At 35.8% G+C, this 119529-nt stretch overlaps 15 protein-coding genes across 16 annotated transcripts; 7 read left to right on the top strand and 8 right to left on the bottom strand.

Annotated features, from left to right (window-relative positions):
• The first annotated feature begins 45374 nt into the window (after nucleotides 1–45374).
• On the top strand, nucleotides 45375–50170 carry BDCG_07438 (isoleucyl-tRNA synthetase). The gene is made up of 2 exons (XM_045423226.1): nucleotides 45375–48880; nucleotides 48964–50170. Exon 1 carries the CDS (start codon nucleotides 45592–45594, stop codon nucleotides 48655–48657), a length of 3066 nt encoding a protein of 1021 aa, XP_045278666.1. The 5' UTR covers nucleotides 45375–45591; the 3' UTR covers nucleotides 48658–48880; nucleotides 48964–50170.
• On the bottom strand, nucleotides 47993–54470 carry BDCG_07437 (uncharacterized protein). The gene is made up of 7 exons (XM_045423225.1): nucleotides 53576–54470; nucleotides 51721–53504; nucleotides 51211–51660; nucleotides 50568–51151; nucleotides 50338–50483; nucleotides 49772–50245; nucleotides 47993–49706 (listed from the first exon to the last, which is right to left on the bottom strand). Exons 1-7 carry the CDS (start codon nucleotides 53730–53732, stop codon nucleotides 49087–49089), a joined length of 4215 nt encoding a protein of 1404 aa, XP_045278665.1. The 5' UTR covers nucleotides 53733–54470; the 3' UTR covers nucleotides 47993–49086.
• On the top strand, nucleotides 54019–59987 carry BDCG_07436. Of its 2 annotated transcripts, XM_045423223.1 has the most exons (6): nucleotides 54019–54730; nucleotides 54811–54942; nucleotides 55012–55078; nucleotides 55144–55631; nucleotides 55696–55830; nucleotides 55895–59987. In XM_045423223.1, the coding sequence occupies exons 1-6, from the start codon at nucleotides 54585–54587 to the stop codon at nucleotides 55974–55976; spliced, it is 1050 nt and encodes a 349-aa protein (XP_045282143.1). In that variant the 5' UTR covers nucleotides 54019–54584; the 3' UTR covers nucleotides 55977–59987. The 2 variants fall into 2 exon arrangements, with proteins under 2 accessions (XP_045282143.1, XP_045278664.1); XM_045423224.1 differs by having other exon boundaries at nucleotides 54019–54942.
• Nucleotides 56117–58736, bottom strand: BDCG_07435 (uncharacterized protein; the record flags this gene model as incomplete). The annotated part of the gene is made up of 3 exons (XM_045423222.1): nucleotides 56117–57204; nucleotides 57298–58402; nucleotides 58529–58736. 3 exons carry the CDS (start codon nucleotides 58734–58736, stop codon nucleotides 56463–56465), a joined length of 2055 nt encoding a protein of 684 aa, XP_045278663.1. The 3' UTR covers nucleotides 56117–56462.
• Nucleotides 58782–61341, bottom strand: BDCG_07434 (40S ribosomal protein S2). The gene is made up of 3 exons (XM_045423221.1): nucleotides 60774–61341; nucleotides 60367–60624; nucleotides 58782–60244 (listed from the first exon to the last, which is right to left on the bottom strand). The coding sequence occupies exons 1-3, from the start codon at nucleotides 61038–61040 to the stop codon at nucleotides 59987–59989; spliced, it is 783 nt and encodes a 260-aa protein (XP_045278662.1). The 5' UTR covers nucleotides 61041–61341; the 3' UTR covers nucleotides 58782–59986.
• Nucleotides 61241–62775, top strand: BDCG_07433 (protein sym1). The gene is made up of 5 exons (XM_045423220.1): nucleotides 61241–61584; nucleotides 61659–61713; nucleotides 61786–61891; nucleotides 61992–62297; nucleotides 62389–62775. The coding sequence occupies exons 1-5, from the start codon at nucleotides 61574–61576 to the stop codon at nucleotides 62427–62429; spliced, it is 519 nt and encodes a 172-aa protein (XP_045278661.1). The 5' UTR covers nucleotides 61241–61573; the 3' UTR covers nucleotides 62430–62775.
• Nucleotides 62776–62900: 125 nt separating this feature from the next.
• BDCG_07432 (translation initiation factor 4E) lies at nucleotides 62901–64246 on the top strand. The gene is made up of 3 exons (XM_045423219.1): nucleotides 62901–63540; nucleotides 63612–63683; nucleotides 63752–64246. Exons 1-3 carry the CDS (start codon nucleotides 63346–63348, stop codon nucleotides 64208–64210), a joined length of 726 nt encoding a protein of 241 aa, XP_045278660.1. The 5' UTR covers nucleotides 62901–63345; the 3' UTR covers nucleotides 64211–64246.
• Nucleotides 64247–64790: 544 nt separating this feature from the next.
• BDCG_07431 (AMP-binding enzyme) lies at nucleotides 64791–68695 on the bottom strand. The gene is made up of 5 exons (XM_045423218.1): nucleotides 67277–68695; nucleotides 66880–67178; nucleotides 65868–66814; nucleotides 65554–65783; nucleotides 64791–65470 (listed from the first exon to the last, which is right to left on the bottom strand). The coding sequence occupies exons 1-5, from the start codon at nucleotides 67617–67619 to the stop codon at nucleotides 65418–65420; spliced, it is 1872 nt and encodes a 623-aa protein (XP_045278659.1). The 5' UTR covers nucleotides 67620–68695; the 3' UTR covers nucleotides 64791–65417.
• BDCG_07430 (BolA protein) lies at nucleotides 67712–69195 on the top strand. Its single transcript, XM_045423217.1, has 3 exons — nucleotides 67712–68171; nucleotides 68254–68360; nucleotides 68451–69195. Exons 1-3 carry the CDS (start codon nucleotides 68052–68054, stop codon nucleotides 68644–68646), a joined length of 423 nt encoding a protein of 140 aa, XP_045278658.1. The 5' UTR covers nucleotides 67712–68051; the 3' UTR covers nucleotides 68647–69195.
• Nucleotides 69196–77440: 8245 nt separating this feature from the next.
• Nucleotides 77441–77785, bottom strand: BDCG_17537 (uncharacterized protein; the record flags this gene model as incomplete). Its single annotated transcript, XM_045426648.1, has 1 exon — nucleotides 77441–77785. The coding sequence occupies one exon, from the start codon at nucleotides 77783–77785 to the stop codon at nucleotides 77441–77443; it is 345 nt and encodes a 114-aa protein (XP_045282142.1).
• Nucleotides 77786–77871: 86 nt separating this feature from the next.
• BDCG_17536 (uncharacterized protein) lies at nucleotides 77872–78051 on the bottom strand (the record flags this gene model as incomplete). Its single annotated transcript, XM_045426647.1, has 1 exon — nucleotides 77872–78051. The coding sequence occupies one exon, from the start codon at nucleotides 78049–78051 to the stop codon at nucleotides 77872–77874; it is 180 nt and encodes a 59-aa protein (XP_045282141.1).
• A 5562-nt stretch (nucleotides 78052–83613) lies between these two features.
• On the bottom strand, nucleotides 83614–89688 carry BDCG_07424 (uncharacterized protein). The gene is made up of 2 exons (XM_045423215.1): nucleotides 89362–89688; nucleotides 83614–89299 (listed from the first exon to the last, which is right to left on the bottom strand). Exons 1-2 carry the CDS (start codon nucleotides 89573–89575, stop codon nucleotides 87939–87941), a joined length of 1575 nt encoding a protein of 524 aa, XP_045278656.1. The 5' UTR covers nucleotides 89576–89688; the 3' UTR covers nucleotides 83614–87938.
• BDCG_07425 (short-chain dehydrogenase/reductase) lies at nucleotides 85357–88059 on the top strand. Its single transcript, XM_045423216.1, has 2 exons — nucleotides 85357–87373; nucleotides 87453–88059. The coding sequence occupies exons 1-2, from the start codon at nucleotides 86475–86477 to the stop codon at nucleotides 87568–87570; spliced, it is 1017 nt and encodes a 338-aa protein (XP_045278657.1). The 5' UTR covers nucleotides 85357–86474; the 3' UTR covers nucleotides 87571–88059.
• Nucleotides 89689–98957: 9269 nt separating the features above from the next.
• Nucleotides 98958–99413, top strand: BDCG_07423 (uncharacterized protein; the record flags this gene model as incomplete). The annotated part of the gene is made up of 1 exon (XM_045423214.1): nucleotides 98958–99413. The coding sequence occupies one exon, from the start codon at nucleotides 98958–98960 to the stop codon at nucleotides 99384–99386; it is 429 nt and encodes a 142-aa protein (XP_045278655.1). The 3' UTR covers nucleotides 99387–99413.
• An 18549-nt stretch (nucleotides 99414–117962) lies between these two features.
• On the bottom strand, nucleotides 117963–118609 carry BDCG_17535 (uncharacterized protein; the record flags this gene model as incomplete). The annotated part of the gene is made up of 2 exons (XM_045426646.1): nucleotides 118565–118609; nucleotides 117963–118409 (listed from the first exon to the last, which is right to left on the bottom strand). Exon 2 carries the CDS (start codon nucleotides 118380–118382, stop codon nucleotides 117963–117965), a length of 420 nt encoding a protein of 139 aa, XP_045282140.1. The 5' UTR covers nucleotides 118383–118409; nucleotides 118565–118609.
• Nucleotides 118610–119529: the final 920 nt, after the last annotated feature.

Genomic DNA, 119529 nt, shown 5'->3' with positions numbered 1-119529 from the left:
AAGAATGATAAGATGTTGAATAATAAGTATCTTGTGAAAGTAGTAGAAAAGATGTTTCTGAACTTCAAGCTGAGAAAATTAAGAAAGAAAAACAATGTTGTGCTTTATTATAATCTAGAATATGTAGAAGCTCTCTATCTAGAATCTTTATTTTAACATGACTTAGTGACTCACATGCACAAGAAATTCAGTCACTTAGAAAGTCCTGAACTTATGAGCATACTCAAATCAAGAGCATACTGGCCAAGCATGGCTGAGAACATTCAGGTGTACACTCATGAGTGCCTGAATTGTCAGGTCATGAAAGAATCTAAGAAAGGGTTAGAATGTGAGAAAGCATAACATCAGATGAAGTATATGATACAATTATTTGAACAATGAGAGATGAACCTCATAGACATATTACTGTAAACATCAAATGGAAATCAATGAATAATCACTGCTATTGATTATGCTACTGACTGATCAGTCATGAAAGCAGTTTCAGAGATAACAGAGAAGATGATGATGAAGTTTCTATATAATGAGATCTATATCAACTATGGAATGCTGTGCGAGATTCTAACTGATAACAGTGTGAACCTTGTAGAAGAAGCAGTGAGGCATTTTGTGGGCCAGTTACAGACAAGATATTGTAGAACAATGTCATATCACCCGCGGATGAACAGGAAGATGGAACACTTGAATGAAATCTTGGACAATATGCTGATGAAATATCTAGTGAGCAAGCCTATGAGATTATGAGATGAATATCTCAGGCAGGCACTATTAGTCACATGAATTCGGCAGCATGCAGTCATCAAGTGTTCATCATTCTACCTGTTGTATGGATTGCATCCGCGCATCCCAGAGAATACTTTGAAAAAGATGAAGAAGGAAACAGCAGTTACAGATGCAGCAGTTGCAGACATAACAGTCATGAACATGAAATCAAGATTGAAAGGGATCAGCCACACATGTATAAAAGCTAACAAGTTACTCCTGAACTGAGCAATTCAATTGAAAAGAATACAAGACTCACTTATTAAGAAATTGAGTCTCAAGATGAAAATGTAAGTTCTTGTATATAATAAGAGTTCTGAGAAGTTTCAATCTAGATGATTTGAGCTATATAAAATACTCAAATAACATTCTCTGAGAATGTACACATTGAAAGAATCAGAGAGATGAATCTTACACAACTTAATCAATGATTCATGACTTATGAAAGCAAAGATATAAGACCTGAGTAAATTATGATTATTCACAGCACTATCATCAGTGTTGAAAAAGAAGAGACTTACAATTGAAAAGTCTCACAAAGTAAGAGAAATCATAGATGCTTATGAATCAGATGATCTCACTTATTTCAATCTTTTCACAATTATAAGAAAAGAATGAGAAGAAATGAAGAAATCAGATGAACATCACACTTCAATAAGTGATGAGACTATAGCTGATTATATAATAATGCACTGCAGACAGCAGATGCAATGCAGCAAAGAGTGATCTCAAAGTAGCAGACTTGCACATGAGTCAGATTGCAGAAGAAAAAGAGATTCAGAGTTGAATTTGACTGTTTATATCAGTTTAATCACAGAGATCACAGAGAATGAACTATCTGAAACATCTGCAGATATGTGAGATCAAGTCATCTTGACTTCTGAGAACACTCAGAGATTGAATGAGATTAGTTTTAATGAGCTGTTCACTGTAGTGATCTGAGCAGGTGAAGAGAGACAGTATAATGTATGAGACAGAATCACAAAAGATGAAAGCTGCTGAATCTAGTCATCAAATGCTGTATTATATAGAGGTCATATAAGAGTAGTGACTAGCAGATAAAGAAAAAGTATAAGAAAAGAGATGATGAATTGATCATCAACTGTAAGAGTCAGCTGTAAAAGACAAATGTTATTATACATATTTCATTCATTTTCATACACTACATATTAATCTATTTCCAACATCACATCATCTGAAAAATGTTAAAAACAAAGAAAATCTCAAAACTTGAGATTCATAAGAGATTTGAGAGCTGTAAGCTGCTCTTACAACAATGCTGTGTATATCTCTGATTTCTCTATCACTCTGCATACAACATTAATGTCATTTATTATAAGATTGGCTGGAATGTCAATATAGAAATGCACATGTGTATGCATAGAGAAATTGAAGAAGAGCACAGAACCCGCAGGACCAGGAGTTAGAACAGAGGGAGTGAAGGCAGAAGAAATGGAAGAAGAAGGTGCAGAATCGGATAAATGACAGCAGGAGCCACTCAGGGCTGAATGCTTATGATCTGGTGTGCGCACAACCTTCTTCACAGAGAAGAAAGAGAAAGAGAAAGCAATGAGAGAAGCTTGAGAGTGAGAGAGAGTAGTCTTGACAGCATTGTCATCTTTAATTAGAATGATCTCTGACACTGAAGTAACTAAGAATCATTATTAGTGTATAAAAATTGTAAAAGCAGAGATAATAATTATCAAATGAACACTCACTGATCTTAGAATTGTATGCATAATTACAACATGCATGAGACTTCTTAGAAAGAGAGAGAGAGATATAGGGAAATGCAGGAAGCAGAATGCAGTGTGTGAACAGCTCATTTTCACAATGATATCTCAGACAAGATGTACAAGTCTCACATCTGTGAGTGTAAAAGAGTATAATATCTGTGTTTCTGTTTCTGAAAATATGAATATTCTTCATCTGTATCATGAAGTCAGATAATAATCACCAGAGAATAGGCTGATATGAGTTGATCATTTCAAAGATATTAGTCAGAGTAGATATATCTGCAATATTGAATTTAACAGTTGTGAAAAGTTTCTTGATATCTGTGAATATCATGACTTTAAACACAGTAAAACTCATAACAATTTTCTCTAAAAACAGAAAAATCAGTGTTAAAAAGAAAAGATGAAAAAGAAAAAGACTTATAATCTTAACACTGTTGAGAGAAGAGATAATTCTCTGATATGAATAAATAATTGTCTCATCATGAATATTTAAAATGAATGTAATAATTAATGTCTGTGACTGAGCTTTAGATAGTTGTGTTGTATATCATCTTCATACAATAAATTGTTCTGAGAGTCAGTAAGAAGAGCAGAAGTGTACATGCTGAGAGACATGATTCACTGAGTCTATACAATATCTTCTTGAAATGAAGAGAGCTAGTAATGAAGACAGAGACAGCAAAACCAGAAGTAGTAGAAGTAGGAATTGTGGGAACAGAGGTAGCAGAAGCGGGAGAATCAGACACAGAGACAAGTGTAGAAGATTGAGAAGTGACAGAGAAAGAAACAGAGAGAGGAGTAGCAGAGAAAGAAACAGTAGAAGAGATAAGAGAGAATGCAGAAGACTCAGTCACATATAATATGAGTAATTTCTTCATTATTGCATTCTTCAAGTTCTCAATCAAGGATTTCACATCAGATTCACTATCATCAGCAGATATGAATCTGTCAACATGTGAAGATTCTATATGAATAAAAACAAACATATCAGTATCTGTGTTTATGCAAAATTGTGCTAGAAAACATAATCAGAAACCTGCTGAGAAGAAGAAACAGTTGAGAGTGTATAAGAAGATGAAGAAGATGTGTCATCATTCATGATAATATATTATTCTGACAATTGTTAGAAGATAAACAAGTTCTGATCATGTTTTATAATGTGTTACACTTACTGCTAATGAACTGCTCAGTATGAGTACTACAATGATGCTTGTTATAAGAACAGAGAGCTATTGTCAGAAACATGTATAATGTAATAGATAAACAGATAGAAAGAGTTAGATAGAAGAAGAGATAGAAATCTTGAATGATGATAATATTCAATGATAATGAAATGAAGAAGATGATTGAAGAATGAGAAAAGTTAGTGAATAAGTGATGTAATATAGTGAAAGTTTCTTTGTGAGAGTGTATACAGAACACTAGCTGAATCAGGAATAGGTCACATGATCATGAAATGCTAGTGATGAGCTAATCCGCATGAAGCTAGGGCATATGACATGATCATGTGAGTGTGACTGAATCTGGTGAAGGAGGATGTGGTTCGGAAGAATGTACAACCATCGGATAATACCACGGCCGCTTCCGAACTACTAGCGTACGCGTATGAGTGTAAAGGGGCCATAGCGGCCGCTAATTAAATTAGTGTACGATATTACAATATATAAGAAGCCGGCGTACGCCTGTAATTGTATGCTGGCTTAAGCAACCTTTGAATCACAGATCTAATCTTCATATCATAAAATCTAATAGAAAAAAGACTTGTAAACTGATTTATTGATTTAAATGAGACATCAGAATCAGATCATGAGATTATTGAATTTAATATTGAACTGAGTGAGAAATAAATGAGTGAAAATTCTGTTCTCTCTAATCAGTTTAACTTTGAAAAAGCTGACTGAAAAATAGTTGAAGAAAGTATAAAACTATTAAAATCTGAAAGATAGAGTGAGCTGTATTGAAATTCTGATTAAGATATCTTAAATAAAATGCTTAAGAATAGAGTGAAGCTTATTATATCTACTATTTTAATAAGTGTTAAAGATAATATTTCAAAGAGAAAGTCTTCTAAGTATTCAAAATCTTAGTGAAATGAGAATATCATATCTAAAAGAAAATAATTGACTACTGTTAGAAGAGATTGAAAGAATGATATAATTTCTGATAAAGAGTTCAAAACTGTCAGAAATGAATATTTTTCAGATATTTAAAAAGCTAAAACAGACTGCTGAAATAAATTTCTTAAAGAAGTATAAGAAAAAGAAGTTTTTAAAGCTTTTAACTATACTAAAACAAGAAGTGTAGCAAAACTTTCAATCTTAGAATATGAGTTTCAGAATGAATCATATACAGCAAACTCTTTTAAGAAAAAATATCAAGCTTTTATAAGAACTCTCTTTCAAAACTTATTAGATTCAGATTCAGAGAAAGAGAATATATCACTTCTTGACTATATTAATGAAAATGACTGGAAATGATCTGATCTTACTTAAGATAAATTAGAGTCAGCTATTTTCTCAAGTTCAGTTAAGACTGCTGCAGAGCCTGATTCAATTAATTACTTAATTATTCAAAATACATACTTCTACTTAAAGAATGAATATTTTGAACTCTTTTTCAATCTCTTGAAAAATGAATATTATTCTGAATGCTGGAGAGAAGTCACTGAAGTGATTCTTGTAAAGTCTAATAGAAAAACTTCAATTCTCAAGTTATATAGAGTAATATCTCTATTGAACTGTCTAGAAAAGGTTTTAGAAAAGATAATAGCTACTTAACTATCTTTTATAAGCTCTATCAGTAATTCTCTTTTATTCAGTGAATGAATGAGAGATAGAAAACAGTGTTCTATAATGAACACTGTTCTCTCAGTTGTTTATAATATTCAAATAACAAAGCATGAAGATCTAGTCTCAACTGCAGTTTTTATTGATATAAAAGAAGCATTTAATCATATCTCAAAGACAAAGTTAATTCAGATATTGAAGATGTTAAAACTGTCACTTTCTCTAATAAAATGAATTAACTGTTTTATATCTAAAAGAATTATACAACTTTTCTTTAATGAAATGAAATAAGATAAGACTGAGATAAAAATAGAAATACTGTAAGAATCTTCAATCTCACTCATTTTATTTATAATATACACTGTATATCTATTCAAAAATAGAAATATGAGAATAGTGTAATCTCTAAGTTATGTGAATGATATTGATCTAGTCTACAGCTTAAAAACTATCAAAGAGAATTTGAAAGTAATTGAAGAAGCTGTAAAGAAAATCTGTGTTAGATCAGATATCAATCAAATTCAATTTAATATAAATAAAACTGAGTTAATTCATTTCTTTTCTAAATTCAATGAGAAAGAACTATCTCTAACTCTTTTAAATAGAGAGATTAAACTCAGTGTAAATATCAAATAATTAGAAGTATGATTAAACTTCAAGTTGAATTTTAAATATCATATTCAACAAAGAACTGTTAAGACAGAAAGACTATTGAACAACATAATCAGACTATTAAATACAGAGAGAGATCTATTCTTCCAGGCTATGAGATAGTTATATATAGCCTGTATTACATTAGTAGCTGATTATGAAGTTCAAGTTTAATGAAATAATCAAGAGAATTTCACTGAACTCTTTCAAAGTCTGCAAAACAGAGTCTTGAGAAGAATTCTAAGAGCATTCAAATTATCTTCTATTAAAGTAATGAAAATTGAAGCTTCAATTCCTTCTTTCATTATTAGATTTGAAAAGACCTGTATAAACTATACTCTGAGAGTTATAAAGATAAGCTCAAATTATATAATCAGAGAAAGAGTCTCTTCTTCATTTTCATCAATTAACTCTGAAAATGAACTGAATTGAAATAGATTTCTTGATTGAAATAAAAATAATTCTTTAAAGAAAATGTCTTCTCAACTGTACAGACTATGCTCTCTGATTAAAAATCAATTTTCTTCTTTAAATATTGAAAAAGTTGATTATGAGAAGTTATCTCTCTAAAGAGAAAAGCTTGAATCTCTTATAGACTTATAAATAAGTGAACTATTAAAAGAGAAAGAATATGAACAGTATTTAAAGAGAATTTCTACAATCAATATAAACAACTCTATTCTGATTTATTCAGATGACTTAAAAAATGAGAATTTGAATAGATTAGATACAGACATTGCTTATACTGAAGATAATATCAATTTTATCTCAGAGTTCTGAAATCTAGACTGTGAATCTGAAGTCTTTGATGCTGAACTATTTGTAATAGTGAAAGCTTCAAGTTGAATTTTAAATATTATATTCAACAAAGAACTGTTAAGACAGAAAGACTATTGAACAACATAATCAGACTATTAAATACAGAGAGAGATCTATTCTTCCAGACTATGAGATAGTTATATATAGCCTGTATTACATCAGTAGCTGATTATGAAGTTCAAGTTTAATGAAATAATCAAGAGAATTTCACTGAACTCTTTCAAAGTCTGCAAAACAGAGTCTTGAGAAGAATTCTAAGAGCATTCAAATTATCTTCTATTAAAGTAATGAAAATTCAAGCTTCAATTCCTTCTTTCATTATTAGATTTGAAAAGACTTGTATGAACTATACTCTGAGAGTTATAAAGATAAGCTCAAATCATATAATCAGAGAAAGAGTCTCTTCTTCATTTTCATCAATTAACTCTGGAAATGAACTGGATTGAAATAGATTTCTTGATTGGAATGAAAATAATTCTTCAAAGAAAATATCTTCTCAACTGTACAGACTATGCTCTCAGATTAAAAATCAATTTTCTTCTTTAAATATTGAAAAAGTTGATCATGAGAAGTTATCTCTCTGAAGAGAAAAGCTTGAATCTCTTATAAACTTATAAATAAGTGAACTATCAAAAGAGAAAGAATATAAACAGTATTTAAAGAGAATTTCTACAATCAATATAAAAGACTTCATTCTGATTTATTCAGATGACTCAAAAAATGAGAATTTGAATAGATTAGACACAGGTGTTGCTTATACTAAAGATAATATCAATTTTACCCCAGATTTCTGAAATCTAGACTGTGAATCTGAAGTCTTTGATGCTGAACTATTTATAATAGTAAAAGCTTTCAAACTCATTGAAATAAAATCTCATAAAAGAGAAAATAGTTTGAAAGAGACATGAATATTCTCTGATAGTCAAGCTGCTTTAAAAAGACTTAGAAATAGTCAGATTCATAATGATCAAATGAATCTTCAACTGATCTTAAACTCTGTTTTAAAAATTCAAAAGAGAAGAATATCAAAGCTGATAATTCATCTGCACTGAGTTTCTGCTTATATGAATATTCATAGTAATGAATTGACTGATTTAGCTGCAAAAAAGAGTGCTGAATTAAGCAGATCTATTTAAAAAATTATGTTCTGATCTTTTATAAAGAGAAAAATAAAAGAATCTTGTTTAGACAAGTGAAATGAAAGCTGACAGAAATAAAAGAAGAGTATACATTATTCAAGATTTGAAACAAAACTCAAGTGAAAATCTTGTTCAATTAAATGTAAAAAGAAAATATTCTCATCAATAATACAGCTGAAACTAGACTGGCTGCTGAGATCATAAATTTCACATTTAGTTTCATTTGATCTGATTTCATACATTTCTTGACGTGAATCCCGCTGGGACTGGCTATCAAAAAAACATGTAAAGTGACTATATATCAGATCTTAAAATGAAATCATGACTTGAAAAAAATGAGAAAGTAGTTTCATTTAATCTCATTTAGTTCCATTCTTGGCATAAAGTTACTATTTTTAGACATTTTAAGATTTTTTTTATACTATTTTTAATTTTTTAAAAAGTAACACTTTTTGGTAACACTCAAATGAGATTTAAAGTCATTTAAAGCAATAAAAATAATTTAAATTGAGAAGTGAAAATCATGATCTCATTTGAAAAATGTGACAAGAGTAGACAGTAAGTCTCACTGAGACAGTATGAGACTACTATCTAATGTTAAAACTGTGTAATGGAATCAGTCGAATTGATAATGAGAGTATCAAAAAATCTGGTCCTGGTCTCAGACACGGTCACACGGTCAGTCTAGCTGAAACTAGGACATGACTATTTCAAATCTTATATACAAAGATTTGATGATAGATTTGACTCAATAGAATGCTCATTCTGCAATGCAAATGAGAATCCTGAGTATATTATAATGCACTGTGCATTATACAATAGTCTCAGAGCCAGATTGAAAGAGAAGTATGATTTAAATCAATTAAATATGAGATTCTTATTCTCAACTGAGACAGGAATTAAATACTTAATAGACTTTCTATCAGAAATTCAAGCAGCTACAAGAAAATGGCTAAATTCAGAATTATCTGAATATGAAGAGAAGGAAATCAATCAGATATAGTCTGTTAAAACAACTATATACTATCTTTTAATAATTTGTTTTGTTACAGTCTCTCTTTACTTTATCTTTTTCTTTCAATTCCTTTCTATCTATCTATTTAATATGTCTATCTTTAAGACTGTGTTCTCTTTTCCTTTATCATGATTTTGTCAAATGATTTCAAAGTATCAGAAAATGTTAAAAGACTGTAATTTGTAAACAGTTTTTGTATTCTGAGCTGGAATTTTCTGATTTTGCATATCTGAAATTGATGAATGTATAATAGTTAACTTTACAGATATAGGAAAAACCCTGAGAACTAAAACTTCTCAGGTAGATATCATAGTGTCTGACTGCATACATCTATAATTGAAGAATAATAATAATAATAATAATCAGAGAGATAGATCTTACATAACTTAATAAATAATTCATATCTTATAGAGATAAAGATGAAAGATCTGAGTAGATTATAATTATTTACAGTACTATTATCAGCATTGAAAAAGAAGAGACTTATAATTGAAAAGTCTCACAAAGTAAGAGAAATCATAGACACTTACAAATCAGATAATCTCACTTATTTCAATCATTTCATAATTATGAGAACACAATGAGAAGTAATGAAGAAATCAGATAAATATCACACTTTAATAAGTGATGAGACTGTAGTCAGCTGTATAATATCATACTACAGACAGTGAATATAATATAGTAAAGACTGATCTCAGAGCAGCAGACTTGTATATAAGTTAGATTACAGAAGACAAAGAAATTCATAGTTGAATTTAACTATTTATATCAGTTCAATTGTGAAGATAACAGAGAATAAAGCATCTGAAACATTTACAGATATATAAGATTAAGTCATCTTAACTTCTAAAAATGCTTAGAGATCAGATAAGATTAGTTTTAATAAGCTGTTCACTATAGTAATCTGAGTGAGTGAAGAGAGACAGTCTAATATATGAGACAGAATTACAAGATAAAAGCTGCTGAACTGAGGCACTGAACATCTTCTTTCTTTGATCAATCACTCTACCATGAACTCACTCGATTTTTTGAATAAGAACACATCAATAGATCCATTGAAAAGCCCTCCATTATATGAGAATTTTGACCCCATTGCTGACAGCATACCCCGTGTGGTGGTGAAGTTATTCAGTCAAACATGAACCAGACATTGTTCAAAACTTCTGTGTGGGATTATCTCACATTCACCTCTATCACACCACAACCCCAGGCCAAATTGCCATATAAATTATAAGGTGAAGAGACCTAGCCATATGCATCAATCTTCTTGATTTTGAAAGATTCTCAATCTGTAATTGTGAAGATATCTGAGAAGCAATCTCTGTGAAAACTCTGTCTATGTTTGATGTTTCAAAACATCAATATCAAGTCTCACTCTCATACCGCCCTTCTCAATCTGACTTATTCTCAGCAGAAAAATACAAAAAGACACCTCAGTAATAATATCAAGCACATAATCAATGAATACATCTGAAGTACAATCTCTGCGAAAACCCTGTCTGTCTTTGATGTATCAAGACATCTCACTCTTATATCACCTCTCTCAATCTGGCTCATTTCTGGCAGAATAATATAAAAAGATACCTTGATACCAGTATTTAATATATAATCAGCAGACAATGAGTCAACAGAACAAGTTAACAGTATATTAATAACTATAAAATCAGTATATTTCAAGATCTGACTGAGTCTTTGATCTCTGCATAGTGAGATATATTAAATCTAGTTTTAATATCTTAATATTCAATAGATTCTATAAGAAATTGAGAACAGCAATACTAGAGTTCTATTAAATTTAAGAATTAACTCTATATTAATATAATTATTAACAAAGTCTTCTATTTTAAGATATAAATAATCAGTTTCTCTACATTCTGCTGATAATATTTATATTATTATATAGAAACAGACTTATATTCTCTATAATATTAAGACTCTGAAGAGAGAAAGTCTTGATAGAGAATATATAGTAGTTTATATCTTAGCAGTTTCTATCTCTTTCTTCTGTAGCACTTATTATAAAAAAAAGATCTTAGAAATAGTTTTATACTTCTCTTGAAAAAGTAAGATGGTTTTCTCTGAATTTTATACAATATTCTTATAAAGAATTAAAAATAGAGTTATTTTCTATCATAATTTACAACTTGTACAATAATTTTTGAAAACTCAAAATTAATTTCAATTATTAATAATTATGAACTTATAACTAATTAATATAAAAAGAAAAAAAATTTTTCTACTTATTATCTTTCTTCTCTTTCTCATTCTTCTTATCATTCTTCATAATTTACTTCTTATTCTTATTCTTCTTCTTCTTCTTCTTCTTATCTGAGATAATAATTATCTTAAAATCTCTCTCTGCTGCCTTCTTAGAAGAGAGTTTCTGCTACTCTCTCTCAGTCAGATCAATCTGTATTTCAAAATCCTGCCTTTTCTAATCTGCTGTCTCAGGTTTCACTTCAGTAGTAAGTAGATTAATATGTTCAGAGAGAAGAACTGTCTTCTTAATATTCTAAATCATGAAGTGTATTTGAGACTAGAACAAGGTCTTAATTCTCTTCTTCTCTGTCAGCTTCTGCTAATCAATTAGAGAATAGAAGTATTATCAAAAATTATTATCTCTTAATTAATAAAAAACTTATCAGTTATAACTTCTTTATCTCTCACTTTAATACTCTTTAAATCTTTTTCTATCACTGCTTATTTATAGTAATACTCTTCTTCTCTCTCTCTCTTTTCATCTTGATCTTAAATTATTCTCAGAACTTCTTCTGATTCTATCACTACTATATAAGACTCTTCACTATCTTCTTTTTCATTCTCTTACATGCAGTGTTATTCACATTATTTCTATACTTAGTTCAGTCTAAATTTATTAGAAGTATTACTTAAAATTATAATTATTCTGCTTTCTTACAGAGTCTCTTTAAGATATTATAACATGTTTTATAATCTGTCTCTTCTCACTTAAACATCTTCTTCTTCTCTTTCTTCAATCTGTGATGTTGCTCACGCGTCTTGATAGTCTGCAGAATCACAGAATATTTAAGAAGAGATAACATGATTGATTTCAGTGAGTATTAAAGAGAGATGAAGGCAGAGATGACTAGAAATAATATAATAATAATAATAATAATAATAATAATAATAATAATAATAATAATAATAATAATAATAATAATAATAGTGATAGTGATGATGATAATAATAATAATGATATTAATGATGATAATAATGATAATAATGAAAGAAGAAGTGTATTAAAATATATTACTAACTTATCAAATATAAAGAGACTCAAAGAAAATATTAATAGCTTTCAGAGATGTACAGAAACAGCTACTATGTTATGTAGCAATATCATCTTTATTTAATATATACACTGTTAATATTCTTTGTATATAGTTATCATATAATCTGTATCAGAGATACATGCAGAAAACAGATCTTTGTTACTAGAGTAAATAATTGCAGCAATTCTCTGTTTTTATATTATAAAGATAAGTTATTCTTATTTCTTTCTTCTCTCTTTTCTCTTCTTCAAATCACTACTAATTTCAAGCTGGTATGAAAACTATTAAAACACTCTCAGAAATTCTCAAATTGAAGACTATAGACTAATTAAATTTTTAACAAATACAGTAGAAACTAAATTATCTTCTACAATAATCAATTATTCATTCTCTTCTAATAAAACAGCAGTCATGTTCTCTCTCTCTCTCAAATGAACATGATGTGAGAAAAGTGAGTATCATGCTAGATTATAATGATTAACATGATCTCAGCACACAGAACTGCATACACGCAGTATGTACTGAATTAAGAAGCTGTTCGAGTTACACACTGACATCAGCATCTCAATAATAGCTGTGTGATGTGAGAAAGCTGTAACTCTCACTTATATACACAGAGAATAAATCACTGAAGTAAGTGTATGTATATTATATGAAAGTAATACTGTTTAATAATACTCAGTCTCTGATATTATAAAAATAGAGTCTCTCTGTGAGATTTATTTTTATCAGAATTCAGAAAATCTTATATTTCTCAAGATTATCTTCATACGCCTTATTCATGAAATCAATGAAGAGAATCATTGATTTCAGTATTTCACTCTTAGTGTTATTCAAGTGATAGCAGAGTTGATTCTGACCATACTTTTTAAGTGTATATTTTCTAATTATTCACATTTATATAGATATAAACTGATTATTTATTAGATAATATTAAAACAATGACTTATCACAGCTATGTTACTCTAACTGTAAGAGATATATAATTAATAATAAACATTGTAAAGACTCTGAGAAGTGAGTATTTTAAGAGTACTGCAGCTCTGCAATCTTGATTTTTTTTATTTTTATTTTTTATTTTTTTAATTGTGATTTTTTCTTATTTTTATTTTATTTTATTTTATTTTTTTTTGTATTTTATATTTTTTTTATAATTAAAATTATATGAATTTAATCTGTGTTTAGAAAAGTAATAATATTTAATAACACTCTCTATTGAATTTTCAATAAATGAGCACTATGTTATGATATTATGTAAGGAAGAAATGATTTCATTGTCTCATTTAATATCATTCTTAATAATGAGATCAGAATGAAAATGTAACTAAGAATTTAAATATATTCTTTATCTGAGACTAGATTTTTATTTGAAAAGTGAATCTGAAACCTTTAATTTTTGAAATAATGTGATTTGAAATCAATGTAATGAATATTAATAATGATCAGAAGTAATGCTTTTAAGTAATATAATAACTGTAAAGTTTAATTCTAGTTTCAGACACGGTTACACGGTCAGTCTAGTATACAAAAACACTTAAACAATCAAAAATCTCTGAAGTAAGAGTGACAGGTTTGAAAATGAGAGTTCATGAATACAAAGACTCAAGAATGAATCTCAAAGCTCAAACACAGTGTTCAAACTGTCAAAGATATGAACACTTTGTAATCTCTTATTTCAGAGACTTAAAGTGTATATTCTGTGCTAGAAATTACAAAACTAGTGATTATAAATGTGCAACATGCTCAAAAAAGATGAAATATGTCAATATACTCTGCTTAAATGCTCTAACTGTAAAGAAAAACATGTATCTAGCTCAAAAGAATGCACATTTGCTTCAAGAATTCAAAAGAACTGGAGAAAAGATGCAGCTCAAAGTCAATCTAAAACTGAAGAGAATAGTTAAATTAGTAAATCTACAACTATAAGCTTAAAAAGAAGAAACTCTTAATTATGTAAATCTTCAAACTTTAATTCTTCAGATAAATGTAAACAGAATTTGAATCCTCAAACTTCTGTTAAGATTAGAGAATTCAGAAATGACTCTGATAATAAACTAGATAGAATGTAAACAGTTGAGAATCCTGCTTTTTAAAATAATTATAATCTACTATCTGATGATAGTGATTAGATTCTACTCTATCTCTACTCTCTTTTAGTATGAATATACAATAAAAACAATAAAAAATGTTTAAAAACTCTTCAAAAATCACATTTATTTAAAATAATATGAATAGAAACTCAAATTGCATTTATTCTTGTCTTAAAATTGTATTTGAATAAAAAGGTGATTTTATACTTCTTCAGAAACTGAATTTTAATACTGAGTAAAAATACATTATTTCTAATTCAAGCTACTACTACTTTCTATCTCAAAAGTCTGAGATAATGTTAAGAGTAGTGATCTATAAAAGAAAGAGAGTAAGCTATTAATTTAATCTAAGATTTAATATTATATCTGACCCTGATATTCTAGTGAGTGATATTATAGATAAAGAGAATGAGTTTGATACTATACAGCTCATAAATATGTATAATAAAAAGTCATTAAAGAAAAATAACAATATCTGAATAATTAATACAGGATTTTTGAATATAACTCTGTTAAAAAACTCTATAATTATAGAAGATTTCAATACACATTATCTCTGATGAAATTCAGAATACAAAAGAGCAGTAAGAGCAGATAAACTAGTTGAATAAATCTTTAAACATTTAATAGATCTAGTTAACAAGTCTGATCAATTAATATTCTTTAGAAAAGATATGAAACAGAAATCTATTATAGATCTAATCTTTATATTATAAAATCTAATTGAAAAAAGACTTATAAAATGATTTATTAATTTAAATGAGACATCAGAATCAGATTATGAGATTATTCAATTTAATATTGAACTAAGTGAAAAATAAATGAGGAAAAACTCTCTTCTCTCTAATCAGTATAACTTCGAAAAAGCTGATTGAAAAGTAGTGAAAGAAAGTATAAAACTGTTAGAATCTGAAACACAGAGTGAGCTCTATTGAAATGTCAGTCAAGATATCTCAAAGAAAAATGCTTGAAAATAGAGTAAAGATCATTATATCTGTTATTCTAACAAGTATTGAAGATAATATTGTAAAGAAAAAGTCTTCTAAGTATTTCAAATCTTGATAAAATGAGAATATTATATCTAAAAGAAAATAATTAGTCACTGCTAGAAGAGATTAAAAGAATAATATAATATCTAATAAAGAGTTCAAAGATATCAGAAATGAATATTTTTCAGATATTAAAAAGCTAAAACAGACTACTGAAACAAATTTCTTGAAGAAGTATAAGAAAAAGAAGTTTTTAAAGCTTTTAACTATACTAAAATAAGAAGTGTAGTAAAACTTTCAGTCTTAGAATATAAGTTTCAGAATGAATCATATACAGTAAATTCTTTTGAGAAAAAATGTCAAGCTTGTATAGAAATTCTTTTTCAAAACTCATCAGATTCAGATTTACATAGAAAGAGAATATATCACTTTATAACTATATTAATGAAAATAACTGAGAATGATCTGAACTTATACAAAATGAATTAGAGTCAGCTATCTTCTCAAGTTCAATTAAAACTGCTTTAGAACCTGATTCAATCAATAACTTAATCATTTAAAATACATATTTCTACTTAAAGAATGAATATTTTGAGCTCTTTTTCAATCTCTTAAAAAATGATTATCATTCTGAATACTGAAGAGAAGTCACTGAAGTGATTCTTATAAAATCTAATAGAAAAGCTTTAATTTCTAAGTTATATAGAGTAATATCTCTATTGAACTGTCTGAGAAAGATTTTAGAAAAGATAATAGCTACTAGATTATCTTTTATATGCTTTATTAATAATTCTCTTCTATTAGTGAATAAATGAGAGATAGAAAATAATGTTCTGTAATTAACACTGTTCTCTCAGTTGTTTATAATATTTAAATATCAAAGTATAAAGATCTAGTCTCAACTGTAGTTTTTATTGATATAAAAGATATATTTAATCATGTTTCAAAGTCAAAGATAATTCAGACTTTGAAAATATTAAAACTGTCACTTTCTCTAATAAAATGAGTTAACTGTTTTATATCTAAAAGAATCATACAGCTATTCTTTGATAAAATGAAATAAGATAAGACTGATATAAAAATAGAAGAACTGTTAGAATCTTTAATCTCACTTATTTTATTTGTAATATACACTGCATATCTATTCAAGAATAGAGATATAAAAATAGAGAGATCTTTAAGTTATATGAATGATATTAATCTAGTCTACAGTTTAAAAACAATTGAAGAGAATTTAAAAATAATTGAAAAAGTGATAAAGAAAATCTTTATTAGAGTAGATATCAATTAAATTCAATTTAATATGAATAAAACTGAGTTAATTCATTTCTTTTCTAGATTCAATGAGAAAGAACTATGTCTAACTCTTTTAAATAAAGAGATTAAACTCAGTTTAAATGTTAAATAATTAGAAGTATGATTAAACTTCAAGTTAAAATTTAAATATTATATTCAATAAAGAACTATCAAGACAGAAAGACTATTGAATAGTATAATCAGAGTATTAAATACAGAGAGAGATCTATTCTTTCAGACTATGAGACAGTTATACATAGTCTGTATTATCTCAGTAGCTGATTATAAAGTTTAAGTTTAATGAAATAATCAAGAAAATTTCACTGAACTCTTTCAAAGTCTGTAAAACAGAGCTTTGAGAAGAATTCTGAGAGTATTTAAATCATCTTCTATTAAAGCAATGAAAATTCAAGCTTCAATTCCTTCTTTCATTATTAGATTTGAAAAGACTTGTATGAACTATACTCTGAGAGTTATAAAGATAAGCTCAAATCATATAATCAGAGAAAGAGTCTCTTCTTCATTTTCATCAATTAACTCTGGAAATGAACTGGATTGAAATAGATTTCTTGATTGAAATGAAAATAATTCTTCAAAGAAAATGTCTTCTTAACTGTACAGACTATGCTCTCTGATTAAAAATCAATTTTCTTCTTTAAATATTGAAAAAGTTGATTATGAGAAGTTATCTCTCTGAAGAGAAAAGCTTGAATCTCTTATAGACTTATAAATAAGTGAACTATTAAAAGAGAAAGAATATAAACAGTATTTAAAGAGAATTTCTACAATCAATATAAACAACTCTGTTCTGATTTATTCAGATGACTTAAAAAATGAGAATTTGAATAGATTAGATACAGACATTGCTTATACTGAAGATAATATCAATTTTATCTCAGAGTTCTGAAATCTAGACTGTGAATCTGAAGTCTTTGATACTGAACTATTTGTAATAGTGAAAGCTTTCAAACTCATTGAAATAAAATCTTATAAAAGAGGAAATGGTTTAAAAGAGATATAAATATTCTCTGATAGTCAAGCTGCTTTAAAAAGACTTAGAAATAGTCAGATTCATAATAATCAAATAAATCTTAAACTGATCTTAAACTCTATTTTAAAAATTTAAAAGAGAAGAATATCAAAGCTGATAATTCATCTGCACTGAGTTTCTGCTTATATGAATATTCATGACAATGAATTGACTGATTCAGCTGTAAAAAAGAATGCAGAATTAAGCAGATCTATTCAAAAAATTATATCCTGGTCTTTTATAAAGAGAAAAATAAAAGAATCTTGTTTAGATAAGTGAAATGAAAGCTGATAGAAATAAAAGAAGAGTATACATTATTCAAGATTTAAAACAAAACCCAAGTGAAAATCTTGTTCAATTACATATAAAAAGAAAATATTCTCATCTATAATACAGCTGAAACTAGAACATGACTATTTCAAATCTTATATACAAAGATTTGATGATAGATTTGACTCAATAGAATGCTTATTCTGTAATGCAAATGAGAATTCTGAGTATATTATAATGCACTGTGCATTATACAATATTCTCAGAGTCAGATTGAAAGAGAAGTATAATCTAAATTAATTAAATATGAGATTCTTATTCTCAACTGAGACAGGAATTAAATACTTAATAGACTTTCTATCAGAAACTCAAGCAGCTACAAGAAAATGGCTAAATTCAGAATTATCTGAATATGAAGAGAAGGAAATTAATCAGATATAGTCTGTTAAAACAGCTATATACTATCTTTTAATAATTTGTTTTATTACAGTCTCTCTTTACTTTATCTTTTTCTTTCAATTCCATTCTATCTATCTATTTAATGTGTCTATCTTTAAGACTGTGTTCTCTTTTCCTTTGTCATGATATTGTCAAATGATTTCAAAGTATCAGAAGATGTTAAAACACTGCAATTTGTAAACAGTTTTTATATTCTGAGCTGGAATTTTCTGATTTTGTATATCTGAAATTGATGAATGTATAATAGTTAACTTTACAGATATAGGAAAAACCTTCAGAACTAAAAGTTCTCAGGTAGATGTCATAGTCTCTGACTACATACATCTATAATTGAAGAATAATAATAACAATAATAATTGTCATTGATTGAACATTCTGAGATATCAGTTCTTATATGTAGTTCTGAGAGAAATCAGAGTGCTTCTTGATATACTACTTTAATAAGTGTTTAAAGAAGTTCATCAGTTTGAGCTGTTACATGCTATAATTCATTCAGTGTAGATTCAGAAGAAATTGAGATATCAGTATCAGTGTCAGTGTCAGTGTCAGTGACAGTTCAGAGAGAGAGTGTTCTAATCAGAGAAGCATGTATAGTATTATGAGCTGTTTCATCTTAATCAACTATTATCTTTGAATTCAAGAGTCAGTGTTTTTAATTCATTCAGTATATATCTGTTACATCAGATGACATATCTTGTTCTTATTATAGAAGAGTATCTGTCATTAAGTTCTGACTGTCAGAGTGATAGTGTATTATAAAATGAAAGCCGCTTAGTAACTTCAATTATTATATCTGTTATTCAGTGAGTTTATAGATTACTGTGAAGTATTTAAGATTCTTATAATCTGTGATTATCTTAAATTCAGAGACACTTCAGAGTTTAGAGTCTCATTCTTCTAGACAGTGAATAATTGTGAGAAGTTTCTTGTTATAGATCTCATAATTGCATTCAGCAGGACTCAGTTTCTTAAATATGAAGATATATAATAAAAGAATATCTTTATTATCATATTACAATATCACTTCTTCTATTATATAGTCAGAGAAATCAGCTTCAATAACTGTCTTATAATCAGAGTTAAATATCATTAACAGAGAGGTATTAATGAACATCTTCTTCATCTGTGTGAATACAGCTTCAGTGTTCACTGATTACTGAAATACTGAGTTCTTCTTGATAAGTTCTATAAGTGATCTTGTAATATCTGAGAAGTTTCATATAAATCACTGATAGAAGTTAGCAAATCTGATGAAGCTTCATACATCTTTCACAGTATGCAGAGCTTCTCATTCAAGAATGATGAAGACTTTCTCAGACTTCATTTAAATCTTCTTATTAGCTTCTATAATAAAACTCAGATATTTAATACTCTTGACTTTAAAATTATACTTGTCAATATCAATTGATAGTTCTACTTCTTATAGTTATTATAATATCTTCTGTACATGTTCTTGATATTCTTTTCTGAACTTCTCAGTGAAGATGAGAATGTCATTAAGATATGCAGATATGAATTTATTAAGAAAATCTCAGAGTGCTCAGTTGATATACTTCTGAAAAGTACTGAGAGTGTTAGCTAGTCTGAAGAGGGTAACTATTCATTCAAAGAGATTATATTGTGTTCAGAATGCTGTAAGTCACTCATCTTCTTCAGTGATGCAGATCTTATAAAATGCAGTGATGATATCTAGTTTTATAAATCATTGAGCTTGTTCAATATAAGCTAGAGTTTCATTGATAAGAGATAGTGAGTAGCAGTCTTTCTTTGTTATTCTGTTCAGTTCTTGATAGTTCACACAGAATCAGAGTTCTTCATCAGATTTCTTTGCAAAGAGAATAGAGATCATGGTGAAAGAATTGCTAATATATATGAATTCTTTATTCAATAGATTATTGAGTGTCTTTTGAAGAAGAAGAAGATCATCTCAGAACATGTTGTAAAGAGAGTCTTATAATAATTCAGAGTTCTTATCATTCTTCTTCTTTAACTTAATACTATGATTCACTTCAGAATCTTGTAAGAGAAGTATGTTCATAATATTATCTTGTCAGAAGACATCTAGATATTCATAATATTATTAAGAGAGTTTTATATGAGAATCTGTTATTGTAACACAGATTAACTTTTCTAGAGTCTTTTTAATATTAGTCAGACTGATGAAATAGATTACTATATAATTCTACCGTTAATGACTTCTCTTTCAGAGTATTTTGTATGTGTTGACAGAGATCTGTGTCAGGTTCATGATCTTGTGAATATTATCTTTATGAATTCTATCATTGTTAGAGAATATCAAGCTTCTGTTTCAAGTGTTTAATACGATGTCTTATTCAGATAGTCAGACAAGTTCTAATATAAGATTATAATCAAGATTATCAACTTCATATGCATAGACATCTTCATATTGATGTTCTTTCACATCTATAGTCAACTTCATCATATAATGAGTACAAATGTCTTTTGAATCATCAAATTCTGTGAGGAGTCAGGGTTTTGATAAGAGAATACACTGAAGATTATAATGTCTTATGACTGAAGATTTTATCACTGCATAGTGACATAGATCACTGTCTATCATGGCTTTCATATTATATATGTTATCAATCACAGTAGATACAAGAATCATATTCATTCTCATTTTCTCTTCAAATTGTTATTATCTAATCTCTTCAAGCTTCTGTTTACAAATTTGAGCAGGAGCTAATCTTTTCTCTGTTTCATCAGAGCATTCTTATAGTTATCTTTTAAATCTTTCTTCACTGCAATATAATTGATGCAGACAGGCACTGATTCATTCTTTGAATAAGAAGACACTGATCTTTCTCTTGATTGAGAAGATACTGATCTTTCTCTTGAGTGTGAAGATACATAGATTAATCAGCAGTTAAAAGCAATGTGTTCTAATCAGTTACAGTTAATATATACTTCATATTGATATTGATCAGTAACTTTCTTGAGAGTGATCTCAGAGACTTGAAAGCCTGTTTGAACAGTGAAAACTCTTACTTATATATAGATATTTAAATCTATTCAGTTCATAGTATCTGCATCATTACTATTTCTCAGTATAAGTGTATGAGTGACTGAAGTGTAATGTCTTCTACCACTGTTCTGTATAGTCTTGAGCTTGATAAGACAGTCATTCAATATCTGAAACTGTGTGCAGAAGTCTTTATAAGTCTGATCTTCATCTATACTTATAAGAGTCTGTAAGAGTTCAAAAGTTAATGTCTTCTTGAGCATACTAATCTTCATTCAATTCTCTTAAGATTGATCACCTGCTTCTAGAATCTTGATGTTGAAGTCAGAGATAAATGTTGTAAGAGAAGTGTTTCTCTGTCAGATACTCTGTAATCAATCTAGTGTCTTAAAACAGAATATCAAGATATTTGATAATATTATCAGATGTTCATAACACTGATTCACATGCTTTTATTCATGAATGAAACTTCTGTTTCATACAATTCTTCAATTGTTTATTAATATATCAATCTTGATTGATTAATGAACTGATAGCATCTTCATCTACACTCAGTTTTGCAAGCATTTCCATTCTTCATGATGAGTAGAGAGTAAGATTGAAAGTATTAAAATATGTGAGAGTATCTAAGCATTCTTTCAGTACTTTTATATTCAATTCTGTAGATGTTGAAATTGTATGAGTTTCTTATTGTGATAATTGTTAAATCTCTTCATATTGATGTTGTTGAGTTGCATGCATATCAGCTATTTATTATTGTTGTAATTTCAACATTGCTTAGAGTCACTGTGGTATTACATCTATACTTATATTCAAGAATTCTCTCATATTATTGTTAGACATAGTTATATCATTTATCAGATATGTGATATCTGTGAAATCTGAAGAAGTGTAATCATATGAATATCTTATATATCTGAGTGTCAGAACTCTCAGGTCTTTCACTGACATTCTCTTTATAAGATCTTATTACAGAGTCAGGGTGACTGGTAAGCAAGCTTCTATCTAAGAACTCAGTGTTCACTTAACTGTGTTTCTCTTACATGTCATTATGCATTCAGATATCTCTCAATGATTAATCATTTCTAATGAGAAGATGATAAATGTTTTTCTAGTGTAAGAGGCCTACACTGAATAGATCAGTATAATATTAATAGGTCTTATATAACAAAGAGAAAAATGTTAGAGAAGAAAAGAAAGAGAAAGTGTGAGAATCAGTGATCAGAGTGAATATTTATATATGTATATAATGATGTATACAGTGAGGCTTCAGAGTGGAAGAATCTATACATGTTTATAACAGTCAAGAATCAGTGATTGAGAGTGACTGAGATCAGACTGCATGCAGCCGAGAATCAGTGATCAGAAGTAATCAAGAGTCAGAGCATATATATTTAAGAATGAAGCGGTTGAAATCTGTGAAGTGTAACAGAATAGTCTATATGATTGATCGGGCGTAGCCTGTCTCATAGTATCAGTATTAATATCAGTATCAGCAGTAGAGATAGAAAGAGAATTATCACTGTTATCAGATTTCTCATCACACTTCTATCAGTGATTAGTGAATCTCTTGAATTACTTTAATATTTTATATATCTTAACAGTAATATTCAATGCATTCTGATTAACATTATTTATAACATTTATAAGATTCATCATTGCTTATTTTTAAGCTTTAATATAGTAATTTACTGTTATCAAACTCTCATACTGTACTGTAAGTCGACTTCTCTCAATTTTCAATTTAATCTTCTCAGTGATGACTTTCTTCTTCTTAATAATAACTTTCTTCTTCTTAACAGTAACTTTCTTCTTTTTGAGCTTAAGCTTTGTCTTTTCAATATTTAGCTTTGTCTTTTCAATCTCAATTTTCACTTTTTCAGCAGTACTGATTGTGATATTTAAAGCTTTCAGTGTAATATTAATACTTTTCATACATTGAACTTCTGCTTTCTGTTACTGAGTCTTGACTTTCTTGATTTATTTTGAGAGATTCTTTATTAATTTCAATATAATCTTCTTTATTATTATCTTGAATTGATCTGATAAAGAAAGATAAAATTTATGAGTTCAGATCGAACTGTCAACTTGTTCTTTTAATTCTTTAAAAACAATTATATATTTCTTTTTCTCATGATTGCAATTTATGCAAGGCTTTGAGCTTCTCTTCATCTTATCACAAGCAGCATTTAAATGACAGAGAAAAATATACTCAATACAGTACTTATACATTGTCAGTTTACTAGACTGCTTTGTCAGAGTATTCGGATGACTACTTACTTTCTTCTCTTGAGTCTTTGCAGTGACTGTATGAGTACACTTGAGAATACTGCTTATTATTTTAATACTGCTGCTGCTGTTGTTGTTGTTACTGTGATTAATACTGATATAATAAATTATCAATATTCTTGATATACTACACAGACAAAATATCTTGATTAGAACTTTTCTAGTTATTATTATTATTATTATTATTCTTCTTCAATTATAGATGTATGCAGTCAGAGACTATGACATCTACCTGAGAATCTTTGATTCTCAGAGTTTTTCCTATATCTATAGAGTCAACTATTATACATTTATCAATTTCAGATATGCAAAATCAGAAAATTCCAGCTTAGAATATAAAAACTGTTTACAAATTGCAGTGTTTTAACATCTTCTGATACTTTGAAATCATTTGACAATATTATGACAAAGGAAAAGAGAACACAGTCTTAAAGATAGACACATTAAATAGATAGATAGAAAGAAATTCAAAGAAAAAGATAAAGTAAAGAGAGACTGTAACAAAACAAATTATTAAAAGATAGTATATAGCTGTTTTAACAGACTATATCTGATTGATTTCCTCCTCTTCATATTCAAATACTTCTGAATTGAGTCATTTTCTTGTAGCTGCTTGAGTTTCTGATAGAAAGTTTATTAAGATTTTAATTTCTGTCTCAGTTGAGAATAAGAACCTTATATTTAATTGATTTAAATCATACTTCTTCTTTAATCTAACTCTGAGACTATTGTATAATGCACAATGCATTACAATATGCTCAGGATTTTCATTTGTATTGCAGAATAAGCACTCTGTTGAATCAAATCTATCATCAAATCTTTGTATATAGAATTTGAAATAACCATGTTCTAGTTTCAGCTGAATTATAGATGAGAATATTTTCTTTTTACATTTAATTAAACAAGATTTTCACTTTGATTTTATCTTAAATCTTGAATAATGTATACTCTTCTTTTGTTTCTGTCAGCTTTCATTTCACTTGTTTAAACAAGATTCTTTTATCTTTCTCTTTATGAAAGATCAGAATACTGTTTTTTGAAAAGATCTGCTTAATTCTGAACTCTTTTTTGCAGCTGAATCAGTCAATTCATTGTTATAAATATTCATATGAGCAGAAACTTCATACAGATGAATTATCAGTTTTAATATTCTTCTCTTTTGAATTTTCAAAACAGAGTTTAAAATCAGTTCAAGATTCATTTGATCATTATAAATCTGACTATTTCTAAGTCTTTTTAAAGCAGCTTGACTATCAGAGAATATTCATGTCTCTTTCAAACTATTTCCTGTTTTATAAGATTTTATTTTAATGAGTTTGAAAGCTTTCACTATTGCAAATAGTTCAGCATCAAAGACTTCAGATTCACAGTCTAAATTCCAGAAATCTGAGATAAAATTGATATTATCTTCAGTATAAGCAATGCCTGTGTCTCATCTATTCAAATTCTCATTTTTTGAGTCATCTGAGTAAATCAGAATAGAGTCTTTTATATTGATTGTAGAAATTCTTTTTAAATGCTGTTTATATTCTCTCTCTTTAGATAGTTCACTTATTTATAAGTCTATGAGAGATTCAAGCTTTTCTCTTCAGATAGATATCTTTTCATGATCAATTTTCTCAACATTTAATGAAGAAAATTAATTCTTAATAAGTGAACATAGTCTATACAGTTGAGAGAGCATTTTCTTTATAGTATTATTTTCATTTCAATCAAGAAATCTATTTCAATCCAGTTCATTTTCTGAGTTAACTGATGAAAATGAAGAAGAGACTCTTTCTCTGATTATATGATTTGAGCTCATCTTCATGACTCTCAGAGTATAGTTCATACAGGCCTTTTCAAATTGAATAGCAGAAGATGAAATTGAAGCTTCAATTTTCATTGCTTTTATAGAAGATGATTTGAATACTCTCAGAATTAGACTGGCCGCCGGGACCATGAATTTCATGTTTGATCTCATTTGGTCTGGTTTCATACATTTCTTGGCGTGAATCCCGCTTGGACTGACTATCAAAAAAACATGTAAAGTGACTATATATCAGATGTTAAAATGAAACCATGACTTGAAAAAAATGAGAAAGTGATCTTATTTGATTTCATTTAGTCTCATTCTTAGCATAAAGTTACTATTTTTAGACATTTTAAGGTTTTTTTTAGACTATTTTTAATTTATTAAAAAGTAACACTTTTTGATAACACTCAAATGAGATTTAAAGTCATTTAAAGCAATAAAAATAATTTAAATTGAGAAGTGGAAATCATGGTCTCATTTGAAAAATGTGATAAGAGTAGACAGTAAGTCTCACTGAGACAGAATGAGACTACTATCTAATGTTAAAACCGTGTAATGAGATCAGTCGAATTGGTAATGAGACTATCAAAAAATCTGGTCCTGGTCTCAGACACGGTCACACGGTCAGTCTACTCAGAATTCTTCTCAAAGCTCTCTTTTATAGACTTTGAAAGAGTTCAGTGAAGTTATCTTGATTATTTTATTAAACTTGAACTTCATAATCAGCTACTGAGATAATACAGACTATGTATAACTGTCTCATAGGCTGAAACTATAGACCTCTCTCAGTGTTTAATAGTCTGATTATACTATTCAGTAGTCTCTCTGTCTTGATGATTCTTTATTGAATATGATATTTAAAATTCAACTTGAAGTTTCATCATACTTCTAGTCATTTGACATTCAAACTGGGTTTAATCTCTTTATTCAAAAGAGTTAGACTTAGTTCTTTCTCACTAAATCTGGAAAAAAACTGAATTAACTCAGTTTTATTCATATTAAATTGAATTAGATTAATATCTGCTTTAACAAACATTTTCTTTACTGCTTTCTCAATCACTTCTAAATTCTCTTTGATTGTCTTTGAACTGTAGAGTAGATTAACATCATCTATATAACTTAAAGATCTCACTATTTTCATCTCTCTATTCTTGAATAGATATTCAGTGTATATTACAAATAAAACAGATGAGATTGAAGATTCTTATGATACTTCTATTTTTATCTCAGTTTTATCTTGTTTTCTTTCATCAAAGAATAGTTGTATAATTCTTTTAGACATGAAACAATTCACTCATTTTATTAGAGAAAGTGACAGTTTTAACATCTTCAAAGTTTGAATTATCTTAGACTTTGAAACATGATCAAATGTATCTTTTATATCAATAAAAACTGCAGTTGAGATCAGGTCTTCATGCTTTGCTACTTGAATATTATAAATAACAAAGAAAACAGTATCAATTGCAGAATATTATTTTCTATCTCTCATTTATTCATTAAATAGAAGAGAATCACTAATAGAGCTTATAAAAGATAATCTAGTAGCTATTATCTTTTCTACAATTTTTCTTAAATAGTTTAATAAAGATATTACTCTATATGACTTAGAAATTGAAGCTTTTCTATTAGATATTATAAGAATTACTTCAGTAGCTTCTCTTCAGAATTCAGAGTGATAATCATTTTTTAAGAGATTTAAAAAGAGTTCAAAATATTCATTCTTTATATAGAAATATATGTTTTGAGTAATCAAGTAATTAATTGAATCAGGCTCTGTAGCAGTTTTAATTGAACTTGAGAATATTGCTGAATCTAGTTCATCACATGTAAGCTCAGATCATTCCCAGTTATTTTCATCAATATATTCATGAAATGACATATTCTTCTCTTCTAAATGTGATGAGTTTTGAAAGAGAATTCTTATAAAAGCTTAACATTTTTCCTCAAAAGAGTTTGCTGTATACAATTCATTCTGAAATTCATATTCTAAGGTTGAAAACTTTGCTATACTTCTTGTTTTGATATAGTTGAAGACTTTAAAAACTTCTTTTTCTTATACTTCTTCAAGAAATTTGTTTCAGTAATCTGTTTTGGCTTTTTTAATATCTAAAAAATATTCATTTTGAATAGCTTTGAACTCTTCATTAGATATTAAGTTATTCTTTCAATCTCTCTTAGCAGTGACTAATTGCTTTCTTTTAGAAGTGATATTCTCATTTTATCAAGATTTGAAATACTCAGAAGACTTTTTCTTTGAAATATTTTCTTCAATATCTATTAGAAGAATAGATGTAATCAGCTTTACTCTATTCTTAAGTATTTCATTTGAGATATCTTGACTTTAATTTCAATAGAGCTCACTCTGTCTTTCAGATTTCAGCTGTTTTACTCTTTCTTCAACTGCTTTTCAATCAGCTTTTTCAAAGTTATACTAATTAGAGAGAAGAGGATTTTCACTTCTTTATTTTTCACTCAGTTCAATATCAAATTGAATGATCTTATAATCTGATTCTGAGGTTTCATTTGAATTACTAAATCAGTTTATAAGTCTTTTTTTAATTAGATTTTATGATATGAAAGTTAGATTTATGATACATTTCTGTTTCATATCTTTTCTAAAGAATGTTTATTGATCAGACTTGTTAACTAAATCTATTAAATGCTTAAAAGTTTATTCAACTAGTTTAACTGCTCTTACTGCTCTTATACACTCTGCGTTTTATCAGAAATAATATGTATTGAAGTCTTCTGTAATTATAGAGTTTTTTAAGAGAGTTATATTCAAAAATTCTCTATCAATTGTTCAGGTATTGTTGTTTTCTTTCAATGACTTTTCATTATAGATATTTATAAGTTGAATAGTATTAAACTTATTATCTTTATCTATAATATCACTCACTAGAATATCAGAGTCAGATATTATATTAAATCTCAGATTAAATTAATATCTTGATCTTTTTCTCTCATAGATCACTACTCTTAATTTTATCTCAGATTTTTCAGAAAGAAAGCAGTAATAGCTTGAATGAGAAATAATATACTTTTGCTCAGTATCAAAGTTTGATTCTTGAAGAAGTACAAAGTCAACTTTTTATTCAAATATAATCTAAAGACAAGAATAAATGCAATTTGAGTTTCTATTCACATTATTTTGAATAAATGTAATTTCTAAAGAGTTTTTAAACTTTTTTTATTGTTTTTATTGTATATTCATACTAAGAGAGAGTAGAGATAGAGTAGAATCTAATTTCTATCATCAGATAGTAGATCATAACTATTTTGAAAAGTAGAAATCTCAACTGCTTACATTATATCTAGTTTATTACCAGAGTCATTTCTCAATTCTCTAATCTTAACAAGAGTTTGAGAATTCAAATTCTGTTTACACTTAGCTGAAGAATTGAAGTTTGAAGATCTAGATAGGTGAGAATTTCTTCTTTTTAAGCTTGCAGTTGTAGATTTACTAGCTTGACTTTTCTCTTCAGTTTTAGATTCACTTTAAGTTTCATCTTTTCTTCAGTTCTTCTGAGTTCTTGAAGTAAATACACATTCTTTTGAGCTAGATGCATGTTTTTCTTTGCAATTGAAGCACTTAAGCAGAGTATATTGACATATTTCATCTCTTTTTAAGCATGTTTCATATTTATGCTCACTAGTTTTATGATCTCTAGCACAGAATGCGCATTTTGAGTCTCTGAAACAAGAGATTGCAAAGTGTTCATATCTGTAAGAGGTCTACGCTCAATAGAGCAGTATAATATTGATAGGTCTTATATAACAAAGATAAAAATGTTAAAGAAGGAAAGAAAGAGAAAGTGTGAGAATCAGTGATCAAGATGAATATTTATACACATATATGATGATGTACGCGGTAAAGCTTCAGAGCGGAAGAATATACACGCGTTCATAGCAGTTGAGAATCAGTGATTGAGAATGACTGAGAATCAGAGCATACATGTTCATAGTAACTGAAGATTGATGATTGAGAATGACTGTAAATCAGAGTATACATGTTCAAGAATGAAGCATTTGAAATCTGTGAAGTGTAACAGAATAGTCTATATAATTGATCAAGCACAGCCTGTCACATTAGCTCTCTTCTTTCAGAAGCAGTTCTCATCAGTCAAGAACTACTATTTCAGATAATACAGAACTCAGAGTTCAGATCAGTTGATTATAGCTAACTCATTTCATGAGATATTATCAGCTGCAGCTGCAGAGTCTCTTATCAAGAATATTCTTAATCTCTTACTCAAGCTTATTATCTTCTTCTATAATGCCTGGTGACTGTCAGTCAGAAGTCAGTTGAGAAGAAAACAGATCAGTGACAGCATTGCAGAGCAAGCTTGTATGAAAGACATCATGAATCTCTGATAATATATTAAGACAGTAGTTATGACTGTCTAGAACTTCTATCACTTTATACTTGATATGATGATAATTCAGTGTATGAGATGAATATGTGATCTGTATATTCTTAAGATTCAATCACACTAAGTCTTCTATCTTATACTGCTCAGCAGAGTCTCAGTGAATATTGATTTAATTTTCTTAATCTTGTTTTACAGTTGTCATGAAGATCTCTGCTCAATCACAGATATCTCAGAGCTTCATTACTATATTATCAGTGATCTGAATCAGACTGCAGAGATTCAGTATAAACTGTGTAGTCTCTAGAAGATTCAACACTTTCATATAATATTCATATATAAGAAAGAACAGACTTACATCTGTTAAAACAGCATCTTGACTGTTAATAGTAATCTCTGTGTGTAGAAGAAGATCATATCAATCATCTTGTAAGTGATTACAGAACTTATAAAGATAATTCTTTACAATCTGAATTATTCATTCTGATGTATCATCAGTCTTGAGATAATAGACAGTTGACAGACAGTACATAATCTTGAGAACTTGACAGATTCTAGTTAAGAGAGTGCTTATGAATTAACAGTTCTAATCTGATACTATGAATCTCAGTAATTCATACATTCAATAGAACAGGCTTTATAGAAAAGCTTCAGTGACTTGTTCAGTATTTATCTTATTACATGATTTCATTATTATATCTTTACTTAATTAATTCATGATGATCAGAATGTTTCTACAATTCTTACTCTCAGATAGATTGACAGCAAAGTCAATCACTATATCTTATCAGATTCTATTAGAAATATTAAGTGATTTCAGTAGATCTTTTCTACAGTTCTTTTATAAAATAATAAAAGAACAGTAGTTACAGTTTCAGATGAAGCATCTGATACTATTTAATATCTCAGGTTAATAGAACTCTCAGAAGATCATTCTATACAGTTGTTCACAGTCTCAATAATCAGTTATAAACAAATCATACATCTCTTGTATTATTCAGATGTGTAAGAGTTTGAAGTAAGAGACTCAGTATCATTTACAAAATCATAGAGTGTTATTATCATCAATTGAACATTCTGAGATGTCAGTTCTTATACATAATTCTGAGAGAAATCAGAGTGCTTCTTGTTATACTGCTTTAGTGAGTGCTTGAAGAAGTTCATTAATTTAAGCTGCTGTATATTATAACTTATCTAATGTAGATTCAGAAGAAGTTAAGATATCAGTGACAGTTTTAATCAGAGAAGCATATATAGTGCTGTAAGCTGTTTCATCTTGATTAACTAGTATCTTCAGATTCAAGAGTCAGTGCTCTCAGTTCATTCAGTAAGTATCTATTACATTGAATGATATATTCTGCTCTTATTATAAGAGAGTATCTGCTATTAAGTTCTGACTGTCAGAATAATAGTGTATTGTAAAATGAAAGCAGCTTAAGAACTCAGATCATCACATCTATCATTCAGTGAGTTTATAGATAGTTATAAAGTGCTTGAGATTCTTATAATCTGTGATTATCTCAAATTCAGAGACACTTCAGAGTTCAGAGTCTCATTCTTCTAGACAGTGTACAATCATAAGAAGTTTCTTATCATAGATCTCATAGTTGTATTCAACAGAACTCAATTTCTTAGACATAAAGATGCATGATTGTAAGATATCTTTATTATTATATTGTAATATAACTCTCTCTGTAACATAGTCAGAGAAGTCAGCTTCAACAACTGTTTCACAGTCAGAGTTAAATATTATTAACAGAGAGATGTTGATGAACATCTTCTTCATCTGTGTAAATGCAGCTTTAGTGTCTACTAATCACTGAAATACTGAGTTCTTCTTGATAAGTTCTGTAAGTGATCTCATAATATCTGAGAAGTTTCATATAAATTGCTAATAGAAGTTAGTAAATTCAATGAAGCTTTATATATCTTTCACAGTACATAAAGCTTCTCATTCAAGAATGATGAAGACTTTCTCAGAATTTATTCAAATTCTCTTATCAGCTTCTATGATAAAACCTAGATATTTAATACTCTTGACTTTGAAGTCACACTTGTTAATATCTATTGATAGTTCTGCTTCTCATAATTATTGTAATACTCTTTATACATGTTCTTGATATTCTTTTCTGAACTCATCAGTGAAGATGAGAATGTCATTGAGATATACAGATACAAATTCATCAAGGAAATCTCAGAGTGCTTAATTAATATACTTCTGAAATGTACTGAGAGCATTGACCAGTTCAAAGAGTGTAACTATTCATTCAAAGAGATTATAATATGTTCAGAATGCTGTAAGCTATTCATCTTCTTCAGTGATACAGATTTTATAAAACACAGTGATAATATCTAGTTTTGTAAATTATTGAGCTTGTTCAATGTGAGCTAGAGTTTCATTGATAAGAGATAAAGAATAGCAGTTCTTCTTGATTAATCTGTTCAATTCTCAATAGTTCACACAGAATTGAAGTTCTTCATCTAGTTTCTTTGCAAAGAGAATAGAAGCTGCAGTGAAAGAGTTACTAACATGTATGAATTTCTTATTCAATAGATCATTGAGTGTCTTTCAAAGAAGAAGAAGAAGTTCATCTTAAGACATGTTATAAAGAGAGCCTTATAATGACTCAGAGTTCTTATCATTCTTCTTTTCTAACTTGATACTGTGATCTACTTCTGAGCCTCATAAGAAGAGTATATTCATAGTGTTGTCTTGTTGAAAGATATCTAGATATTCATAATATTATTAAGAGAGTTTTGTACAAGAATCTGTTATTGTAATATAAGATAACTTTTCTAGAGTCTTTTTGATATTAGTCAGACTAGCAGAATAGATTGATATATAATTCTACTATCAGTAATTCTTTCAGTGACTTCTTTTTCTGAGCATTTCATAGATGTTGACAGAGATCTGTATCAGATTCATAGTCTTATAAATATCATCTTTATAGATTCTATCATTATTAGAGAATATCAAGCTTCTGTTTCAAGTATTCAATAAGATGTCTTGTTCAGATAACTAGGCAAGTTCTAATATAAGATTATAATCAAGATTATCAACTTCATATGCATAGATATCTTCACATTGATGATCTTCTACATCTATGATCAGCTTCATCATGTGATAGGTATAAATGTCTTTTAAATCATGAAATTCTGCAAGAAGTCAGAGTTTTCATAAGAGAATACACTGAAGGTTATAACATCTTACAACTGAAGATTTTATTATTGCATAGTGACATAGACTGCTATCTATCATGGCTTTCATATTATACATGTTATCAATCACAGTAGATATAAGAATCACATTTATTATTATCTTCTCTTCAAATTATTATTATCTGACCTCTTCAAGCTTCTGTTTATAAATGTAAACAGAAGCTAATCTTTTCTCTGTTTCACTAAGACATTCTTATAGTTATTCTCTGAATCTTTCTCTAATATAATGTGATTGATACAGACAGACACTGATCTTTCTCTCAAGTGTGAAGACATATAGATTGATCAGTAGTTAAAAGTAATATATTCTGATTAATTACAGTTAATGCACACTTCATATTGACATTGATCAGTGACTTCTTCAGAAGTGATCTCAGAAACTCAGAAGCCTGTTTAAACAGCAGAAACTCTTACTTATGTATAGACATTTAAATCTATTCAGTTCATGATCTCTGCATTATTGTTCTTCAGTGTAAGTGTATAAGTGACTGAGATGTAATGCCTTCTGTCACTGTTCTGTATACTCTTAAGCTTGATAAGACAGTCATTCAATGTTTAGAGCTGTGTACAGAAGACTTTATAAGTCTAGTCTTTATCTACACTTACAAGAGTCTGTAAGAGTTTAAAAGTCAATGTCTTCTTGAGCATGCTAATCTTCATTCAATTCTCTCAAGATTGATCACCTGCTTCTAGAATCTTAATATTGAAGCCAGAAATGAATATTGTAAGAGAAGTATTTCTCTGTCAGATACTCTGTAATTAATCTAATACTTTCTATTATATGATAGTGTCTCAGAACAGAATATCAAGATATCTCATAATATTGTCAGATATTCACAACACTGATTCATATGCTTTTATTCATGAATGAAACTTCTGTTTCATGTAATCTTTCAATCATTTATTAATATATCAATCTTGATTGATTAATGAATCAATGAAATCTTCATCTACACTCAGTTTCACAAGCATTTTCATCCTTCATGATGAGTAGAGAATGAGATTGAAAGTATTAATATATGCAGAAGTATCTAAGTGTTCTTTCAGTGCTTTTATATTCAATTCTGTAGATGTTAAAATTGCATGAGTTAATTATTAAATCTCTTTATATTGAAGTTATTGAGTTGCATGCATATCAGCTATTTATTATTATTATAATTTTAACATTACTCAGAGTCACTGTGATATCACATCTATACTCATGTTTGAGAGTTTTATATTATTATTAGACATAATTATATCAATCATTAGATGTGTGATATCTATGAAATCTGAAGAAGTGTAATTATATTCTTATATATCTGAGTATCAGAACTCTCAGGTCTTTTACTGATATTCTCTTATAAGATTTTATTCTCTTCAGAAGATTTTATTACAGAGTCAGAGTGACTGATGAGTAAGCTTGTATCTGAGAACTCAGTGTTCACTTAACTGTTTAACTGTTTCTCTATTTCTTATATGTTGTTATGTGTGCAGATATCTCTTGATGAATAATCATTTCTAATAAGAAGATAATGAAATGTTTTTATAGTGTAAGAGGTCTATGCTGAATAGATCAGTATAATATTGATAGATCTTATATAATAAAGATAAAAACATTAAAGAAGAAAAGAAAGAGAAAGTGTGAGAATCAGTAATTGAGATGAATATTTATATATGTATGTGATGATGTATGCAGTGAAGCTTCAGAGCAGAAGAATATACACATATTCATAGCAGTTGAGAATTAGCAATTGAGAATGGCCAAGAATCAGAGTGTACATGTTTGTGACGGCTGAAGATCAGTGATTGAGAATGGCCGCGAATCAGAGCATACACATTCAAGAATAAAGTGTTTGAAATCTGTGAAGTGTAACAGAATAGTCTATATAATTGATCGGGCGCAGCCCGCCACAATATCTTTGACAGTTTAAACACTGTGTTTGAGCTTTGGGATTCATTCTTGAGTCTTTGTATTCATGAACTCTCATTTTCAAACCTGCTACTCTTACTTCAGAGATTCTTGATTGTTCAAGTGTCTTTATATACACTAGAACAGAGGCATTTCTTCTACTCTGTCTGAACTCAATTGAATTAAGTCACACAGGCTCTTTTCTCAGTTGAATAGAATTGTATTCTTTCAATTCATTTTTGAGAAGTAGTATTTCTTTCTCACAGTCAAAGATTTCAACTGAAATATTATGAAGAATGAATTTACCTCACTTTTCATCTCTCTTTTTTTTAATAACTAGTCTCAGTGAGATTCATATCAAGAAATGTATAAGATCAGATTAAATGAGATTAAATATGAAATTCATAATCTCAGCAGTCAGTCTAAAATAGACTGACTGTATAATTATATTTGAAACTAGAATTAGATTTTTTAATAGTCTTATTATCAATTCAACTGATCTTATTACATAGTTTTAATATTAAATAGTAGTTTCATACTGTTTCAGTGAGACTTACTATCTACTCTTATTATATTTTTTAAATAAGACTATGATTTTCACTTCTCAATTTAAATTATTTTTATTACTTTAAATAACTTTAAATCTTATTTAAGTATTATTAAAAAGTTGTGGTTCGGAAGAATGTACAACCGTCGGATAATAACGCGGCCGCTTCCGAACTTGCTTACAAATGTAAAGGGGCCATAGCGGCCACTAATTAATTTAGTATATAATATATAAGAAGTCAGTGTACATCTGTAATTATACACTGACTTAAGCAATCTTTGAATCACATCTGATAGCATGTCTAAAAATCAGTGAGAAGCACAGGCTTCTTCAGAGTGTGATAATTTCATCTACAAAGTGATTCATAGTTATCATGTCAGTGTAGTTCTAGAACATCTCAAAAGATAGTGTATAAAGAGCAGTAAGCAGAAGAGTATTCAATTAATGCTGTTTCACTTATTGAGAAAAAACTTCACTCTCAGGCAAATGCCATGTATGCGAACAGATAAGATGTGAGAAAGAGAGATGAGAGCAGTGAATCAGATTCAAAGAAGATCACTCTTCACTCAGAGAAATAAAAGAGAGAAGTGATCATCATCAGAGTTATATAATGATAACAGAAATCATATAACAATATAATGATATAATGATAGAGTGATATAATAATACAGTGATATAACAATAGACATTATATAATCAATGAGAAAATCACTCAAATAAATACCTTCTTTAACTAATATAAATAACACTCTTCTCTGCTATCTGAACTGAAAGATATGCAGAATCTCTTAGAGAATTTTCTCAAAGCAGTAAGAAAAACTGCTGAAACTGCTGAACTGAAATTGAAGCTCTGTATATATATAAGAATTCTAAATGAGATTGAGACCTTGTGTCTACAGTGACAGACTGAGACAGAAGTTAAATAACAATTGATATTCACTGCAGATTAAGTATTCACTATGAAGAGCTTTACTGATACAATCATCATCATCAATAAAAATAGAGAAAATCAGATCTTAGATCTACAGTGAGAGATTAAATATTTATACAGATAGATAACTATACTGAATCTGAAGATCTCATTATAATTATTCACAATTTCTTCAGAAGTATATATATTATCAAAGACTGCTGTGCAGAATGATAATCTGAGTATAAAATATATTAAGCTGAGAGATCTGCTGAAGTTATTAAGCTTTAATAGCAACTGAAAAAGTAATGCTGTAATTAGCTGACTAAGTTAGATATAATTATATTATCAGATTAAATGTGAACTCACAGACAGACAGTTAACAGAATTTCAATAAGTCTTAAAATCTGTCATATTTCTATGCAGAAAAGTGAAGTTATTATAAATAACTGATAAAAAGATAAATCTCACAGATCTGAAGTGATATTCATTCTTATAAATATAGAATAAGTTTTTCAAATGAATCTTATATAACTTTGATAAAGTGAATATATAAGATAAGTGTTATAAACACTTCACTAAGTATAGACAAGTGAGTGATCTTATATTATACTTCACACTCTTCAGCTTATACTATCTCACATTGAATGAAGAGCTTTCAACATCTTTCTATTTATAGATCTTTATTCATGATCTTACATCTGAGTTGAGAGTAAAATGAAAATACTTAATCTTATAATCAGACACAGTGAAAGAAGCATACAACATTCTCATTATATAGAAATAAGTGAGTCAATTACATCAGAAAATACTGTAATTGAGTATATCTTAATAAAGAATAGATAATCAGACTTCTATAATACAAGTCACACACTCAGATATAATGAATCTAGATCTGAATGTCATTGCTAAAGTACTGAATTCTCTGAAAAAGAGATTCTCTGAGTGAAAATCTTGATATTATAAGTATTGAGCTTGCTTCAACTGCAGATGCTAAAATCATGATATAAAAGATTACACTCAGTGTGCACAGTTAAGAGAAGTAAGAAAGTCAAAAAACTAGTAGAATCAGTGAGCTCAGAGACACTCACTGATATTCTATGAAAAGTCTTCAAAGTGAAAGAGATGTCTGTATTAGATAACTCTCTGAATTCTGTGAATATCAAGAAGAAGCAGACTTCTGAATAGAGTATAGATGAGAATGATGAAGTGAATACTTATCTCAATATCTTAAGATCTGAAATGTTAATGTATAAGAGATACTTGAGTAAGAATTGAGAGATGACTGCAAAAGTATTAACAGACATAGAAGCTTCTATACAATATATTAATGATTATATAATCTGAAGACTGAAAGAAGTCTGCTGAGTGAAGAATTTCTGATGTATAAGATTATCTGATAACTGATATTTAATATCATCTGTAAGAGTAAGAGTTTTCTTGCACTTCAGAGAATGATCTTGCTATATTTAGATGTGAGAGCTGCAGAATGTGAAATACAATCTTATTCTCAGACTCAATTGATTTCAAAGGTTCAATTTACAGATCTAATGATATACATGTTATATACAGTTGATCAATAGAAAGAAAACAGTTCATACAATTCTATCAACTAATATGAGAAGAACATTTCATGTCTCTGATATAGAAGAGTTAAATCTGCTTATATATTAACAAGCAAAGAGAATGATTTGCAAGACCTTATTCAAAAGAATTCTGTATTTTATACAGAACACAGAAGCAGAGAAAATCAAGATAAAGAATATATAGAAGAATAAGTATATAAAGAAGCTTCTGAAGAAGTATGAAAAGATCTTCTGAACAGATCTTTCACTGAAATTGTCACTGAAATGAGGATTTATACATGAGATTGACACAAAGAATGCAAAATCAGTCAATCAGAATGTGTACCTTCTGTCATAAACATATCTTAAAGAACAGAAGTGTTAGATCACAGATCTTCTAGAACATGATCTTATATAATTCTCATCAAGTGTGTGAGACTTTTCAGTTCTATTTATGAAAAAGACAGGTGAGAAGTGATGAATATGTATCAATTATCAAGTACTTAACAAGCTTATAATCAAGAATGAATATTCACTGTCATAGATTCAACAACAGTTGAATACAGTTAGAAATATCTGATATCTATCAAAGATTAATCTTCTCTCAGAATACTGACAGATCTGTGTAGATAAACTGTGAGTTTCATGAATCACATTTAATATGTAATAAGAGAAGTTTGAATTTCTGATAATATTATTTAATCTGATAAATATGCTCATTATCTTTTAAATAATGATAAATACAATTCTTTATAAACAGAATGAAATCTCATATCTTGTATATCTTGATAACATTCTAGTCTTTTCAAACTTATATAATGAATATCTGAAGTATCTTGATGAAGTGCTTACAACTCTGACAGAGTATAAGCTCTATATTAAATCAATCAAGTATGTGTTTGAAATGAAAGAGTTGAAGTTTGTAGAATATATAGTAAGTGATGACTGTATACACTCTATTCTGAAGAAATTGAATGTCATAGTGAATTGACTGTGACTGAGAAATGTACATCATGTATGACAGTTTCTTGAGTTAGTCTCACATTATCACAGATTTATCAAGAATTTCACATGAATATCTGTATCACTCTCAGATCTCTTAAGAGAAATGAATACAAATCTGTGAAAGAAGAAGTTTCATTCAATTATCTGAAATACTGTGTGTGAAGAGGCTTTTCTCACACTGAGAGAATGTATAATAACATTCTCAGTACTTATTCAATTAGATTGTGATAAATCTTTCTACATTGAGATGAATGCATCTGAATGAGGTATCAGAGATATTCTTCTACAGATGAGCAAGAATGATAAGCTGCACTCAGTGACATACAATGATAGAAAACTATCAGACACTGAGCTCAATTACTCAGTATATGAAAAGAAATTGCTAGTGATCAAGCACACACTGATATTATGAGATAGATATATTGATAACAGACATATAATAACAGTGATCACAGATTATGAAAGTCTCATCTATCTACAATTAATGACAAAATCTTTCAAATACTTAGTATATTAAATCTCAGAGTTTCAAGTGTATAATCTTTATATCAAATACTGAAAGAGATTGAATACTGTGATATCTGATACAATCAGTTACAGATCTGATTTCATGAGTGAGAATTCTATAAACCAGGCATAAGAGAAGTTTGTATTAAATGCACTGAGAAGATATAAAAAATCAGAATAAGTGAATATTATAATCTCTCACTTGAAGAATAATAAGATGTCAGATAACAAGTGTCTTATGAGAGTAGTAGAAGAGATACTTCTGAACTTCAAGCTGAAGAAATTGAAAAATGATATTATGCTTTACTGTGATCTAGAATATGCAGAAGCTCTCTATCTAGAATCTTCATTTAGATGTGACTTAATGACTTACATGCACAAGGAATTCAGTCACTTAGAAAGCGCTGAACTCATGAGCATACTTGAATCAAGAGTATACTGATCAAGCATGACTGAGAATATTCAGATATATACTCACAAGTGTCTGAATTGTCAGATTATGAAAGAATCTAAGAAAGGATTAGAATATAAGAAAGTATAATATCAGATAAAGTGTACAATACAACTGTTTAAACAATGAGAGATGAATCTCATAGACATATTACTATAAATATCAAATAGAAATTGATGAATAATCACTGCTATTGATTACACTACTGACTGACCAGTCATGAAAGCAGTTTCAGAGATGACAGAGAAGATGATAGCAAAGTTTCTATATAATAAGATCTATATCAACTATAAAATGCTGTACAAGATTCTAACTGATAACAGTGTGAACCTTGTGAAAGAAGTAGTAAGGCATTTTATAAGTTAATTACAGATAAGATATCATAGAACAATGTCATATCATTCACAGACAAACAGAAAGATGAATCACTTGAATGAAATCTTGAGCAACATACTAATAAAATATCTAGTGAGCAAGCCTATGAGACTATGAAATGAATATCTCAGGCAGGCGCTATTGATCACACAGATTCAACAGCATGCAGTCTTCAAGTGTTTATCATTCTACCTGTTGTATAGATTGCATCTATGCATTCTGAAGAATGCTTTGAAAAAGGTGAGAGAGGAAACAGCAGTTGCAGATGCAATAGTTACAGACATAACAGTTATAAACACAGCAGAAACAGCAGTTACAGACACAGCAGTAGCAGTTGCAGATGCAGCAGTCACAGACATGAAATCAAGATTCAAAGAGATCAGCCACACACATACAAAAGCTAATAAGTTACTTCTGAACTGAGCAATTTAATTGAAAAGAATACAAGACTCACTAGTTAAGAAATTGAGTCTTAAGATAGAAATATAAGTTCTTGTATACAATGAGAGTTCTGAGAAGTTTCAATCTAGATGATTTGAGTCATATAAAATACTCAAATCACATTCTCTGAGAATATATGCATTGAAAGAATCAGAGAAACAGATCTTACATAACTTAATCAATGATTCATGACTTATGAAAGCAAAGATACAAGACTTAAGTGAATTATAATTATTTACAGCACTATCATCAGCATTGAAAAAGAAGAGACTTATAATTGAAAAGTCTTATAAGATAAGAGAAATCATAGATGCTTATGAATCAGATAATCTCACTTATTCTGATCTTTTCATAATTATAAGAAAAGAATGAGAAGTAATGAAGAAATCAGATAAACATCACACTTTAATAAGTGATGAGACTGTAGTTAGTTGTATAATAACATACTGCAGATAGCAGATGCAATATGATAAAGAGCAGTCTTAAAGCAGCAGACTTGCACATGAGTCAGATCAGAGAAGAAAAAGAGATTCAGAGTTAGATTTAACTGTTTACATCAGTTCAATCACAGAGATCACAGAGAATAAACTATCTGAAATATTCACAGACACATGAGATCAAGTCATCTTAATCTCTGAGAATGCTCAGAGATCAGATAAGATTAGTTTCAATGAGCTGTTCACTGTAGTGATCTGAGTGAGTGAAGAGAGACAGTATAATACATGAGATAGAATTATAAAAGATGAAAGCTGCTGAACCTAGTCACTGAACACTGTATTATATAGAGATTATATAAGAGTAGTGACTAGCAGATAAAGAAAAAGTATAAGAAAAGAAAAGAAATAATGAATTGATAATTAACTGTAAGAATTAGCTGTAAAAGACAAATATTATTATACACACTTCATTCATTTTCATATATCATATATTTAATCTATTTTCAATGCCATGTCACCTGAAAAACATCAAAAATAAAGAAAATCTCAAAACTTGAGATCTGTAAGAAATTTAAGAGTCATAAGCTGCTCTTATAATAATATTATACATATCTTCAATTTCTCTATCACTCTGTGTATGACATTAATGTCATTTATCACAAGATTGACTGAAATGTCAGTATAGAAATGTGTATGTGTACATGTAGAGAAATTGAAGAAGAGTACAAAACTCACAGAACTAGAAGTCAGAGCAGAGAGAACAGAGACAGAAGAAATAGAAGAAGAAGATACAGAACTGAATAAATAACAGTGAAAGTTATCTGAGACTGAACACTTATAACTCAGTGTGTGCATAATCTTCTCTGCAGAGAAGGAAGAGAAAGTAATAAGAGAAGTATAAGAGTGAGAGAAAGTAGTCTCAGTAGCATTATCATCTTCAATTAAAATAATCTCTGATGCTGAAGTAACTAGACTGACCGTGTAATCATGTCTGAGACCAGAATCAGATTTTTTGATAGTCTCATTATTAATTCAACTGATTCCATTACACAGTTTTAACATTAGATAGTAGTCTTATACTGTTTCAGTGAAACTTACTGTCTACTCTTGTCACATTTTCCAAATGAGATCATGATTTCCACTTCTCAATTTAAATTATTTTTATTGCTTTAAATGACTTTAAATCTCATTTGAGCATTATCAAAAAGCATTACTTTTTAAAAAATTAAAAATAGTCTAAAAAAACCTTAAAATGTCTAAAAATAGTAACTTTGTGTCAAGAATGAGACTAAATGGAATCAAATGAAACCACTTTCTCATTTTTTTCAAGTCATGGTTTCATTTTAAGATCTAATATATAGTCACTTTATCTGTTTTTTTGATAGCCAGTCCCAGCGGGATTCACACCAAGAAATGTATGGGACCAGATCAAATGAGATCAAACATGAAATTCATGGTCTCAGCGGCCAGTCTAGGAGCAACTAAGAACTATTATTAGTGTATAAAAGTGTAAAAGCAGGGGTAATAATTACTGAATGAACACTCACTAATCTTAGAATTATACATGTAATTATAACATGCATGAGGCTTCTCAGAAAGAGAGAGAGAAACATAGAAAAATATAGAAAGCAGAACACAGTGTGTGAATAACTCATTCTCATGATAATATTTTAGATAAGATATACAAGTCTCACATCTGTGAGTGTAAAAGAGTATGATATTCATATTCTCATTTCTGAAAACATGAATATTCTTTGCCTGCATCATGAAGTCAGATAATAAATATTAAAGAATAGACTGATACAGGTTGATTATTCTGAAAATATTCATTAGAGCAGATATATTTGTAATATTGAATTTAACAGTTATGAAAAGTTTCTTAATGTCTGTTAACACTATGACTTTATACACAGTAAATCTCATAACAATTTTCTCTAAGAACAGAAAAATCAGTGTCAGAAAGAAAAGATGAAAAGAAAAAGACTTACAATCTCAACACTGTTAAAGAGAAGAGTAATTCTCTGATATGAATAAATAATTATCTCATTATAAATATTTAAAATAAATGTAATAATCAGCATCTGTAACTGAGCTTCAGATAGTTATGTTATATATAGTCTTCATATAATAAATTATTCTGAGAGTCAGTAAGAAGAGTGAGAGTATACACACTGAGAAATGTGATTTATTAAGTCTATATAATATCTTCTTGAAACAAGAAGAGCTGATAATGAAAGCAGAGATGATAAAATCAGAAGTAGCAGAAGTAAGAATTATGAAAACAGAAGTAGCAGAGGCAGGAGAATCAGATACAGAGATAAGTGTAGAAGATTGAGAGAGAGTAGCAGAGAAAGAAGTAGCAGAAGAGACAGAGAGAGACACAGAAGACTCAGTTATATATAATACAGATAATTTCTTTATTATCATATTCTTCAAGTTCTCAATCAATAATTTCACATTGAGTTTACTATCATCAGTGAATGTAGATCTGTCAATATGTGAAAATTCTATATAAATAAAAAACAAACATATCAGCATCTGCATTTATATAAAATTATGTCAGAAAACATAATCAGAAACCTGCTGAGAAGGAAACAGTTAAAAGTGTATAAAAAGATGAAGAAGATATATCATTTATAATAGTACATTCTGATAATTATTAGAAGATAAACAAGTTCTGATCATGTTTTATAATATATTATACTTACTATTAATAAACTGTCTGATATAAGTACTACAAGAATGCTTGTTATAAAAATGAGAGATCATTGCTAGAAATATGTATAATATAATTAGACTGACCGTGTGACCGTGTCTGAGACCAGGATAGTCTCATTGTTAATTCAACAGATCCCATTACACGATTCTAACATTAGATAGTAGTCTTATACTGTCTCAGTGAGACTTACTGTCTACTCTTATCACATTTTCCAAATGAGACCATGATTTTCACTTCTCAATTTAAATTATTTTTATTGCTTTAAATGACTTTAAATCTCATTTAAGTGTTATCAAAAAGTGTTACTTTTTAAAAAATTAAAAATAGTCTAAAAAAAACCTTAAAATGTCTAAAAATAGTAACTTTATGTCAAGAATGAGACTAAATGAAATTAAATGAGATCACTTTCTCATTTTTTTCAAGTCATGATTTCATTTTGAGATCTGATATATAGTCACTTTGCATGTTTATTTAATGATTAGTCCCAGCAGAATTCACGCCAAGAAATGTATGAGACCAGATCAAATGAAATCAAATGTGAAATTTATGATCCTGGCGGCCAGTCTAAATATAATAGATAAACAGATAGAAGATGTTGAATAGAAGAAGAAGTAGTAATCTGAGATGAAATAATGATAACATTCAATGATGACAATAATAAAGAAAATGATTGAAGAATGAGAAAAGTTAGTGAATAAGTGATGTAATATAGTGAAAGTTTCTTTATAAGAGTGTACACAGAATGCTAGCTAAATCAGAAATAGATTACATGATTATAAACACTAGTAACACATTAATTCATATAAAGCTAGAGTAAATATTATAATTACATGAGTGTGACTGAATCTGATGAGAGAGAATGTGATTTAGAAAAATATATAACTGTCAGATAATAATATAACTGCTTCTGAACTTGCTTAAATGTAAAGAGATTATAGCAGCCACTAATTAATTTAGTATACAATATATAAGAAGCCAGTGTATATCTGTAATTATATACTGACTTAAGCAATCTTTGAATCACAAAGTGTTACTTTTTAAAAAATTAAAAATAGTTTAAAAAAAACCTTAAAATGTCTAAAAATAGTAACTTTATATCAAGAATGAGACTAAATGAGATTAAATGAGATCACTTTCTTAATTTTTTTCAAGTTATGATTTCATTTTAAGATCTTATATATGATTACTTTACATGTTTTTTTAATAACTAGTCTCAGCAGAATTCATGCCAAAAAATGTATGAGATCAGATTAAATGAGACTAAACATGAAATTCATAATCTCAGCAGCCAGTCTAACAGGAAATGATGATAATGAGAGAGAGATGATTCAGAGAATTCAGAAGAAATTAGATAGAGATATAACAGATTTCTAATAGAGAATAATTCTAGTGAATAAGACATTTTTTAGAATTAGTGATTATATAGATAGAAATCAGTGACATTGTCAATATAATGATAATTTTTTCCTGTTCATAACTTATTTACAATGATTCCACAGCTTATTCACCATTATATTAAGATTTACAGTTCAGTGATGGTGTCGGCAACTGGCACGGCGGAACAACCATAACCCGGTCGTATAATAAGCCTACGTTTTTCCGGTATGGATATCGGTAAGCTTCCCCGTATTCGGTAACTTCGTTTACTTAACTTTTCCCTCTCTGAGCAACTCTGGAACCGCATCTCAATTCCTAAATAAAACTCCAGCCTTCAACAACCAGGCCAAGATATGCTGCAATAACAGGAGCATGCCAGAGCTGTCACGGTCCCTTGTGCGATCCTGGTCGTCGACACTCAAACTTCCCAAATCGACCTTCCCCCCTCGTGTGTCGTTGACCGACCAGGTCAAGTACTCGGAGCGATGCACTAAGGACCTCTACGCCTGGCAACAACGCCATCGCCCCAATGATAACCGGTTCGTTCTCCACGATGGCCCCCCGTATGCCAATGGCGACCTGCACGTCGGGCACGCTTTGAATAAAATCCTAAAGGACATCATTTGCCGGGTCCAGTTGGCAGCGGGGAAAAGGATTGATTTTGTACCTGGCTGGGATTGCCACGGGCTACCGATTGAGCTGAAGGCATTGCAAACACAAAAAGAACTGGGGAGGCTTGAAGCGGGCGAAAATGGGAATGGGGTTGCTGCGGCGATTCGTAAAGCTGCCAGGCAGCTGGCAGAAAGGACAGTCCTGGAACAGAAGAAGGGTTTTCAAAAGTGGGCAGTCATGGCAGATTGGGAGGGTGTTTGGAAGACGATGGATAAGAGTTTTGAAAAAAACCAGCTGGATGTATTTCTGAAAATGGTGGAGAAGGGCTTGATATATCGGAGATTCAAGCCTGTGTACTGGTCTCCTTCATCGCGCACGGCACTGGCTGAGGCTGAGTTGGAATATAAAGATGATCACATATCCACAGCTGGACTAGTGAAATTCCCCCTTGTGTCAATGCCGTCTCAACTACAAAATATGCTACCACCAAATACCTCCGAGGTCTCCGCCGTTATTTGGACTACTACGCCGTGGACGTTGCCTGCCAATGCAGCCATCGCCGTGAGCCCTACTTTGGATTACTCTGTTGTGAAATCGGAAAGGCATGGATACCTCGTTATTGGCTCATCTCGGCGCGAATATATTCAATCGCTGTTACAAGATGATGAAATCACAGTTATAGGCTCTCCGATTCTAGGTTCTGAATTAGTGTCCAAAGCCACATATCGCCCGCTTTTCAAGGACGGCTCCGATCCCCAGCGCGTTATTGCTGCAGATTTTGTGACAGCAGACAGCGGTTCTGGCCTTGTTCACTGTGCTCCTGGACATGGAATGGAGGACTATGAGGTTTGCCAGGCTCACGGCATCACATTCCATACTCCGGTTGATGATGGAGGTTTGTTCACGGAAGCGGCAATGCCTTCGAACCCCTCGATGCTCAGCGGAAAGCCTGTACTTTGCGAGGGCAATCGAGAAGTTTTGAGATATGTGGAGAGCAAGGGCCAACTTCTTGCCAAACACAAGTATGAGCATAAATATCCATATGACTGGCGGTCAAAGCTTCCTGTGATAGTGCGCGCCACTGAGCAATGGTTTGCTGATGTTGGTGATATCCGTGATAATGCCATCCGGGCTTTGGAGGATGTGCAATTTGTGCCTGCAACTGGAAAATCGCGACTGGAGAGTTTCGTCAAAAATCGTAGCGAGTGGTGTATATCACGGCAGCGAGCTTGGGGTGTGCCGATTCCGGCCCTCTACCATCGAGAAACCGGGGAGGCAATTCTAACTCAGGAATCGGTCACTCACATCATGAAGGTTATCGACGAGCGTGGAATTGACGCCTGGTGGACGGATAATGAGAACGACCCTGCTTGGATACCTGCTGCCCTTCTGGAAACATCAGCCGGATCTGCCTACAAACGAGGAACGGACACTATGGATGTGTGGTTTGATAGCGGCTCTAGCTGGACGCAAGTGAAAGCCACCGCTTCAGTCGAAGGCTATGCGGCAGACGTGTATCTTGAAGGGACAGACCAGCATAGGGGGTGGTTTCAATCAAGCCTCTTGACATATGTTGCTTACAACCTGGCCTTGGGGAAGAACGCCGGCCTTTCTCGAGCACCATTTAAAACCCTCATTACCCACGGATTTACCCTTGACAAAGATTCTCGGAAAATGAGTAAGTCGATCGGGAATGTCATTAGCCCAAGTCAAATCATGGACGGGACGCTTCTACCTCCATTGAAGTTGAAAAAAATGAAGGGGCAGACGGAGAAGCCGAAGAGCCCTGTATATGACGCCCTTGGAGTCGATGCGCTTAGGTTATGGGTCGCTAGCAGTGATTACACCAAGGACATAGTCATCGGTCAGCCAGTGCTCAAAGCCGTCAACACCAATCTTCACAAATACCGGGTAACTTTCAAACTCCTTCTCGGATCTCTGCAAGACTTCGACCCAAGCCGCGCGGTTCCGCACGAGTCGTTACGCATCATTGACAGGATCGCGCTTCTCCAGCTTCGGAACCTCGTCACAACGTGTCAGGATGCGTACTCAAGCTTCGAGTTCTACAAGGTAGTCACTGCTATCACTAAATGGGCCAATTTGGAATTTTCCGCTTTCTACATCGAATCCCTCAAGGATCGCCTGTACGCCGATTCCCCGGATAGTCTGAGCAGGAGAGCCGCCCAGACAACACTCTGCCACATATACTACCATTTCCAAAACTTGCTGGCGCCTTTGGTGCCCCTCCTCGTCGAAGAATCATGGGAGCACACGCCGGAAACCATAAAAACCAAATTCGCACCACCTTTACAGCGCGTCATGACCAAACCCTCGCCAGAGTGGCAAAATGACAAATTGGAAGAAAGTTTCCCGTTACTGATGGCTATCAACACAGCAGTTAAAACCATGCAAGAAAACGCACGCAATAAAAAGGAAATGGGCTCCTCACTACAGTCATTCATCCACATTTCCGTCCCCTGTAGTGCTACCCAGGCGCCAATTTTTGAACAATTCGGCGATGAATTACAAGACCTCTTCGTCGTTTCCTCTGTCACAGTCGGGTACAATGATGCAGCACCCCCACCTGAAATTGAATATGCTGAGTGGAAATACAACTCAAACTTCGAGTTCCCTGGGAGCAGTCAGCGTGGGCGTGTTTGGATATATACCCCTCAAGCGATTAAATGTGGGCGATGCTGGCGATACCAAGTGCCCTTGGAGCCTAAGCAGGATGATCCGCTGTGCCAGCGGTGCGTCGATGCTATGGAGGAACTGCTGGGGGAGCCCCATGAGACTACTGGTGTAGCTTCGGCTAGTAGTAATTGATGCGGTGCGTATTAGTGTTGTTGGAATACTTTGCCGTTTTGGTTGGTAATATGTATGTATATAGACCCACTTGTAAAATAGACCTCGTTAAACTAAATCTTTTGGTGTTCGCTACTCTTAAAAGACGTTTCTGTAATGATTTGTTTCGCCAGGGGAAGGCGAAGGGCCTCTTCAGCCCATCGATAATAAAAACCGTAACTTGCATCAGCTCAATCAAGTTGAAGTAAGATCCAAACTAGCTGGACCTGTCTACCAATGATCATCCAATCTAGCAGATCCTCTAACTAAAAATATGGTTATATCTAGGCTCCTCCAGAGGGATCAGCAATCAAGTGGCATATATCTTTCTATCATTTAGACAAGCACGACGAATATCAACTGAAAACCCAAAACAAAAACGGAGAGGGTTGAGCAAAAGCACCCATCAAATCAATCATACCACCCATCCTGCAGTCCATCCAAAAACGCACTCTCAACATTGATGAAGCTCTTCCAATAATCCACCTCGAGTCTCCAAGGCTGGGTCTGGATGGCAAACGTTACTGCCGAGGTCAGCAGGAGAAGCTCCTCCTCATCTTCCGCAAGTATAAGGACCATATCTCGTTTGATCACAACCTTGTCGCGCAAAACTTTCTTGTAGGGCTCAAGCCGCTGCTGGAGGTTGTGATGCATGCTCCAGTCAGAGAACGGCATGTCCTTCGGAATGAAGCGCCACGACCATGCTCGTCCTATCTCATCGATGAACGAGGTCCAGAGACGGTTATCATAGCCAATCATCAGTGGGTAGAAGTGCGAGCCAGACCACACTCTGAGAAAGGAGAAGCGCGCGTTTGGTTGGCGAGCGGCGTGGGATTTAATCTTGTTACGTAGGAAAGGGATTGAGATTTTGGCCGGATCTTCGCGCCCAGGAGGCATGTGGATTTCATGCAACATATTGCGGAAGTCGATGAAGAGGTCGAGAGGCCGGTCCATTTCACGAGCAGCGAATGCTTGCCCTGGGATCTGGTCTACCGGTTCATAGCATAGGCAGATGACGCCCTCCTTGAACACTATATTCTATTAGCCTTGAAAAACTAAATGACTTCGGTTTCGCACTCTTGGCCGGTTAACTCACAGTGGGCAATATTGGGCCGGAGCGCTACGTCCCACTCCGGGGGGGTCTCATCTAAGAGGTGCGTCTGATTTTTCTGGCATTTCCCCGCAAGTTCATCAAACTCCTCAAAGAACTTATTGCCTCTGGAGGTGGGACAGCGATAACCTCTCCTATCTGGAAGTGTTTGGCCGCGTTCCGCCTGCCTGAAAAGCATCGACTTTCTAAGCTCGTCCCCTTCCGGACCGTTGTCAAAGAAAACATTTCCGGCTTGGAAAAATAATGAACTCATTAAGGATGCATATCGCGCATCTGCTTGTACCCTCGAATGAGTGCCTGGGTGGTAGTCCAGAAATACCAGCGGTTTCCACCAGTTTGCTACTGTTGCTGTCATGTAGGAGATATTTGTATCACATTTGGAACGGATCTGGAGGAGCTCGTTCCACTGGGAAAAGCCATGTGGCTCCAGATCCGCCCGGTGCCAGGCTTCCTTGAAAACTACAACGAGTCAGCAACAACTATTTCGTGCTATTTTGTGCTAACGAGTGGGGCGTGTGCATATTTCCGAAAATCATCGCTGTGCCACCTACTTTTGGCTTTCTGGCGCTCCAGAAATTCCATAAATTCAAGTCGCATGTCGTTGCCATCTTCTGGCCCGGGTCCGAATGTTTCCAGGAGGTCGTCTGCCTTTTCAAGTGCTCTGAAGAAATCGTCCACAATTTCACTTGACGGGTTCCTAGTTCATGGATATCAGCATGCTCCCTACGTTAAATAGTTCACGCTTCAAGAAAAGACACAGAAAGGGGTGGGAATATCATACGAGTCTGGTACGTCACCACCGTCCTCGCTCTCCTCGTGTCCACCTTTAGCTTTAGCTGTATCTTTATCCGATTCCTCCAGCTTACTCTGCCCACTTTGATTTAAGCTACTATCCGAAATTTCAGAACCCACCCACTCGTCCTCCTCATCGTCAGAATAATACTCATCAGAGTTAAAATCCTCGGAATTATATTCATCACTCTCGAGATCATAGGCGAAACGTTTAACATAATTCTTGATTCGCCCTTGTTCGAAATCTGTTAAGTTGTTTCTCATCGCCCTCATGCGATTCGACGTTGCCTCGCCCGTGAACTCTTCAGGGAAAAGGATAGCGTCCTCCAATGCGTCGGCTTCATTATATTTCATCTGGCTCGGCAAGCCTGTTCCGACTTTACCTTTAGAAGTGCGGAATCGAAATATTGTATCCTCTCTCTCATACGCATCATGGACACTTTCAGCCTGCTCTCCAGGCTTGATATCTCGGATCCGATAAGTTTTAGGGTCCTTGGTAACTGTTTTCAAATAGGGCGCGGAAGCCCCGAGAATTTGAGCTGGCCGAGTAACGCGGTGGGATTTGTATAACATCTATTAAACGTCAGCGAGGGTGAATTAAAGTGAATTACAAATGACAACACGAGACAAACCTCAATTATGCCGCCGTACAATGCCTCAAACGGCTCTCCGCATGTGGAACTCCAGATGTATACGTCGTAAAAATCATCAAAGCCAAGCCGAAAGGCCCGTCGACGCTCCATCTCGTTGAAGAACGCCTCATCAACTCGCTTAATTACATTCCATGGAGCCTGAGAACCCCGCCTATGGCCAATCTTTTCGCGGAAGAGCCAGGCATTGTCGTCTGGGGGCTTCACGAGTATTTTGCCAGTTTTACCATCCCGGACGACGAGCATCATGCGGGAGGCTTGCATTGATACATATTGAAGACACCTGCGAGTGACAGGGTTGCTACGTTTCATCTGAGCGCATATGTAATTTCTCCCCTCCCGAACAACATGGTTCCTGCGGCGGCCTATGATCCTTTCCTCGCCTATTGTCAGTGAACTTGCCTTGGATTCTATGTAAAATGGTATGAAACCCTAAAAAGCAGTTGAATCAGCTCTTATATTCTCTTTAGCAAACGGGGAACGCAAACTTACCATTTTGAGAAGGGCGCTATGCATGGCATGGCTCGTAGATAGTAACCATGACGGTGACGGGAAGTAGTTATAGCTAGCCAGGATATTCAGTTCAAAGAACTCTTCCCATGATTTGCAAAGTTCCACGGCTCTGAAGAAATTGCAATCTTTTGCGATGATGCTAAAATGCAACCAGCCCCCGCGGGACATGGACTTAGTGCTAGGGTAGTTGTAAATATGCCGGCCGCAGAGTTTGACTCGAATTTTCTGTTGAATACGACTGTCCTCACTATCCAATTGCCCAAAGTCAATTGCTGAGCCCTGTCCCTCTCCTGCACCACCTGCATCCAGGGTTTTCTTCCGCCTCTCTCGCTTCGCGGATATTTTCTTCTCTCGCTTTGATTGCCATTTATCAGGGATATTATGCCGTCGATGCGAGCGGCGAACAACCCAATCATCGTCAGTATCATCGTCATCCGACTCCGGTTCCGGCTCCTCTTCTTCATCAAAATCGGAAAACTCTGCACTATCAGTGTCACCGCGAGCGAAATCCGCACACGCATCACGAATATCTTGTAGCTCTGGCTGCTCCAGTTTCAAACATATATCCCTCAGGCCGTTTACGGTCACGTCAGGATCATTAAAGAAGTCGTTAATTGTAGAGGAGCGTAGAGCAGCTGGCAGGAGAGCAGCATTCCCCAGCAACAATCGGCAAAAAAGGTAGTTCTTAATCTCCGCTATATCATCCAATAGGTGGTCAACTTCATCAGCTGGGATAGGACAGATCCGATCCGACGTGACTTCCGGATTTTCAGGCGTGCCCTTCATCAGAAAAACAGCACCATCAAGTTTCATTCCTTCAGTAAGTCGGGCGCCCATCTGTTCACGGCTTTCGATATTTTCGATGTTTGAATCAGAGTTTCCAGTACATTTTTGGCCAGTCGCCAACCTCGTTTCCACCTCCGCAGCGGTTGGATGATTACCCTTGCCCTTTTTGCCTTTCCTCTTATTTTTAGAAGCGGCAGTAGGAGGCATTTTCTGTGTAGCTGCTGCGTCGTCTTCTTGGGTGGAAAGTAACACTGTATCCGTACTGTGGGTATCATAGTTATTATCCAGTTGCTGTGGCACGGCGCCATCCCCCGCACCAGTTTCCTCTGGGTGCGTGTCTATTAGCCAAAGGAAGTGCTCGATCAAACTAATATAAGTGCCACGCTCGTTGTCGAGCACATCTTCAATCGGGTCCCAGGATTCTGCGTCTTGTGCAACTCGCTCCTCGTACACCTTTTGAAGAAAGTCATCCTGTTGTTTCTTCTGTTCTTTTATACGTAGTTCACGCATACGCCGGTCAACTTCCTTCACCTGTCTCCTAAAGAGTGCGGCCTCTCTTTTAATTTTCTTCTTCTCATTCTCGCGCATTTTTTCTTCCTCTTCCTGGCATTTGGTTGTCCATTGGAACCACTTGCGTTTCTTATACAGTACCTCTGCGGTTCGGCGAGTGACTCGTTCCAAGGCCGTGGCAACAGTTACCTTTTGCTTTAAAAGAGCGTCTAGATATTTCTGGTGGCCGTAGTCCATGGCCTGGGCGTAGAAATGGCCATGATGGAGTTTTCGGGCTTTGATGACACGGTCAAGCAAACGATATGTCTGTAGCAGGTGGTCATGGATTTCTGAAAGTGCACTTTCATTCCCAAGGTCGTCAAAGAAGTCATTGGCAAGTTTGGCCGATCTTTTAGCCAGTTGTTCAGGCGGACAGGAACGAAGCTCATCCAACTTCGCGTTTCTAGTTTTATAACCCATATAGAGGCCTATACATACATCATCTCAGATGGGTCATCATATTATATATTATTTTCCCAGGCATGGATTTGCAACATACCATGACACTGTCTAGAGTGAAAGGGACAAAACAGGCCATTAGAGGACGTTGCAAGAGCCTCACAGGGCTTCTCATCCACAAGGCTTAACGCGCTGCACTTTTTGTCGCCATTGTCCACAGAAGCAAACTTCTCAAGATCCCTACTTAAGGTAGACATAGGATTGATACTGCAATGCTAGATGCAAGCTACCTTGGTGGGGGGATAAATAAAGTGAGGAGCCAACGAAAAGAGCCACACCAAGATGGTTCAGATGTAGTCATGCATATACAAAATCAATATATCGAATACAAATTGCAATTAAGCAAGTAAAGAACGAATTGTATCTCCAGGCAAGTATCTAGACATGCCTGCCTGTGTCTCATTGCGATAGATGTTGCAATGCGTTGATGTGCGCTAAAAGGTGGAGATGCTCTGGTCCCGTGACTTCGCGATGGTCGACCTCGTCTTTTCTTCCTTCTTCTTTTCTTCTTCTTTTCTTTTTCTTTATCTTCATTCGGTTTTCCAATTTCACGGATATCTCCTTTTCCCTCCCGACAATCAGACGTTATTGTTAACGACGGGGCATGCGATTGTAATCCGCCTTCCCCTCTATATGAGGAAACCACTCAACGGCTTTCCATAGTTTTATGCTAATCCAGCCTAGCCTGGGTCCGGATTTCTCATACTCGCTGTTCCTCAAATGATAGAAGACTCCAAACAGCTGGGAAATGGAACATCCAATATTCGGATTCTTAAGATCCTCCACAATCATTTATTCTTATCGAGTTTTCCAGCCGAACCTTGAGAAACCAACCTCGACGATGACTAACCGTTTCAAGGTTCTGTGTGCTGCCAGGAATGGCCCATGACAGGTTACCCTTGCCAGCCTTTTGAGCTCGTCCGATTGGACAGCAACTAGCTCAGCAATGACGAAGGTGCCGTGACAGAATGAAGAGCATTCCAAGGAACCGGTTTTCATGCAACATTTACCTCTGCAGCCTCCATACCTGCGCTGCATAGGAATGATGTATGACGAGTCTGACCTCACGATGTCTGACCTGCCATTGCCTCAATCGCCATCCGCCTGGTTTTGCCTCCATCAGTCCAAGAATCTCTATCTCTATATATTTACATATATATAATCAGGCTCCAGGCTCCTGCCTTTTATGCCCAAGGTGTTTATATCTTTTTACTCTATTATCTCCATATAACTATTATCTCCTCTTTTTAACTTCTGGAAATTGGATATCGACAGTTCGCCCGTCATGATTGAACCAACCAAACTTGATGCCTTCAGGCCCCTGTCTACAGTCGGCCCGATCCCGACTGTTATCCCGAACGAGCCAATCTTTCAAGAAATAGGCGGCACGGGCCATCGAACATTATGGTGCGTCTACTTCACGAAGATAAAAAGAAAATAAATAAAATACAGCACGTATCCTAATGATTTTACTAGGGTGGTTGCAATCCTTATGCTACTGTCCTCTCTTATTTTCTATATCTTAGCTGCTCGAGCACCGGTTGTAAGTTTCCCTTCAGAAGACTGGATATACATAGAGAATGTCCAGCTAACAAAGCTCACTCCCAGCAAAAACGCCTATTCCACGTCCTTGTCTCGTTAGTGACGACCATATCCTTCCTCGCTTATTTTGCGATGGCCACAGGCGGCGGAAAGGCGTATAACCATGTTATCATCCACGAGCACCACAAAAAAGCCCCCGATACCGTCCAACATATTTACCGTGAGGTGTACTGGGCGCGATATGTGAACTGGGGCTTGACGTTCCCAATAATTCTCATCATCCTGGTTCTTCTGTCCGGAATGAACGGAGCCAGCCTTTTGGTTTCCATCGCTGCGAACCTTGTCATGGTTGTGACTGGGGCCATCAGTGCATATGGAGGACCCACTGGTCGGAAATGGGCATGGTATACGATTTCGTGCTTGGCATATCTCACAATCGTGTATCAAATCGGATTCAACGGCCGCAGGGCAGTTGCATCAAAGGATAATAAGACGAAAACGCTGTTTGGGTCGCTCTCTGGCGTTGCGCTAGTTGCCTTGCTGGTCTACCCAATGTAAGTGTACAATAATAAACTTCACGTCTGGAAAAGAGACCGATGTTAAAAAAAATTATTTCAGAATCTGGGCTGCTTCCTCAAACGCTCGTCGCATGAGTATTGACGCCGAGGTCGTTACCTACGCCATTTTGGACATCCTCCTTCAGGGCCTTTTCGGATACTGGCTCCTCATCTCCCACGATAGCATGTCAGCCTAGTAAGTTATTCTTATTCCTTATGTTTCATCAATGTCAGGGTGTGGAGCTTACATTGCCGCGAAGTTCCTTGAATATGGATGGATTCTGGGCCCGGGGCGTCGGAACTGAAGGAACCATTCGAATCGGTGATGAAGAGGGATCCTAAGCGCCAGTATTTTTACGGACGTGAAGCAGGCTCGACTATTCGTGCCCACTAATTAAAATGTCCCGACGAACATCGATCTCGGGCGATATCTCTTGTATGCAGGCGCGGTAAGGCCTTCTAGGAAACTCTGACTAACCACAGGGGGCTTGACTGGTAGCCAAGTCTCCTCCACTCTCTTGCTCAATTCTCTTTTTTTTGTTTTGGAAGAATTATATGACAATTTGGAAATCTTCTCGCTTGTTTCCAATTGGTTGCCATCACAAAAGTACGTTTTGTGAGCATATTTGTCTATTGACAAGCTTATTTATGGTGCATTTTAAGGTATCTTTGGAAAATTGCTTAGCTATCGGTACCTAAATCGTGTCATCATGTTCAATATCTAGCGGGCTTAGCTATAACAATGAGAAATGTTTGGGAATCCGTTTTGTAGCTATCTGATACGTGCAACGTGGTGAGTGGCATGTAGGTGGCTACCAAGCGGATTAGTCAGCGCCTAGCCTTCTTCAGCGACGAAAACAACCTCCGCCGCTGCTGTGGTTTGACGTCCTCCTTGAATATATCCCTCGAATCTGCAGCGCATAGCATGTTCCCATCTATCTGCTTACCCTTACCCTTGTGCGTATTGTCTGCAGTTGCAGAGGATTTGGCAGCACTCGTCGGACTGCCCACAGACGCGTGAGGATTGGGATAGGAGAAATTCGGCGTGGCCACAGCGGTGTCTTTATGCGGAGCCGCTGCTTTTGATTTCCCGGCCGTTGTTACTGATACTGCTGTCGCTGTTGTTGTATTTGCTGCTGTTGTTATTGCTGTTGATTTTACTGAGGATGCTGAACAATATGCTGGCGTATGGCTCGCGAGCTTCTTCCTCTTTGACCAGTGGTCAATCAGCTTGATCTCGCCATGCTTGACCCGTCGAGCAGCGATAGCCTGTTGAGACAGAAGTTTCGGCCAAGAAACAACGACTTGCTCGCGCATTCGCTCCGGCAATGTAAAGCCTGCATCGACACAATCGTTCTTGAAACTGATCAAGCGGAGGCGGTGCGGGTTAAAGAGATGGAAGGGTTCCGCGTCGACGACAAAACCGGTGAGGGTGAGTTTAACAACTGGTAGTAGATTTAGGGTGCTTCCCATGCGAGCCGCGCGAGCCTTTGCGTGCACAATGGCGTATTTATCCAGGTATTCGCCGATACCGACTCGGCGGTGCAAAATACCTTTTCCATCGTCGCCACTGAAAGAGGAGAATATAAACACTCCTTAGAAATACTTTCTTTCTAGACTATTTTTGGAGACAGCTATTTGTTGAACACAAATGGCAACTTACTAGTATGAGCCCTGCTCTCCGTCGGGCTTTCTCTGTTGAACCCAGCCCCCCTTAATGTATGGCCACCCAGAAAAGGCGCGACGAATGCACGGCTCCAGCGCCATCTCCAGCTCCAACGTCTCAAGACCAGGGTTTAACCAAGCAGCCTGCCAGATGTACTTTTGGTATGATTGGCTCATCCCGGCGAGTTTCAAGAAACGCAGATTGCGGAAATTGCACAGCGGTGCTATCGCTTCGACAGGGAGTATGTCATCGTCATCATTGTCATCAGTGTCATCATCGTCCGAGATGGTGATCTCGTACTCGTCGTCAAAGGGGTTGAGTATTTCCTCCTTCGCTTCTCCCTTGCGCTTCTCACTTTCGTCCTCCTTTTTCATTTTACCTTTCTCGTTCCTCTGACCCTTTATTTGCTCCTTGCCCTTTCCCTTTTCTTTTTTCCTGCTTCCCATTACAGCCGGCCAGAAAAGATCAAGATTCAAGGTGTCACAGTTCAACTCGAACCGATTCCAGCTCTCACCACCCATAAACAAGTGGACAAAATCCCCGCTCCAGCCACTGTCAGTGGGCCGGCGTGTGGCAGTGGGCATAACCCCAGCCGGAACAGTAGCGTGAGCCAAATGGTTCGACGAGTGCAACGATGTCACTTGATTTCCAGCTCCAACAGCCGTGCGTTTCTTGCCGCTGCTGCTTCTGCTCCCAAACGCAGAACGCAGTAACCCGACGCTGCTGCAATTGATACTATCCCCATCCTCAGCGTCCCCACCATCATCGGCCTCGCGCGGGTTACGAAAGTGAATATTTCCCGCAAATTTCTTTGCTGGAATTGACGCGAAGTGTTCTTGTGCTGACATCATGCTTGCCGGTGCTGACGGTACAGGTGTGTTATCGTCGATGTTTAGGTTAACTTTTGGAGCTGGCCCGAGTCCTAGACACGCTGGAGCATCACTCATGCTACAACGCCGCTGCTTCTTAGAAGCTGAGGTTGAAATTGAAATCAACGTGGGTTCTCTTCTGCCGCTCTTTCTCTCCGGGCTCGTGCTCGCGTCCCTCATGTCTGATATGGTGATTTTGCTCCACGGGAAAGGCAGCAAGGAGCTTGTTGCAACTGTATTGTTTACCAATTAGTATCATGGACGGTATATATACTCTACACTTCAAGAAAGTAGGTGGAAACAACATGGTGCACGTCATAGAGTGAATTGAGTCGTATGCTTATATCAAGAGTACATACTCGACTGTCTCCTGGTTTCCGTGTCTCCGGCTCTTCCCCCTTTCTCCCTCCTTTTATCTTTATCTTTAGCTTTGGCCCCAATGTCGAGGTTGGGGCTAATACGATTCGTCGTGAAATCGATGTGGGCTCCATCGCCTTTCTCATCACCATCATCATTCTCATCGCTCGAGTCGCGAAAGAAACTCCTCCCTGAAACGTACCACGCCATGCTTATTTGACGGCCCTTGCTATGTCTATGTCACCTATGCTGGTTGTGTGTTGATTTCGAGTGAAGCTTTTATGGGTGATGTATGACAACAAGCATCGAAGGCAGAAATGGATTGCATCGAGCTAAGTTGAGTTCCAAAGAGCAATACATGTTCAGGGTGAATGGGTGAAGGTGTTGCTATAGTGACTTGCTTCTCCAGAGCTGGCATGTTGTTGTTCTGCTGGCGATGAGATGCGAATAGAGAGAAATCCTATATACATTCTGTTCTTCCATTTAAGAAATACTATCAAAATACTTCATTCTCATTGACTCGAAGTGACTAATTAACTATCCCAATGGCATATAGATGAATCCGCCTGCAATCGCAATATATGTTCCGTTCATAGAAAAAAAGGAACCTGAGATACATGTCGTACGATACGTATAGACGCACCATCCTTTGTCTGCAGAAAAGCTCATAGGATTCATTCAGTACAAACTGCTTAGACATTGTCTAGTTATGAATTCGCGGGGTCATATCCGTTGGCGCATTGCATATAACCAACCAACCCCTTGAGAAGAACAGATATCTAACCCATCAGCACTTGCAGCCCACTCCTCTCTCCGAAATACCATTGTCTAAATGGAAGCGAGATACATTCTGTCTCTATTTCTATCAGGGAATCCAATTTGTCTCCACGCTTGAAAACACAGCGCAGTAGCCGCTCGTAAAGGGGGCCAGCCGGGTAAGGGCCGGTTTGGCATTTGAGAGGGCTGCATGCTGATAAACGCAAAATGGTTGTCTCGCAGACGGTCTTAAAAAGACATATTTAGGCGTAAACAGGCAAAATAACCCCTCTCTGAAAAGCGCTGGACTCTGGTTCTCCTTGAATTGCATACGCTCGTTTGCCGAGGTGCGGAAAATTTACCAAGTTGAGTCGCTCCTGTTAATCGACCGTTGTCTGTGTTGCTCGGGAGAAGCAGAACGGGTAAACATTCATCTCCCAAGGTATACATATATATAATATCGAAATGCGTATCGCAAGAAGGGAGGGTAGAACACCAAGAAGAAATTAATTTGTACCCGGCTACTTTTTGTGGAATGCGTAGTGTACCTAATCAAATGCGATCATTTCTTCATCTCATGGAATCGTTTTTTTCAGAAATGTAATTTTATCCACATCCACGAAATTTCGACTCAATTGATAAACGAATCAATTAATTCGTAAAATGACATCAACGCAAAAAAACAAAGCACAAATAAGAAACGCCTAGTACTTCTTGCCCTCTCTCAGCACATCAGCAAACTCGTCTAGGGGACTTCTGATGAGTTTGGTCTCCTTCCACAGGTTAGGTGTTAGGAATCCGTAGGTGTTGGCGACAGCGACGAAGGTGGCTTTCAGGGTATTTTCGAGGGTCTTGGTGGAGCCGGAGGAGGAGGTATAGATGTCTTCGACACCGGCGAGCTGGAGGAGGCGCTTGACGGCTGGGGAAGCGACGAGGCCAGTACCACGGGGGGCGGGGATCAACTATTTTCATATAATGATTAATATCCATAGATTTACACCCCTTGATTTGCCTTTTTTTTCTTTTTTTTTTTCCCTCTTCACCCAAAATCCGATGTGATTGAAAGAATAATATTAAAACATACCCGAACAGTGACGGAACCGCACTTTCCGCTCTCCTTTGTGGGGAGCGAGTGAGGCTCACCGAGGTTGGAGCCCCAGTAACCTCTGCGGACGGGGAGAACGGAGAGCTTAGCGATGATAATGGCGGCACGGATGGCAGTCGCTACTTCTTTAGAGGTCTTGATTCCGAGACCAACGTGTCCCTCTGAGTCGCCAATGACAACGATGGCCTTGAATCGTGTGCGTTGACCGGCACGGGTCTGCTTCTGGACTGGTTTGATCTATAGATATTTACCATTGGATTAGCTATTAATCCATTTCAAGTCTCCGTCTTCTCGAATACAACCCCCTCCCCAATATATGCAGCTGGACATCCTCCCCCGAAATATAACTTCTGGGAATAGATATATAGATATGTAGATATATATACCTTCATAACCTCATCCTTCAGCTTGGGCAGGAAAAAGTCGACGATCTGGTATTCCTTGATGGGCAGCGAGTGCAGGTAGATCTGCTCCATGCTGCTAATCTTGCCGGCCTTAACGAGACGGCCGAGCTTGGTAACGGGCTGCCATTCCTTCTCGTCGCTCTTGGGGCCGCGACGGCCACGACGTCCTCGTCCACGGCCACGGTCACCACCACGGTCGCCACGCGAGCCGAAACCTCCACGGGCACCACCACGGGGAGCGTCAGCCATGATTAGTTGAACGAAGCTGGATTTCCGACCGAACGAACAGAAGAATTGGGAGAAGGGCGGGGGAGTTGGCGGTGGTGGGAGGTTGGATTGTTGTTTCGTCTCTCGTCGTCGTCGTCGTCGTCGTCGACCTTCCCTTCAGAATTGCTGCCGACAAACACACAGCGAAGGAACAAGCAGCGGGAGGTGTGATGCTGAGTCAGCGCGGCTAAGCGAGTTGGGCGAAGAAGTTCTGGAAAAACCCTAAGCCCTAAACCCTAAGCCCTAACGGAGCCGCCAGGCAGCGGATGCAGGCCGTGACAATACGGGATTAGTCACCCGCCAAGACTCACGATCTCCACCTCCCCTGCCAAATGCGGAGGCTCGGAGCTGCGGGTGGAAGAGTTGGATTTGGGGGAAGTTCTGGGGAGAGAGAATGCATCATAGAGACCACAGACTCCAGAGCCATGATAGAATATATAGCTGGGTGAGGGATTGAGATTCTATATAGTCATTCTTTGATTGTCTGTCCTTACTCCAATTGCTTTGATTTTAAAATGTTGCAGTGGTAAGTCCTCAAGTCTAGTCTAGATAGCAGCGGACCCTAGTGGCTACGGACAACCCATGCTAATAGTCCTCTAGGTATCATATTCAACTGGCAAGGCGGCCGCTGATTACCCAGAGCATTGGGAGCGCTGTACGTGTTTCAAATCTATGTCCTCATCTCAATCTCACGCTTGAGTAATTGACTCTTCTCTGAGCTATCTAGATCCTCTTCGGTGCTGGAGATGTCCTCGCCCAACAGCTGGTAGACAAGGTCGGCCTGGAGCACCACGACTATGCCCGCACTGCTAGAATGGCCTTGTATGGCGGCGGTAAGCCTGCATCCCATCCACCACTCCTTTTTCTCTATGAATCCTTTGGAGTCCATTTATCCCGCAAGTCAGTCAGTTGCATGTTCTAACAAGATCACAGCAATCTTCGGCCCCGGCGCCACGACCTGGTACAAATTCATGGAGCGGCACATCGTCCTGCGCAGTCCTAGACTCACCATCGCCTCGCGCGTCTGCGGCGACCAACTCCTCTTCGCCCCAACACACATGTTCCTCTTCCTCTCCTCCATGTCCATCATGGAAGGTAACGATCCGCTTGAGAAGTTGAAAAACAGCTACTGGTCCGGTTACAAGGCGAACCTGATGATCTGGCCGTGGGTGCAGGCGGTCAATTTCACACTGGTACCGCTGCAGCATCGTGTGCTGGTGGTCAATCTTGTTAGTTTGGGTACGTAATATCTTTTATTTTGTCTGTCAGAGTGGTTTAATGCTTCTCCGGGGATCCATTGAATATTCTCGTCGACTAATGGAATAAACAGGTTGGAACTGTGTCCTGAGCGTCATCAATAGCCGGAAATAGATTTTTATACTTCATTTTTAGATTCTAATGGGGAGGTTATTCATCTTCAGTCTTATTTGGTTGCATCTCTCACTTGGGCTGAGACAGTTTTGTTCTCCCCGTTCAATATCTATGGGCTGGCTTTGCTAGGAGGAAGTTATGAATTTATCTATAGATTTGCTATTGCACAGGCGTCAATATTTTGCTGTTTGTCTGGATCTAACTATGTACCGTATTTGTCGATTCTTGTTTAACTGCTCTACATATATGTACTTGCCTCCTGAGAACATTTCTAGAGACTTGGAGAGGGCGATAGCATTAAATCCTTTAGTTCATCTCAATAAAATTGATTGATTAACCTTCTCAGCTTCAGTAGGGTCAATATTAAATAAATATCTTGTTCTGTCCTCCGCATATTCAAATAAATAGTCAAATGGTTGGGGGTTTAAATATAATAGTTCAAAAATCCGGGATAAATATTTAAAATCCTGCAAAACATCCAAACTTCAGAGCCAAAAAAAAATTCCTCGACTTCAGCGCAACCAACCACCAACAAAGCAACATACCAACATACCAACAACAACCCTACAATCCACCATCTTCCTAGATTCTAATCTAATCCTCCTTAACTATTTACTCTGCCTGGCGCAGACCGCGGCTTTCTCTACTTTACGGGTCTTCTTCATCCCTCCCTCCTGACTGTGTGGCGTTTTACATAACTATCACACAAAAGCCTCCTCCGCCGTTCGAGCCTTCCTCACATCTCCTCCTATTTATTTATCCTTTTTTTCTGCCGGCTTCATCTCTTCTTCACTTTTACTTCTTCACATCTTGCGCCAGCTCACTCTGTAGAGATTCTCCATTCATCTCACCCCGCGCGCACTGGTTCCTCAACACTCCGCAACTCTCTCCTCGTTTCCCCTCGACTTCACCCACCATGGCTACCGCAACAGAGAACGGCGTCGCGGTCCCAAAACCTGCAAACGATGAGAATGCAGCCCCTGACGTTACTGGTGCTCAGTCAAAGCTGGGTGATACGGTTACTGTCTTTCACGACCCTAATAACTTCAATGTCAAGCACCCGCTAATGCATGAGTGGACGCTCTGGTTTACCAAGCCGCCAAGTGGGAAGGTAATTTTCTACAGTTTACCTCGAAGAAAACGGCTCGGATGTCTTATGCTGGCTGACTCTACTTTGTCCAGGGCGACAACTGGAACGAGCTGTTGAAGGAGGTCGTGACTTTTGGCTCTGTCGAGGAATTCTGGGGCATCTACGTGAGTTGTTACCGAAGATTGAAACACGGCAAGTTTAATATGTGCGTCTAACAAAAGGAACTCTGCAGAATAACATCACCCCTACCTCCGAACTGGGCCTGAAAGCCGACTACCACCTCTTCAAAAAGGGTGTCCGCCCGGAGTGGGAAGACCAGCAGAACAAGCACGGCGGAAAATGGTCCTACTCCTTCCGCGACAAGAAGAATGTCCCCATCGACGATCTCTGGCTACACGCCCAGCTCGCCGCGATCGGCGAAACCCTCGAAAATGACGAGGACAACGAAGTCATGGGCGTCGTTGTGAACGTGCGCAAAGGGTTTTACAGAATCGGCCTGTGGACGCGGACGGTAGGCAAGAGCACTCCTGAGGGCCGCCCGGCGGAAAAGGGCAAAGAGATTTTGCATGCTATCGGGCGGAGGTTTAAGGAGGTGTTACGGTTGAAGGAGGAAGAAATTTTGGAGTTCTCGGGACATACGGATAGTGCACACTCGGGAAGTACGAGGGCGAAGGCGAAATTTACTGTCTGAGGGCTGGAAGCTGGAAGTGGGAGGTGTTTTTTTTTTTTTTTTTTTTTTTTTTTTTTTATTATTATTATTTATGGAAAAGCGACTAGGTCAAATCGATGTGGAATAGTGGAGTTACTACATGGGCGTGGCATTATTGCCTAATGTTTTCTGTGTAACGGGATGGGATGGGAAGGGTATATGGATGGTTCCTACAAGGTGAAGGAGAACCAAAAGGGCATGACACGGCATGGCATGGCTTCAGTACCGCGCAAATGCATGCCTTCTCCATTTCTCTAAAACCTCTCCAATCTACGGGACACACTCGACTGCACGCCATCAGCTTTAATTCTGAATACTCTATCTACCAATTCCCTCCAGGTGGCCCCGCGGAATAATCATTATCCCAATCCCCAATCCCAATCCCAATCCCAAATGCAATCCGACATTATTTCGATTGATACCTTTTTATTTTCTATTTTCTATTTTATTTTTTTATTTCAAAATATCCACCCCTGTTTATCTTCCCCGTTTAGATTGCGTTTACAAAAAAGAATCCGCGTGTACCTTGCTCAGTTACCATGTGTTCTAATAATTTCTATATTTTTCTCTTTTCTCGCCCCGTCTTGCTTTTCATAGGCTGTAGTGCTTCATTTCCAGTTTCTGCTGAGTCTAGCTTTTATGTTCCTTGTCTATTTGGCAATTCATATACATCTTAATAGGTAACCCCAAGAAAGAGACAATATTATTTTTGTGTTGGTGAGGTATGTATTTGGTCAAAGCCAGCTGTATATGCGCAGACTACCTCAACACAACGTTGTAGCCATTCATTCAAGTCCGGGCTCAGAGTTATGGAATTGAATATGTAAACAACCATAACCAATAACAACAGGGAAATCAGACTTGAAGTTACCTAGGCCTAGCCACATATTTTCATCATGACGGGGGGAACATGAAAAGGAACGGAGGGGGGGGAAGTCAGTATTTCTTTCTATGTAGTATAATATGGTTTGGAGAGGCAGCCTTGGAAAAGCCCGTCTATCGTATAAGTCTATGTATTTCCTTTCTATGCGTCCATCCCATATTCCATTGATCAATCTATGAAAACACAATAACGGCGTGCATCGTGTTATACCGTGTGAAAGCATCGCATCCATCTTTCCCTTTCCTCTCATCCCCAATCCATCCATCCCGTAAGGGAAGAAGGAAAATGCAACGTATCACCTACCGCTTACGACTCTAGCAAATCCGCGAAAACCAACTTCGCCAGCAATTTCTTGTTAACTATCCCACATTATATCAATCAGTCAGCCACCCGCATATCCCTCCCTCTCCAGTACCGCAGCGGGCGTCGGAAAATTACATACCTTTGCCCATGGCATTGCGCGGTAAGTCATCCTCCAACACCCGTATCTCCGACGGAATCTTATACGTAGCAAGCTTCCCCTTAAGCGCACGACGCATATCCATTATCCCCCATGTTTTGCCGCCGTGACCGGTATTTGCGAAATCGGGGTTGAGGACGAGGACGGCCCCGACCTTCTGCCCCCATTGGTGCGAGGGGAGCGCGAGGACAGCTGCTTCTGTGACCTGGGGTCTATGCTACAGTTAACAAGTTGCAATGCCTACCTGTTGGAAATTATATGACGCGAAAGGAAGGGGGGAGGGTTGCGCAACATACAACGATAATAACTCCCTCTCAACCTCCAGCGCGCTAACCTTCTCACCACCTGTCTTGATGATATCCACACTCCTGCGGCCTTGGATGAAATACAACGGGCCGCGACACCACTCCTGTCCTTCCTCGTTCTGTCTCGCACCGGCACCAGCACCACGAACATGTCTGCGCACAGCCACATCGCCTGTCTTAAACCAACGTCCTTTTCCATCTTCATCCTCCGTAAACTCTTCCCTCGTCGCCTTCTCATTCTTCCAATACTCCCTGAAGACTGTCGGCCCGCGCAATTGGATTTCACCCACCCTCTCGCGCCCATTGGCGTCAACCTCCTCACCGGGTCTAATAACCTCGTTGGCGTCCGTGTCAAAAAGCCTACATTCGACATGTGGGAGAGGCCAGCCGACACTGCCGTCGACGCGGTCAGCAAAATCCAAACCGCAGCTGAGCGCCATGCCGACTTCAGTCATCCCGTACCGTTCTAAGAGGACATTGCCGTGACTAAGCTGCTTCCACGCGGCCTTTGTGGAGGTTGGTAGGGCGGCAGAACCGGAGACGTTCAACCGGAGGTTTGCCGGCGAGATGGCTGTTTGTGCTGCTCGTTGAGTTTCTGATGGGAGGGTTTTGTGAGTTGTTAGGAGTCTGTTGTATATTGTTGGGACAGCGGTTAGGAAGGTGATTTTCTCCCTGTTTGGTTTAGTATGATCGCTGATGGATTTGTTGGATGGCATGAATGGGGCTGCTAGTCGGTTCCAGACTGCGGTTGGGTTGAACGGGAACATGAACTCGATAGACGAGCCTGCTAGTAACGGAGTGAGAATGGCATTGACTATGCCGTGGATGTGATGGAGGGGGAGGACATGGAGCAGCCGGTCGACCGGTGAGTACTCCCATGCCTCGACCAAGGACCGGGCTTGCGCTGAGAGAGCGGTTTGGGGGAGGAGGACTCCTTTCTATTGTACGTGCGTTAATATATAAAGGTGCGGGTAGCTTTGTACATCCTGCCAAAATTACTCACAGGCCTATTCGTAGTTCCCGACGTGTATAGCATCATTCCACCCCGCAAGTCTGCTGCATCTTGAAAATGCAGTTGTGCAGTTGGACCAGCACCACTTTCGATCTTATCAAGTGTTCTCAACACTGGAGCATTTTCTAGATCGGTCTCGACTAGTTCCCGAGCTTTCTTGCTATATTTTTCCGTTGCCAGTAATACACCAGTCTGCGAATTGTCCAGAATGTATCTCAACTCTCCAGCTGGGAAGCTTGGTGAAAGGGGCAGGGCGATGCCGTCGCAAGCAAGGATGGAGAGCAGTGTCACTAAAGTTTCAAAACCATCAGCATTTTCCCACCCTTCAATAACGATATCCGGTTGTATACATCTGGTAATACTAGATTGATTGAGCTTGTAACAGTACCTACGTAGTCATAACTATTCTCCGCCAAAAAAGCCACGGGTGACCCGCGCAAAACTACATTTTTAGAGCTTGCAGCAGCACATTGCAACAGGCCCTCTTGGGAGCGCAAGACATCGCCAATTAAGCTGCCATAGGTGAAGGATCGGCCGGAGACGCTGTGAACGACGGCTATTGATTTCGGGTCGTGATTTTGTATGGCGCGGAGGACGGGTAGGTCAGGGAGGGTGGAGGAGAGGCGAGTTTGGAGGAGAGAGCCGGAAGAGAGATAAGCTCTGAGAGAAGGTCTCAAGGAACGGCCGCAAGATGCGCGAGTGAGAGATATTAGCCTGCGTGAGGTGAGCATGTTGGATCTTCCGAAGCATACAATCTGCGGAGAGCTTCTGGTGGTTGGTATAAATATAGCTTTCGGCCATGCCGCAGAGAACGAGCAAGAGGAATTGAATTATTAGATTATTGAGGAGATTATGTGTATATGCAGCTCGACCGAAGACATTGACGCCATCCTTCTCAATACAGAGGAATGTTTCTAGGGTGTGGACAGAGGAGCGAGAAACTGTGATATTTATTATAGGGATGGAAGATTGAAAAAAATGGTCGATGACTTTCGGGGGGGGAGAAATCCCGCCAGCGAAGAAAGGACCAAACCAATATTTAAGTATTTAACCACGAAACTGGTATCTTTTAACAAGCTCGATCTAACATTCTTAATTTCTGTCTTCATATGCGATTATTCTCCAAAAGAAACAATATCCACAGATACTCATAAACATACCCAATGCTCCGCTCCATTCTCCCGCGCCAGAATCATCTTCTGCTGCTAACCGGACAGCTCCGCTCCATCTCCAGCGCAACCACCATGTCGTCTACGCCGATGGAAGATGCCATCCGCGAGAAGGTATCAATGATATATTTCCATATCATATCTCTCAAGCCAGGAACGGAGAGACCGGCTGCTAACAATGATAAACCAAATCCAGCTCCAACAAACCCTCCAACCCTCCACCCTCATAATCCGGAACGACTCAAAACTCCACGCCCACCACGCCCCCATGCGCGGTAACACATCGACAGAGACGCATTTTCAGTAACAATCCCCCTACCTAACAACCTAACTACCCCCTTTCCCCCCTCATTTATTCACACAAGGGCCCGCCGCGATTCTAAACCCAAATAGCATCACAGTAACATCACCCTCGTTCGTAGCCAAGACGCAAGCCGCACGCCATCGCATGGTTTATGCCGCGCTGAAGGAGGAGTTGGCGCGGGAAGGGGGAATCCATGCCTTGCAGTTGAAAACAAGGACAGTGGAGGAGGAGGCGAGGGATCAGGAGCTGGGGACGAAGGAGAAGGAGGTTGAGGCGGGGGAGTGAGAGGGTTAAACGTGTGCTGGATGTGGATATGGATGTGAGTGGGTTAATATATCTATACATCTACATGAAGACGAAGTGCGCCGTCTTAACTGTAACAATAAAATAGCGAGCTATCTGAATAAACAACTGTATAGGAATAAATTCTACTCTTGGACCTGGAGCTCTTGCCATTCTCATATACAGAGGTATATTATATATATATAACTCGTTCCAGTCTTCCCGTTGGGTACGTGTCAAAGCTATAAAATTCCCCACTACGAGCCTCTTCGTTTTTCGAAGAGTGATCAACCGGAAACGAGAGTCGGTTGGTAAAAATATGATTCAATAGAAAATATACATATATAATCCGCAAAAGTAGTTAATACAAAAGAGATATCTAATCCAATGGATGGCAGGCGAAGACGAGCAAAAAGAGATTAAAAGAACAGGCAATGACGAAGGATGGAATTCAGTAGACAGTAAAATTGAAAACACAGCAAGGAGAACAAAGTCAGAATGCTAAGAAATAAAATAGAGTTGAATGGGATATTACTATGTGTTGAGTTTCGTCTTTCGGGGAGAACAGAAGAAATGGCATACAAGGCGCAGAGCAGACTATTTTTCTTTTCTTAACCAGACACTCACCTTTTAAAATGGAATAAACTAAAAATAAATAGAGCAACTTCGAAACACGAGTATTAAAAACGGGACTAGATAGGAAGGAATAAGAAACACGGGATAGTGGCTGTGTACACGAGTATGGAAAAAGCAGAGGAGATAAACGAGGAAAGGCTAGATAGAGAGTAGTCACAGTACAAAAAGTAAGGAAACGGAATTAAAAAAAAAAAAAAAAAGGGATGAGAATAGTACGCCGAAACTGAACAATTTAAAAGGCTTGGAAAAAGGAGAAAATAAGTGGGATAATGGAAGGTAACCGAACTGAGGATTTCGTATACCAAAACCGCGATACGGGTATGGTAGTGCGGGTAGAAAGGATACTGGAAAACCTCGGCGGGTGTTGGAGCCGACGGGGGTATTGGATTGTGAAGGGAAGGGAATAAGAAGAGAGGAGGAGTACGGGTAGATTGATGCAAGACTCAGGCTAGCCGTGCGGTTTGGCTATTGGCTAAATAGGGGGAAGTCAACGGGGAGTGGGTGGTCGGATAGTCCCCGACTCGACCGACTCGACCACAGCCCATTGGAATCGTACGAGGTTCAGGCTCAAGCAGCAGGGAGTATGGTAGAATAATAGGCACTGGCAGTAATTTCCACTGACAGGAACAACGCAAACAGGCGGACAAGGCAGCGGACCATTTCAGCTTACTTGCCGCCATTGTTACCCCCAGGTCCAACTGTGAAATAGATTGCGAAGAAAAGGACCAGCACAAGGATAATGAGAACTGTAGAATATGCGAATTAATATGCTAACCCTTCAATGGAAATATAAGAATGAATATACTCACCAACTATGCCGAGGCAGATCCACTTCTTCTTGTTGCGAGCCCTAGCCTTCTTGATCGCACCACCAATTTCCTCGTTGCCCTTCGTTATATTATCATGGATCTGTTCGGTCTGTTCATCGATCCGCTCGACAGCAGCTTCTTGCTGTATGACGATAGCATCAAGATCTTGGAACATCTGAGAAAGTTCTAGCAAGTCGCGCTCAATTTTCAGGATTTCATCGTGCCTGGCGCGAACCATCTGCGAAACCTTTTGGGCGTCACCGCGTCGGTCGCTTTGCATAAGCTGTGGCAGCAGGGGAGAGGTCAAGATTAGTATCAGCTGTCAATAGGCAGAAGTATTCCACCTTGAGAGAGGGCGGTTTTTTCTTGATGCCTGGTATGGATTCCCTGCTGCTTTGTTTGTGGGGAGTCGGGGGAAGGGGTTAGGTGCTTACAGCCTGGCTGAATATTTGCTGTTGCGACGGGTCTTGAACAGCTTCCTTAACTTCCTCATCAGTAGCATCGGGTCGCACAATTCGGTATTGTCTTGCCATTTGCGCCTCCAAGTCCTTGCGGAAATCCGACTGCACGGCGTGGAAATTCGTGATAGCGGATTTGAGCTTCCGCTCGACTCTGCCAATCTGAGCACTGTTGATGCTCTCTCCAGCACCGGGGGTCTGTTTTATGCTCTTCAAGCGTTGGATCAGATTCTGGTATAGGCGTTTCGCATCACTGGCCAACCCATCTGCCTGCGAGCGAATCGCATTTTCGCGGGTGGGGTCCGCATCTGTGAGTAGACGTCGGTACAGACCCTGGATCTGCTCGATGTACTTCTCTACCTCATCGATACCCTGTTCGATATCTTTACACTGATTGAGGATCGCACGCTTGTCATTTGGTTCATCGTAGCCTCCTTGGACTGGAGGATCGTATGGAGACATTTCTGGTGCGCAAAAGCGGATTAGTATTTCTTGGTATTTGTAACCAGTATGGGGGAAAGGATAAGAGGAGTTATTAATAACAACGTACCATAACGACCGGCACCGGCTTCGACATCGTTATTATATCTATTGTCTTGTCGAGCGCTGTATGGGTCGTATTGGCCGTAGCCTTGGCCGCCGTAGTTATTATACTGTCAGATGCAACGCGACCCCGAACGGGCTTCCATATCAGCGGGGTGTACATTATAATAAGACTTATAGGTTCTCAATTCGATATGCAGGCAAGAAGAGAGGTTGGGAGAGGGAGCACGCCAACCGCAACGGACGGCAAGGAGACACTCACACTCATGATGGCGGCAAAACCACGTTAAATGGTAGCTATTCGGACTGTATTCCAATTGTCGTCGCGATAAAGTAATTAGAAGAGAGATAGCCGCCCAAAAGAGTATATCTTTGTCGTTGGTGTGGGTGGTGGTGGTGAGAGAAAATTGAATTGGTTAAATTGGTTAAGGGGACGGGATGGAAAAGGGGATACGGGTGGATCGAGGTGGGTACGCGGCTGTAGAGATTGGTCCCGGAAACGATGTGAAAACGAGCACACGGGGATCAGAATGCAAGGTAGAAGATTGAAAACCAGAACAAGCGGGAGGAGAAGAATACACAGATCTAAGAGAGGGGAGGAAAAGCGTCCAAGAGAGATAGAGCAGTGCAGGTGAAGAGGTGAAGAGGTGAAGAATTGAGGTTTGAAGCTGAAATTGACACAGGGAGAAGGGGCTGAGTTGGGATTAGCCTCAATTGGGGCCTTAGTCATCCAAGGAACACGGGAGGTACCTGATTTTATATGGAGGTTTAGCGGGTCAAATAGGTACCCACTAAGTTCCTTTGACTAACGGGGGATTCATCCACTTCCGCTTCTCCATACAATGACAAAGATAACAACCCCCAGGTAGACTCGAACATACACTTTACAAATCGCCTCTCTACTTCAAACTAACTAACAATCAAGTCAAAGCCTCTTGCTTCACCTCACCCCCTCCGCCGTCCCCTTGCCGGCAAGAAATACCTGCAAGAAATACCAGCCCTGAAACAATCGGGCGGCAGACAATATCCTGCGTGATGCCGGCTGTATACCCCGCCGCTGCCACCGTAGACGATGCATATCCCCATGTCCCGATGCTCAGATCCATTCCAACCCGGCCAGTCCGCTGGTGGACAGAGTTCGTATGTTGCGGCTGAGATCCATGGACGTATCTGAGGGCTGGCTGCTACGACATACATGCAACTAGCAGTGCGCGAATACCCAGCCTAAACGCCAGCCGCACGACCATCGAACATGATGGCACACACTGTCTGTGGCATTGGCAAGCAAGCCAGGCCCAAGAAGTTAATAATGAGGCACGAACACCCATCCATCCAAAATTCTGCCGCCAGCCTAACTAACTAGTTAACGGCCGTTAACTTTCTAAGCCGCCGCATGATCCACCACATCAACCACTAATATCGCTTATAAAAATAGCTCAGTCGTAACACTTGCATTCTGACTCGCACTAGCATATGCACGCTGCCAATGACAGAGCACCAACGATTTTGTCCAGTGCCAGCTCCGAAATCATCGAGAACAGCAGAATCATGGAAGCTAAAGAGATCTTGAAAAAAAGTCAGCCCTATTAACGGATCTACCAACTTATTCTTTCGGAAGCTTAATATACAGAGCTTCAAAGAAAATCCAAACTACTGCCACACAATGAGATAGAGCCTCCACCAACAACAATCGCCTTAATCCCACCATCCTTTGGGATAGATCAACTAGCGGCGAGGAATCTACCAACAAAACAAGGGGGAAAAATGAAGAGGTCAAAAGAAAGGACACAATGAGGCAACAAAGCGACAGCAATAAATAAAATAAAGTATTGCACCCATTTGAAACTTCATGCAGTTCCCGAGCAGTAGTTTCTTTTTAACACACATTTGCATCCAGAACGATGAATTCAAATAGGCCTCGATAAAGGAAAACGCAACCGATGAATGTCGGGAGTTTCCCGTGCGGCAACAGGAGCTGCATTTATTGGCCTGAAAACCGCCGGCGTTTATTGGGTTCCACAAGATATTGCTAGTTAGCTAACTCCTTTCCAATTCCCACATACACGGGTCGTCTGCATCCCCTCTTCTTGCCCCCGCAGAATGGTAGAAATGCCGGGAAATATCAAGGCGAAAGGAAGAGATACCGTGTTAATACAAGACAAAATTCATAAAAAGTAAAAAATCTTTGAGACCTACTCGCTGAGCCTGTAGCTGACTATTTCCAATTCACCCGGTTTGCTTCGTCGTTGGATAAAACTCTATCGCGCTGTCAACTCGATATAGGTGGAAATATTGAATTCCATTATGCTATTATCGCACTTCCTCTATATCAGTCACTTTAAATCCCTGAATACTTGATAAACCGAGGTCTCCCTATTTCTCATTTCTCAGGAAGGGCCATTTCCCAACCCTGCTTCTACTCAATATCCATCATATCCTTGAGCAATTCTGACGATAGACAGTAGCTTGCTACACCATGATTGAAACAGGCTGCTCAGGCGCAGATCGAAGCCCCCTGGGACTTCGCGGTTGCGAGGGTGGAATGTTGGGGAGATATTGCTGGGGAAGTTGGAGTCCGCCAGGGACGGGGGAGGGGATCAACTCCATACCTAAGTACCTAGGCGAATATTCACCCAAGACCATGAAGCATGAAGTTCTAATGGAGCTGGTATCATGTAGCCAGGAAGGCAGCTTGATCTATCTAAGCAGCGAGGGACATGAGGTAATTGGAGGGTGAGAAATAGTCGGAGTCCGAGTTACTGTGATAATAGCCGTGTGTAGCGCTTGCTGGCATCTTGATCCTTCAAGTAATGATTTCCTCTGCGTAGGCTGGAAGATGAAAGAGTAGAAAGAGTAGGGGAAAGCAGGTAGAGAAGCACATCATATTATTGTCAAATTATTCAAAAGCATAAGGCACTTGAAGTCATCAGCCGGTTTGTATCAATAGATCTTCTGTATTCAGTGTTATAAGACGTTCGTTTTTAATACAACAAATTCATTGCCTACACCTGATATCATGCGCGTTTCTTCCCTTTTGTTCTTCTAATAAACAGACTTGCTACTAGTCGAGGAAACATTCTATTCATGACGAACTTCGCTGCTTAGAAGTCATATATCTATGTCAATGGTAATAAAACCCCCACAAATACACCCTCAATCGCCCCTCTTCCCCCACCTCCGCGTCTCATCTCCATTCTGCCAGTCACGCTCAACATACCCAAGGCGCTTCTTAACCTCAACAACGGTATGGGTGTCACCGGTATTTTTGCCGAGATTGTCTGAAAGTTTGACGGCGGGCCGGCCGCCGGCAGAGGAGATTTTTATGACAATATTTAACGGGACAGATTTCTTGTGGTCGGATAGCTGGGAGAAATCGTCTATTTGAATTGTTAATAAAGGTTAGAATAGGAAAAATGAGCAATGGGGTGGGGGACCTATAATAAAATCATAGTGGTGCAGGGTAGGAAAAAGGCAACACATACTGGTAAGGAACGTCCCGACACCGAAGACAGGTTGAAAGCCTGCTTCATCAGCAACGACCTTGTAGTCCAAACACAGCTGCAGATTCAGCGAGTCGGAGAACACAAGTGTTTTCTTATCCTTGATGCCTTCCTTGTCGTAAAAGTCGCGTACCATCTTGACGAAGTAGACTGGATCACCCGAATCCTGGCGCACACCCGTGAAGGCCTGTGCGTATGTTTTGGTTGACGGGGTATGTTGTTCCTCCTTTTTCACGGCGGGAGAGGATTTTATAGGGGCCGCAATTGGCGGTTCCGTCTCGGACAAGTTGTCAGTTGTGGAATTTCCACCTGCGAACGAGGCCATAGTACCTTCTGCTCCTTGTGTTGCCGTTGTGTAGCCCGGTATTGGCTTGCGAAACGCATCTAGAAAAGCGGGTGTGCCAAAGGTATCCGTCAAGGCTATGCCAAGTACCTTCACGTCTTTTGTGTTAGCCTCAGATTTTCTCATGTATGCTCAAAACTTCAAGCGGGAAGTAACACTGACCCCTTCCCCGAAACAGCCCAGCCAATAACGCAAAGCCAGTTCGTTGGCATTTTCATAATTATCAGTAATAGCCGCAATTCCCATGTACCACTCATGAGCAACAGTGCCCACAGCAGCGACACCATGCTTCATAGCGAAATGCACATTGCTGGTGCCAGACAAGACACCCTTCCAGCCCTTTTCCTTGCCATCAGCTGCAGCGCGACAGAGGCCCCTCATGACCAGACTCTGCGTATGGTAACTCCTTCTCCGGCGCGTGCCAAACTCTGAAAAGATACATCTGTGCTCTAAAAGGGTGGCGGCCTTCCTATATGCCTTCTCTTCTTGTTGGTGGTAATCCCAGTCACGATCACACCATTTAAAATAAGCCTCACTGGCGATCGCAAGGAGAGGTATCTCGTAGAGAATTGTCTCGACCCACAGGCCATGTATTGCTATGTTGATATCTCCGATATCTGAGTCGGCACCAGTATCATTTATAGGGATGAAGGAGATGTCGAGTTGTTCTGTGGGCTTGAAGTGGAAGGATGACAGGTAGCGCAGATAAGCAGGATTAAGGTATGGGCATTGTAACTTGAGGTATTCGTGTTCCTCAGGTGTGAGTGAGATATTTGCAAGTTCTGCAGAGCGTCAGAATGAAAAATAAAACTAAAAACATACAATTTATGATAATAAAACTGCATGATGTAGACCCATTAGCCTGATGAAGGCATGAGTCACTCGGGTTGGCTAATCCGGACGTTCGGTCATGAGGAGCACGATCAAGGAGAAAATAAAAAGGAAAAGGTAAAGAAAAACATACTTTCAATCTCATTCTTCAGCCATGTGTAAGCGGCCCTAGTAAATTTCATATCCTTTGTCCGATTGGTGAAGGCGTACGTGACTTCTGCACGTCATACATACAGCCCAGCGGCCTGGGGAGGGACCCCACGCGCAACGGGTAATTGGTTAGCAACGGAGTCGTCCAATTAACAACATCAGAGAAAATAGATTGCAAAGGAGAAATTAAAGACCCACTCACCAGCATCGGGGAAGTATTTCAGCACCGCGCATTGCATAGTAAGTTTGTATAGGTCAGTATCCAGCAGGGAAAACACTCCCTCCGGCACAGAGGGAGCGGCAGAAGTGTCATCCATGGCTTAGTGCCCGAGGTGCCAAGGAAGTCAATCGACGCAATGGACAGGTAAGCGGAAGATATGGCTATGTAGAGTAAAAGGTATAAGACAGCATCCGCGGTGGTCGAAGATTGTCGCGAAGGAGGGGTGTTTATACTCCTGTCGTTGATGGCGCCACGATGGGGCGGGTTGAGTGTTTGCTGCGTTTGCATCATTGCATCACTGCTCGAATTTGCAAACTCACTCTTGTAAAACCAATAACCATAACCGGGGGGGTTGAAAATAAAACACCCACACCCAGCATATGTCATTGAGACTGCCCAGGGCTCACAAAGCTACAAGCTACATGGGATAAAACTAAGGAAAAAGCGGGATAGAGGATAGATAGTATGAATATCATTCACACGTGGGATCGTTACGGTGAGGTACAACACAGATACCACCATGCAATGCCACCACTAATTATGAAAAGAAAATGTGTGTGTGGGTGTGTGAGAAAGCTGTACGTGTATATTCCATTCCCAATGCACTATATGCCCAAAAGGATATGATTATTACTTAGGGAATAAAATCCAAAGTAAGCACGCGAGCAAGCAATATGCTTCAAACGACAAAAGAGGCATAATAAGAGAAAACGCCAGGGTATGGATGCATTGAGCTGACACGAGATAGGGAAAAAAAATACACGATTAAATGAAAAACCAGGAAGACGGAAGTCATCGTCATCCACGACATGACAACATTTCGATCAGTGATTAGCAAGACATTATTACAATAATAATACAGGCGCAAAATAGGGGGAAAAAAAAGACATTACAGAGTTGTGTGAATTAAAAGGCTGGTAAGACAGAAATATGAAAAGAGAAAAAAGAAAAAGAAAAAAGAGAGAGAAAAGAAAAAAAGAACAAAGAGACTAAAGAAGGCCAAGGGAAGGGGTAGAGATAGGTGAGAACTGGGGTATAGTAGGGTTGGTTAGGGTGGTGCGTGACGGGGTGAATGAGGTAAGAAGAAGGGGAAATGAGCTTCATGCCGAACTGGCAAGCCGGAAAACACCTCGAGAGCAGAGCAAGGGGAAAGAGAAGATGAAAAAGATAGAATCGTCAAGATTCAAAGTGGAGAAGCGTCGGCGGGAAAGCGTGGGTGAGAGAAAGGTCAAAAAATGTACTGTCAAAATACCCCCCATCAAGCCATGCCTTAGAAGGGCAGCTGCCCATGCACAACTGGTGATTTGTCAATGATTGATGTCGCACAGGCTGAGGGGAACTCGACGTGTGGGAGAGTGCCAGTGCAGGGACCCTCTGAGTTGTCTGAAGATTATCCTGAAGCAAACGCATAACTGGCAAAAGGGGCTGCAGACAGGGTTCGTCACAAAGGCGGCAAGACAGGCGGGAATGGAATGGGGTGGGAGGAGGCGAAGGTCCACGGAGATTGGGGCAGCATGCAGATTTCGTCGATTGGTCGAAGCAAGCAAGTTATGCGAGTAAGCATGCATATAAACTGCCGAAGGATTGGCGGAGCGACGCATGCTGGCGATGTGGAGCCTCCGATTGATATGACGCTCTCCATCTCTCCGCATCCCTCCGTCAATAGGAGACTGCAAAAAGCTAAAGCTTGCATTATCATAATTACCGCCAACTGGCCGGCGGAGTTAAAGCCCCTCTTTTACGGTTGCCCCGCCGCCCCAAGTGACGACACATAGAGTTCGCTTGAGGAATCCATGTCGCGCGCGAGGTCTCGACTACCAAAGAACCGATGAGATTCCAGGATATGCAGTGTGAAGATCGGGAATGCATATAAAGCATTGCAGTCAGCATGGATATTGTGGCAGGGGACGCTATGCATGTTGGTAATAGTGTCTGCGGGGAGAGGGGCAATGGGCGGGTTGTCCGGGTATGGCGTCGTTATGAATAAGCGACCTGGCTCAAGGGCTTGCTCAAAGAATCGTCGTTAAAAGGATTGGCAAACAAAGGATTCCAGGTGTCAGATGACTTGAGGAAGCCGAAGCTACGACTGCTAGCAGGCCTTGGGTGGCCAGGGGCTTGACGGGTTCAGGGGTACCCGGAACAACGTCGTGCAGAATGCCCAGACAGAGTCGCAGGTTTTAACCGTGTCTCAGGCAGAGCCGGATATTGCTCCCAAAAAAAGATTTGCGGCTTGCCAGTCCACGTGGATTTAACTACCCCGGAGCAACGAAGATCAAAGCGCACTAGAGGGAAAAACTCGAGACCATTGAGAAAAGAGCAATGTGTCATAACTCGTATTTAGCTGAACCTTGAGGCGGTGAGTGAAATCGTATTTCATGGCGACAGGGTTAATTGGCGTTTTTTCCCATTCCATAATATTTTCCTCTCTCTCTCTTTGGGATTAGGCGAAATCCGCTGACAGGGAAGAGCGCAAGGTTTTGCTGACTGATTTAGGCATCGGGTCTCGGGTAAGCAGCAGTAGTGGTTAGCAGTAACTTAGTGGTTAGCAGTATCGCATTAGAGCAGTCGTAAGGGATCCGGCGAGCTCGAATGTTATGTATGACGTGACGTGGGGCGGTTAAAGGAATGCCGAGAAAATGGCGAAGAAGAAAAAAAAATTTGAAAAATTGAAAAATTGAAAAATTAAAAATTGAAAAGACGACAAAAGAGAAAGGGATTTCTTGGCCCGACGCAGGAGGGCGTTGGAGAAAGCCAACGAATTGAAATAGAGGTGTTCTCAGGATCCATATCGATGATACAAGACACAACTGACAGCCAGCTGCCTATTATGGCCTGTTGTTATACATGAGGGTTCGGAGGGCGGTCAAGAGGCCCAGGGGTGGGAGAAGAAGAGGAAGGTCAAGAGTTCGAAGACGATTAGAAAGACTTTGAGGAGAATCAATAATCAACCACGCAAACACTACCCCATAGTGACGCTCTTATTTAGGTACCGGTGGAAGAGGGCCCTTGGGAGGAGGGCCGGGGCAAGGAGGATATTGGCTCGCGGAGGGAGTATAGGAAGAAGGCATTGTGAGAGTCGGAGGCTGTTGTTCCTGAGAAAAAGTTGGGCAAAGTTCGAGGAGACCGGATATATATGGTTTGTGTGTTTGTGTGCACTATCTGGAAGAAGACTTGACGTGGAGATATCAAGCTTGGAATTGTAGAGGAGCAGGGAGTAGGGTTAACTATTTATATATCGAATTAGTTAATGAGAGTGGGAGGAATTGTGGAATTCTTTGGAGGAGAATATAATAACGGGTTGAATGTATTTGATAGAGGAGGCTTAAAGTCGAGGGGAGGGAGAACAAGGAAGAAACGAGATATTTAAATATGTTGAGAAAAAGGGAAAATTAATCAAGACATAATTAATGCAAATGTCAGACAAGAACGAGGTACCCGGTATTTTATATTGCTTTTTCTTTTTCTTTTCTTCCCAGTTTTCTTCAAAATTTCCTCCGCTTTCATTTGACCTTATCCGCATAATAATAATAACACACCCCCCGGGGACTAAAATAAGGCAAACTGATGCCTATTCTTCTTCTTGCCTGCGCCGGAGATAACCATTATTTATTATTTTTATTATTATGATCTGTGTGTGCGCGATGTCCTGTACTTTTGTTGCTTATTTTCTGCATCTCAAGGATAAATTACAGCTTCTGTGTGCGTAATGGTGTTTTTTTTTTGTTTCTTTTTGTCTCCTCGCGTTCTTCAAATAATAAGTAGTTAACTAACTACGGATGGGGATCCACCTGTCCTGCTTCTTCTTCTTTTTTCCTTTTTTGCCCTTTGTTCTCGGTTATGGCGCATTATTCCCACTCACTCAGGTATTATCTTTTTGTTTGGGAATTGGAGATGATGGAAATATAATCATATCAACTGCTAACACACGATTATGAATTATTATAATTTTGAAGCTGAGCTGTATGCGAGAAACCTGCATTCCCTGCCAGTGTAACCCCAAGAGCCCTGTGCAGTACATTCATGGATCAATTCAGTTCTTACATTAGATGCAGCGATACACACATTTTCGCCACACGTAATAAACCTGCATATTGAATGATGAAAGCCAAACGATGGTTCAGTTAATCATCGTATGTATCCCCGAGTCTGTCGTCGGCTATTATATCCATCCAGCTTCTTAAATTAGCTCGTTGAATGTTCAACTGTTTCAGCAGGATTATTTCTCTTCTTTCCCCACAGCCACCATACGAGTGTGAAAAGTGAATCGTTCATTTTCTGACAATCGCGGTCATCTCTAACATTTCAGCAAGTGTGGAAGAAATTCCATGCATCAAGATAATCATAATATATTGGTGCTTTCGTGTAAAATAATCCAGACATCCCTCCCGTGCATGGAATTTGATGTTTGCAGGGCAAACATGCAACATACGCATAGTATGCACACATTCCCGATGTCATCAGTAGCTTTACAGCAGCTACTATGTAGTTATGTAATAAGAAATTTCTCTTTTTTGCCTCCCCCCTGTTCGCAGTCTGCGCTAGCTGCCAACTATCTACGCTGTATGCGTATGCAGGGAGCGTAGTGGGTGGTTGTGGTGTGGCCGATTTGATCCCAAGCGCAAAATGCGCAGCATCAAGGCCTGCATGACCCAGAGTACCGGGATCTCGGATCAAGAGCTCTAGGGGATAGACGTCAATGATGTTGCAATTTTGCCCATTTTTGGGAATGGAATGGTGGAGTGTGCCACTCCTGTTTGTGTGTGAGTGTGAGTGCGGTGACACAATATGACAGGGCTCAATATTCCCCTTTACCCCTTAGTCGTCCCCCCAAACAAGGAAATATACTACATGCTATACGGAGTACAAAATTGATGATCTTCGATTTTTTATTTTTTATTTTTTTTATTTTTCCGGCAAATTTTCATATTATTATTCTGCGTTTTTCTTCCCACTCACTTCCACTCGAAGCTAGCAAAGCCAGCCCGTCGAACTTTTGGACAACAGTTCAGAAGCAAAAAGGAAGCAAATTAAATGAAGCTCCACTGTGGCGGTGACTTCTTCTGGATTCTCCAGCCCACCAAAATCATGATCGCCCTCCCTGTGTCCTGGTTGAGGTTCGCTCTGACATCTGGCATCTGGAGAACACCACTGGAGACTCGGTTGCTGGTTCGGCCGTCCGTCGCACAGGTGGGAGCCCCAAACCCGCCCCATTTGCTCCACAAGCCATGCGCCTTGCCACAACTTGCCAGAGCCTGAAACCTAGCGTATGGTGTCCACTGGCCCACTGGGAGCGCCGAAACTCAATTCGCGGCTGGCTTGTGTGCCAGACTGCCAGTTAGGGGCCGAGGGGCGAGAGATGACTGGCTTTTTCTCCCTGGCTTTAACGAAACAATCGCGCTCGTTCTGCCACGAACCCCGGCTGAAATTTTCCGGATGAGCCGCCCTCGAGCGGTGAACGACTCAACGAGACATGTACATACATGTAACTCATCAGTCTGCACGAAAAATGCCGGGACAAAGAACCCCTGCGTCTGGATTATCACTTTCGAAAGGAAGGCTGAAAAGAAAAAGAAGCCTAAATTAATCTCAATGATCCTGTGATCAAGAATGCTCCACTTGAACCTCCCCCAACCCAGTTCTCTGTTTTCTCGCCCTCAAGATGATGAGATCAAAGCTTTCATGCGCTCAGCGGAGATCTCTTCTTTTCTCTTCTCCCCCAGTATTTATTTTTTGTCTCGAATATTCGTTACGGCTAGTTTTGTGGGATTACCCAGTTCAGCCAACCGACGCTCAGACAGTTCACATCATACCTAGTTATAGCGTAACTTATCCACTTGTCGGTAGTTAGAGTTCTTGGAAAAGGAGAAACCCTTCCTTCTATCAATTTTTTTTTTTTTTTTTTTTAGCAATATCTAGTTAACTCTTCGATGTTTTCCTTGCATTTCATCTTGGACATTCCGGCTGGCACACCAATTGGAACAATCCTTTCACACTACGGATATTTCTGTCCCCCCAAGTCCTTGGATACATAATGTAAACGCACTTAATGGATGATGATGATCAATTGCGACCTTCTCCGGAAGAATAGAATAATGAAGAGCAAATGGAGGTTGTTATTGTATCACTGCATCTTCAGCGCCTTGCACGGAAAAATTCCACCACAACACATGCCTGCCCTCTTGTCCGAGGATTGGAGACACAACCCAGAAAATCGGACTAAATCTTCTTCCTCTTCTGGGAATATTAGTGCCTGCTTTTTGGCGATTGATGTTTGCATTATTATTACCAGAAATAAAGCATCTGAGGCTGCGATAAACGGATGATGGGCATGACCAACTGCTGAGCGGCGTTAGTGCTAGATTATTCCGGGAGGGACGTAGATCCCTTGACGCCGACAACGGGACAACGGAGAATCTGAAGAAAAAGAAAAAGAAAAAGAAGCCATCACCAGTAGGAACCAAGCAAGGCCCACTGAATCAGGGGATTATACGTGATTAGCGCGGGCAGTGAGTGCTGGGCAAGATGAGCTTCAGGGCTTGTTCAGTTCTGGTAGCTTGCTTGCTTGCGCCGGGGTTGTTTTGCGTCACACATATTTAATTTTGTGAAGTAAATAAGTTACTCCGTAGTTAATATCTGATATTATCTTAGTTGATGTTGTCTGTTTGCTAGGCCCTGTCAAACACTACAGATGAACTCCGCTGTAACTGTGCGTCTTATGATGGGCTATTTACTGTACAACCCCCTAGGTTTCCCGATAGGTGAAGGGCTTTATTATTATTATTTACTGTGTGGATGCATCATTAATTGCAGGGCGCGTAAGGAATAGTTACTGTATGGAGGGTGAGGTAACAAATTCAGCGAGAGAGCGAGAAAGCGAGAAATCGAGGATCAACAACATCAGCCTCACTGCATGGATCTGCTCTGCAACCCTCCCACAGTTGCCTGATTCCTTGAATTATTCCATCCATCCATACGGAGTACTGCGTACATCACTCCTATTTTCCTTGGCCTCCGCGATGGTTCGAGAAATGTTCCATGCGTTTAACTCAATCCGGTGGCCGGTCTTGCGCCAGTTTAAGAGATATTTTTGATGTCTACTCTACAAAAGTCGCCGATCGCCGACCAGCTCAGCTCAGCTCATATTTGGGATTGTTCTCTCTCACTATTAATATTATCGACAAGGATAACTCCATGGAACCACGAGATGTGGATATGATATGTCTCCTCGCATTCTGGAATACTTCTAGCGCCTGGGGTCAGCCAGCCATTTTCTTCTGTTTGGGATTTCTCTGGGCTCGAAATTAATGACAATATCACCCGGTTGCACAGGATGAAAAAGGAAAAGGAAAATAAAAAAAATAAAAAATAATACTCTTACATGCTGTCAATGTTGTGTAAAAACTATACCATGCAATTTATTGGATTAGATTAGTGCTTGGTTTCTTTTCTTTTTTTGTAACCATGTGTGAGACTGGACATTATTATTAAATATTATTATTAATTCGTAGGACACAGCAGTATGATCCCACCCAGCCTAAAACGAAACCTTCAAATACGAGAGGATTTGATGGAAGGCTGCTGCTGACCCTATCCAGGCCACGTTTTTTGCTCCAACCCCTGCAAAAGTTTAGCGTACGAACAGCAAAATACATGCCAATTATTAATAATAGGTTGCATGATGAGCGCAGCCTCTTCCTGCATCTCCGAAATGGCTGAGCGAAAAGAGATGGCAAGTGAGTGAAGTCATTTCCCTGTCTTATCTCCTAGAAGCGAGGTAGCTGGTACTGACTGTACGTACTCCGTGCATTAACTCAAGTTGCTCGATAGCGCGCAGCAGTTCAGGGCCTGATGATGCATCGGTACAGAGTACAAGGCTGAATTACATCCCTCTACTATACTCAATAGTGGGACGTCTACACTACGTAAGTGGCAATGTTCATAATTACAGAAATAAGTCAACATATGATCTTCCAAAGGAGGCGAGCTGTGAAGGAGGAGCCCGATGCTTCGGCGTACTCACTCACTCACACCCAGGATGGGGTCAATCCCTGTTCTTTAAGCCATGTTTCCTTTCTTTTCAAAAATGGATTCTACCAGCGTGTGTGAAAGTTGTAGTTAAGCGTCAAAGCTAAATTAGACCAGGCTTTCCCCAGGAATATCCATCCGGTCACATGGGGTAATAACATTACACAGTACCCAAAATAAGGTTGTGTGGTCAGTATTCATATACAAACCCCTCGCTCTTCTTTTTTTACCACCAATGGAGAAAGAAAAGACCAGCCAACGTACGCAAGACGCCACTAGATCGCTGTGGGAGGGGGCTCGGGCCGCGTCGGATCCCCCCTTTGCTCACTAAAATAGTTAAGATTAACTCAGACCACATCACATCTCCAAACCATTTTGTCGTGGCGTGTTTGCCCGCAGATTCGGATTTATTCGGCGGCTGGCTCCTGGTTTCGCCAGATCGTTGAATGCGATCAGAACTTCCAAAGGTTGGAATTCGGGGTCGTCTCTCCGCTTGATGCGATGCGGGTGCGAATCAAATTGAGGGGCTGAGTGCCTCGAAATTTGGTTCCGTTTTTCTCACGCGACGAAGGAGTTTAGATTATGATTAGGGGCGGTTCGGCCTCGATATCCCCATCTCTCAACCCATGCAGCTTCACGGACTCGTCGGTGGCAATCCAACTAACTCCTCTCCTCAATCCAGGCCATGAGAGTCGGTGGCGCAACTACGGGGTTCGTGGAAGTGACACCGTGCGTCGGGTGATTTGTCGCGAACATTCCCGGAAACAGGGGAATCCAAGGGGCCAGGGCTCATGCTCACGCCACGTGTGATGGGCCGAGCGCAGGATTTAAGCATAGCCTAGCATCAATGCAGCGAACTTGGGGTGGTGTGGGGGAATAAGAGGGCCATTGGATTCGTCCGCAGATACAGGCCTTGTCAATCGTGCCACTGACCAAGGAAAAGGGGGCGGGGAAAGACCCTGTTAGCGGCGCTGCGCAGGGCTTGCATCGAAAAAGACGACTTGCTCGGACCCATTATTTGCAAGAAAAAGAATGAACGTAAACCAGGGGGAAGAGTAACTAAAGCAAGACTAAGAGACGGCTGGAGTGGAGAAACACACTGTGCCGCCCGAGTGGTATTAGTTCAGAAGAGGAGGTAACTTGGGGAGAGGAGCAGGATAGTGGAGCTTTTTTTTTTTTTTTTTTTTTTTTTTTTTTTTGTTGACAATTCTTGGACCCCGCATGATTGGTCGGACTTTCTTGACTGACAGATATCTGCTGGATTGAGGATTGGAACGCTCAGACGCTCAGCGAACCTGCAACAGGGGCGTTTCTGGTCGCCTCAAGGCGCAAGAGTTTCTAGGTTTGTTGTATTGTTGCGAGGTTTTTGCCATCATTACGAGAGCTTTTCCTGCAAAACGGTACAGAGTAGACTACTCCGTACCATAGCTCATAAAAATATTGAAGCATGTAAGAGGCGCTGGTTTTGGTTATGAAGAAACAAGAAAACACCGCTCCGCGAGGTTCCATGTAGTTGCATGTCAAAGTAAAGCGTACGTAATTTGGTAGTTATCTAATTTCAGATTGCTCGCGATTCATCAAGGTCGAAATATGTTGATATGTTGCTTTGGCTCGTTTATTTTAGAGACGACTCGATGGTTGCCCGCTTCAGGAAATAACCACCAATAGTATCCTCTCGCGGAATAATGGCTGAATTGATAAAGTTGAGAAGGAAACTTCCCAATCATCTTTCAGGATTATTGCATGCCGTTTCAATAGTACCTCATATCGTCCAGGTTTTATTGATTCGGAACGAAGGGGTATATTTACATCTCTCAATATGGAACTTTGAGTCGGGATGCTGGATATTTATATCACGTGGCCAGGAAGCCCTACCTCAGGAGAGGAACGAATCGGCCACCAGTGGACCTCTCAACCTCCTTTGGCTAGGGACAGACCTCTGTGTGCTAGGAAGAAGCGGAGTACGCTGCCATACAAAGATTTCCCCGACATTTCTGGAAGCATCCCCGAAAATGATTCGGACATGTTCATGTATCTCTTCGGAATTCCGAAAGAAAAGTTCGGTGCCAGGTTCGGCATATCGGATAAGGATATGTGTTGAAATGCGTTGCTTAACAGTATATATAGCATTCCTTAGAGCATCAAGTTGATATATTACACTGCAGTCTCTACATACCTGAACTGGAATGACAAGGAGGTGATACACTTGTTGAGCGGGATTGGTATAAACTTCCGGAACCGTACTACTACCTCCGTTTGTCGGCATCATTAACGATAATTCTTGATTTTTCATTCTTTTCTTTTAATCCCCGAATCATGGCCGATGCCTTCACTTCGGTGCCAGTCAAACCGACCTTGAGCAATTATTGGTGGGCGGCAAGGAACCCACCAGCCGATCCCAAAACATCCTTTGCTGGTAAAACCGTCCTTATTACCGGGGCGAATGTGGGTCTTGGATTCGAAGCCGCGATAAAATTTGCAGCCTTAGGTGCATCAAACCTTATCCTCGGTGTCCGTTCGTTGCCAAAAGGGGAGCAGGCCAAGGCGAAGATCGAAGCCAGGACAGGTTGCAGCGCGGGCGTCATACAATTAATCGAGCTGGATATGTCCAGGTATCAATCTATTGAAAAATTCTTTCAGCAGGTTAATAGAAGATTTACCGTTGTACATGCCGCTGTCCTGAATGCCGGCGTTTTCCAACGATCCTACGAGCTGAGCACGGAGGGCTGGGAAATGTCGATCCAAGTCAACGCCATATCGACGGCTTACTTGGGGATCCTTCTCCTCCCTAAACTGCGTGAAACAGGTTTATCCACCGGTAGGGCGGCACATCTTGAGATCGTTGCTAGTTGCGCCCAAGGGGATGCAAATGTGAAGAACGTCCGCGATCCTTCAAGCATTCTTCAGAAGATAAACGACCCAAAACACTTCGGTATCGGCAGCCAATACAGCATCTCCAAATTACTTGCCATGTGGGTAACTACTCACATTGCAGCCGAAGTACCCGTCGAGCAAGTGATCGTGAGCGCATGTTGCCCCAGTATGTGTAAGTCAAATCTGACCGACAATTGGGGCTTCGTGTTACATGGTATAGACACCTTTTCTAGGTCTATATTGGGTAGGACAACAGAAGAAGGTAGTCGGACTCTTGTTAGTGGGACCTTACTTGGGCCTGAAGGGCATGGTGGGTTCTGGACTCATGATAGAATTGCCAAGTGAGTGGATCGCATATATGTGGATCGCATATATTTGTTGTTTCTCAAGAAAGCATGAAATTTCCTAACATTTAAGTAGGCCGGCTGCACTTGTTGTCTCGGATGAGGGAAAAAAGTTAGGAACCCAGTGCTGGAAGGAAATTCTTAACTTGCTGCGAAGGCAAAACCCTGAGGTCGATTTGATCCTCAAGGGCTGAGGGTGGCGGGCGTTGGGAACAAAAGTCTTTCTTTGGAAATAAGAAGGAAACTAGGATATTTATGCACAACAATGCGTTGGACAGGTTTGAAAATTCCATGTATGTTTTCAGAGTGTAATCACTTTATTATGACAAATGCAGTCATTTTATTTGTAGATTTGCATACAGAATGATAGCCAACAGGTAGCTTCCTGAGATTTATGAAAGGCGGTGTTTGACATGTTAAGAGGAGCGGGTTGTGACCTAGATTCCCAAGCTCCCCTTTCTAGATGTTAGTAGCAATAATTAGCACACCTTTCTGGATGAAGGTTATTATAAGTTTGATGTGTCATAAAGGGGGAAAAGGTCTATTTAGTTGCTTGTATGTTCTATCGCAGTTTCTTCTCGATGATAGAAAACAATTCGCGAACTGGTTTCATACCAGCCTCATTGTCTTCCAACAAGGCTACTCCATCTTGCTTCAACAGCGTTTCCAGTAAAGATTGAGCCAATTTATCTCCAAGTACTTCATCCAAAGCCTTTTGAATGGAGTTCAGCAAGTGTCTACTAGTTTCCAGTAAAATTTTGATATATAGGCAGCCATTGTCGCCAATCATGAATCCGTTAATCTGCAACGCACTGACGAGCGGAGGTAACTTGAGAATTTCCGCAAACGCACAGGAAGAATCAAAAAAATCGCTAAGGATTGAGAACAAAGTTTTGTAAGTTCTAAGAAGGGTGGTGTAACAAGACAGAATGGTAAGGGTGGTAGGGGCGTCTAGTTTCAGCGCAGGAGGGGTCAACAAACTGCTTGAGGAAGAGGAGGTTGCTAGCAGACTTGCAGGTGGTGCCTTTGACCTATGAAACCCCGCTCGTAGGACTTCCCATCTTCTTGCTATACGTTCCTCGGGGCTAATCTCTGGTTCTATAGCCGGATCCTTAAGCCCGTTCTCGTGAGCGGCTTTACTTTCTGGATATGCCTCTGGCGGCAACTCTAGCGAAAGTGCTGCGGTTCGTTTGCAAAGCCGAATGATTTCAAGAAATTGCTCAGATCCACGAAGCATGTTTCCAACACTGTCTTCCTCAATCACCGACTTTTCTAGCGTGGCATGGAGGTATTCAGGCATGACTTTGTCAGGTGAATCAAAGAGGTAAGTGCATGAATGCTTCAAAATTTCTGCTCGGTGGAAGTCTTTCATGAGGGTAGCGTTTAGATCGGATAGTTTTTGAATGCAGGCATCTTTAAGCCCTATCGGGGACAGATTCTCCCCATCACCAGATTCAGCGGTTGGTATGTTAGAGGGCGGTGTCCCGGAAATATCGCTTACTAGGGAGTTTGGATCTGAAATCACTGGAAAGAGATCCTCTTGGCCGCTGAGTGAGCGCAGGGGAATGTTATTTTTGGAATTGTTCTGTGTTTGGTCGATTATGATATCATGGGCAGGATGAAAAGCAAAAATGGTTGATTGGAGGGCACCCAAATCGTTAGTGCTGAAATCACTGCTGTATGTTGGTCCAGCTTCTTGAAGGCTAAGAGGCACAGCGGGCAGAAGCAGCGCAGTAGTGTCCATGGATTCTTCAAAAATTTCTTGTCCTTGCAAAAAGGTTGATTGATTTAGATTCGGCCAAAAGACAGATGTGGGCTGCGAGTCATGGATAGCATCCGAAACATCAGGAGCGGCATGTCTCCATATTTGTTGCACGGTAGTTGAGCTGTGGTTTGAAGGGTCATGTAGTCCGTCGCCATTACCTGTATATATAATTAGCCGACGGGAGGACAAGAAGTACTGCGCATATCTAGATGATTTTTACCTCCGTTTTGGGTAGAATTGACTACATCCATTTCAGCTGGAAACATATCTACAGAAGAACCAACACGAACAACCGAAGCTATGGAGCAGTCGGCTTTAGCTTTCCTACAGCGTAGACAGGGGCTGTTGGTCGTAGCCATTAGGTCGCGGTTACAGCGAAGTTTGTGGGCCCGACACCGATCACAAGCATAGCGGCGCGATCTGGTAGTAGTCATAGCTACGAATTTAATATATTAGGCGATCCTCTGATGGAAAAGAAAACGGTTACGGTTTAGGAGACTGGATTATGTAGCAATTTCGTGAAGGAAGCTATTGTTGAGAGTGTAGGATAGTTGAAGGTTGTATTGATAGATCTATCTACAAGAACATAATATAGTGGTGGGTCACGTGATCTAGTGGGATCGCTAACCGCAACAGCCGTAACGGCCAACACCCCCCCTCAAGATAACAAGAATTAGACTGACCGTGTGACCGTGTCTGAGACCAGGACCAGATTTTTTGATAGTCTCATTACCAATTCGACTGATCCCATTACATGGTTTTAACATTAGATAGTAGTCTCATACTGTTTCAGTGAGACTTACTGTCTACTCTTATCACATTTTTCAAATGAGATCATGATTTTTACTTCTCAATTTAAATTATTTTTATTACTTTAAATGACTTTAAATCTTATTTAAGTGTTATCAAAAAGTGTTACTTTTAAAAAAATTAAAAATAGTCTAAAAAAAACCTTAAAATGTCTAAAAATAGTAACTTTATGTCAAGAATGAAACTAAATGAGATTAAATGAGATCACTTTCTCATTTTTTTCAAGTCATAATCTCATTTTAAAATCTGATATATAGTTACTTTGCATGTTTTTTTAATAGCCAGTCTCAGCAGAATTCATATCAAGAAATGTATGAGATCAGATCAAATGAAATTAAACATGAAATTTATAGTTTCAGCAGCCAGTCTAACAAGAATTACATATAAAAACACTCAAATCATCAAGATAGTCTGTTAAAACTAAATACAAATGTAAAATTAAACATTCTCAACTTTTACACCTGTAAGACCTAGTAAAATCATGAATTATACAAATATCACAGTGTTTAGAGATTTAGTAAGTTCATTTATTATTATCTAAGCAGTGAGAATATATTCTAAATCAATGACTCTTTGATTCAACTGTTAATATGAAAAATGAAAATATATATTAATATGCTTACTTTGAGCTGTAATAACTGTTATCTTTATAAGATCTATAACATTCTTATTATCAGTGAGAATCTGTATCAGAGATATAGTGATGAAGTCAAGCTCAATCATAAGATTTCAAATTCATATTACTTCATGAATCATCTTACTAAGAGTTATATATTCAGTCTTATTAAAACTTAGAGATATACAAGATTACTTTACTGAATATTATAAAATCAGGTTATTTACAAGCTTAAAAATGTAGCTGAATATTGATTTTCTATTATTATTCAAGAGATCAGCTCAATTGAAATCTGAGTAGCTGAAGAGTAGATAGAAATTATCAGAGAAATCAGAAAGAATGAAAAGATTAATAGAAATAAATCTCTCATACAGACTGCATTCATAGAAAATGCTCAGATTCATAATTTCTTTTAAATAATATATAATATATAATAGAGTCTTTCAATATTGAGATGTTAAATCAATGTTCTGTTGAGTGAGTAGTGAGACAGTGTAAGTGATATTAGAACATGTTTTAACTACAAGATATCACAAGCAACTTACATTATACTAATATTACTGAATTATGAAATCAGTCTCTTTCTCAGATATAGAGAAATTATTAATACAGAATTCATTCTTTATTAATGTTCTGATAACAGCTGTATTATCAAGATAGAAATCTTTAATAAGATATTTAATATATTAATAATGTATTAAATCAATTCTCTTATCTAAATAATTGATCTTTATACTTAAAACTTAATTAACTGATATAAATTCTTGACTTTCAATTTCTCACTAAGTATACTCACTAGTTAATCAGCATTCTCAGAAACTTTGAATATAATGTTAAGATTATCAATGTAGATTGTTATATAGAGATGATATCTGAATGTATGATATCAAAGTACTGAATCATAGATACTGACTGTAAATTCAAGATTACTTAACAGAGCTATTAAGTGATTATATCAAATCTTCACTACAGAATTCAGACTGTATAGACTACTCTTAACTATGTAGATAAGTGTTTTCAGTGAATCTGTCTTAAATTCAGTGAATTATCTTATATAGACCTTCTTAGTGAGATGTATATACAGATATATTATTACTATATTCACTTAACAGAGTGTTCAACTATATAGTACTGCTATTGTAAAAAGAATATAATTAATAGTATCAGTGATGACAGAAGTGTAGATCTCTTCTCTAGAACTCTTCTTAAGTTAGTTATTACAAATTATTCAATATGATTTTCTAAGAATATTATCAGAATTGATATTTAAGTTCACAGATCTATCTTTCTTAAGAAATACTTAACAGTCTGAAGTAATTAGTTCATTTCTCAGAATATCAGATCTAGAGATTAAACTTCATATATTGCATCTCTTCAGATCAGTAATCTCATATTATATAAATTTTTTTTAATAATCTTCTATTCTCTCTAACTGTGATGTAATATTCTTGTAGAACTTCAGAAGATTATCTGTAATAAAACTTGAAGTAAATGTAGTCAGTAATTTCACAGGCTGCAATTATATAGAATTTGAATTATCAATGTCAGAAGCATCTTTATCATTAATCAGATATATATCAGGTTCTGATTCAATAACATAATTAATGAGTTTTACAGATGTAATAACTGATTTTTTAGTGATTAGAAATCTCACATCACTACTGATAATAATCTTATCAGATTCAGAATGTTATAAACAATATATCAATATATCACTGAATTTAATAATATAATAGAAATTGACATATGAAGAAAGCTTATCTGCAGGCTTCTGAGATTCATGCAAGTGAATAAAAACCTCTGCACTTAATCAGTGAAAATGCCTCACATTCAGTGAGGTATTTGTAAGTGTATATTAAGAAATCTTATATAAACTTGAAATCATAGAAGTCTCTGCAGTAGAGAGTCAAAATTTCAAGTTGTAAAGAACTGTAGATATAAGAGTATTATTAATTATTATAATTACTGTCTCTAGAACATCTGCTCAGAACTTCTTAGAGAGATTATCTTTTAAAAGAGCAGCTCTAATCTGTTTCATAATAGTGCAGATCTCACATTCAGAAACATCATTCTGATATAATAAATATAATACTGTTAATTTTCATTTAATATTATATGAATTCATAACTGTGTGTATATATATGAATTGAAAAACATTATCAATATTGATGTGTAGAAAAGCAGAGACTGTATATCTGAGATTACTTATAAATCTGAGTTATAACTCGAAGTATTGAACAGTCTCATTCTTGAACTTTAAAAAATATATTCAATAATAGTGAGTCACATCATAGATGATAAGTATTCAGTATTTAATTCTCTGACAGAACTCTAAGAGATGATCAGAGAGATCTTTCAATGTATATTTATCATCTACAAGATTAATATGAACCTTCTCAATGAGTTGAATAGATCTAAATATCAGTGTTTTTAAATAATCTTGTATCATATCTGCTCTGACACATTTCTTATAAAAGAACTTAGTCTTAGAATCTTTAATTGTGACTTCAGTATGAGAATTCTTGACTATAGCAATTATAGTATCAGTGTGAATGTGACTGAGATTGTAATATCAATTTAAAAGAGTCTTTGATATCTTTGATATCTGTGTTCTCACATTTACAGAATTGATGTTATTAACAGTAGTGACAGCAGTCACAGAAAGATCAACTTTTCAGTCAAAATTATACTCATAAGATATTGTGATATACTTGACTGTCTTGTTCAAATAATTGAAATTCTCATTGAACTTCTACTTATTAATCTTATATATGTTGTTCTGAGTGATCTGAACTGTATAAAAAATAACACTGTTCAGAGCTCTACAAATGAAAAATGAGAGAATAGTGAAAGATAATATAAATCAGAATCTCTGATCTTCAAGCTTTGTAAATGAGAGCAGGTTAACTGTAATATTAGAAATATAGTAAATATTCTGTAAGTTAACATCATCACTCTCAATCTTTAAGATGACAGTTTCAATTTTCTTGACAAACTCAGTTTCTTCAGTTGCAGAATTAACAGAGATATTATCATTAAAAGATTTAATATTTGAAAAAGAATAAAGCTCACTCATTATATTCAGACTTGTATATATGTCTAGATATCAAGATCTAGAGAATGATTTTCTAGTGACTGTGAAAGAGAAATAAAACTCAATCTTTATAATTACTGTATTCACTGCTGATTAAGAACTTATTAAATCATTCTTCTTCTCTTTCTTCTTATCATTATTCTTCTTGTTCATCTTCTTTTTCTTTTTATTAGAGTGTAAGATGAAATATCTATTAACAGTATATTCATATCTTCTGCAGTGAGTGCACTTTCATACAGATATGCTTTTATTCTTATCTTTATTCTTATTCTTTTTTACAGTCACAGAATCAGTCTGAGACTGCTTTTTTCACTCAGTGATGATCTTCTTAAATGTATGATTGATCAGTTGCTTTATCAAATTATTAATATTAATATTAATAATGAGTCTCTGATCAGTGAAGAAAAACTTATTCAAATATATCTTAATAAACAGTCTTTGATAATCTTGTAGATTGTTGAGAAAAAGATCATAGTATACATTCTCAGTACTTTGACAGAGCTTCTTATAATGAGTAATAAGATAGCAGAAATATCTCTGAAAAGTAAGATAATCATTATTCTTAACTTATAATTTTATCAATTTCTTGAAGATATTAACTTATTCTTCAATCAGTGATATTATATATTCAACATTAATCTTATCTCACAGAGCTGCAGTATTATCAGCTTTCAAGATTTTAATAGTGATTTAAACATTTTCAATAAGACTCAATAGCATACATCTATATAGAGACTTGAAACAGATTCTTCACTTCTTGAAGTTAATATAATGTGTAAAAGAGAATTCTTGTTAAGTTCTTAATAGAATGTCAGTTTCATCAATAACTTCTGTATCAGTTAATATATCAACACATCAGACTTTATAATTAGAGTCATCAAATATAATCACTGATTTGATGTCTAGTATATATTTGACTTTCTTCTGGTATTTCTGCAACTCCTTTCTCATAGTGTCTCTTTATACAGAGACAGATATAGTGAGATGTTAAGTGATTTCAGTCACAGTTATTTAATTCTATAGTATTATCTGCATGAGATTCATAAGATTGTCTGCAGTGTATTCTTATAATAAGTGATCATTCTATCAATAAGTTGTCTAGTGAAGTGTGTGATTCTGAGCCTTGAGCTGAACTTTGAAGTAACAGATATATCACTTATATCAAGATAACTCTGCTTCTTCTAGGTATAAAAAAAAAAAAAAGTGATATTCTTTACAATGAAGAACACATGTTCTCAAGAATATAAAGTATATAAATCTGCTGACTAGCAGATTCAGGGAAAATGAAATATCTCTAATAAAGAGTGAGAGTCTTTTTAAAAAAGATGAACTATCTGTGTTAAAAATGTTAATACAATGTTCTAAAAAGAAAAATATGTCATTCAGACTCTAACCTGTAGACTACTGAGGTAAAAGAGCTCGATCACCATCAGCGCACTGCTGGTAGAAGAGCCGACCAACCGCGGAACTCTCAACAGAGAGAGCTTCGACTAATTGAGTTATTAGTCTTGAAACTTGAAGACTAACTGTGCCATGCTTACTCACTCTCTGTAGTGAGTGTGTCTAGACTGGCCGCTGGGACCATGAATTTCACATTTGATCCCATTTGATCTGGTCTCATACATTTCTTGGCGTGAATCCCGCTGGGACTGACTATCAAAAAAACATGTAAAGTGACTATATATCAGATCTTAAAATGAAACCATGACTTGAAAAAAATGAGAAAGTGATTTCATTTGATCTCATTTAGTCTCATTCTTAGCATAAAGTTACTATTTTTAGACATTTTAAGGTTTTTTTTAGACTATTTTTAATTTTTTAAAAAGTAACACTTTTTGATAACACTCAAATGAGATTTAAAGTCATTTAAAGCAATAAAAATAATTTAAATTGAGAAGTAGAAATCATGATCTCATTTGAAAAATGTGATAAGAGTAGACAGTAAGTCTCACTGAGACAGTATGAGATCACTATATAATGTTAAAACTGTGTAATGAGATCAGTCAAATTGGTAATAAAACTATCAAAAAATCTAGTCCTGGTCTCAGACACGGTCACACGGTCAGTCTAAGTGTGTCACAGTGTATGAAAAATCACACTGTAAAGAAAATATTTTCAATATCTTCATTCTTCATCTTCAAATAATTATTATTAATTATAATCATGTCAAAATCTTCTAATTACACTGAGAAGCAGTTGTAAAGAGCTGTTGACATGTACAAAAGTAATTCAAAATTAAAAATCATGTCTCTGTCGCGAGAATTCAAAGTCTCATATATCATCTTGTATGAGAGAATTAGACTGGCTGCTGAGACTATGAATTTCACATTTGATCTCATTTAATCTGATCTCATACATTTCTTGACGTGAGTTTCATCAGAATCAAGCCTCAAAAAAATCTGAAAATGAATCATTTCTGAGAAAAATGATGTGAATAATGACCAGATTTAATTCAAGAATAGTGAAATGAGAGTAATTTCTCAGAATAAACTATGAAAGATAATTATTCTTTTAAAATCAGAATGAGACTAAGACTAAAGATTAAAATCAGTCTTATTCAGTTTATTCAGTGATTGCTTATATAATCAGAATTTAATAATAATTAATAATAATACTTATGAAATAACTAAATATATTCTTATACAAGTTTATTCTTTACTTTCTTATAAAAACTACACTTCTCTGATATACTGTGATTAGAGATATTAAACTATCTGATAATTTCATATTTTATAATTATAAGTTTCTTGATTATTTCTTCTTATAATTGTTCTCAGTAATAGTGATAAATATCTCAGCTTGAGTTGAACTTTCACTTCATTCTTATCTCTGTTAAGAAAATTGTCAGAATATTATATATTATCAGTACAACAGTTGAATATATACTCTTAATAATTTTTTATAACTCTAGAATTAATTTGATATATAAATTTATCAGATTATCTTGAAGATAGTAATTAAATTCAGTTTTATAAGTATATAGTTTTATCTAATTTTCAGTTATAATTAATGTATATAAGTTTTATTTCAAAGTTAGTATTATAGTTCTATATAATATGAAGTGTTATTGAAGATTGTTACTTACTAAAGAATTATATTTCACTATTTTTATATCTTGAACATCTGTTTATTTAAATCTCTGATAGTTGATATTATAGTAGTCTTAGATTAATTTAATATATAAGTCTTATTTCTTCTCTATTCAATCTTGAGAAGTGTAGATATTAACTTGATAAGAGAGATCTAGTAGAGTTACTATAGTATAGTACTCTGTAAAAGATTGTTCAGTTTTACTGTAATAATATATCAGTTTATCTCTTACAGTAATAATAGTCTGTGCTATAATATTATCTCAGACTGAATTTCTTTTTGAGTGATTTAACTGCTTCTTAAGATGAATAAATAAACTGTTATATACTTATCAGACTGACTGCAGTATTGATGTATAAGTGATTGAAACTGTCTTTATTATCTTATAAAACTGAAACAGTAAATTAATTATATATTTCAACTGAGTTCACTTTATATCAGAAAGTTTCAATATCTAAATCTTTTTCTAATCAGAGTGTTATACTTAATAATTAATTATCTGATATAATTGAAGAGTCTGAATAGTTATCTTATATATTGAACTTCACTGTATTCTAATATTCTGTATGATATTCAGTGATATAACTGATTTGTTTATTTATTAAATATCATAAAATTATTATTATTGTTTAAAGAAGATATAAATTATATTAATAATGTTTCAAATCTGTGATATTTAAATTATTAGTTAATCTATTCAAAATTAACAGTAGTATTATCAAAAAGTATTATTAAAAAATAATATTAAAAAGTGTTGTTAAAAAACATTATCTTTTATAAAGTAAATATAAAAGTTATTTAAGTAATTACTTTTATCTTATTCTTATTTCAAGAATCAGTCATCTTATTATTCTTTATCTTAATATTAAGATTCTTTATCAGTGTTTATATTACAAGTTAAATCACATAAGTAATATAGAAGATATAATCTTATTTATTATTTTAGAAATACAAAGTCAATTTTTACTTTAAGCTCTTTATCATAGTGTAGTTATTCACAGCATTATCAGTTGTAATTATAAGAAGACTGAGACTAATATTTTAATAGTTATTTTTAATTATAGTTATTAATATCTCTGTTATATAATTCTCAGTATGACTACTGATCAATGATTTAAATTCAATTCATGTCTCTTAATAAGTGCAGTTCTCATCAATATACTAATATATAACTCTTATAAATATAAGATTGTTTATACTAGTTTATACATTCACTGTAAGAGATACTTTTCAATGATTCTTCAACTCTGATTCTAGATATTATATATTGACTTTATAGTGTATCTCAAGATTGAACTGAAGACAGAATTGATATAAAATATAAAGATTTAAATTAAGCATTTAAAGAAGTGTTCAGAATTCAGAATTTTCAATTAATTAAAGAGAAAGATTCAGAGATATATATATATAAAGTAATTATTTATAAAAGTTATTAGATAAGAGTTATGAAATCAGAGTACTGATACAGAGTTATTTTCACATGATTTTCTTCAAATTAGAAAGTTAGTATTATCAAAAATTATTATCTGATAGAGTAACTTATCAGCTCAGTAGTAATTTTCTGATTATTTTTCTTTTATTATCTATATTCTGATGACTTCAGATGTTAAGAAATTTCTTCAGATCTATAATTAGTTTATAATAAATATTTCTAAATAAAGTTATAGTGATTATAGTAAAGAGATGACTCTTTAGTAATCTATAATATAATCTATTGATAATTATTTCATAGTTCATCTTAATATTTGTATTGAGTTTTTCATAAATTTCATAATCTGAAATCAGATATGAAGAATGAAGTAATTATTCATTATAATTAAAAGAGAGTATTCTGTGTTGAATTATAAGTTGTCAGGTCACGTGATCTGGCTTACTAATTCTTTCATCATATAACTTTCCATAAGCTAGCAACCTTTCAATCACACAAGCTTTACACCTTCCACAGGTTATGAGACTTGTTTTGTGCAAAAATCACTGCCAATTCGGGATTCCTTGTCAATATAATCTATTTGAACTACTGCTTCATTTGATACGCCCATCAGGAGTTAAAATTGTCTTATTCTATCAGTATTGATGTGTTTGAGATCTTGATGATCAATAATACTACTGCTCACTTAAAAAAGAGGCTTGCAGAAAACACACCACATTTGCAAAAAAGCAAGAAAAGAGAATGATATTGGCAAGGATTCAATAAATGAATATCAAGATGGTGGATTCAATACAATCTCGCCCACACACACATTCGCGATCTCATGTCCTTTCCACTGGATCAGTTGCAGTTGATGATGATGATTCTTCACACTCACGCTCTGCCAGTGAACATCCTTCTGGAGCCTTTGAAAGTTTCACTGATGAACATCCTCCTGGAGCCTTTGAAAGCTCCATTGTCAAAACACCCTCTCGATTCGAAGCTGGTTTGAATACAGCTCCTGACACGGTCAGGCCGGCCCCCCGATCTACTCGACAGCTTGATGAAGCTGGTTCTCATGAATTCAACAGTTTGAGCGAGGCAATATCAGACCAACAGATGGAACATCTCAAGATGATACTTGAGATGGACAAGAGAAAGCAAAGAGTCTTAGAACTCGAACTACAACTGGAAAAACTCTGTCAACAGAGATTCTCTACAGATTGATCACAGAATGTCAACAATCATCCTGCCACCACATCAACAGCCACATGGAATCCTAATCTCAGTGAAAGATTGGAATTCAACCTTTATGAATCAGATAGCTGTGTTGGCAAGGCAATCTCTCAATTCAAGAAAGATGTCAAGAATACTGTGAGATTAAACAGTCTAACTGACACATTCAATTACACCACATGAAGCATCTTCATGAAATTGAAACTGATTGATGCACAGTGCTGGTATATGATAGAGAAACAACAGACTCAGAACCCTCTACAAAAAGATGATGAATGAGCATCATTCTGGGACGCCAGAAACCGGTGGCTCTACACATTCATCTCGAACTCCTTGGGTGCAGGTGTCAGATCATGTTTCTCCAAATATGATGAAAATCGGATCACTTATACCCTATGGAATGCGATTGAACAGGAATACTCTGTCCTCAAAACACAGTTATGCCGTGAGGCAGTTCTGGAATTCATGTCTCTTGATGACACACAGGTCACCAATCTACATACATTCTTCAATAAGTTCCAGTCCACCATCACGAAATTGGAGATGTTGAATGCCTTCCCTTCAGATGTGTGAATATTTGATACCTTCTACTCAGTTCTATCCAACAATTGGAGGAATTATGTTCAGAAGAAGATAGAGGAGATACAGGATTCCAAATCCACAGCTGTGGTATTGAATGTTGATCTTCTCATGGAGGAAATCTGTTCACAGCTTGATCCTCCAAAAGATAAAAAGAATCTGCAGAATATAGATTCTGCGGCCAACACAGCTACAACAGCTACAACAGATACAATGACTACTACACCTACCAATTCAAACAACAATACATCGAATCCGGACCGTGGAGGCCGTACTGAACGTGGTTGTGGCAGTTCACAAGAGGGCTTCTGAAACCATCAGAGATTGGGAAATCCACCTACATGTCCTGATTGTGAGAGATCTCACTTTGGCACCTGTTGATTGGTCAATTCAGACAGTGCTCCAGATAATTGAAGGATCTACAACACTGCAAGGATAAAGGAATTCAAAGAAAAGAAGGAAAAGAATAGTGAGGGTAAAACCCAACTATTCATTACAGATGAATCAGAGACCTATCAGATGACAAACCTCACAGAGGTTATCAATATGCCAGACTGTTTCATGGAACCTCACAAGGATCTCTTCAATGGGTGTTTATACATATCAAAAGACATCATCTTCCAGAAGGACCTTCATCTTGCTGATTCATTGATACTGACTACTTCACACAACCTGAAGGTTCTACTCAATGCGGCTCATAAAGCGGCTGCAGTGATTCCTTCAGTGACATCAGGCCTACTGACTGCAGCCTGTCAAGAGACTGCAGCAATTTCTGATTCATCAATTGATAATCTATTCATTGATGAGGAAATTCGACCTGAGTGTTCATTATTTCTTATACTCACTAATAATTGATGGATTGACTATGATATCTCTGCAAGAATATCTACTCTTTTAGTGCAGAATACACTGAACTTCTCAGAACTCACAGTTGAATCTGATGATTCTTCAACATCTATAAGAAATATCACTATAGTGAGAAAAGCTTCAGTGAGGAACAGTCTTAAAGACCTACTCACTGATCTCAAGATTACTGCACTTCTGATTCTGAAAAACCTCACACATGTCAAAGCTTTCATGGAATGAAAGTATTATTACAAGGCCTGTGTTAAAGAGATCAACTGTTTGAAATATATGTGTTGAAAAGAGAATATAAAGAAGATAGAGGAATAGAGAAATAAAAAATAATGTATATTATGACTGATTTTTCATTGCTACACATTTTCCAGTCATTTTTTATATCTGTACTTGATTTGAAGGCGAATTTTGTATATAGCATTGTGTATAGTTACTCTGGTGAGTGAGGATGTCAGGTCATGTGATCTGGCTTACTAATCCTTTCACTATATAACTTTTCACAAGCTAGTAATCTTTCAATCACATAAGCTTTACATCTTTCACATAAATAATATAGACTTTATAATTTATAGTGATTTCTTAAAGAGTTTATGAATCTTCAATAGAAGTAAAAGAAGTGAAAGAAGTGAATTCAGAAGATATAATAATAATTTAAAAAAGATGATAATTTATTTTTAATAACTAATCACTGATGTGTGTAAGAAGAATTAATATAAGAGAAAATAATCTTATTTCTTTTTTTTCTTAGCTTAGTTATAATTTTAGTACTAACTCAGATTGAATATTATCAATATATAAAAGTAAATAAATAATCTTAATTAATCTCTGTTATATTTCTTGAAATATATTAATATTGTGAAAGAGAGTATTACTAAATTATATTATTAGATAATATTATTAAAAATATATTAATATTATAAATATTAATGTTGAAAAAATGTTAATACTTATACATTATAGTGATTTGTGAATCATGATAGTTAAATATATATATAAATATATATATTATTTCTGATTTGATTATAACTTGTATAATAATTTTTAAAAACTCAAAATTAATTTCAATTATTAATAATTATGAACTTATAACTAACTAATATAAAAAGAAAAAAACTTTTTCTACTTATTATCTTTCTACTCTTTCTCATTCTTCTTATTATTCTTTATAATTTACTTCTTATTCTTCTTCTTCTTCTTCTTCTTCTTATCTGAGATAATAATCATCTTAAAATCTCTCTCTACTGTCTTCTTAGAGAAGAGTTTCTGCTACTCTCTCTCAGCTAGATTAATCTATATCTTAAAATTCTGTATTTTCTGATCTGCTGTCTCAGATTTCATCTCAGTAATAAGCAGATTAACATTATTATTATTATTATTATTATTATTATTCTTTTATTATACTCATATGCAAGCGGAGCTTATAATGAGTCCTTGCGTGATGTTAAATACAGGCCAAGTGTTGATTATACAGAAGGAAATACAGGTGTTGAGACCACGCTAAGATAACAACTTAACAAGAACATAGAAAATACAAAGAAGTGACAATTAGATACATGCGAGAATAACTTCCCAGCTCAGAAACATAGAGCAATTTTATTAAAGTGATTTGTACACCTCTGTATTTATTAGAAACCTGAGGTGCTTGAGTTCTGGATTTAATGTATTCTCTGCGGGTTTCAAACCCACACATCTTGATTTCTCATGTCAAGGCACTATCAGATGGCTGCATTAATCATTCAGCCACCGGGGCTAAGCAGATTAACATACTCAGAGAGTAGAACTGTCTTCTTAATATTCTGAATTATAAAGTATATTCAAGATCTGAATAAGATCTTAATTCTCTTCTTCTCTGTTAGCTTCTGCTAATCAATTAAAGAATAGAAGTATTATTAAAAAATTATTATCTCTTAATAAATAAAAAACTTACTAGTTTTATAATATTATCTTCATTTAATACATGCACTGTTGATATTCTTTATATACAGTTATTATATAATCTGTATCAGAGATACATATAGAAAACAGATCTTTATTACTAGAATAAATAATTGCAGCAATTCTCTATTTTTATATTATAAAGATAAGTTATTCTTGCCCCGGTGGCTGAATAATTAATGCAGTCACTCAGTAGCGCCTTGGCATGAAAAACCAAGATATGTGGGTTTGAAACCCGCAGGGGATACATTAAAATCCGGAACTCAAGCACCTCAGATTTCTAATAAATACAGAGGTGTACAAATCACTTTAATAAAATCACTCTATGTTTCTGAGCTGAGAAGTTATTATTGCATGTATCTAATTGTCACTTCTTTGTATTTCCTATGTTCTTGTTATCTTATAGTTTTAATATCTTAATATTCAATAGATTCTGCAAGGGATTGAGAACAGCAACACTAGATTTCTATTGAATTTGAGAATTAACTCTATATTGATATAATCATTGACAAAGTCTTCTATTTTGAGATATAAATAACCAGTTCCTCTACATCCTGCTGACAATATTTATATTATTATATAGAAACAGACTTATATTCTCTATAATATCAAGACTCTGAAGAGAGAAAGTCTTGATAGAGAGTATACAGTAGTATATATCTTAGCAGTTTTCATCTCATTCTTCTGCAGCAGTTAGTGTAAAAAAAAAGATCTTAGAAATAGTTTTTTACTTCTCTTGAAAAAGTAAGATGTTTTTCTCTGAGTTTTATACAATATTCTTACAAAGAATTAAAAACAGAGCTGTTTTCTGTCATAATTTCATATTCTTTTAAGTAAGAATTACTTTTTCAGTGGCTGAAGAGCTTTCATTAATACTTAATTCTTTTTTACACTCTTTATTAACTGATTTGAGTTGCACACTTGTTGTGTGAGAAGAATTGAATAATTTAGAATAAAATTGAATAGTTTTAATCACTTTCTTGACAAAAAATTGATTTATTTTTTGTCAGTTTTTCTCTCAAAAACTGTCATATTATCTGATTTATTATCAATTGATATCATACTTTTTCTCACTGTATCCCAAGAAAGAGATTGTAAAGATTTTATTAATTTATCTTAAAAATCAATTTTAGTTTATTAGATTCTCTTCAAAAATCTAACCTAGTTACTGAACTAGTGTGAAAAAAATCAGGTGTTTTATACACAAAAGTCTTTTATTCTTCTTTTGAAACAGTCTAATCAACTTTTCAATTGAAAACAGACTTAGAAACCTCTTAATTGAAAAAGTCTGATCAACTTTTCAAAAGAGTTCAATACATATCTTAATTGAAACAGTCTGATCAACTTTTCATTGAGTGAGAACAATGAGTTCAAAAATACACTCAGTTGATGTGGAAAAAAATGCTTTCTTAAATACTATTTCTGAGATTGAAATTCTGAAGAGAAGAAAGAAAGAAGAAATAGAGAAATAACAAGTTCTTGAAATACAGAAACTTGAAAAAGCAAGCAAGATTCTTGAAAAGCAGTGTCTGAGTGAGATAAATAAAGAAGTTCTGTTAATTCTTCATGCTCAGAATAGACAACTACAGAAGATGATCAAGTTCAAACTCAGAATTTCAAACACAGTTCAAAAAACATTGAAAATTTCTAGTACAATCACTGACTTCTCATCTTACTCTTCTTTCTTCTTTTCTACTTTTTCTTCTTTGAATCAGAAGAAAACATATGCTCAAGCAGCTGAATCTGCTATCTCTAAACCTGCTATCTCAAAACATGCTCAAAATCCTGAGAAAACTAAGAAGAATAATGCTCATACTTCTATTGATAGAAAAGTGAAGAAAAAAATGTAAAAGAAGAAAAACTTTCAAATCTCCAGAAATAGAAGACTTATTCTCAAAGTCTCAAACCAGGACATCTTGCAAAGGAACAAGCTAAACTCAAATCTCATTTTCAGAATCAGAAATGAAATTAATCAGCAGTTCTTTTCTCAGTTAATAACTGATATTGAAGTTCAAAAATCAGTTATAGCTTCAATTGAGTCATTCTTCTTTGAAAACTCTATCATTCTGACTACAATGTCTGAATTCAGTGCAGAATTTCTTATTCAGAATGAGAATCTCTGAAAATCAGCAGTAGAATCTTTATTAAACACAAAAATTCTATCTGAGAGAGATGAAAAGTGAGACAAATTCATTCTTCATAATATTTCAGTTGAAATTTTTGACTGTGAAGAAGAAATACTACTTCTCAAAAATGAATTAGAAGAATACAACTCTATTCAACTGAGAAAAGAGCCTGTATGACTAAATTCAATTGAGTTCAGACAAAGTAGAAGAAATGTCTCTGTTCTAGTATATACAAAGATACTTGAACAGTCAAAGATCTCTGAAGTAAGAGTGTCAGGTTTGAAAATGAGAGTTCATAAATACAAAGACTTAAGAATGAATCTCAAAGCTTAAACACAGTGTTCAAACTGTCAAAGATATGAACACTTTACAATACTCTATTTCAGAGACTCAAAATGTGCATTCTGTGTCAGAGATCATAAAACTAGTGAGTATAAATATGAAACATGCTCAAAAAGAGATGAAATATATCAACACACTCTGCTTAAATACTCTAATTGCAAAGAAAAACATGCATCTAGCTCAAAAGAATGTATGTTTACTTCAAGAACTCAAAAGAACTGGAGAAAAGATGAAGCTCAAAGCAAATCTAAAACTGAAGAGAATAGTCAAGTGTAAGAATAAGTACTCGCAGGCGATTATTCGGGTGTTTGCAGCTTGACGTGATATGTACTGTTAACTACTAGAAGTATTCACAGTAGAAAGATAAAATATAGAAATGAAATGTATAATAGCATTCAAGCTGAGTTATAAATAGTATTTATAAACTTCAGTCTATATAGTTGTGTGTAGTCAAGAGCCGCTAGCCGTATTAATTATATAAGAGATAAAAATAGAGATAAAGAATTTATGAGAAGTGAGATTTCTTACATATTTCTTCCTCTCTAAGACTTCATCTGTGAAGCCTTTCACTGAGTGACTTCATAGAATCAGCTCAGCACTGCAGTGATACTCACTAAAAATTCTTTATATCTATAAAAAACCTCAGTGAGAAAAAATCCTTGTTATTATAAAGAGAAAAGAGTCTGTCACTCAGTTTCTTATTCTATGAGATTCTTTATAATCTACAGATTCTTCTCTAACTACTACACAGATTCATCTCATATCTTTCATACAGAAGAATTTCAGTTGACTCTTAATCATTTTTATATGATTCTTATATAATTATCACACAGATTCATCTCATAGATGAATCACTCTCTATGAGATTATTCTTATTAAAGAGAAGTATTTGTAAGTTAATCTTTCACTTATTTTCATGAATCATTGTTCTTTGACACTGTAGAATTATGAGAAATTTTTCATTCTTTTATTAACTCTGTAGAATTGTAGAATCAAGATGTCTACAGTCTATAATTACTTTTTATAGTTATATAGAAAGATTCAGATCTGTGATTCATAATTACTCTTATTTACTAGAGTGATTTGACTGTTTCACAGAATCACTCACAGTGTAAGTAAATCTCTTTAGAGTAGTATAAATATCTCAGATCTGTCTGTGAAATCTCATCTTCTTTTTTCTTTTTCTATAACAGCTTTTATTCTTATAAACTGTAAGTATTCTCATTCATCTGTAAAGTATTTTTATTCAGATAACAGAGAGAGAGTGTTTCTGACAATGTTCATATATTAATTCAAGAACTTCTCAAGAATAAAAATTTTTCAATTTCAACATCTTTATAAATAATGTCTGACTATTACTAAGCTTCTTATGAGTGTTTCTGCAACTTCTCTGATTACTTTTTATCAGCTGATGAAGCAGAAGTATCACTGCTTATAACAGTGTCTTCATCTTTCTCAGTCTTATTATCACACCTGATCTTCAGATCAGTAGTTAACTTCATATCTTTCTCAGATTAGTCTCTGACTTTAAGTAGTACAGTTTCTCTCTTTACTGTAAGTCTTCTTATAAGTAATTTCTTACAGATTCTAGCTAATAGTTCTTATAAAGCTCTCAGTGTTATCAGTATCTTCTACAGTTCTGCAGGTCTATAATTATCTCTCTTCTACCTACACAATCTCTGATCAGACATATATAAATATGTCTAGGTTTTCTATTAATGATTCTCATGCTGCAGCATATTTTCACAATCTCATTGTTAATGAGAGATGAGTTCTCAAGTATCTGTAAAATTCAGATAATCAAGACAATACAAATATTATTAATTTATAATAGAAGTTAATCTGAGCAGATGAGCTTTCTCTTCACATCTCAATTGTTTTCAGACTGAATACTTCAGTACAACTGAGAGAGTAGATATAGCTTCATGAGAAATATCTGATCACATGTATAGATAGTCAGTCTTCAAGACTCTGCTACAACTGTATATATTCTGATGTTCAGCTTCTCTGAAGTCTGTGCATTTCTGACAGTGTTTATACTAAATATAACAATTGTCTGTACTATAGATATGATACTCTCTGCTTCTTTAAAGAAGAAAATTGATAGTTGTGAAGAGATTAAGTGTCACAGATATTAAGAATATAAGTGTGAATTTTCTTTATTTTTTCTTTATTAATCTCTAAATTATGTTCATGACTCTGTTTATTTTCTTGTTTTTTAGTTTTAATAAGAGTATAATTTCTTCTTTTCTTATATATATCACAGACTGTTCACTTCAGTAGAAATTTATTATCTTATAGACTAGAACTTATAAATGACAGTGTTAATATTTTTATTATAATCAGATTCTTAGTGAAGACTGTATCATTCTGACTTATCAGAATTCACAGTATGAAAGTTATATCTCAGCTTCTACAGATATCTTATCTGTCTGAATGATTTTTAAGTGAACTTATTCATCTTATCAGAATACTCTTATCACTGAATCTTGAATCAGAGCTCATAATCTCACTTCTCTGAGTTAATAATTTCTTTAATCTGATATTCTCTTTCACTCTCTAGTGTTTTATAAATAGAGTGATAAGTCACAGAGTTCTCTTCTGAGAATTCCTTATATTTATAAAGTAAAGAGATATGAAAAATATTATATATCTGTAACTCAGATGATAGTTTCAATCTGTAGAACTATAAGCTAACTTTCTTTATAATCTTATAAGACTCTGTCTATAAGAGATTCAGCTTCTTACTAGATCTCTATATAATAATATTTTCTAGACTCAGTCAGACTCTATCATCTTTCTTAAAACACTTTATAATATACTTGAAGTCATAGTATCTCTTCTAATACTCTTGAGTCTTTCTCAAGAATTTACAGACTTTCTCTCAGATCTTCTGAATTCTCTCAGCTTATTCACAGATATTATCATACTCTATAGTATACTCTCATAAGTTTATCAAGATTATTCACAGATAAGTCTCAGTAAGTATCTCAAAGAGAGTTTTATCTATGCTGATATACTTTGAGTTATTATATACAAACTCTGTGAGTAATAATCAATACACTCAGTTATTCTGATTGTAATTAACAAAGCATCACAGATACTGTTTTAATATACTTATCAGGTATTCTGTCTGATCATCTGTCTGTTTGTGGTTCGGAAGAACGTACGACCGTCGGATAATAACGCGGCCGCTTCCGAACTACTAGCGTACGCGTATGAGTGTAAAGGGGCTATAGCAGCTGCTAATTAATTTAGTGTATGATATTACAATATATAAGAAGCCGGTGTACACCTGTAATTATATACTGACTTAAGCAATCTTTGAATCACATCTGATAGCATGTCTAAAAACTGATAAGAAGCACAGACTTCTTCAGAGTGTGATAATTTCATCTATGAAGTGATTTGTAGTTATCATGTCAGTGTGATTCTAGAACATCTTAAAAGATAGTGTATGAAGAGTGATGAGTGAAAGAGCATCTGATTAATACTGCTTCACTTGTTGAGGGAAAACTCCACACTCAGGTGAATATCACATATAAGATGCAAACAGATGAGATGTGAGAAAGAGAATGAGAGCAGTGAACCAGATTCAAAGAAGTTCACTCTCTACTCAAAAGAAGAATAAAAAGAGAGAGGTGGCCATCATCAGAGTTATACAATGATAACAGAAATCATATAATGATACAGTGATATAATGATAGACATTGTACAATCAATGAGAAATCACTGAAATGAATATCTTCTCTAGTTAATATGAACAACACTCTTCTCTGCTATCTGAATCAGAAGATATGCAGAACCTCTCAGAGAGTTTACTCAAGACAGTAAGAAAAGCAGCTGAGACTGCTGAACTGAAATCAAAGCTCTGTACATGTACAAGAATTCTAAACAAGATCAAGGCCTTGTGTATGCAGTGACAGATTAAGATGAAAGTCAAATAATAATTGACATTCACTGTGAATCAAGTATTCACTATAAAGAGCTTCACTGACACAATAATCACTATTAATAAGAATAGAGAAAATCAGATCTTAGATCTGTAGTAGAAGATTAAATATTTACACAGACAGATAACTACACTAAATCTGAAGATCTTATCATAATCATTTATAATCTCTTCAGAAGTGTACACATTATCAGAGATCACTGCACAGAATGAGAATCTGAGCATAAAATATATCAAGCTGAGAGATTTGTCAGAGTTATCAAGCTTCAATAACAACTGAAAAAATAATGCTGTAATCAGCTGACTAAGTCAGATATAATCATATTATCAGATTAAATATGAACTTACAGATAGATAGTTAACAGAATTTTAACAAGTCTTAAAATCTGCTGTGTTTCTATATAAAAAAGTGAAGTTATTATAAATAACTGATGAAAAGATGAATCTCACAGATCTGAAGTGATATTCATTCTTATGAATATAAAATGAGTTTTTCAAATAAATCTTACACAACTTTGAAGAAGTGAATGTATGAGATAAGTATTATAAATACTTCACTGAGTGTAGATAAGTGAATAATCTTATATTATACTTCACATACTTCAGTTTATACTATCTTATATTGAATAAAGAGCTTTCAATATCTTTCTATTTACAGATCTTCATTCATAGTCTTATATCTGAGTTAAGAGTAGAATGAAAATACTTAATCTCACAGTCAGATACAGTGAAGAAAGTATACAACATTCTCATTATACAGAAATAAGTGAGTCAATTATAACAGAAAATACTGCAATCAAGTATATCTCAGTGAAGAATGAGTAATCAGACTTCTATAACATAAGTTATATATCTGAATACAATAAATCTAGATCTGAATATTATCATTAAAGCACTGAATTCTCTGAAAAAGAAATTCTCTGAGTGAAAATCTTGATATCATGAGTATCAAGCTTGCTTCAACTGCAGATATTAAAATCATGATATAAAAGATTACACTCAGTGTGTGCAGTCAAGAGAAGCAAGAGAGTCAAAAAACTAGCAGAATCAGTGAGCTCAGAGACACTCACTGATATTCTATGAAAAGTCTTCAAAGTGAAAGAGATGCTCATGTTAGATGACTCTCTGAATTCTGTAAATGTAAAGAAGAAGCAGGTGTGGCGGGCTGCGCCCGATCAATCATATAGACTATTCCGTTACACTCCACAGATTCCACTTACGCTCAGATCCTCGGCCATTCTCGATTGCCGACCCTCGGCCATTCTCGATCGCCACTACGATTCTCGGCCATTCTCGATCAACCGATCCTCGGCTGCTACGAACGTGTATATATTCTTCCGCCCCGAAGCTCCACCGCGTACGCCACCACATACCATATAAATATCCAGATATCACCTGCAAAAGTAAGAGTTCTCTTGCACTTCAGAGAATGATCTTGCTATATTTGAGTGTGAGAGCTGCAGAACATGGAATATGATCTTATCTCAGACTCAATTGATTTCAAAGGTTCAATCACAGATCAATGATGTACATGCTATATGCAGTTGACTGATAGAAAGAAAATGATTCATACAATTCTATCAACTGATATGAGAAGAACATTTCATGTCTCTGATATAGAAGAATTAAATCTGCTTACACATTAACAAGTAAAGAGAATGATTTGCAAGACCTCATCTGAAAGCATTCTGTATGTTATACAGAACTCAGAAGCAGAGAAAATCAAGATAAAAAATATATGAGAGAATAAGCATATGAAGAAGCTTCTGAAGAAGCATGAAAAGATCTTTTAAACAGATCTTTCACTGAAATTGTCATCAGAATGAGAATTTGTACATGAGATTGACACAGAGAATACAAAATCAGTTAATCAGAATGCATACTCTCTGTCACAAATGCATCTTGAAGAACAGAAGTGTCAGATCACAGATCTTCTAGAATGTAATTTCATATAATTCTCATCAAGTATGTGAGGCTTTTCAGTTCTATTCATGAAAAAGATGAATGAGAAGTGATGAATGTGTATTGATTATCAAGCACTTAATAAGCTTATGATTAAGAATGAATATTCACTGTCATAGATTCAATAATAGTTGAATATGATTGAAAATACTTAATATCTATTGAAGATTGATCTTCTCTCAGAATACTAACAGATTCATGTAGATGAACTGTCAGTTTCACAAACTGTATTTAATATATAATGAAGAAAGTTTGAATTTCTGATAATATCATTCAGTCTGATAAATGTATCTGTCATCTTTCAAATAATGATGAATATAATTCTTTATAAATAGAATGAAATCTTATATCTTGTATATCTTGATAATATTCTAGTCTTTTCAAACTCATACAATAAATATCTGAAGCATCTTAATAAAGTGCTTATAACTCTAGCAGAGTATAAGCTCTATATTAAATCAATAAAGTGTGTGTTTGAAATAGAAGAGTTGAAGTTTGTAGAACATGTAGTAAGTAATGACTGTATACATCTCATTCTGAAGAAATTGAATGTTATAGCAAATTGATTATAGCTGAGAAATATACATCATGTATAACAGTTTCTTGAGTTGATCTCATATTACTGCAGATTTATCAAGAATTTTGTATAAATATCTGCATCACTCTCAGATCTCTTAAAAGAAACAGATGCAAATCTGTGAAAGAAGAAGTTTTATTCAATCATCTGAAATACTATGTATGAAGAGGCTTTTCTCACACTGAGAGAATATATAATAATATTCTCAGTACTTATTCAATCAGATCATGATAAACCTTTCTACATTGAGATAAATGTATTTAAATGAGCTATCAGAGACACTCTTCTACAGATGAGCAAGAATGACAAGCTGCACTCAGTGATATATAATGATAGAAAACTATCAGACACTGAGCTCAATTACTCAGTGTATGAAAAGAAATTGCTAGTAATTAAGCATGCACTGATATTATAGAATAGATATATTAACAACAGGTATACAACAATGATAATTATGAATTATGAAAGTCTCATCTATCTATAATCAATAATAAAACCTTTTAAATACTTAGTACATTGAATCTCAGAGTTTTAAGCATACAATCTTCATATCAAATACTGAAAGAAATTGAACACTGTGATATCTAATACAATCAGTCATAGATCTGATTTCATAGATAAGAGTTCTGTGAACCAGGTATAAGAGATATTCATATTAAATGTGCTAAGAAGATGTAAGAAATCAGAATAAGTGAATGTCATAATCTCTTGCTTAAAGAATGACAAGATGTTGAATAATAAGTATTTTATAAAAGTAGTAGAAGAGATGCTTCTGAACTTCAAGCTGAGAAAATTGAAAAATAACATTATGCTTTATCACAATCTAGAATATACAGAAGCTCTCTATCTAGAATCTTCATTTTAACATGACTTGATGACTCACATGCACAAGGAATTCAGTCACTTAGAAAGCTCTGAACTCATGAGTGTACTCAAATCAAGAGTATACTGGCCAAGCATGACTGAGAACATTCAGACATACACTTATAAGTGTCTGAATTGTCAGGTTATGAAAGAATCTAGAAAAGAGTTAGAATGTGAGAAAGTATAATATCAGATGAAGTGTATAATACAACTGTTTAAACAATGAAGAATGAATCTCATAGACATATTGCTGTAAATATCAAATAAAAATCAATGAATAATCACTGCTATTGATTACACTACTAACTGACCAGTTGTGAAAGCAGTTTCAGAGATGACAGAGAAGATGATGATGAAGTTTCTACATGATAAGATCTATATCAACTATGAAATACTGTGTGAGATCTTAACTGATAATGATATGAACCTTGTAGAAGAAGTGATGAGGCATTTCATGAGCTAGTTATAGACAAGATATTGTAGACCAACATTATATCATTCACAGATAAACAGGAAGATGAAACACTTGAATAGAATCTTGAGCAACATGCTGACAAAATATCTAGTGAGCAAGTCTACAAGATTATGAGATGAATATCTCGGTCAGATGCTGTTAGTCACACGAATCTAGCAGCATGCAGTTATCAAGTGTTCATCATTCTATCTGTTGTATGAATTGCATCCGCGCATCCCGGAGAATGCTTTGAAAAAGATGAGAGAGAAAACAACAGTCACAGACACAGAATCAAGATTGAAAGAGATCAGTCACACACATATAAAAGTTAATGAGTTACTTCTGAACCGAGTAATTCAATTGAAAAGAATATGAGACTCACTTGTTAAGAAATCAAGTCTCAAGATGAGAATATGAGTTCTTATATATAATGAGAGTTCTGAGAAGTTTCAATCTAGATGATTTGAGTCATATAAGATACTCAAATCACATTCTCTGAGAATGTACACATTGAAAGAATCAGAGAAACAGATCTTACACAACTTAATTAATAATTTATAAATTATGAAAGTAAAGATACAAGATCTGAGCAGATTATAATTATCTACAGCACTATCATCAGTGTTAAAAAAGAAGAAACTTATAATTGAAAAGTCTTACAAAGTAAGAGAAATCATAGACACTTATGAATCAGATAATCTCACTTATTTCAATCTTTTTACAATTATAAGAAAAGAATGAGAAGAAATGAAGAAATCAGATAAATATCACACTTCAATAAGTAATAAGACTGTAGCTGATTGTATAATAACACATCACAGATAGCAGATATAACATGATAAAGAGTGATCTCAAAGCAGCAGACTTGTACATAGATCAGATCACAGAAGAAAAAGAAATTCAGAGTTAGATTTGACTATTTACATCAGTTCAATCACAGAGATCACAGAGGACAAACTATCTGAAACATTTATAAATGCATGAAACCAAGTCATCTTGATCTCTGAGAACACTTAGAGATTAAGTGAGATTAGTTTCAATGAGCTGTTCACTGTAGTGATCTGAGCAGGTGAAGAGAGATAGTATAATACATAAGACAGAATTACAAAAGATGAAAGCTGCTGAACCTAGTCACTGAACACTGTATTATATAGAGATCACATAAGAGTAGTGACTAGCAGATAAAGAAAAAGTGTAAGAAAAGAGATAATGAATTAATCATCAATTGTAAGAGTCAGCTGTAAAAGACAAATATTATCATACATATCTCATTCATTTTCATATATTACATGTTTAATCTATTTTCAACATCATGTCATCTGAAAAACATCAAAAACAAAGAAAATCTCAAAACTTGAGATCTGCAAGAAATTCAAGAGCTGCAAGCTGCTCTTGTAACAACACTGCATATGTAGTCAGAGATGTACAAGAAGATAAAGAAGATATGCCATTCATAATAGTATGTTCTGGCAATTGTTAGAAGATAAACAAGTCCTGATCATATACATTTCACAATATGTTACACTTACTGCTAATAAACTGCTCAGTATAAGCACTATAATGACACTTGTTATGAAAATAGAGAGTCATTACCAGAAACACATACAATATGATAGATGAACAGACAGAAAGAGTTGAACAGAAGAAGAAATAGAAATCTTGAATGAGATAGTAATATTCAATAATAATGATGATGAAGAAGATGATTGAAGAATGAAAAAAGTTAGTGAATGAGTGATATAATATAGTGAAAGTTTCTTTGTAAGAGTGTACATAGAATGCTAGCTGAATCAGAGATAGATCACATGATCATAGAATACTAGTGATGAGCTAATCCGCATAAAGCTAGAGTATACAATATGATCACATGAGCGTGATTAAATCTGATGAAGAAGGATGTGGTTCAGAAGAACATATAACTGTTGAATAATAATGCAGCCGCTTCCGAACTACTAGTGTACATGTACAAGTGTAAAGGGGCCATAGCAGCCGCTAATTAATTTAGCGTACAATATTACAATATATAAGAAGCCGGCATACGCCTGTAATCGTACACTGACTTAAGCAACCTTTAAATCACATGTTGATGAAAAGTCATACTTAGATCTCATAAGATCTTCAGTATAGTTATCAGATCAGATCAGAACTCTTCTGTAAAGATTGATTCTCTATCTGAGATAATATTTATAGACAATTCATGCAATCAGATCACATTATAAATGTAGATATAAGTTAAATTCTTTAACTTCAAGTTCTTACAGATGAATATAAAGTATGTTATCTTGATAAAGTAATTCACTATCATCAGCACACTGTCAAAGCAGGCATTATATATGTTCTTGTTTTCAGAGAGACTTATAAGAGCATTCATTTCTAGCTGTTTTCAAGGTTCTCACAGAATGAGTAGAGGAGTAAGTTCTTTATATAGTCTGAATCACACTACTCATGAACTCTGATAAATAGTACAAGAATTCACTATCTTCTTCACAAGTTCTCATATCTTTGATCAGAAGTATTTTCTTACAAGTAACTCATGAGTTCTAGTGTCTGTAAAATGATCTGCTAGAGAAGAGTCATGATATCTTTTGATAAGTTCTATGTATAGAAACTCATTTATAGGTATATAAATTCAGCTCTCTCTTTGCAAGAGATTATTTAAGTCTCTTTAATTCTTTATTTCTGCAGAGTTGATCTCTGCTGTGAGCAGTTTCTGAATATACTGAGTATATTCATTCTTCAGTTACAGTTCAGACAATCTGAATAGAAGATTTTACAAAGACTTATACTCTGTTTTCTCTTATATCAGATCTTCTACAGTGCTTCTCAAAGTCTGCAAACTCTTCAGATTATAGATACTCTCTTCAAGAATTCTTATGAAGATTCTCAGAGTGTTGACTCTCAGTGTTATAGAGAGTAGTTGTACAGATTTCTTCTTTCTCTCTCTTCTCTTCTCTTACAGAGAATTGAGAGACTCTTCAGTCAATCTCTTTACAACACTCAGTTCAAGCATTCTGTAAAGCTTTTCTGTCTTCTCTAGTCTCTCTATATCTGTTATTCTGATCTTCTTAACAGAGTCTGATCTGTGAGAGAATTCATTCACTGAGTTCTTAGTTCTCTTGATATATTCTATCTTGAATCAGAACTCACTCAGTTTCTGAGCTCAGTGAATCTGTCACTGTGAGAGTTTCTTGATTGAAGTAAACTATTATAAGCTGTTATGATCAGTTCTAACAGTAATCACTGTCACAAGGCTCTTAAAGTAGTGATATCAGTGATGAAAGAATTTCACTATTATAAGAAGCTTCTGATTATGAATGTTATAGTTAATCTCTGTGAGTTACATCTTCTATAAGAAAAAGATCACTGAAACTTAGTTCTCATTTAACTATAGTTATGAGACTATTTCTAAAATTGTAAAGAAGAAGACATCTGTCTCTAATCTAATTAAGAGTAAGAAATCAAAGTGAAATAGTATCACTGTATTTACAAATGTCTGTTTCAATCTTACAAAGACTCTGTGAGCTTCTGAAGTAAGAAAGTTCTTATAGTTCTTTCTTCTCAACAATCTTTTCATTCTCTATTCATAGAATAACTTCTTCTTATTTTCATTCTTCAGCATATCTGTAAGAATCAAGAAGATTCTTATAAATACAAAGATAAATCATCTATAGAAATTCACAAAGCTCAGAAAGATCTGAATCTCATGAATACTAGTTGACTCTAATCATGATAAAATAGTCTCAATCTATAAAGATTTCATCTGAATATCATCTGCAGTGATTACATATTCTAGGAAATTAATTCAACAGACACTGAAGTTGCACTTCATAAGCTTAATATACAGTTCTGTCTCATCTAAGACCTTTAACACACTTTATACATGCTCAGTGTGTTCTTCCTTCTTCACAGAGTATATCATCACATTATTTAGATATATTATTATAAAGACATTCAGATATACATGAAGTATTTTATTAATAAAAGACTGAAATACTGCAGAGACATTAGTCAGATTAAAAGATATTACTAGATATTTAAACAATCTCAGTGCAGTTCTAAAGACAGTCTTTCATTCATTCTCAGACTGTATTCACAGCTATGTATATACATTGATCATATTCAGTTGTGTGAATATAACAGCTTCTGTGAGACAGTTGATTACATTCTCAATCAGAGATAGAAGATAGCAGCTCTTTATTATCTTGAAGTTCAGATCACAGTAGTCTATATATAATCTGAGATCTTCATTCTTCTTCTTCATAAATATCACAGAGGCTCTCACAGAGGTCTGTGAAGATTAGATAAAGTAATTTTTCAGATTATTCTTCACATAGATCTGTAAGATCTCTGTCTCATAATAAGAGAGCTTATAGATTGATTCTCAGAAGAGTTTCTATTCTTCTATCAAATCTATTATTAGATTCTTCTCACAGTGAGAAGAAAGCTCAGCTATCTTTACTAAGCTGAATATCTCTGTAAGATCTTGATATTTCTCTGATATCTGAAGCTCAGTTTTTATAATCATGAGATTCTCAGACACTTGTAAAGTTATTACATAGATAAGCTTATCTTCTCTAATTAACTCTACAGCATTAACTGATTCTATCTCAGTAAGTAAGTCTATCAATACTGATTGAAAGTATAAACCTGACTCACAGACAGCTATATGCAGATTGTGTCTTTAAAGTTATATAAGTCTTAAGTACATATTATCTATAATACCTGTGATAATCACAGTTTCTATAAATCTTCTCTAGATTTCAGAGAAATCTTGCAATTCAAAGATAACTCTTATAAGTTTCTCAGCTCTCAGATCTGAGTTCTCACACTCTGCTTATTATAAGAGTAGATTCTCAGTTTTTATCTTTCAGCTCATTCACTCTGTGAGCTTTAGAGATACTACAGTGATCTGAGATTCTCAAGCCACCATCAACCGCTCCACCACGAAGTCGCTCGATTTTTCGAATAAGAACCCGCCGATAGATCCATCGAAAAGCCCTCGATCATACGAGCATTTTGACCCCATCGCCGACCGCATACCCCGTGTGGTGGTGGAGTTATCCAGCCAAACGTGAACCGGACGTTGTTCGAAGCTCCTGTGTGGGATTATCCCCCGTTCTCCCCTACCACACCACAACCCCGGGCCAGAGTGCCATACAAATTGTAAGGTGAAGTGACCTAGCCATATGCACCAATCTTCTCGATTTTGGAAGATCCCCGACCTGTAGTTGTGGAGATACCCGAGGAGCGACCTCCGCGAAAACCCTGTCCATCTTTGATGTTCCAAAACACCAACGCCAAGTCTCACCCTCGTACCGCCCTTCCCAATCTGGCCCATCCCCAGCAGAAAAATACAAAAAGATACCTCGGTGATAATATCAAGCACATAATCAACAGACTCTTCTGAAGTGCAACCTCCACGGTCCGCCGCCAGTGTATCTAGACTTCAACACCAAGTCTCACCCCTGTACTACCCCTCTCAATCTGGCCCATCCCCAGCAGAACGATACAAAAAGATACCTCGGCAACAGCATTCAATACATAACCAGTGGACAATGAGTCAACAGCACACCAACAACTATAAAATCAGTATATTCCAAGATCTGACTGAGCCTTTGATCCCTGCACAGTGAGATATATTAAATCTAGTTTTAATACCTCAATATTCAATAGATTCTGCAAGGGATTGAGAACAGCAACACTAGATTTCTATTGAATTTGAGAATTAACTCTATATTGATATAATCATTGACAAAGTCTTCTATTTTGAGATATAAATAACCAGTTCCTCTACATCCCACTGGTAATATTTATATTATCATATAGAAACAGACTTATATTCTCTATAATATCAAGACCCTGAAGAGAGAAAGTCTTGATAGAGAGTATACAGTAGTATATATCTTAGCAGTTTCTATCTCATTCTTCTGCAGCAGTTAATGCAAAAAAAAAAAGATCTTAGAAATAGTTTTTTACTTCTCTTGAAAAAGTAAGGTGTTTTTCTCTGAGTTTTACACAATATTCTTACAAAGAATTAAAAACAGAGTTGTTTTCTGTCATAATTTCATATTCTTTTAAGTAAGAATTACTTTTTCAGTGACTGAAGAGCTTTCATTAATACTTAATTCTTTTTTACACTCTTTATTAACTGATTTGAGTTGCACACTTGTTGTGTGAGGAGAATTGGATGATTTAGAATAAAATTGAATAGTTTTAATCAATTTCTCTGCAAAAAATTGATTTATTTTTTGTCAGTTTTTCTCTTAAAAACTGTCATATCATCTGATTTATTATCAATTGATATCATACTTTTTCTCACTGTATCCCAAGAAAGAGATTATAAAGATTTTATTGATTTATCTTAAAAATCAATTTTAGTTTATTAGATTCTCTTCAAAAATCTAACCTAGTTACTGAACTAGTGTGAAAAAAATCAGGTGTTTTATACACAAAAGTCTTTTATTCTTCTTTTGAAACAGTCTGAC

This window comes from Blastomyces dermatitidis, assembly GCF_000003525.1.
Source record: "Blastomyces dermatitidis ER-3 genomic scaffold supercont1.8, whole genome shotgun sequence".
In the NCBI taxonomy this organism is placed as follows: Eukaryota; Fungi; Ascomycota; class Eurotiomycetes; order Onygenales; family Ajellomycetaceae; genus Blastomyces; species Blastomyces dermatitidis.
The sequence above is the reverse complement of the archived record's forward strand: the minus strand, read 5'-3'. Positions and strand labels throughout refer to the sequence as shown.

Coding starts and splice junctions, on each gene's coding strand:
- BDCG_07438 (XM_045423226.1), top strand. CDS start 45,592: ATGCCAGAGCTGTCACGGTCCCTTGTGCGATCCTGGTCGTCGACACTC.
- BDCG_07437 (XM_045423225.1), bottom strand. CDS start 53,732: ATGTCTACCTTAAGTAGGGATCTTGAGAAGTTTGCTTCTGTGGACAAT. Junction 51,152..51,210: donor TGTACGGCGGCATAATTGAG/GTTTGTCTCGTG, acceptor GACGTTTAATAG/ATGTTATACAAATCCCACCG. Junction 49,707..49,771: donor CCGGCCCAATATTGCCCACT/GTGAGTTAACCG, acceptor AATAGAATATAG/TGTTCAAGGAGGGCGTCATC.
- BDCG_07436 (XM_045423223.1), top strand. CDS start 54,585: ATGACGAGTCTGACCTCACGATGTCTGACCTGCCATTGCCTCAATCGC. Junction 54,731..54,810: donor TCCTGCCTTTTATGCCCAAG/GTGTTTATATCT, acceptor GGATATCGACAG/TTCGCCCGTCATGATTGAAC. Junction 55,079..55,143: donor TAGCTGCTCGAGCACCGGTT/GTAAGTTTCCCT, acceptor GCTCACTCCCAG/CAAAAACGCCTATTCCACGT.
- BDCG_07434 (XM_045423221.1), bottom strand. CDS start 61,040: ATGGCTGACGCTCCCCGTGGTGGTGCCCGTGGAGGTTTCGGCTCGCGT. Junction 60,625..60,773: donor TGAAGGATGAGGTTATGAAG/GTATATATATCT, acceptor AAATATCTATAG/ATCAAACCAGTCCAGAAGCA. Junction 60,245..60,366: donor GCGGTTCCGTCACTGTTCGG/GTATGTTTTAAT, acceptor ATATGAAAATAG/TTGATCCCCGCCCCCCGTGG.
- BDCG_07433 (XM_045423220.1), top strand. Junction 61,714..61,785: donor CCCAGAGCATTGGGAGCGCT/GTACGTGTTTCA, acceptor TGAGCTATCTAG/ATCCTCTTCGGTGCTGGAGA. Junction 62,298..62,388: donor GGTCAATCTTGTTAGTTTGG/GTACGTAATATC, acceptor TGGAATAAACAG/GTTGGAACTGTGTCCTGAGC.
- BDCG_07432 (XM_045423219.1), top strand. CDS start 63,346: ATGGCTACCGCAACAGAGAACGGCGTCGCGGTCCCAAAACCTGCAAAC. Junction 63,541..63,611: donor CCAAGCCGCCAAGTGGGAAG/GTAATTTTCTAC, acceptor TACTTTGTCCAG/GGCGACAACTGGAACGAGCT. Junction 63,684..63,751: donor AGGAATTCTGGGGCATCTAC/GTGAGTTGTTAC, acceptor GGAACTCTGCAG/AATAACATCACCCCTACCTC.
- BDCG_07431 (XM_045423218.1), bottom strand. CDS start 67,619: ATGCTCACCTCACGCAGGCTAATATCTCTCACTCGCGCATCTTGCGGC. Junction 66,815..66,879: donor CGGGAACTACGAATAGGCCT/GTGAGTAATTTT, acceptor CACGTACAATAG/AAAGGAGTCCTCCTCCCCCA. Junction 65,784..65,867: donor GAGAGGGAGTTATTATCGTT/GTATGTTGCGCA, acceptor ACTGTAGCATAG/ACCCCAGGTCACAGAAGCAG.
- BDCG_07430 (XM_045423217.1), top strand. CDS start 68,052: ATGCTCCGCTCCATTCTCCCGCGCCAGAATCATCTTCTGCTGCTAACC. Junction 68,172..68,253: donor AAGATGCCATCCGCGAGAAG/GTATCAATGATA, acceptor AACCAAATCCAG/CTCCAACAAACCCTCCAACC. Junction 68,361..68,450: donor TCGACAGAGACGCATTTTCA/GTAACAATCCCC, acceptor AAACCCAAATAG/CATCACAGTAACATCACCCT.
- BDCG_07425 (XM_045423216.1), top strand. CDS start 86,475: ATGGCCGATGCCTTCACTTCGGTGCCAGTCAAACCGACCTTGAGCAAT. Junction 87,374..87,452: donor ACTCATGATAGAATTGCCAA/GTGAGTGGATCG, acceptor ACATTTAAGTAG/GCCGGCTGCACTTGTTGTCT.
- BDCG_07424 (XM_045423215.1), bottom strand. CDS start 89,575: ATGACTACTACCAGATCGCGCCGCTATGCTTGTGATCGGTGTCGGGCC. Junction 89,300..89,361: donor CAATTCTACCCAAAACGGAG/GTAAAAATCATC, acceptor TTATATATACAG/GTAATGGCGACGGACTACAT.